The sequence below is a fragment of the Myotis nattereri genome (assembly GCF_964212035.1).
Source record: "Myotis nattereri genome assembly, chromosome: 16".
Classification (NCBI taxonomy): domain Eukaryota; kingdom Metazoa; phylum Chordata; class Mammalia; order Chiroptera; family Vespertilionidae; genus Myotis; species Myotis nattereri.
This window is the reverse complement of record NC_138091.1, coordinates 47,902,926-48,012,660: the sequence shown is the minus strand read 5'-3', so window position 1 is coordinate 48,012,660 and position 109,735 is coordinate 47,902,926. Positions and strand designations below refer to the sequence as shown.

The 109,735-nt window shown below is 44.7% G+C and overlaps 2 protein-coding genes across 5 annotated transcripts in view; one reads left to right on the top strand and one right to left on the bottom strand.

Annotated features, from left to right (window-relative positions):
* Nucleotides 1-1,563, top strand: part of NEUROD2 (neuronal differentiation 2) — a 4,138-nt gene extending 2,575 nt beyond the window's left edge. The window contains exon 2 of the mRNA XM_081110732.1: nucleotides 1-1,563. This exon is cut by the window's left edge and continues 1,190 nt beyond it. The gene's annotated coding sequence lies outside the window, so the exon portion shown is untranslated.
* A 28,298-nt stretch (nucleotides 1,564-29,861) lies between these two features.
* CDK12 (cyclin dependent kinase 12) lies at nucleotides 29,862-109,216 on the bottom strand. 4 transcript variants are annotated; one of them, XM_081109942.1, is made up of 18 exons: nucleotides 107,577-109,216; nucleotides 100,972-101,856; nucleotides 91,776-91,952; nucleotides 90,822-90,961; nucleotides 90,112-90,282; nucleotides 85,045-85,234; nucleotides 79,941-79,997; nucleotides 79,521-79,622; nucleotides 73,829-73,906; nucleotides 72,485-72,601; nucleotides 71,418-71,549; nucleotides 69,533-69,744; nucleotides 67,532-67,984; nucleotides 50,339-50,447; nucleotides 49,743-49,882; nucleotides 42,974-43,133; nucleotides 32,461-32,555; nucleotides 29,862-30,727 (listed from the first exon to the last, which is right to left on the bottom strand). In XM_081109942.1, the coding sequence occupies exons 1-14, from the start codon at nucleotides 108,623-108,625 to the stop codon at nucleotides 50,416-50,418; spliced, it is 3,795 nt and encodes a 1,264-aa protein (XP_080966068.1). In that variant the 5' UTR covers nucleotides 108,626-109,216; the 3' UTR covers nucleotides 29,862-30,727; nucleotides 32,461-32,555; nucleotides 42,974-43,133; nucleotides 49,743-49,882; nucleotides 50,339-50,415. The 4 variants fall into 4 exon arrangements, with proteins under 4 accessions (XP_080966068.1, XP_080966067.1, XP_080966066.1 ...); XM_081109939.1 differs by lacking the exon at nucleotides 29,862-30,727 and adding an exon at nucleotides 62,568-63,344 and having other exon boundaries at nucleotides 32,421-32,555; XM_081109941.1 differs by lacking the exon at nucleotides 49,743-49,882.
* Nucleotides 109,217-109,735: the final 519 nt, after the last annotated feature.

The window sequence follows — 109,735 nt, the reverse complement described above, 5'->3', positions numbered from 1 at the left end:
CCGCACCCCTGTCCCCAGCCCCTGAGCGCAGGGGCACCCCCGTGGCGCCGGGCGCGGGGTGCGGGCCGCCGGTCCCGCGGCTCTCTGGGCAGCACGGTCCTCTTAACAGTGGGGGGCCCTCCCAGGGGCCTCGCTTTCCCCAGGGGACTCGCCTTCTCTCTCCCCAAGGGGATCCCTCCTCCTCTTACCCAGGGAGTCTTCGCCAAGGATCCCCTTAGGGCACTGACCTGGAGACACCCCCCCCCCTTACTCCTTACTCTTAGGTTTCCGTCTCCCTTTTCCCTGCAGACCCCGAGGGGTTCGTAAGGGGGCAGCTGAGCTGTGGGATAGTCCCCCCTCCCATTATTATTATTACGTTTAAAACAGACACAGAGCTGCCGAGGCAGGAAAGAGCCGGGCGCCCCTTCCTAACGAGGGCAGAAGCCAGGCTGCCCAGGCCTGAACCCCGATCGCCCTCACCCCAACCCTTAGTCTCAGCGTTTTGTGATTTTAATTTTGGCGGGAGGGAATGTGGACTGAGAGGAAAGAGCGAAGCCAAGACAATTTGTAACTAGAATCCATTTTCCCCTTTCCCTTTTTTTAAACAAACAAACAAACATACAAAAAAAAAAAAAAGCTAAGAGGCGACGGAGGCCGAACGCAAAGTCCGGATCGGAGAGAAAACGCAGTAAGAACTTTTAGAAGCAATAAAAGGCAAAAAATACTACTACCAATAATAAAAAGACACAAATATCTATGCAAGGAGGTTCTGACTGAGCCTAGCGGCCGGCCCGGCCCCGGGACGCCCCTCCCGGCCCGCGGGCTGCGCCGCCCCCGCGCGGATCTGTGCACTTTGGTGAAGCGGGGCCGGCGCCGCCAGCTCCTCCTCCCCAGGTTCTTACAATCAGTGACTCGGAGATTTGGGGCCCCAGTGCCACTGCCCTCCCCCCGCCCCGTCCCCGTCGTGCGTCATGCTGTTTTTTAAAAACCTGTTTCCAAATTTGTATGGAATGGCAAACTGTTGGGGGGGTCGGTTTGGGGAGGGAGGGTTTGCATGAGAGACGTACACACGCACACCACACCTCACGCACACACGGGCCGGGCGCGGGCGTCCGGGGGCAGGGGGAGGAGAGCTCCGCGGCGCCCCTCCCCTCAGGCACCTGTACCCCTTCCTGTGGTGAGAGTGGAGGCCAGGATCTGGGGGGCAGCCCCGCCCCGCCCGACTGTGCTCCGGTGGGCGCCAGCGCCCAGCGATTTCCGGTAGCTGGAGAAGGGGTTTTTGTCCGAGTTGTCCTCTCGGCTCAGGCTGGCAGGTGGGCAGGGAGAGGGCTGAGGGCTCCTTCTGGAGTCTCCCCCAAAAAAGGGGCAAAAGAAGACCCTCTCCCCACCGGAGGCAGGAGATGAGGCAGCCCAACACACGGTGCAAAATGCAAACCCACAGGCGACACCCGCTCATTCACCCATACACTCACACGCAATTTTACCTTCCTCTTGTAGCGAAGATTAAACTCCCGTCGGACACCCGAAGTGCATTGCGTGTTTCTGTTCAGTTTAATGACGATTAATAAATATTTATGTAAATGAGATGCAAAGCCGGATCCGTTTCTCACGGTGGCCTCGCTTCATTCCAGGGACTGAGCTGGGGCTCGGGGTGATGGCGACAGTCAAGTGACTGTGCAGGGGCCAGGGACAGGGACCCTGGCCATCCTGGGTAGGATTCCCACCCTCGAGATCCCTCACACCCATCCATCCACTGGGCACCCAAACGGCTACAGCCACTGCGCCTCCCAGACCTTACACAGACACACACGCCCCCAGCACAAAGCATCGCACTAATCTCCTGACACTCCTTCAGCTCCCAAACATGCACGCGCAACTCCATTGGAAACAAAATATCTTTTCATCACCGAAAAATGACCGAGTTGGGAGCAGCCAGTTATTTGACAACCCTCTGCCCACTGTTGCAACAAAAACAAGCGTTCAGGGATACACAGACAACCATTTAAGCCAGACATGGCTATTTTTAATTTTTAAAAAATTATATGGTCATGAGGATGGAATATTAATGGAGGAAATCTTTTCGGTCTTAAATTTGTGTTCCGTGGACTCCGGGGAATGGGTCACCTTTAGCCTCAGGAATGTTGAAATCTGTAGGGGTGCTGATGAGGTTGACGGAACACTCCAGAACTCTATGAGGATGCCTAAGCCTAGGCACCCACCAGGTAGAGTGGAGCTCGACCTCGCCCTGAGCTTCCCCGTGGCAGAGCAGTGGGAACCCCGCTGGTACACAGCCTCCTTCCTGCCTGAGGAGGCTCCTCACACTGGCAAGTCCTCAACCTAGGGAGGCGGAGGAGGGGCACCTCAGAGGAGGCTGTCCTGCCCACCGCTTCCCCATCCAGACAAGGTAGCCTTACGTTCTCTTTCTCTGAGCCTCAGGGGCTGAGGAATCTCTGAATTGACTTCCCTGAACGGATTCTCCACCCAAAACACACCAGTGCCCACGGGACCCCTGGGATATGTGGAAAGGGGGCTCAGTCCTAAAGACCTCATCCCAGAGCCTGAGTCCACTTAGGGGTACTGCACCCAGCTGTTCCTAACGCTGCTTACTTCAATTATCTTTAAAAACAACACATCGTTTCTTGTTTTAGAACTGCAGTGGGGGCTGTAGTGTGTGTGGGTTTGGGGCTTGAGGTCAGGCGTGCTAAGGCTTTTAAAGGTTGGATCCCAGATCCCAAAATGACAGCGCCCTGACACAAGTGGGAAAAGGAAAGGTAGTTGGAGAAGAAAACCCTAAATGCAAACGGTGGATCGTATTATACTGACCTTCAGCTGGGCGTCTCCCCTATGTGACCACCCCCAAACCCTCTCAGTAGAGACAGGCCCTCCCTCCTCCACCTCCGGGCGGTTGCTGAAGGAGCCGCGCCCCAAAAGGGAGCTGTCCGATCGCCGGTGCTGACTGTCCTGCAGCCTCGTGCCTTCCCTCCGCAGTGGGAGGTCGCGCTGGCCGAACCCCAGGGAGCACCGAACCGGCAGAGGCCCTTCCCAACGATCTGCCGGAATTCTTCCCATTTTCCGGAGAATTTCACGGTCCTTTAAAAAATCCTCTGCCTTCTCTGGAATTCTCATAGGATGGCCTCTCTGGAGTGAGAGTAAGAACTGGCCCTCATCTCCAGAATCTGCCCCTGTTGGTAGTCAGAGGGACTCTTATCGACCTCTGAGTCACCCCTATTATTGGGAGAAAGGAGTTGACCCACCTTCATTCTCCCCGACATTTTGCGTGGAATATGGAGCAAGGAGCACATCCTAGACCCAAATCTGCTCAGCTCATGGCTGGGGCAAGGCCTGGCAGGGGCAACTGGCGAAAAAAGCAACTCAGCATCCATCCCGAGCCCTGAGTCTTCACCTGCCCTGGGAGCAAGGTTAATGAGCTCCTCTCCCGCTCAGCCGGTTTCCCATAACCCTCCAGCGCCCAGGTGGCTTGGGGCTGGAAGTAACGGTCCCTCCATGTGGTCCCCCTGGTCAGACCACAGACTCCTAAGCTTCGCTCTTCAGGCTACTCCACGCAGCTCAGTTCCATGTCCAAAGCCTGATTCCAGCGCCTTTTCAAGAGATGTTGATGACTCTTGGGCCATTGTGTCTGTGGTCACCTCGGATGGGTGGGGGTTCCTGGACCCCTTTTGGGGTGGGGATCCTGAGTGCCCGGGCCTTTCCTCCAATTCCTGACCCTCCCCCACACTCCCTGCACTCTGGCTGCCCTCTACCCTCCCCTTGCCCTCCTCACCAGCGCCCAGCTTCCCTGGCGAGAGGGCGAGATGAGCACGAGAAGAAGATGTGTGCGGACACAAGGCCCCAAACTCCCCCTCATAGGTCCTTTTCTCTTGCTTGCCTGTGCGCACACACAGGGAGAAGCTCCAGGAACAGAAGGGGAGGATGGTGAAAAGGGGCCGGAGTGGTGGAAGGGAGGGGACTCGGGGAGAAGTCACAGCAAGGACGCCCTCCTGGCCCCAGCCCGAGCAGCAGGAGTCTCCAGGCCCACACCAACTGGTGCAGCTCCCACCCCTGGGCTGCCCAACTCGAAGGCTGGAGCCCAGATCCGCCAGGAGGGCGTCTGTCCCTTGGTTTCCCCGCCCCCACCTAAAGCTCAGCGTTTGGAAATGACAGAGAAACAGAGACATCTCTGAGTCCAAGCCATTTGTCCATCCAGAAGAAAGGGAGGAAGCGCCATACTGCTTCTCCCCTGTCCCCTTCACTCCTTTCCAGCGGTGAATGCCACCACAGGCCCCTGACTCCCAATGAACCCCCCCCCGCCCCCCCCCCCCCCGTTTCATCACCCAGAGGGACAGCCCAATCAATGACCCAGGTATCCTGAGCCCCATTGGAGTCAGCAGCACGGAGCCTGGAACTCCCTATACTCTACTGGGTTGTGTTTGCTTCTCTCTCTCTTATTTTTCCTTTTCCGGGAAAGCCCACAAGCCTGTGGGCGCAAGGCCAGAGATTTCGTTCTCTCTTGGGTCACCTTTTGTTTTCTTCTTTCCCCCAGAATCTAGAAGTTGCCTGTTGATTTGAGGGGACATTGAAGCTGAAGGCTAGCTCTAGATTCTGTGTTTAGTTCTCAAGGAAAGTGGGAAGACCCTGCAGGCCAGGCCTGACCAGCCTTGGCCTCGAGCTCCACTCCCAGGTCCTCTGTGTACCACAGGGGGCAGCCAGGCCTCCTCACCCGGCCCGCTCCTACCCGGCCAAAGGAGGAAGCTGCTTTTCCTCCCGGTGCGGGAAGGGGCAGTGAGGCCTCGGCTGTCCTAACAGGCTTCCCAGGTCACTGTAGCTTTTCTTTCTTTAGGGCTGGGTCACCCAGGCACCGGCCACAGGCTCAGAGGGGAGGGGACCACCTGGGCTGTGAGAAATCTTAAAACCCTGCTCCCCTTCCAAATGCCGAAGCGGCTTCTTTAAAAATTCGGGACCGTTTCCCTGGGTGAGAAGCGGTCAGAAAGGGCACGGACACCCAGGGGGCTTGCTGCTCCCGTGAACTTTCTCCATCCTGAAGCACTGGATGGATAGGAGCCCTGCCCACCTAGGAGCAGCAGGAGAAAACCCAGATAAGCCACGGGTTTCTGGGGGTGGGGGTGGAGGTGGGGAGAAATGCCAAGGGCTGGGGCCTCAGCCCCCCCCCCAAAGTGTGGGCTGGGAAACCTGGGGAGCTGGTGGGAGTGGGTGAGGAAACCCCTAGGCACCAGTCGCCGGCTGTGCCACTGGAGCTGGGCATTGCACTGGGCGGAGAAGTGCCCAGATGCGCGCCCCGGTGTGGTCCTGGCGCTGCCAACTCCTCTGCCAGCGCCAGCAGAAGCGCAGCTCGGTCTCCCCGGACAGCCTGGGGCTGCGGGTTCAGACCGGGGCTGGGGGGAAGGATGCGCCTGGTGTCCGGTTAGTCGAACCTTTCTCTCGGCCTCTCTCTATCCCTGTGGGTGTCTCCTTCCTCTTTTGGGAATGAACTGACTTAGGGACGCGTCTTGCGGGACGAGGCGGCCTCCCGGCTGAGGCCGCGGCTGCGAGGTCAGGTCCCGCCAGTGCCGGGAGCGCCCCAGTCCTTTTGGGGACCCGCATGCCAGTTCCTCCCCTTAGCCAAGTCTTCGCCAAGGGCACAGCTGGGCGGGGTCTGGGCAGTCCGCCCGGCTTGGGACATCTGTTCTCGCCAGAGTGGCATTAAAGGCGAGGGATGGGGGTGGGGGCTCAGAACCAGCCCCTCCATCCCCGGCGGGGCCGCCCTCCGGACCGGCGGCCCGGCGCCAGGACCGGCGGATTCGGACAGTTTTTCTCTCCCCTGGGGAACGGAGGGAAGAGCTGTGGGCCAGGGTGTTCTCTCTCGCCTTCATCCCTCTCGCTCCCCCGTCAGATGCCAGCCGGGACGTCGCTCCTGGAGGGCAGCGGGCACCCCGCCCCGCGGGAGCGCCCGGGCCCCGGAGGGAAGCGCCTGCGTCGCGGAGGCCGCGGGCCGCGGGGCGGAGGGACGGATCCCGCGTGCTGCGAACTCGCGCGGCTGGGCTCCGGAGCCGAGGCCGGGGCGCCGCGCAGGGGGAGGGTTAAAAACAACTCAATTAAAACATCCAAACCATTTGGGTTTACATTTGGGGGAGGGCGGTGCTTAAAAAAAAATCCGAGAAGAGCCACAAAATCCCGAAGCAAAACCGAACCCAAACCCTTCTTCCTTGCTGATCATTTTGTTGGAAATCAGGAAAATCTCTCAGACAGTTCTCCCTGGACGCCGCCGCCAAGCAGCTCCCCTGGCCGGCCCGGCCCGGACACCCCTTCCCCACCTCAGCGCCCTGGCGCCCAGCCCAGGTCGCCCTTCGCCCGTGCCTTGGTGCCAGTCTGTGCCACTCAGCCGGTGCCCGGTGCCCGGTGCCAGGCGCGGGGGGAGGCGGGGAGGAGCTGAAGCTCCAGCTTAAATTCCATGGCATCTGTTCATTATTATACAGTGAGGATTTTTATATGGACAGCTAAATTAAAGACAGATTTTTGCCAGAATTGCAGATCCCATAAAAATGATGACACAGGATGGGGGCTTTTTTCTTTAAAAAAAGAGAAAGATTTAAAAACTCAGCCCAACCATCCACAACCCAAACCCCTCCGTGCCCTTCCCTCCGCCGTGAGCAAGTGAGCCTGCCCTTTGCCCGCCTCGCCTCTCCCACCAGCAGCGCTGCCCGGGGAGGACTCAGCCCGGCGGCTCTTCGTGCCCAGCGGCTCACAGATGCCCAGTGGCCAACCAGCTTGCTCCGCAGCCTGGGGCGGGCAGAGGCTGAAGGCGGGGTGGGGGGTGGGGGGAGGCTGGGGTGGGAGCTGCAGCTGGGAGGAAGCGAAAAGGGCCAGGGGTCAGGCGGCGTGACCTCTTCGCATTCCGCATCCAAAGGGGGTGGCTGTGTTTTTGGCGGGTGAGGACCCGGCAGGTGGGGCGCTCCGTGCTGGGAACCCGACAGCACCCACTCTCCCCTCTAACGGAGAGGGCGCTGCAAGGATGGGCCCGGCGGGGCACCACTTGCTCAGGTGGGAGAGTGTGGAATTGGGGGATTCTAGAGCCAGGACCCCGCGCCTCGGCGGCACTGTGCAGGGACTCGGGGATGCAGACCCCCAGACTTGGGTCAGCCAGGACGCGCACGGGAAGTTCAGGGGTGATGCTGTAGGGCTGCGGGGGAGACTGGAAAAGTCTGGGCAGGCAACCAGGGGGAGGTGGAAGCGCAAGGGCCACTCTTGGGGTGCAGACATGTCCCCCAATTAGTGGCAGCCTTTCGTATTTTTCTTTACATTTTTTCCCCGGGGAAGAAATATCCGTGTTTGGCGTCCTGCAGCCCATCGCCCTGTCGGTGTCAGTCTGTCTGCAGCTCGGTCTGTGTGGCTGTCTGCTCCTCGCCCTCAGACTCGGAGCTGACAGAATTCAGATCAGAAGCGCGAGCGCAGGGACATCTGTGCTGGGAATGACTGTGCCTACTCGAACCTGCCAATCGCTCCTGGCACGCCGGGTAGCAAATGCCTGTTACCTCGGAATGCGGGCGGGCGGGCGGGGCGGGGGAGGGCGCCTGGCACCGCCCCGCGGCCAGGCCTGCCAAGCGCCCCCCCCGCCCAGCCCCCCTCCCCGGGCCGGGGGTCCGCGGGCTGGGATTGTTCATTAATTAGCAGCGATTAGGAAATGTGGGTGCCGCTCAGCCCGGGGGACCCGGTGTCCGCGGCCTCCCTAATCTCTCCCCTCCTGCCCCCCTCGTTTTCCGGATTAACTCGGGGCTTCTACACGCAGAGCGAAGGCAGGCGGCCAGGGTGGGGGCGGGGGCTCCCTGGATTCAGGAGACGGGTCTCTGGGGGGAAGATTCCGTCCAAGTTGCCAGGAGGAGTTTCCGCGGCGAAGCGCGAGGGTCGGCGCGGAGGGTTTGCGTAGACTCGGGCGGCGGGCCGGGCTGTGGGGTGGGGCAGGGCCGGGGAGGGACCGGGACCCGAGATCTGGGACCCGGGCGCCAGGCAGAGGTGCGGGGAGGCGGCAGAGGCAGGGGAGGAGAGCGGAGGCCGGCGGCCGGGCCGCGCCACCCGCTTCGCTGGGCGCCGGAGCCTCCGGGATGGGACGCGGCCCCCCGCGCGGGCCTCCCCGCCTCGGCCCAGGCGCGCTCCCCGCTCCATCAGCCGGTCCGCTGCGGCTGGCGAGGGGAGGGCGCCGTGCCACCGCCAGTGCCAGCTGGGGGGGAGGGGGTTATGGCGAGGAGGGGCGGGGAGCACATCTAAAATTCCGAGACATCTGTTCACCCGGGGAGGAGATGCCGGGCGCAGGAAGGCTGGGCGCCCCCACCCCGCTGCTGCCCGCAGTTCCAGGGACGGGACTCCCGCCCCCGGCGCCCCCGCCCCCTTCCCCCGCCGCCGAGGCTGGCGGCAGAGCCCGGAGGAGGGGACGCCCCGCGTGGGGTCGGGTCGGGATGGGGTGTGGAATTCAGGAGAGAACCCGGGCTCAGGGGAGGGGTGTGTGGAGCAGAGACCCTAAAAGGAGGATGTGGAGGGATGTGTGTCAGACTAGACCTTCCCGGGCACCACAGACAACCCCCTAGGTGCACACACACCGATCCACGGTCCCGCGCGCTCAGACACAAACCCTGCCAGTCCCGAGACCAGAACACAGACCTGGCCCTTTGGCACTCAGTCACTTCCTCATTCCCCGGCTTTACGGGCTGCTGGGCCTGTTCTGGGCCTGAGCTGTGTGGGGAGACTCTTTCCTGCCCACCAGGAGCCCCCAGCACATCCAGGGGCCCAAGGGCAGGGCACTCAGCCAGCCTCAGGGCCACAGCCTCTGTCCTTAATGGGAGGGGGCCTCAGGGGGTGTCAGTAGCAGCACTCACCCCCCTCATCTGCAAGTAGCTTTCCCCCCCGGAAATGGACAGGGTCTAGGGGCCTCAACAGGGGGCCCTGACCCCACTGCCAGCCACTTGCCACCTTCTTACCTGTCCCCTATTGGCAGGAGCCCCCCTCCCGGGTTTGGCCAGAATAAGACCCAACGCTCTCGTTCCCACCAAGCCTTGATGACCATGTCTCTTTCCTGTGCCCTGGTTGGCACCTGCACCACCACCAGGGCTGCCCTAGCTGGGCCGGCAGAGGCCAGGTCTCTCAGCTGGGAAATGTCCATGTGGTTGCTACTTAAAACCTGATTTATGAGGCCGTGGCGGCTGCGGAGGCTTGGCCTGCGGTCCTGGTAGTAATCAGGGGCATATGCCCATCTCGCCTGGCACTGCCCAGCTTGTGAGCCCAGCCCTGGCCTCTGCTCTCCTGCTGGGAAGTGGGAGGCAGGAAAGGCACCAAGTCTCCTTTCTCTTCGAGCCATTTTTCTCTTCCTCCACTGGCTTCCTTTTCCTCCTCCTCCTCTCTGTCCCTTTCCTCTCTCCCTCCTCCCTTCATTCCTCCTCCTTCCCTCCTCCCTCCCTTTCTCTTCCTTCTCTCCCAAGTGGCACGGACCAGCCTGTGTGCCGGGCTGGCGCTCACAGCTGCAGCCCATCTGCTATGATTGAATGGTGACAGTGATGAGACAGGAGCTGGGGGGAATGGGAGGACACGGGGGCTGCCCTGCACCCCTCACCCTCCTGTGCCAGCCCCCACATGCTTCCTTGACCTCCAGACTGAGACCATCCCTTATGCCTGTGCAGGGTGGGGCGGTCCCACCTCTAAGCAGTGAGGGAATTCCTTCCCTCCCAACTAGATTCCTGAGAAGGAAGAGGAGGAGAAAGGAGCAGGACAGGTAGAAAGGGGGAAGGGACTGTGGTTGAGAGAACAGTCTAGAAGGAATGGACCACATGTCCACACCACACTGACTAGGGTGGAGGAGTGAGGCTCCAGGCAGGCAGGGAGGCACGGGTGTAGGTCCAGGTCCAGCTTTTTCAGGAATCCAGGACAACACCCCCGACAGCCCCTGGTGGGGATCTTGTTCTACTAGACCCTGTTGGATTCCTTAGCATGTGCTTCCCCTCTGCACTCCAGAAAAGGAGGTCTAGTTAAACATGAAGGAATAGTTCCTAACTAATTCCAGTCAAGACCAAGATACAACAACCTGGAAGCAAACATATCTTTGGAACTTACTATACATCGGTAACTGACGTAAGCATTTTACATAAGTTAATAATCATCTCGACCACCCTATGAAATTGGAACTTTCATTACACTACAGACAAGGACACTGGGATATATATACCCAGCTTGTATCCTAGGCTTGGCTTCTTCCCTCTTGGTAGAAAAAAAGAGCGAGCCGAAACCGGTTTGGCTCAGTGGATAGAGCGTCGGCCTGCGGACTGAAAGGTCCCAGGTTCGATTCCGGTCAAGGGCATGTACCTGGGTTGCGGGCATATCCCCAGTAGGAGATGTGCAGGAGACAGCTCATCGATGTTTCTCTCTCATCAATGTTTCTCTCTATCTCTCTCCCTTCTTCTCTGTAAAAAATCAATAAAATATATTTTTAAAAAAAAGAAAAAAAGAGCGAGAATAATTAGGAGGCCTCAGAATTTTTTTGAATTTTTATTTATTGATTGAGAGAAACATTGATTTGTTGTTCCACTTGTTTATGCACTCATAGGTTGATTTTTGTTTGTGCCCTGACCAGGGAAACTTGCAACCTTGGCATATCGGGATGATGCTCTAACAACTGGGCTACCCAGCCAGGACAGAGCCAGTATTCTTTCTTTTGTACTTACTCCACTCCTTCTGCGTTTCTTCTTCCTATGCCTGCTCCTCACTCTCAGTCAACCCAATATCTACTCTCCATTGAACACCCACACATGTGCCTTTCTCTTCCTGCCACTGCCCACATACAAGCAGGTGGAAACATCCCCAAAGGCACCCACTCTTCCCATCCCACCCAAGAGGAAAGCACATACACAGATTTGACTACATCTGACCACCCCCTTCTTTGCTAGGGCAGCTGCCGGCCCATAGGGTCTTTCTGTCCGAAGCTCTGGGTGGAGGGGGTGATTTTGAGCAGCTGCAGGACCAGGGTGGTCTTCCAGTCTCATCTGGGCCCCTAAAAATCAAGGGAAGCAATTTGCTCCACCTGGCATATTTCCCGACCTTTCCCTGGACACTGGAGTCTGTCTGGATCACTCATGCCCTCTCTTGCTCCTGCCATCTGCATCTCCACTCTCCTCCTTCCTCTTTCTCCAAATTTCCTCTTCCCTTCCTTCTTTCATCCATCTTCACAATTCTTTCTCCTTCCCTTTTGTCTTTTTGTTCCCCCTCATCTTCCTCTGTATCCCCTCTTGCCTAGTTAGATGATAAACCCTTTGGTCCTTGTTACCCACCCTTCCCCAAGTCAGGAATGTAGGCATTACTCACGTTCCATAAATATCACAACTAAGGGGCTGATGGTGGGAGAGCCATTCCTACTAGGCAACCCCACCTGAGGAAAGTTTAATCTCAAGAGAGGGAGATAGGAACCCATAATCCAATCTTGTGGATAAGCGTTAAGCAGTCACTAAATCCTTGCAATCCCCAGAACAAATCCAGATCAACATTGATGAACACTTGTCCAACACAAATTGGGATAAGAAATCAGATGGGGAGCGATTTGCAGGGTCATGACAGGGTTTTCTTGGTGTCTGTCTCCTTCCCCTACTATTGTAAGGCCCTCTAGGACAAGGAGGTACCTGAAAGGGATGACTGGAAGCCAACGGGAACCACACATCCAGGGTCCCTCACTTGCCATGGCACGCTTGCCAAACTCTTCCAATTTTTGGCCTTGAAGGGCAAAGATGGATAAATCCTTGAGCCTGTTCTTTGTTCAGGCATTCCTTAGTTCCCCTTGGTATCTTGGTATCCTCTCTCTCTCTCTCTCTCTCTCTCTCTCTCTCTCTCTCTCTCTCTCTCTCTCATTTGCCTATAATTTTCTCCCTCCCTTCTATTCTCTCTCCTCCATTCCTTCTTACTTATCCACCACCTGTCCCAGGTCTCAATCTTCTATAAGGAGTGCAGTCTGGTTTCAGCACCACGAACAGGTACACATGGTGGGTTTGCCTAACCGACCGGGTGGGAGCCTAACATCTCTACTTCTGCTGGATTCTGTGCAAGTGGTGGCTGCCCCTGGCTTCCTTTGGGTGTGTAATATTTGGGTGAGTGTATGTGAGTGTACCAGAGCCTGCGTGAATGCCTATGTCTGTGTCTCTCTGGGGCACAGCCTGTGGGCGTCTCTGGTTGCATCTGTGTGTTTGTATCTGTCTGTGCCGTGTCCCTGCCTGCTCCCTGTGTCCCTGGCTGAGAAAGGGGACAGGATGGGGACGCTCCGTTCTGGAGGTGGGGGAGGCAGCGGGTGGCTTAGTGTCCCAGCCGGGCCTGGGGGCGTCATCCTTGCCCAGACGCACCAGGCACCATGTGGCATGTGTGCCAGCCGGCACAGGCTGAGGGCATTCTGCCCGGCATGGGAGGAGGTGGGGGGATGCAGGGAGCTGGAGACAGGCAAGGAGAGGTGGGGAGCTGAGCTCAGAATTCAACTCTGGGGCCAGGCCCTTTCCATCCCGCGAGAGCTCCTCTTACAGGCACATGCGTGAAGAAATGTACAAGTCACTTGCCTTTGTGAGGCCCAGACAACCAAATAACCATCACCTCCTGAGGGAAACGCATGGAGGCAGGCCTGTTCTGGCTTGCACACGGGTACAAATCACCCTTTGCACACCAGTCCCTGCACAAATGCACACACATACACGCAAACACCTAAGGCATTCTTAGAGGATGGGGGAGGCAAGAATCACGCCATTGTGTCACAGAACAGGACCCTCACTCATTCCGTGGGTGGGCACTTCCCTCCTGTGATACCAGGCAACCAGTCTGAGGGACTGGGAGCTTCTATGACAACTGTTCCCTCCCCAGCAAGTGGGCAGGTTGCCCCAGCACTCGCAGGCCCTGCGGCTGCCATCAGGAGTCTGCCCTCCGCACCCAGGGAAGTCTGGGAAGAGGACGCAGCCTCTGTGCTTCATGTGGGAAGGACCCGGTGAGGGGGAGGGGAAAGGCATCGCCTGGCTCCTCCCTCCAACACCCAGGCAGTCCTCTTCCCCCAGAGAGGCTCCTACTGGAGAAAGCCTAGATTTCTCATCCCCCTCTCAATACCAACTGGCTCTGTGACCATGGGCAGGTTATTTCTCAGTGAGACTTAAACGTGACAATGTAAAGGGCCTGGCTGAAGAGAGTGGTCCTATTAGTATTACTATTTTACTAACATGGAAAGAGCGATGGTCAGGATATGATGAAATAACATCCCCAAAGTGTCTAGCACAGGGTCTGACCCATAGTGGGTGCTCAGTGAATGTCTGAATGCCGTGGTAGAATTTCAGGATTTAGACAGAATTCTCTCTCCAAATTCAAGAGGCACACACTCCTAAGTGGAGCAGGAGGAATGGAAGTCAGACATGTAAAAAAGCTCAAGGACAAACTGGGAAGCAAGAGTGGGGTGGTGAGAGGGCACCCTCTTGTGGCGGGACATCCAGATGGCCATCCTTCAGGGCCAGGGAAGCCCCTAGAGCAGCGGTTCTCAACCTTCCTAATGCCGCGACCCTTTAATACAGTGCCTCATGTTGTGGTGACCCCCAACCATAAAGTTATTTTCGTTGCTACTTCATAACTGTAATTTTGCTACTGTTATGAATCGTAATGTAAATATCTGATATGCAGGATGTATTTTCATTGTTACAAATTGAACATAATTAAAGCGTAGTGATTCATCACAACAACAATATGTAATTACATATGTGTTTCCCGATGGTCTTAGGCAACCCCTGTGAAAGGGTTGTTTGACCCCCGAAGGGGTCGCGACCCACAGGTTGAGAACCACTGCCCTAGAGGGTCTCCATTCCAAGTCTGACCTCCTTTTATTTCAGCATCCAAACATTTTTAATAACAAGGTAGGATCTGGGATTGGTTTTTGTAGCCTTGGTTCACCCCTTGGCCTCTCACAGGCTCGAAGTTCTGGCCCTTGGAGCTTTCATAGGGTTTGGTGCGACTGTGAGGGTTTCCAGGGACCTTGCCAAAATGCGTGTACCCCTCTCAGCCCTTTTGAGGACCAGCAAGCAGGACAGTGCCACAGCCCTTAGGGGAGTCCAGGGCCCGCTGGTCGAAGGTGAGGGCCTTGGCCTTGAGGATGCGGCTGGGGGTGGCTCCGGGACACGCACATCCTCTGGTACAGGCCCTACAATCACAGCAGTTTTGCCTTCCCGGCCACGAAGCTTTGTTTTCTAGGAAAGGGACAGAGGCAGCCAGTTGGTGCCACTCATGAGCAACCTCTCCAGCACCACTTGGTCGAAGGTGGGGTCGGTTCCTTTGGCCAGAAGCCTGCACAGCTTGGCCGACAGCCTCAGGTGGTCATCTGGCTCTTGGGCTCCTTGCGCTGGACCTTTTGTCTTCCTTGTGTAGGATGTGGACTCCCATGATGGTGCCTCCTGGTCCACAAGTCCAGAAAGGGCCCAAGTCTGAACACCTTCTCCACATGCCTTCCCACCTATTTCTTCCCTTGGCTCCCCCCCTTTCAATAGATAGCAGCACCAGGTTAGCTTCTCAAGCCCCAAACCTGGGCATCGGCCTTCGGTTCTCCCTCTCTCTCCATAACGACTCGACTCTCTCACCAAGAACCACTGGTTCTCTCTCCAGTATGTACCCCAAGTCCAGGCCCTTCTCTCCTTTCTCAGTGCTTCCCCCCAAGCCAGGTCAAATCACCTCTCATCTGAGTCTCTGCTCTAACCTCCTCTGATTCATTCTCCCATAGCATCTAGGTAAGCTTTTAAACGTATAAGCCAAAAAAACCAAAAACGTATAAGCCAGGCCTTTCACTACCTGGTTTAAACTCTGTACTGGCTTCCTTAGCACATAGAATAAAACCCAAACTCCTTACCAGCTGGATCTGGTCCCTGACTCCCTCCTGCTGGTCTGTAAGCTCTCTGAGGGTGGGGAACGCAGTATTTGTTCGGTTCCCATAGAAAAGGATGGGCCCAGGATGGAGCAGCTACTTCCTCCATGTGTTTGAATGGCTAATTGATGAGTGCTTTGACATCTTCCAAGGGGGGTGGGGTAAGCTGGTCCCGTAGCCTGGGCTCCAACCTGCCCCATTAGGGGTCTGTCTCATCTCTCTTTCTTCCTCTCAGGAGGCCTGTCTGCTGGCAGCCTCCTAATTATATTTTACTTGACTATAAATCTTTCCGTTAAATGTAATTGAAAAACATACCTTTCGAATCATCGCATTAACCTAGCATCCACTCTGAGGCAGTAATTAAAGACTTCCTAGAATCTCCCACTGGTTTGGGGAGGACTGGCTCAGAGACCATCCTCTGCCAACCCCAAATGTGGAGGCATCAGTCCTCCTGCCCCCAGAGAAGGTAGAGGCACAAACCCAGGCTGCCACAGGTCAGGCTCGGGAGCTTAGCATGTCCCCGTCTTCTTCCCCCACTGCAGGACTAAGACGCTGGGAGCAATGCCCAGCCCCAGCCCAGCACTCCTTCCACAACAGTCCCCTCTCCTGGGCTCCTGGCTCAGAGCCGCCTCAGGTGGAAGGTCAGGAAGGAAGAGGAAAGAGAAGGATCAAATGCTTTCCCAGCACCCAGCACCCAGCACCGTGAGTCAGGTCTGTTCCAATCAGTCTTCGCTCGCAGCTCCCCGGAGACAGGCTGAGGAGACCTACGCTGTGAGAAGTCTGCAACACGGGAGGGTTAGAATTCAAATCAAAAGGCCAATGTGTTAGAACCTGCAGAATAACAGCGCCTCCTTTCGGAGTCCCAGTGCTGCCTGTGGTGACAGGCGCCCTCAGGCCCGTGCCTCTCCCGCTCCAGGACTCCAGCCCCTCAACTCTACTGGTTTCCTAAGCCCAAAACTGGGGGTCATCCTTGGCAATGCTCTTGTACACCCCGCACCGGATTCAAAAGCAAAGCTACCTGCTCTGCCTTCAAAATGAATCCATCCTCATGGGTGCCTGGATTTCTCTCTCTCTCTTCCCTCTTGGTCGTCTGTTCTTTCCTGCCTAAGACACATGGTTCACTCACCTCTACCTCTTGGGCACCCTCATCACCATCTCCCTAACCTGTACACTTAGCCCTCCTCCTCCTCTCCTGCTTTGCCCTGACCAGCCCCTGACTCTTCCCCACTCGTAGTTTTCACACTCAACCCCGGAGAACATCAAATGGATGGTCTTTGCAGGCTCCTGGAAGAATAATCAGTCTCACCACCTGTCTTCCAAGAACGATGGGGTTCACTTACGGTACGACTTGGGCCAGGCTCTGAGCTGAGTGCTTTAGACCAGCAGTCACCAGCTGGTGGTCCGTGAGGTCCGAAAGGTTGGCGACCACTGCTTTAGACCAACACTGTCAGAACTTTCTACAATGGCAGAAATGTTCTAGTTCTGTCCTCATCAATATGGAGTCACTAGCCAATGTGAGGGTTTTTTTTTTTATTTCTTTATTGTTTAAAGTATTACATATGTCTTCTTTTCCCCCCATTGACATCTCCCCGGCCGTTTCTACCCCCCAGCACATGCCCTCACTCTCCCCCCACACACAGTTGGCGTCCATGGGTTATACTTATATGCATGCATACAAGTCCTTTGGTTGCTCTCTTATCCCCACTCTCATCCCTGCCTTCCCTCAGAGGTTGGACTGTCTGTTTGATGCTTCTATGTCTCTGGATCTATTTTTGTTCATCTGTTTATGTTGTTCATTATATTCCACAAATGAGTGAGATCATGTGATATTTATCTTTCTCCGACTGGCTTATTTCACTTAGCATAATGCTCTCCAGGTCCATCCATACTGTTGCAAATGGTAAGAGTTCCTTCTTTTTTACAGTAGTTTAGTATTCCATTGTGTAGATGTACCCAATGTGAGGTTATTAAGCATTTAAAAGGTGGCTAAAAGTGACTGAGGAAATGGATTTTAAATTTAAATTAATTTAAATGTGGCTAGTAGCTTCCACTTTGTTGGGGGGAGTGCAGGTTTAGACACATTATTTAATCTTTATAATTCTCTTGGGAGTAGGTATGACTATCCCCATTTTACAGGTGAGGAAGAGTAGCTAACCAGAATGATCCTTGAAGGCAAGGATCTTTGAATATCCCAGTGCCTGGCACATAGTAGGATATCAATGAAAATACGTGGAATAAAGGAACAAACCTGCCCCAGGTACTTCTGCCTTTGCTACGGAGGGCTCAGATTCTAATTTGAGTGTTTGCTTCCAGAGCCCAACTTCATCCCCTCCAAGGTATTTTCTCTTAAATATTCTCTCTAGTCCTTTCCCCAAGTTCTCTCCCTTAGGGTGACCCTGGGCTGACCCAGGAGTTCCCTATCCCTGAAATGTTTAGCTCAGGCAGGGATATGGGTTCCTTTATATAGCCTCAGTTCTGATGCCAAAGACTTTAACTAAAACTCAGATCCTCCTCCCTTCAAGGCAGGAGCCCTGTGGCCCAGTTAGGTCTCCTCCCTCCCCCTCCCTGCTCAGGGCTATTCCTCTTCCTCTGCTGGGGAGGGGCTGGGCTGAGGAGCCTGGTTATTTCCTCCTTTCAGTGGAATAGTCTGGAAACCACCCCCCTTTCCCCACACTTCTGGGTGTGCAGTGACTTAAAGGCAAGTAGGTGGGATACCCCCCCCCCCTCCACACACACACACCTCACCACCTGAGGAAGGAGACTGAGATATATCCTGTTGGTGGGATGCAAGGGCAGGGGCTCTTCCTTGAAACTGGCAACTGGGTTGTTCATGACTCCACTAGGAGGGATGGGAGTTAGTTAGCAGGAAGGACTTCCCAAAAGTCAGGAAATAAAGTAAAGGTATGAGGCCTCTTCCCCACTTAAGGGCTAAGAGTTAAATTCACTCACCTTCCTGAATGCCTTGTCCTGGACACCTTCTTGAATGGTCTAAGTAACATGTAGAAGTGACTGCTGGCTCAGTACTCCAGAGCTCATCCCCCTCCAACTTCTCCTCTCTTCCTCCTCACCCCCTTTTCCACCTCCTTCAGTTCAAGGCCCCGTGCTGGGGTCCAAACGGGGACCAGCTCCATAATACGTAGGCCAGGCGATATTAAGCCATGTCAAGAGGGAAGAGCTGACCTCTGATGTGTGGTCCAACCGCCTTCTGGCTATGAGGTGAGAGAAAAGGTTAGGGCTTCAGTCCAGTCCCAGCTCTGCTGGATCACAGCTGTGTAGTCCAGAGAAGTTGATCAACCTTTCTGAACCTCAGCTTTCTCATCTGTAAAATGGGGCTAACAACATCTGCCCTACAGCATTGTATAATTTGGAGATGGCTCAGGGGAAGTTCCTGACACAGGGTAGGCACTTAATAGTTTGTACTATTGCCCTAGCCAGTTTGGTTCAGTGGATAGAGCATCGGCTTGTGGGCTGAAGGCTCCTGAGTTCAATTCCAGTCAAGGGCACGTGCCTGGGTTGCAGGCTCGGTTCCCAGAATGGGGCGTGTGGGAGGCAGCTGATCAATGAGTCTCATCATTGATGTTTCTCTCTCTCTCTCTCTCTCTCACTACCTCTCTGAAATCAATATATATAAAAATATATGTAAGTAGTTTGTATTATTCTGACGATTATTTATTATTATTATTTTGCTAATCCTCACCAGAGGATATTTTTTCCATTGAATTATTTTTTCTTTTAGAGAGAGAGTGGGAGGGTGGGAAAGAGAGAGAGAAACACTGATGTGAGAGAGACACATTGGTTGGTTGCCTTCCACACACACCTGCAACCCAGGTGCAGGTCCTAGACCAGGAATCGAACCCATGACCCCTTGGTGTGCCAGCAAATGATTTAACCACTGAGCAACACTGGCCAGGAGTCATTATGACTATCATTGCTTAGGCTCCTGGAGGCCCTTTCTTTCATCCCCATGGATAAGAGGGGGCCTTCCCCTATTATTCTCCAGTTGGAACTTTCATCTGGACCAGAGCAATGGTTTCCTTACTGGCTTCCCTGCCTCCAGCCTCACTCTGCTCTGACCTCTACACCCTGTCAAAATTATTTTCCTAAAACTCAATCCAAACCCACCACCCCCTGCTGAAAATTCCTCCAAAATTCCTCCACTTCGTACCAGGACACAGCAAGCATAGTGATTAAGAGTTTGGGCACTACCCAGCCAGAGTGGCTCAGTGGTAGACCTATGAATGGTTTGATTCCCTGGGTTTCGGGCTCCATCTCCAGTATGGGGCATGCAGGAGGCAGCCAATCAGATTCTCACTCATCACTGATGTTTCTCTCTCTCTCCCCCTCTCCCTTCTTCTCTGAAATCAATAAAAATATATTTTTAAGAAAGAGTTTGGGCTCTGGGGTCAGACATGGGTTTGATGCTCAACTGTCACTTTCTAGCTGAGTCTTTCTGGCAAGTTCCTTAATATTCCTGAGCCTCCGTTTACTCATCTGAAAAATAGGATAACAGTACCTTCTTTGTGTGGTTATTATAATGAAGAAAGAAGGCAATAGCCCTACCTATTAATATGAGCATAGCAAGCAAGGCTGTCTGTAGGAGTTAGACTTCACAATTTTTAGAGCAGGATTGTCCGAATGAAGCACCTGGCCTGCCCATCCAACCTTGTTTTCTGTCATCCTCCACATGAACCCCATGTTTTGGTTGTAGCAGTGTATCACTCACTATTCCCTATGCTAAGACATTTTTAAAAAATATGTTTTTATTGATTTTTAGAGAGAGAGGAAGGGAGAGGGAGAGAGAGGGAGAGAGAGGAACATTGATGATGGATCAGCTACTTTCTGCACGCCCCCTACTGGGGCTGGAGCCCACAACCTGGGTATGTGCCCTGACAGGGAATCAAACCCATAACCTTTTTGGTGCATGGGATGACACCCAATCAATTGAGTCAAACAGGCCAGGGCCTGAGATTTCTTTATGCCTTTGCACATGCTGTCCTCATGGCCTAGAACAGTGATGGCGAACCTTTTGAGCTCGGCGTGTCAGCATTTTGAAAAACCCTAACTTAACTCTAGTGCTGTGTCACATACAGACATTTTTTGATATTTGCAACCATAGTAAAACAAAGACTTATATTTTTGATGTTTATTTTATATATTTAAATGCCATTTAACAAAGAAAAATCAACCAAAAAAATGTTGTCACCTCTGACACATGTCATAGGTTCGCCATCACTGGCCTAGAACAGCGGCTGCCAACCTTTCGGACCTCACGGACCACCAGGGGTCCGCGGACCACCGGTTGGCGACCACTGCTCTAAAGTTTCCTAGAATGCTCTTTCTCTCCTTGCCCAGTGAAATGGTAAACTCCTTATTCAAGCCTGGCCGTGGCGAAGCCTTCCCAGACCCCAGAGTGGGTCGATCACATCCTGATGTTCCACCATCCCAGCCTTTACCTCTGCTCAGCCCCGGGTTAAAAGCCACAGGCCGCTGAAACCGGTTTGGTTCAGTGGATAGAGCGTCGGCCTGCGGACTGAAAGGTCCCAGGTTCGATTCCGGTCAAGGGCATGTACCTGGGTTGCGGGCACATCCCCAGTGGGGGATGTGCGGGAGGCGGCTGATCGATGTTTCTCTCTCATCGATGTTTCTGACTATCTCTCTCCCTTCCTCTCTGTAAAAAATCAATAAAATATATTAAAAAAAAAAAAGAAAAGCCACAGGCCCAGGCTGCCTGGGCTGGAATTTAAACTCTGCCACTCCCTGCTCAGCTGGGTGACCTCAGGCGAGGTACTTCATCTGTTTGTGCCTCCGTTTCCTGATGTGGAAAGTGGGGGTGAAAATAATAGTATCTGTCTGAAAAAGGTGTGAGGAGTAAATGAGTTACTATATGTAAGGAATCTGTTCCCGCACTTGGCGCAGGGTAGATGCCCAGGAAGGGGAAGCTGCCATGACTATTGTTCCAGCTTCTCTTCCTTCCAGGGCAGGGCTCAGTTTACCTTTGTCTCTCCAACAGGCTGTGAGCTTGGAGAGTAGAGGCTGGTGCAGCGTGGACATTTGGCACCTCTGCCCAGACGAACAGTCATGGAGATTCTCCTTTCTCAAGAGCTTTCTCATTTGTATCTTGTACTAATGTTCTTCCCATTTTATAGATGAAAACACTGAGACCTGTAGGTAAATTCCCGTGGTCAGCAAACTGCGGCTCGCGAGCCACATGCGGCTCTTTGGCCCCTTGAGTGTGGCTCTTCCACAAAATAACTGACTTCTGCACATGGGCCACGAAGTTTCAATCGCACTGTATGTGCGCGCCCACACGTGGTATTTTGTGGAAGAGCCACACTCAAGGGCCAAAGAGCCGCATGTGGCTCTGAGCCGCAGTTTGCCAACCACTGCTTAGGGCCCTGGTAAGCAAGAAAGTAGCAGAGCCAAGCACCCAGCTGACTCCAATCAACCCCCTTGAGCCTCAATTTCCTCATCTATAAAATGGACTGGTAGCTGTTCTTCCTCGCAGGTTTGCTGTGTGAATATATGTAAATGTAAAAGGAGGGGTGTAGTCCCCCTTATGAATTAGGGAATGCTTTGTCTAAGAACAAGAACTACTCTGGGGGTGATACTGATGAGTAGCTGAGACTCAAACAGCCCCAAAGCCCCAATCAATTCACCCCTCTCCCTAGGGTTTGTCTGGAGCCTGGGGCCAATTCGGCAACCTCCCCCATTCCCTGGGCCCACTGCCAGCCCCTCCGCCCCTTCCCCCACCCATTGCCACTGGAAGACAATGGTGGGCAGGCCCAGCCTTTGTGAGAGGGGTCAGGCCAGTTAATCTTGGGCTGAGTTGAGGAGGAGCATGTAGGGGGACCAGGGAAGGGAGAGGGGGCTGCATGTAGGGGACAGAGAACAGAGGGCTTGGGAGGGTCAGGAGGACGTTGGAGGCCAGGGGCCTGAGGAGTAAAAGCTTGAAACATGCTTTGGGGAGCATTTCCTCTGAATGTAGATTTGAGCTCCTATTAAACTTGCCAAAAATTTGTGTTAGCTAATGGATTCTTAATTCTGTCTAAAATGAGAGAGGGAAAATTATGCCATTCATCTTGTATTGGTTTGAAATTACATCTGACACCTAATCGATCATACTGTGGAACATTAACTCTTTGGAAGAGACCCAACTTTTCCTCTCTCCCTGGCTTTCCAGAGCTCTGGAGCCACCCCCACCCCCTGATTCCTTCTTTTGTATTTCATTAACTAAGCAAAGCTCGGGCTGTCTCTGGGGATGAGGGGTGGGAGTTAGGAAAGGGTTCATTTGAACTGAAGGAGATAACCAGGACCCCCAATCTTTTGTGGAAGACCAGAGCCCCTGCTTCCAACCTTCAAGTGACCTCCTCTCTCTTCCTGCTTTTTCCTGTGCTTTCCGTGACCTGGAAATGCAGAATTAAAGGCATTGGGGTGTGGGGTGACCTCAGAGCCACCTTGGGGGCACCAGGGAGGGGCGGGGAGCCAGGCAAGCCGAGCTAGCACCTGGGGCTGGGGCAGGGGCCTTGGCAGGGGGCTCACCTGCGACTTGCCTGGCAGATGGGTGAGGAGGAGGGCAGATGACAATAGATTTGCCTCTGGGGAGCCTGATGAGTTCTGACTGAAAACCCCAACTCCAGACCTGCTTTTTCAGGAGGACGACTTTCTGGCAGCAGAGAGAACCCACTGGAGGCAGACAGACCTGGGCTGGGATCCTGGCTTCGCTCCTGACGGGCGGTGTGACCTTGGGCAGTTACATAACGCCCGAGTCTCAGTTTCCTTCTCTGTCAGAAGAGAAGAGAGAACAACACTGGCACAGGCTGGGGTGAGGACTGGATGAGACAATCCAGGTAAAGCTGGGACAGAGCCTATAGTGTCCGCCTGCCACACAGCCGGTGCCCAAGAAGGTGACAGTCACTCCCCTCCCCACTTCTGCAGCTTCCCCCTCCCTTCCCCCCCCTCCCCCTTCACCTTCTCTCCCACCTCCAACTCACTGGCCTGTCTCCCAGGAACAGACCTAGGGCTGAGAAGCCACAAGGTCAAATCAGGCCATGAGGGCTAGTCCACGTCTCCTCCTGAAGGACACCCGAAGGGTTGGACCTCCAGGGTTTCTGCAGCGCGACCCTCCCTCTCCCCGCTTCCTTCCTGGAGCTCCTATATCTCCTCCAAAAATTGTGGGGTTGTTTCCTACATGGAAAGCTCTCTCAGCAAACTTCACTCTGCCTGGAAGGTGGGGTCTCTTGAGAAAGGGGGGGTCTAGGAAGTGAGGTCAGGATGTGCACTGCAGCTGGGAGGGAGCCACTTGCTTTCACTCATGCGGCCAGTATTTTACAGGGGAAAGGTGGGTTAAACGGCTGGCAGTGGGGGCTTGGTCCCTCATCAGCAAGGGAGAGCAAAGGGAACCAGGTGGATGTGTGAGGGGAGGAGGCAGGGACCCCACTTCTACCCCCCAGGAGGCACAATGGCTTCTCTCATAGGTTGGCTTTGGATACCATGGGAAGAGAAGGTTCCAGGGCCCTCCAGTTTCATGTGAAAGGGGTCGTCATGGAAGGAAGGTGGATGCAGCTGGCCTCTGGCACAGGACAGCATGGGGAGGGCTTTCATGGAAAGCTGGGCAGTCTCTGGGCCCTCCAAGTGTAGACTTCACTCTCCATAAGCACCTGCGAATACCTGAGTGGATGTGCAGGTGAGGGCTGAGGCTGTTTTAGTGACCAGTCAAGGTCACACAAGGAATCATTAGCTCCTACCAGGGATCTGCTCCAAGTGCCAAAAATAACCTAAAGTGGCCCCACTGTATTCTTGGACCTGTGGAGGAACCCCTCTGTGCTAAGAGCAACGGGGAAATCTCAGACAGTATCCTCATTTTACAGAGTAGGAACCCAGGACTCAGAGAGGGCGAGGCAGGGCAGCCAGGGACATTGGCCTCTGGCTCTCAGTCCAGTGCTCTCCTCCACCTGCATAAATCTGAAGGGATATTACCCAGTCCCAGCAGAGCCTATGCTGTTTCTGGGGAGGAGGCTGGAGTTTTGGGAGGGAGAAGAGCTGCTGCGAGGTTTTCCCTGAAGAGACAAGAGCAGAGGGGGCTGGGGAGGTTTCTTAACTCCCTCTCCCGCCCCAACACACATACAAACACACAGTGGCAGGAATTTTATTTCCAAATGTCCCTTCTCTGGGGAGCTCACTGTTTCCCAGGAGACGTCTGGTGGAGATGCCCCTTCCTGCCAGCTTCCCTGGCAGCCACTAGGCGGCTGTGGCTCCCTCTTCTGCCTAAAGCAGCCACAGCGAGGGTTCCATGTGATCTGTATAAATAGGAAGTGGAGCCCAGGCCTACATGTGCTAACGATGGAGCAGGTCAACCAGGGGTGGGTGGGCAGCCAGGCCAGTAGGTAGGCTGAGAAAGCCACTCACAGGGTCACATTAATCAAGGGCATGACGTGCCTCGATACATGTGCTGACCTCCCTTTGCCCACCAGAGAAAAAAATTCCTCCCTGACATTCCCTCCCCGTCCCCCCAACCACCGCTCCCCACCTCTCCGCCTCAACTGGCAATTTTTTTTACTGTGTTTTTACGTTGAATATAAAAATAATGCATAATTGTATTAAAAATAAATAATTCTATCAAAATGAAATGAACAAAAGCTCCAGACTAAAATTTATAATCTGTCTTTTCCCCCAGGAAAGCAATTAGCCTCAGGCTGAAGAGTCCAGGGCAAGAGTCTGCTATGTTCAAGAAAAAGGGGGAAAGCAGCATAACACTGTGGAATGTTCTAGAATCTGGAAGGTCCTCCAGCAACAAATATCTTTGTATTGAAGAGGCTGACATGTGTGTCTATTCCTCCCCCGCCCACTCGCCCCCACCCCCAGGATCTGCGGTTTCAAAGTGCAGTTCTTCCCACCCACTCTGGCTCCTGCACTCCCACCTGCTGGGTGCACTTTGCTGCCCCAGTGCGGCCACCCAGGAATACGAACTGGAAAAATAAATTAATTAACTCATAGATGAGGAAAAAGACCTAGAAATAGACACTTAGTTGCCTGAGTGGCCCAGATCATGTTCACAGACAAGATTGCCACAGGTCTGGAAAAACTGGCCTCAAATTCTCCACCAGCTCCCTTTCCCAGAACTGACAGGAGCTAAAGGTTGGATTTAGCCAAAAGGGCCAAGTTTGTGTATCTGACCTTTGAACAGGACAGGACAGAGGTACTAGAGGGAGACTGTCAGGCCTTACAGAAAAGAAGGCCTCACAGAGACCCTGATGTGAACTGAGAAATTAAATCCATGCCATGCCAATGAGGTGGGCAGCAGGTTTGCCCCTCTACCCTGACAAGGAAGCAGGTGTGGCTGGAAGGTTCTATGTCATCTTCTACTCAAAGGGATTTAGGCATATGGAGGAAAGTTACCTCCTTCAAGGAGAGAGGAGGGTACCCAACACAGCAGCAGAGATAGAAGCCTGCTTCTCACCCCCCTCTCTCCTTATTGCCAGATAACTTAGGTAGGGCCCTGCCATCATTATCCCATTTAGCCATTGACAACTGTCAGAGAGGTCTTAACCCCATTTTACAAATGAGTAAACCAAGGCTAAGAATAGTAAAGTGACTTGTCCAGGTCAGAAATCAAGTGGCAGAACTAGGAAGATGATCCCAGGTTCCCAAATTCTCTTTCCACTGAGGTCTCACCTCAGTATTTGGTTTCCTGGGGGACCACGATTTTGTGGCCAGACTACCCCCTGCTAGATCTGGGACCAGGTTCTTAAACTGGCCTTCCTTTAAGCTTAGCTCCTTGCTGTATCCTGCTGTCTGGCAGACCCTGTCCCTGCTTCCCCTGAGAACTGTACGTAAGGCAACCTGGGAGGCATGTGATAAGACATGTGCCATAGGGCCTTGGCCCACGTGGTCAATGTTCCTCAAAGATGTCACCTTTCCCGTTTGGCAAAGGCTTATTCTCCCGAAGTTCGAAGTTCTCAGTCTATCACTGTGCTCCCTTCACAAGCCTCCCATATCCTCCTGGGAAAGGCCCAGAGCATTTGCAGAGCGCAGGCCGGGAGACAGAAGCCCACGCTGCGTTTGTGGCCCAGGGCTGGCACCTTGGTCCCCAACACCAAGCCCCAGACAGTTCCGCTCCTTCTTGGCGCTCTCCCTGCCCATCGGGTTTGTGGGGTGGGATGGTGGGAGCAAAGATCGGCCGGGCCCTCCCTCCTTGCCCGGCCTGGACACCAGCACAACACCGAGGGCCGGCAGCCCGAAGAACAAGAGCGGCTGGGAGCGAGGGCCCAGAAAGGGGCCCGCAGATGCCGCCTCTTCCCCCCTTCCTTGGCCGGGGCCCCCACGGTGTCCGGGAGCAGGAGGAATCAATCAGGATAATGAAGCCGCAGCCTGCCACGCACTGCGGGGGCACTGAGGAGTCGGGGCCGGTGCCAAGTCCGCCAGACGGTTCGGAAGAGCAGAGCCGGCGCGGCCCGGCGGCGGCGGGCTGCAGTGGCGGAAGCGAGGAGCTGGTGCGCCGAAGCCGAAGCCCGACGCAGCTCGGCGCAGGCCCCTGACAACCGCGCCTTGGCAACCGGGACGCCCAAGAGAACTCTTAAAGCTGCAGAACATCCTTTCCTCGCGCTAACTCCTGGAGCCCAGGGGAAAGGGGTCGTGCCCAAAAGGGGATGGGTGGGTGGGAGGGAGTCAGGCTCTGTGCCTCCTGGGACTTGCGGGTCCGACTGATACCCTCACTTGTTTATTTGTCAAGTGTAGATCGAGCCTACTATCCTACGTGCCCAAGTGCGGGTTAGATTAAACAATGGGGAGAAGGAGCGGTGATTAAAAAATGAACAAGGTCCTGCCAAGAAGAGTTCACAGTCTAGCGCGCAAGGCAGACCAGACGGCTGAGGTGAGCAAAGCCCTGTTACCCAGGATAAAGGGGCTTCGGCTGGAGGGCTGCGGGGCTGTTACAAAATATCCCCGCAGCACCTCCCTTGCTCCCGGTGAGTCAGACGCTTCTTTCCTGGGCTGTGTTATTATCCCAACAGCCCTGTGAGATGTATATTATAATTATCATCGTTATCGATGCCATTTTAAAGATGAAGAATTAGAAGCCCAGAGAGGTGAAGGTACTTAGCCAAAATCTCGTTTTATGGTTTGGACAGTCTTGGACAATCTGATTCTGGCCAGCTTCCATTACAACATGATGTCTGGAAGGTCAGCCCTCAGTGAGGACTTCCCAACACAAACAGTATCAGAAGCGAGGAGAAAGGGTAGATAAAGGAAGAGATGGCTAATTTTCCCTTCTGCTGCCACTACCCTGACCCTGTCTGCCCTGTCCTGTGGGCCTCTATATGGACAGCGGGGTAAAAGAGGTGACCTCAGAGATCCCTCTGGTTCTGTGATATATCTTTTGCCTGAAGTCCAGGCACTGTGCCACCCTCCGGGCAGCAGTAGTTGGCATGGAGCTGCAAACTGGGGGAGATTCCAGGCTCCTTAAACAAGGGGTCAGAGGTGGTGGGGGAGGTTTAGGGGTGGTGGTAAGAGGGCTTTGGCAAAAGAAAGTGAGTCAATACCAGTAGGAAGGCTGGGCCTCATCTTTCCTTCCCTTGTCCACTTCTCTTTCTGTTTCTGCACATTCACTCAGGTCAGAAATTTGAGCCAGAGCCTGGGGTAGGCTTGAAGGCTTTTGGTGAGGCAAAAATCATGCTGGCTTTGGAGTCAAGCCCATCTGGTTTCAAATCCTAGCTCTGTCACTTACCAGCTATGTGAGCTTGAACAGGTGACTCAGTCTCTCAGCCTCATTCAGTTTCCTCATCTGTAAAGTGGAGGCATTATTATCTACCTTTCAGGGTTACTGGAAGACTTAAATGCAGTGAGAAAAATATAAAATATATGTACGGTGTCTGGCACATGGTAGATGCTTATCAAGTGGTAGATGCTTAACAAATTTAAAAGTGCCTTTGCTTATTTTGGTAGTCTAATAATGGCTCCCAAAGGTGTGTCTACATCCTAATCCCCAGAACCTGTGAATGTTCCCTTATCTTGGAAAAGGGTTTTTGCAGATGTGATTAAGCTAAGAATCTTGGGATGAGAGATTACTTTGCCTGGATCATCTGGCTGGGCTCTAAATGCCACCACAAGTGTCCTTGTAAGAGAGATGCAGAGGAACATTATACACACAGAAGAGTAGCAGGAGGAGTGAAGACAGAGGCAGAAATTGGGGTGATGCAACTGCAAGCAGAGGAATGCCAGCAGCCCCTAGAAGCTGAAAGAACAGATTCTCCCTTACAGCCTCCAGAGAGAGCACACAGAGTCCTGACAACCTCTTGATTTTGATGAAGTGAAATTGATGTTGAACTACCTTCCTCCAGAAATGTGAGAAGAGATTTGTTGTTTTAAGACACCAAGGTTGTGGTAATTTATTACAGCAGCCTTGGGAAATTGGAGATTTTGTCTCTTTATTATTATTATTATTATTGATTTGAGAGAGAGGGAAGAAGCAAGGGAAGGAGAGGGGAGAGAGAGAGAGAAAGAGGGAAAGGGAGGGAGATTTGTTGTTCCACTTATTTATGCATTCATTGGTTGACTCTTGTATGTGCCCTAACTGGGGATCAAACCCGCAACCTTGGTGTATCAGGATGATGTTCTAACCAACGGAACTACCAGGCCAGGGTGGAGAGTCCATCTTGAACAAAACCTAGTACCTGCTCTTTAGGAATTCACAGTCTAGTGGGAAATAATACAAGGAAATAATACATAGGGATGTCCAAAAGGTGGAAGGATAAGGTAGGTAAGGCTGTTGGAGTTAGAGAAGGAGTTAGCCAGGTAAGGGACTAAAGTGGGAAGGATATTCCTAGCAGAGGAAACAGTGGGGTAAAGGCATTGAGTAGGGGAGCACATTGCCTTCAGGAAAATGTTCACATGTTCGGAATGGCAGGTGCATGGGGATGTGGGGGGTACCATGACAGAACAGCCAAGATGGACACCAGGGGCAAGAGAGTTAAGTAGTTTCCACCCCAGAATGGCATTAATTCCCCTGGCTGGGCCCCTGATCAGAGAACCCCAGACTGTCAGTACTAGACAGAAGCCTTGGAGTCCATCCAGTCCATCTCACACATAGGGAAACTGAGACCTACAGAAACTGAGTCCATCCAGGGAAGAAGCTACAACCCGATGGTTGCACCATGTTGTCTATGTTGAGCCTGAGTACCTCATGTCTGAGGATCTCAGAGATACTGCTTGGTGGACCCTCTGTAGCCACTTCCAAAAAGCACAGACCCTGTGGTCTCTAAACAAAGAGGGGGTTATTTGCATATTATTTACATGTTGCTAATTAGATGAGAGGCAGATTCACTCAGCCCCTTTACTTCATGTCTCCACCCCCACCTGCCATCTTATCTCACTGCCATTGAGTTCTTCCTCATCCATCTCTTGACCTCAGGAACTTCTCCCATAATTCTAGCCCCTGTCTCACGCCTCAAGGCCCCTTACCTAGTCCCAGCCCAACCCTACTGTATTAATTTTTTGGTCCTGCCTGGGAGAAGTACCTGTGTGGAGGATCTTGAAACAGGTTACAGTGGAAAGGAAGATGATGGGCTTTCTAGCTTGAGGTTTACTCTGGAAATGGGGAGCAGGGAGCTCTTAACTCCCTGCAGCCCAGGGGCCATCTGAATGGGGCGATGGAGTGGGGGAGGAAGGTGTTCCTTGGGGATCTGGTGGGCAGCTGCCAGCTGCATGCCCCAGGCCTGCCCCAAGCCTCTTGGCTGGCAGCCACACCAACCCATAAAGGAGCTGGCTCCTTCTTTGAGGGAGGAGGAATCCCAGGGAAGGTCAAGGAGCATTCTTTGGCAGCTTACATTGGTGAGGTTGAGGTTGCCATGCAAGTTATTGTGGATTGTCCGATGGAGATAGCACATCCAGATTCTTAGGGCTGTCATCGACCCAGCCCAGAAAATTGTGAGGCACTGTGCTAAACTAAGCACACTGTCTCCTTGACGGTAGGCACTCAATATATGTTTTCTTCTTTTTTTTTAATCCTTACCAGAGGATATTTTCTTCCATTGATTTTTAGAGAGAGAGGAAGGGAAAAAGGAGGGGAGGAGAGGGAAGAAGGGAGGCAGAGAGAGAGAGAGAGAGACATCGATTGCTTGCCTCCTGCATGTGCCCCGACAGGGCCAGGAATCAAAACTGCAGCCAAGGTACGTGCCCTTGATAAGGAATCAAACCCTCGACCCCTCGGTCCACATGATGACGCTCTAACCACTGAGCAACCGGCCAGGGCCCAATATATGTTTTTTTATAATGAGGGGCCATCTGTTTCCTGGAGACAGGTAAAGAGGAAAGGGGGTAACAGACAGGTACAGCTTCTGCCTCTCTCACCTCCCATTAGCCCATTCTTCCCTCTGAAAGCAAGGCTACCCCTCCCAGATGAGAGGTCAGAGCCTGTCATCTGATGGCCATCTGAGAAGGCACCATACTGTAGCCACAACAATGCAAAAAATGAGTTTAAGTGCCCCAGAGTTGCTGTGGGGCTCTGTCACCACCATGGCTGACTCAAGGTAGGTGCCAGGAGCTGGGAATGTTAGTGCATTAGGATTTATGGGAAAACCTGGAGCACAGCTCAAGCTAGCAACTTATAGAAACCAGCTTGAGCTGGTTAGGACAGGGGCCTGGATATGGGAAGAAAGACTGCCCTGCATATATGAATAATTTCTCTCCATACATAGGTGATGTGTGGGTTGTGTACACATGTGCTACAGGGCGCCTCAGCAAACATCCTGACCTGCATGCACAGCTGTGTGCACATATCCCAGTCCACACAACTGCATGTTGCACATGAGTGTCTTCTTGGAATTCCACCTTCCCTCTTCTCTGCTCTGGGCCTTCTCTTCTTGTTTCCTGGTAAAATGGGAAGTGGGGTAGGCACATCAGTTTTACCATCCCCAGCTCTACTCCCTTGTGTAGAGAGTCCCTGCCTCCATTTTCACATGATAGCAGGCAGTGGATCCCTCCTAGGTCCTGAGTCGGGGAATCTCAGCCCATTACTGGCCTAGATGACTCCATCTTGTACCAATTCCTTCTTTCCCTAGTGTGTCCCATGCCACTCCCTCATCTAATGTCCAAGTCAAGGGGAGCAGAGGGGAGAAAGTAGGGTGATTTTATGGGAGTGGGAATAGGAAGGGTGGATCAGATACTGTTCAATTTTGCCTGGGTCCCTCAGGAGCACTGCTGCTCATTTAAAATTCCGATTTAAAACTGAGCGGCTCTTTAAATTTCCACATTAGCATGCCGCCCTGATGCCAGGCCAAGATGTTGGGATGGATTTGGCAGGAACGCCTCTAACAGCAGCAAGCAGCAGCATTTGCCAGCAATAAAACAACGCATGAATAAAAGAAGGCTGGCTTGGCGGCAGCAGCAGCAGCAGCACAGGTAGCTGGGTGAGCCCAGGAGGGGCCCACATATTTGGGGGCTCAGAGGCATGAAGGCCTGTGCAGGGGCATGTGTGAGTGTAGGCCTCTGTGGCTGTCTTGGCCTTCACCCTCAATCTGTGCCTGCAGTGGAATCTGGGGTGAGGGCCCGGGCAGGATGGAGGTTTCTCTCCTGTGCCTGTCTCATCTCCTTCCGCAGAATTATCATCTTTGAGGAGACAGATGTTGTCTTTGATGAGGACACAAGGACTTGGCCCACAGCCTGAGTTGACCTACTTCATTAGGGGCCCAGAGAACAGGTAGGGTGAGAGAGAGCAACACTGTCTGGAGTGGATTCCAGATCTATGACCCCAAAACCTGAGTGCTGAGAGGCACTGTCAGGATAAGGGGACTGTATGAGAGGCAGCTGTGAGAACTAGATATTGGTGCTCAGCTGGGTGGAAGAGATGCTCTGGGCTGGGCATTGGCTAAAATAGGGAGTGGCCAGGGAGAGCAAGGAGCTGGCCTCACTTTAATTTTGAGGTCAGATGGCAAGGGCAGCAGAAAGGTGCAGATGAAGGTCTGGGCTGAAGGCTGGCCACTTCCCAGACAAATCCACTCCCTGCTTCCGAGGGTCTAGAGAGTGTAGTACCAAAGGACTTGAGGCTGCTGGGTCCTGTGTTCCTCTGCTCCAATCACCTGGCGGAGGCTTGTCACCAGCGCTGTCAACGAACAAGCAGCTTGTCCGGCTTTACCTTTTATCTATCCCTCCCACTTGTTCAAACCAACCCCTTCCCTGAAGTCCAGGGAAAGAGGACAGGAACAGAGGGGTGGCAGAGGGGGTCTCTGCAATCTCAGCTAAGGTAGAAAAGAGGGACACCCTTCTCCATAGAACTCCTCCTTTCCAGCTCACGAGGGATTTCAGGCCCCAATATGGGGAGAAGTTGTTGGGATTTTGAATTCTCTCAATCCCTGGAGAAGCTGGAGAACAAGTGGGCAGAGCCAGATATTAGGAGGGCAGAGGCCCCATACCATACCCTGGAACTGGGACTAGTTCTGTTCTGATGGCTTTTTACCAGAAGGAGATGACCTTCCAGGCACCCTATTCCCTGGTGCACACATTGGGGGTGAGTTAGTTCTGGAGTGAGGGAGTGGCTAAGAAGTTGAGTTTAGGACAGAAAGATAGCATTTTGTCATTTATTCATTCATTCAACAAATATTTACCAAACAGCTGCTTTATGCCAGGCACTGTGCTGGGCAATGGGAGCACACCGGTGAACACAGACAGACGTGGTCATTGTCCTCGTGGAACTTTCCATCTGGTGGGGGAAATAGGATCATTATTCAAATGGCTACACAAATAAGTGTGAAATAACTGTGCTAAGTGCTCTGAAAGGATATGTAGTACCATCAAAATATATAGTTGGGGGACTTGGCTGAGTCTAAGGAATTAAGGATGAGCTTGCAAAGGAGACAGAGAAAGAGCAGCCAGAGTGGTAGGAGAATTGGCAGTGACATCATAGAATCAGCAGAGGAGGTGGTCAACTCTGCCGAGAGATGCTGAGAGCTCATGAGACACCTATTCATCCTGACTCCTCACCTGCTAGTTGTGACTACAGGTATGGAAAGGCTCTGGCATCATGCCTGGCTCACAGTTGGTGCTCTGTAATGTTAGTTTTCTTTCTCCCCCTCCCCAAGCTAAGCCTCCTTTCAGGGACCCCAGATTTCTGGAACAAAGGAGCTGCTGAGGTTCAGCCTTCTCTGTCAACTCAGGCCCCAAACCACAGCCATCAGTCCTCAGTGAGGGACCCTGGGCCTTTCCCTCCTCTCCACATTAGCCCCTTCACATGGAGCCCTACCATTCCCAAACCTAATTCCTCCTTTGCATTGGTTTTCCACAAAGAGGGGCTGGAGTCTAGGATTGGAAAGATTTCATTCTGGTTTGCTTCTGGGGCTGAGTCTGAGAGGTAAGAGAGTTGGAATCCTCAGCAGCTCCCAAAGTTGCCCGGGGTGAATCTGAGTGTCTTAGGTAGGGAGAGGGGGAGTAGTGGGGAGATGGGGAGGCAGGCTGCCCACCCAAGGCGGCATAGAGCCCAGAGCCTTTTCCATCCCAGACACCCCATCTGTCTCCCACAGAAGGCCGGGTTGGAGGAAGTGCTGAGAAGGGGGGAATGAAGGGTGAAACTGTACAGTCTGTGAGCTAGCATGAATGCAGTGAAGGTGCCGACCCAGAAGGATGGAAGGTTCAGGGTGGGGTATTGGCAGGGCTACTGAAGACTAGTGGTCAGAGTTTGGGACTGGAGGGGGGGAAGATGATGGTGACACTGTGTGCTACTCTCCCTAGACAGCTTTGTGTTTGATTTTGATATATAGCTCCCCATCCTACCAACCAGAGGGCAAAGAATCATACCCCTCTGGTCCAAAAACTAATGGCATTCCTAAGCCTAGGGCTAGGCTGGATTCATAACGCCTTCCTCTTCCCAGCAGTCAAACCTTTTTCAGACCTTAAAATAATATTTTAGTTAAATTTGACAGTTTTCAGAGTGTTTCCTTTTACATATTACTTTAAACTTATCCCACTAAAGTCCACTATTATAATTTATTACTATTTTTGTTATTGTTAAGTCTCACCTGAGGATATTTTTTTCCATTGATTTTTAAAAAAATATATATTTTTATTGATCTCAGAGAGAGGAAGGGAAAAGGAGATAAAAACATCGATGAGAAACATCACATCAATCAGCTGCACGCCCCCTACTGGGGATCTAGCTGGCAACCAGGCATCTGCCCTGACTGGGAATCAAACCAGCAACCTCCTGGTGCCTGGGACAATGCTCAACCAAATGAGCCACACCAGCTGGGCTCCACTGATTTTTAGAGAGAGTGAAAGGGAGGGAGGGAGGGGGGAGAGAGAGAGAGAGAGAAACATCAATGTGAGAGAGTCATGTCGACTGGGGATCAAACCTGCAACTGAGGTGCATGCCCTTGACCAGGAATCGAACCCAAGGCCCTCTGTCCACGGGCCAATATTCTAATGACTGAGCATACTGGCCAGGGCTATTATTATTATTGCTCTGCTGATGAATCAACAAAGGATAGAGTAAGTGAATAACCAGGATCACAGGAGAATAAGAAGAGGGGGCTCAGACCCAGGTTTCCTGACTGACTGGAAAACTTTGAGAGATACCCAGGCCTTGTTGGACATACACTGACACAGCCCCCTTCCTGGATACCAACATACAAACATTAGGAAACTAGACATTCCCAGAGGGACAGGCTTCCCACATACAGAAATATGAGAGGGCTCTAGACTGGAAGTTTAGGAAGGAGGGGCCGGACAGGGTATGGGGAGTGGAAAATGCCAACTAGGAAGCAGCTGATAGGGTCCACTCCAGGTCCTGAACAGACCCTTGGGAATCCCGGTGGACATTCTCTCCCCACATCCCAAGTTCTAAATACCACCCCCACCCCCCCCACCCCCCGCCACCAACCTACACTTTAAAAAAAAAAAAGATTCCACAGCTTCCCTATCTACTCCTGTCTTTTCTCCCACTCTTCCCTGTTTGGAAGTTCTTCCTCAGGTATAACTCCAGGATGCAGCTTACTCCCTCTAAAACAGGTGCCAAGGGAACCCAAGACAGGGCTTTGGTTATTAAATATAAATAGACAGGGAAGGGAAACTGAATATAGAGACATATTATATCTCTCAGTCCCTGCAAGTTATTAGGAAGAAGGCACTAGTGGTTGCTAAGCAACAGGTCTCCATAGAGGACAAGGCACTGAGGAAAAGCCTCCTTTGACTGAATTTTGGGGTGAAAGGGTAGGGAAGGTGGTAGTCAAAGGGCTGTGGTCTGGCAGGCAGGCTGCTGGGAACTGTTGGTCTGTCCTCCAAGATTCCCCAGGCCTTAGCAAACTCCGCTTTTACAGCCTTCAGGATTGGTGGAAGGAGGAAGGCCTCAGGCAGCCCTCCCTTCCTGTCAGGAGGAGGGAACCTGGTTTCCATAGCAACCCAGAAACAATCCTGGCCTTGTTTGCTTATGACTTCTCTGTAGCCCTCTCATGGAGCACTATCATGGACCCCTTTCACTGACCTTCAACTTCTGATTTGAGGTGGAGGGCAATAGAAAGGTTAGAGCAGGGGGTGCCATCAAGCTGGTCTTACTTTGCCCTAATGTTACCTATTAAGACTAAAGGGGCAGTGACTTTTCAGAGAAAGGGCTTCCAGGTGTCCTCTGACCTCTCAACTTCCCAGGGGCTGCAAAAAGCAGGGCCAAATGGTGGCATAGGATGCAAATTCTGGTCCTGGCTTGCTTTCTAAAGGGCTAGTACAGACTGGGGTTGGAGGTCAGGAGAGAATGAGGGGGTAGAATCCTTTGTGACCCTTGGCCAGCCAGACCCCCATTCTCCTTGACCTGAAGTCCATTGTTGTCAAGACCGGAGAATGGAGATATAGAACATTAACGTATGTCAAGTATAAGTGAGTGGCACCGAGGGGCATAATCTGTTTTTCTAATATGACCACAAGCAGAGTGTTAGAAGAATTAGGCCGACAGCTGCTGGTCTCCCCACCACCACCACCACCCCGCCCTTTCTACACCCCCCTCCTCGCTCTCCCTCTCCCTTCCTCCTCGGCATTTGCACACACCAATGGCAGCGGAGCCCTGCTCGAGATTTCTCTTAATCTTCCTCCGCCATCCTGCGCTCTTTCCGCAGGCGGTGCTGCGAAGCCGGCAGAGCCCCGCGTCACACCTTACTGCTCTCTGAGATTGCTCCACAGAGAGCTCAAGGAGATGGCAATTCGGTGCTGATGCCGGCTGGCAGCAGTTGCAAGAAGGGAAGGAGGAGAGAGAGGGAGGAGGGGAGGGGAGAAAAAGTTGGCACAGATACCAAGTTTTTCCCTAGAGAGATTGGGGGGCGGGGGGCGCAAGAGAAGAAAATGACACAGGGGAAAGGAAACAAGGAAAAAGAGGCAGAGAGAAAGAGAGAGAGAGAGAGAGAGAGAGAGAGAGAGAGAGAGAGAGAGAGAATATGAATGAATTTGTTTTCTTAAATCCACATATGGACATCACTACCCCACCTCACTCATGACCCTCTAAAGATCATACCACCAAGCAGTCGGGGTTCCTACACACACACACACACACACACACACACACACACACACTCACAGCCAACCTGGAAAGCAAAGCGGCCCAAGCATGTTGTGTGTATTTGTGCAAGTGTGTGTGTTATACGCCTGTATGTTGTCTCTGTTTTGGATCGCAGTAGAATGCAGTATGTAAATGAGATGGTTATTACCGCAATGTTCATCAAGCTGAGCCGAGAAGACATTAATAGCCTGATGAATATGCATGTGAATTTGTTAATTAAGTTAATTATTCTGCTGAAAATGCATTCGTCTTCCAAGGACATTTTCCCAATGATTTTTACATGCTCTAGCCATTAGTCATGCTATATTTTATCAGGGAAATGAGTTTGCTTAAGTTGTAAAGAGAGAGAGAGAAGAGAAGAGAAGTAGAGGGGGAAAAAGGAAGAGAAAAAAATGAAAGAGGAAGAAGGAAAATGTGTTGAAGTTGGGAGTGGGAAGGCATCTGAGGCCAGCCTGAAGTTTGAGGCCCAGCTGGGCTTTTGAAGCCTGCCCTCAATTTTTATGGGTACCTTACTCTACAATTTTTTGCCCTTATTTTGATGACAAACTTTTTTTTTCCAGTGCCAAATTTCCAACACATTAATTAATTGTTGTAGCCAATTAACTGTAGTTGTGCAAATGAGTTTAGCACTAATTACCATGCAGTGCCTGTAATCACATAAAAAACTTGCTGAGAGAGAGAGGAGAAAGGAATGGGAAGGGAGTGGTGACAGGAGAGAAGGGGACCTGGAGTAGAGAGGCAGCCAAAGAAAGAGAGTAAGCAGGGGTCCTGAGATTTCCTGGTTAGGAGCCATCTTGGCTGCAAGGGAAGAGAGCTGTCTCCCAGCCACGTCAGTACCTCTGACAGTCAGGAAATCTCAGTGGGGATAAGAGCTGGTAAGAGTGGTCTCCCTTGTGTCTAAGAACTTTCAACCAACAGGCAGATGCAGAATGGATATCTCTGGTTGTTTCAATGCAGTATAGTCCCCATAAATCCTGAAGGCCTCCCATGGCTGGAATTATTGGTAAGGATGGCGGGTGCCACTGTAAGAACATGTGCCATTTTTGATGGGCCAAGGGAGATGCAGAAGAGTACTATGTGCAGTCAGCCTGGTTCTGGAGCCAGAAGTAGATAGGGAAAATTATTATGAGTCCACAATCACTGGACTAGGCCAAGGGAGCAATAGTAACATCAACTACAAGAGCCAGTTCCAGCAAGAAGTGGGAGGAGGCAGCCTTTGGCCAGATACAGCTCCTAAGAGAGGAGCCAAACCTTCTCTCCTACAAGTTGGCATCTCTACCATCCATCATGTCTGGGCCAACTCAGGTTTCTACCTGTCAGCTTCAACCAGTGACCAGAGGCTCAGGGACAGACTAAATGATTTCTACAACTCCTGACTTAGTTGGAGGAGAAGAGCAGTGGTGAAGTCAGGACTAAATACTGGACTGGCATTTTAGCTCCCACTCTGTTTGCCCCCTGTACCTTGTTCCAGACACTGAGACTGCCCAAGATGTAGTACATGTGGAAATGAACTGTAGTTCCCCTCACCGCAACCAACTAAAAAGGTGCTACATCTCCCTTACTCCTCCAGAATAGAGAGCTCACTTGTTGTCATAGGCCTCATTTTCCTTGGACCTGGCAAGAGACACATACAACTTCATATTTCCAAGCAGTATCTTGCCTCCTCATTCTCTGATAGACAACGAAAGGGTGGATCCTCCCTTTCCCATTCCAGGTCTCAGGTCTGTGGGCAGATGGCCTGTGGGCTCCGTCCACTTCAGCCTTGTTCTTCCCTGGCAAAGGGAAAACAATTTCAAGGACACATGCCTCGTTGTCCCTGCTCAATGACACTACTGTTCTTCTAACCTATGAAACAAAGTTAGCTGTGACGACCTGATTTGACCCAAGATGCTCCAGTGTTCTTCGTGCCTCCAACTTTTCTCTTCCAACACACCCTTTTCCCAGCAACCTTAGTCAAGGTCTGAGAAAGCCTGGTGTAATGAAAGAGCCCTATTTTCTTGGGTTCCAAGATGTCTTCCTTGCCATTTAATATAATGTGATAGTGGGAAAATCATTTACTATGAGCCTCATTTTTCCTAGTCTATGAAATGGAAATAATAGTGCCATGCCTGAAAGATTAAGAAGCTTAATAATTGTGAAGATAAAACACTCAGCGCACCAAGTAAAATGAGCTACTTCATTAATTCCTAATGAGTACAAAGCATTCTTTTTTTTTTTTAATCCTCACCTTCGGATATGCTGAGGGAGAGGGAGAGGGAGAGGGAGAGGGAGAGGGAGAGGGAGAGGGAGAGGGAGAGGGAGGCATCGATGTGAGAGAGAAACAGTGATCAGTTGCCTTTCTTACATACCCCAACCGGAATTGAATCAGACACCCAGGTGTGTGTCCTGACCAAGAATTGAACTGGCAACCTTTTGGTGCACAGGCTGATGCCCCAATTGAGCCACTCCTGCTGGGCTAAAGTATTCTTTAACAGGTGAATGGTTAAACTGTGGTACATCCACATCATGAAATAAAAAAGGGACCAAGCTATTGATACATATAAAAACATAAATGGATTCATGCTGAGTGAAAAAAGCGAATCCTAAAAAGTTGCATAGTATATAACTCCATTTTTGAAGTGACAAAATTTTAGAAGTGGAGGATAAGATTAGTGTTTCCTAGGGATTGAGGAGGGGTAAGGAGGGCATGATTATAAAAGGGCAACATGAGAAATATTTGTGGTATTGAAACTGTTCAGTATCGTGATGTAGTGATAGATATTCAAATTTATACAGGTAATAAAACTGTATAGCAAACACACACAAACATAAGTAGAACTGGGAAAATCTAAATAAGATTGGTGGATTGTATCAATGTCAATATTTTGGTTGTGATATACTGTAGTCTTGCAAAGTGTTACTATTGGATGAAAGTAGGAAAAATGTATAAGGGATCTCTTAAAAATGTATTGTTTCTTACAACTGCATGTGAATCTACAATTACCTCAATTGAAAAAAAAGCCGAACCAGTTTGGCTCGGTGGATAGAGCGTCGGCCTGCGGACTGAAGGGTCCCAGGTTTGATTCCGGTCAAGGGCATGTATCTTGGTTGCGGGCACATTCCCACTGTGGGGCGTGCAGGAGGCAGCTGATCGATCTCTCTCATCAATGTTTCTAACTCTCTATCTCTCTCCCTTCTTCTCTGTAAAAAATCAATAATATATATATATATATATATATATATTTTTTTTTTTTTTTTTTTAAAAGCTACGATAGATTATATTAATGTCTCTGCTGGGTATAGAAGGAAGAGGAGGCTGCCTTTGTGTTTCCATTGCAGGATTCCAAAGAGAAAGATTAAAAAATATTATTCTCATTAGAGTACATCAATAAAATAATCATAACCACGGGGGGATATTTGTATCTGTTGACCCAATAATTCCATTACTTGGAATTTACTATAAAAAAATGCATGAAGTTTTATGTGTTAGAATGTTTGTTGTGGTATTATTTAAAACAGTAAAAATATCTAAAGGATTCAAAATAGGAGCTGAGCCTTATAAATTATGGCATATCAAGGTAATGAACTATTCTATAGACTTGAAACATCATTTAAAAATACACACCCAGCACAACGTAGGCACTCAATAAATGGTAGTTCACTTTACTGTGATGTTCTGGGTATCAAAAGAGCTCATGTGGGTAAATGTACTCACACTATAAGGTGCCTGGCAAACACTAGGTGTTGCCAGCTACCCTGATGGCTGTCTCTCCCAGTCTACCCGAGTCAAAGATGTGCTTCCAGGCAGAACACTGTCTAAGGTGCCCTGGCTTGAGAGGAATGGGAATGGGGGAACTCACTTATTGGGGAATCTGAATCAAGGGATTGGGACTTTCCTTTGCAGAAGACTGCCAACCCTGGTTCCACACCATGAAGAAAACTATGGACATTCTCCCCAGAATATGCATTTACACATATTGGACTATAATCATGGAGTCTTTGAAGCAATGTTAGTCCTGCTAACTTGATAAAAGTAATAGACACTATTGCATCAACCCTTGTTGAATGAGCAGCTACTGAGTATCAGGCACTGTCCTAGTTGCTGTACACACATTATTTCACTATATTCTCTCCACAACCTTAAGAGGTTGTTCATCTGCATGTCAGACAAGGAAAGTAGGGCTCAAAGAGGTTAAGTGACTCACCAAGGTGGCACAGCTGATAAACGGCAGCACTAGCACTGAAACCCAACGCTGTCTGCTTAACGCACACTACATTTATTTTATTTTTTGAAATATATTTTTATTGATTTCAGAGAGGAAGGGAGAGGGAGAGAGAGATAGAAACATCAATGATGAGAGAGAACCACCGGATCAGCTGCTTCCTGCATGCCCCCAACTGGGGATCGAGCCTACAACCCAGGCATGTGACCCTGACCGGAATCGAACCCAGGACCCCTCAGTCCACAGGCCAACGCTCTATCCACTGAGCCAAACCAGCCAGGACAATACATACTACATTTAGAAGGACTGAAAAGGGGTATTTTGTGTGAAGATTGCACTGAGACTCACATCTGGAGGAGCCCCAGAAAAGTAACCCTGTTCTTCCAATGCCTGTTGGATTGTAGACAAAGACTTAAATCCATCCAGGCAGAAGCAAAATCTCTAAAGAGAAGTAGGCCCATTCTGAAGTCTTACACCCCATAAGTTTTTCCAGGTATCTAACCTCAAACCTTTCTGCTAAAATCTGATCCTTTTCCCTCTCGTTTGCAGTGGAGATGGTGAATACCTGACATGGTGCCCCTCCATGAAAGGTCCTAGGTCAGGAGGGGACAGAGGAGCTTCTCCTTCCCCAGTTCTGTTGAGGCCATGACTAACACACTTCAGTCCCTTTGGTCTCTTGGGTCTGCCCCGAAGTATCAAACCAAAGATAAGCAAGAGAAAATGGGCCAGGAAGAAAAGCAGAAAGAAATAGCCTAACCAGACCAAGGAGACCAGCGTGGAGGATGACCTGGGAGTCCCTCAGGATCTCAGTGCCAGGAACAGGTGAAGTTAAGGTGGGCAGTTTTACCCACCAGGCTCAGCAGCCAGCTTTGCGTTTGACATCTACCTAGCTGTGGAGGTCTGGCCAGCATTCCTCATGCCAGAGCCTCTTGTCTATCTTGACATGACATCTCTATAGAAAGGAGGGGGCTGGGTTCTGCCACTCAGTATTTATTCCTTCCATTTCAGTACTACCTCGATGAACTTGCTCAGAGCTAGGCAGTCCAACTGGGGACCTTAGAGATGCCCAGAGAAGAGAATAATCATGTGAGAAGGATGTTGGGATCCCAAGGCTAGGTCTAAAGCTCTTTCTCTCAACATGAGAGCCAGGAGGGCAACTGAAGCCTGAATTTGGATGCAGACTGGGGAAGGGAAGTCTTACCCTCCCTCTCTCCATCCTTCCTTCCTCCATACACTATTCTATCCTTCTGGGGCCAAGCATACCCACTGTTCACTTTGGTTTCCCTCACCACTTATCCTATGGATAGGAGAGGGTTAAAGGCATGGTATGGGCAAGCTATAAATTTCCCATCGGTGTGGGGAGAATAGGACGGTTGGCAGGGAGGGGGCTGGGCTTGGGGGGAGGGGAAGCTGGGAAAAAGCCAGGAGGTTGTCTCTAGGTAACAATAAACACTGCAAGCAAGGAGCAGCTGTTACACTTACTCTCTCTGCATCACAATGCTGAAATAACACTAATAAACCAGTGTGCCCAATGCACAGGCATACACGCATTTAGGGCTGGGCTCCACAGTTCCCCTAGGGCTGCCCTCTGCTTTGGGTCAAGGCCCTTGGTATCAGTGGACATACCAGTCTTGGCCTGGCTATCCTTGTGGGGAGGATGAGTGTTTATGGGTCAGTTTCAGAGTGGCAGCCTCAGAGTCAGGGGAGTAGCAGAGACTGGGGACTCTGGGTTCAGATCCTGGTGGAAAGAGTTCAAATAGGATAACTCTTGAGTGGGTGTTGGGAGGAGAGAAGGAGAGCGAGAGGGAGAAAAGTATAGGGAACAGTCAACTACTTACCACGTCCTTAGATTGGAGGGGATGAAATGGCCAGGAGTGGAGTTGAATGAAGGGAGGTGGATGATAAGGAGGGCTAAGGAGAGGTTTGAGAAAGAGGAGAAGCGTATGGTATTGAGGAGTGATTCTTATATTTCTCTCACTCACTCTCTCACTCCTTCTTACTAGTACATCTCACCGCACCTGGTGCAGCCGCTCACAGTACCACTATTATACCAGAGCCAGGTGAGCTTTATTTTGGGTGTCCCAGTAGGGACCTGAGCTCCTGATGCTGTCAGGGAGAGCTGGGGAGTGGACCTAGTCCCCTGTTCCTACATAACGGGCAGTTGGTCTCTTCCTTTCTCCAATCAAATCCATCTCTGGAGCTTCAGGAGCATCCCAGCAGAGAGCCCCTCTCCCCAGTTAGCGAGCAGGGTCACCAGCAAAGAAAGCAATAGAAATAGGCAGATGAGTACTTGGACTCTATCAGAGAAGTCTCCTCCTCTTAGCCCATCCTTCTCTGAGTTTAGAGGGAGGATAATAATTATTATGCATTTGGATCCTTGCTTACCTTTGCTGAAACAAGGAGGCCTCTGGCACTGTGCTCAAAGGCATGGCTGGTTCTCTTGGTCCATCTTCTGGCCCCTTCCTGCTGTTGTGATCTCAAACACAGCACCCTATCATTCCCCTGATTCAGAAAGGATGGCGAAGATGCACACTGCCAAGCTGGCCTGTAAGAGAGAGAGAGAATCAGCACCTTTGAGGATCATGGTGCCTATTTCCAGGGAAGAGAGTACAGAGACAAGTGGTCTTACAGTAATGATTTAAAAAAACATAAATTCTTTTTTTTTTTAATATATTTTATTGATTTTTTACAGAGAGGAAGGGAGAGGGATAGTTAGAAACATCGATGAGAGAGAAACATCAATCAGCCACCTCCTGCACACTCCCCACTGGGGATGTGCCCGCAACCAAGGTACATGCCCTTGACCGGAATCGAACCTGGGACCCTTGAGTCCGCAGGCCGACGCTCTATCCACTGAGCCAAACCAGCCAGGGCAAAAAACATAAATTCTTAAGTGATGTGGTGTCAGCTGGGTACCAAGAGCTCTGAGCAGGCAAGTGAGGGCTGGAAGAAGGAGCTTTGTCTGCCTGGGAGGCCCCTTTTCTGGATGATGCCCAGGAGCCCTGAGCTGTCCAGCACATGCGGATGCCCAGTACCTTCTGTGCAGCCAATGGTTACAAAAGAGCAAGAATAATTGGCCCCTCCTATCCTTGCCTCACTGAAGCCTCTCACTGGGATGCTCAGCTTCTCCTGTTCTCTTTCCTATTTCCCTCTCTTCCTTCAGAGCTAGGGCCTCTCCGAGCCCCCACAATCCAGATAAGAGACCTTTATTTATCCACAGAGCTCACCGTAGGGGAGAAACGGGCAAAAGAGAGCTCTAACAGGCCTGGGTCCTCCTCCTTCCCCCTGTTGTTTTCATGAGCCTCCCCGCCCCCCGATGAGTCACCAAAACCTTGAGCTCAGCTGAGCTGCCAGCAGCCTTCTCCCTCCCCCTACTCCAGCCAAGCAGATATGCCCCCAAAGGGTCCCAGAGCCCATCATCTTCCTGCTTGCAGGGCCAGAGCCTCCTCCTTTATCACTAGGAACCTGCAACACATGTACATTGAGGTGAGTGAGCAAAGGAGTGCAAGAGACCTCTGAAGCAGAGAGCCTGCTGCCTGGACGGAGAGCAGGACTGCCAGCCAGGAGGTCTGGCCCACTTGGCCATACAATCTTGAGGGCATGTGAGAGGGGGCGCAGGAAAGAATGGGGTAAGGAGGTTGTTTCAGAAGCAGGAAGCTCCTCTTGGATCCCTCTCTAGTCAGTCTCTTCTGGTGCTGATGGACATCATAGCACTGTCACCTGTGAGATGCCTTCCTTCCTCTCCTCCATGGCTTTGGGAGCTAAAGAGGGGAATCTGGTGATGGACACCATGGGACTGTCACCTCTGAGAAGCCATCCGCTCCCTCCTTCACTGCATGCTCTTCCCCACTGCTCTGTGTTTCAGAGGAGAAACAGAGGCTCTGTAAACAGGAGCCACCCTAATAAATCCCCTGAAAAATATTCAATATGAACAGCCTGCCATACATTAGGCAGTCAGCTTCACAGGATGGACTAGAGGCCTCTTAGTTCCCAAATTTTCCCTATCTTCTCCCTATTTTCAGGCTTCTTCCTGATCTCCCCAAGAAAATCTTCCTTTTCAACTCCCTGGCACAGTTCTCCTACTCTACCCCTACCCCGTGCAGGCCCTCAGAAGCAGTGGAGGAGCTGTAAGGATTCTTTCCAGACTGTTTAGGGGGATTTGAGGGGGCCCTTCTTAACTTGTTGGCAGGAGAGAAGGCAGAGAATCAAACAGCCAAGAAGGTGATCCTGAGGGTCTAAGGACAGGGCAGGGTGAGGCTGGGGACACTTAGAAAGGAATATCTTGCTCTTGCCCAGGGCCTTTGAGGATATAAAATGGGGACTAAGATAGAGGAAAAGATAATTCTGGGAGTGGGGAAGGTGTTGGGGGTTGTGACCAAGTTTCTACCCACACTGCTTTCCAAGCTCTCTGCCCATTCTTGCCCTAATCCCAACTTAGTCTCATGAAGCACAGAACAAAGAATGTTAAATGTTTTGAGGAGGGAAGAAGACACCGAGAAAAGCCACCTTTGGTAACCTGCAGGGAGTCCTTTTCACCGTCCTGCTCTCGCTTCCCAACCCCAGTGTCTGGAGAGGGAAGGAAGCAGGAGGTGGGGATGGGACACTAGGAAAGGTGCCCTTGTCTCCAGTGTGGGTCACACCACACAGCGCCGGACGGGCTTGGCTGAGAGCTCCGGGGCCGTGGCACCACATGAACACGGGGCAGGGGCATTTCTGACTCAGCCCTCAGAGCCGGTAGTTTCTTTTCCATCTCTGTTCTCAGCTCAGACAGGGACAACAGGCGTAAGACCACTCCTCAGTACTGTTTTTTGGGTGGCGGGGAGGGGCTTAATTCTCTCTAGCAGCTTATATTGAAGCAGGGAAACTTGTGATAAAAATCTCAAAAAAAGCTCAATATTTAGTCATCATTGAGGGATTTATTTCTAGGTCAAGAAACTGAGGTAGTTGGTGCATTTCCTTCTCTGTGGACCTTATAAAATATGGTAAAATCTCATGGGAGTGGGGGTGGAGTGGGATCTGTCTGCCTGGAAGCAAGGGGATACATAAAATAATCTTTGGAATAGGCTGTTTAAGGGAAATGTCCCCGAGTAGTGCACCTGCCTTATTCCCCTGAGTTGCTTCTAAGACTCAGGGGCCAGAGACAAGAGACTCCAAGCAGTAGAGAGTAATATCCTGCCGACACTCTTCCCTTGACTTTCCACCCCACACCCTACCTATGTACCTTTCCGTGTGCTCCCAGGAACTCTCCAAATCCAGGAACACAAAACAACACCAGGACAGGATTCAACTATTTCCCATCTCTGGCCCTCTGTTTCCACAACTATAAAATGAAGAGTTCAGCAAGATGAGCTCCAAGTTCTCTTCCTTGCAACAGTAAGGTTCTATGATTCATACCCCAAAGGCACAGTCCTCATTTGCATGCTGTTTTGCATGTAATTTCCATGGCACTTATTTCATGTCTAAACGTACAGAAATATCTCTGAACCCTGCCCTTATCCTTTCTCTCACCACAGTCTCTGGTTCTATGGTCCCTAGCTCTTGTCCTCTCTCTTCAAAGCTCTGTCCCCACCTTCCTTTCACTTCACGTTATAGCACTCACTGGGACAAGCCCAACTGGACAAAATCCTGGGAGCAAGAAAACAGCCTTACCTAATATTCTGGCTGCAATTTTGGGCCCCAGGCCTGAGTCAACCGGTACAGTTCCATCCTTTTTGAAGCTCCTGGCAGTTGGGGGTAAATCCTGGCACTTCTCCTCAGTGCCTCCCCTCTTCCTCCACCTCACTATTCTCCATGCCAGAACGCAAAGTGGCCAGTGATTGATGGGCCTGGGTACCCGGTAACCGCACCCAGTGGCCCAATCCTCCTCCCTTACCCGATCCCTCCCCTGTCCCTATTCAGAGATCAGATTGTCTCATGTTGGTCCCTGAGGTCCCATTAATTAAAAATACATCCAATTAAATGGCAGGTGAAAACGTGCTATTGGAGCTCTCCACCCCCCTTGCCCCAGCTCGGTCCCCCCGCCCCCCTTAAGGCTCAGCTGTGCTTTGAGCTGAGAAAAAAAAGGGAAAGAGAGAGAGGAAGAACGAGGGAGAGAGAAGAGGAAGACATAGGGGTGGGGGTATGGCAGTGGGTGGGGGGGTTACTATTTGAACCTCTGCCAGGGTAGCATGTGCCAGCCTGGGAGGGTGGCACTGTGCCCTGGTGTCTAATTTCTGGAGGTGTGAGTAGGTTCAGTCAGCTGGGTACCCACTTCCATTTCCCTTAAAGGGGCAGAGGAAGTCAAAGGGCATGGCTAGCTGTGCTGCCCTCCTTCTGGGCTTCGTGGGTGAAGGGCAGAAGTGTAAATGGTAGAGGGCCCTTAGGTGGTGGTGGTGGTGGTGGGGTGATGTTCAGGGGTTGGGAGAGTCTGAGGCCTCCATTCTTGGCATATCACTGCTCTTCCTGACATTGCAAAGAAAATAAAGAAGAGGCGGCTGGGACCCAGGTGGCAGGGCATGGCAATGTTCCCAAGCCAGGCTGTGCCTACCCCTGCCCACAGGAAAACTGAGAAAAGAATGGAGGGAGGGAGGGAGGGAGGGAGGGAGGGAGGGAGGGAGGAGCCATAATTTGGGTGGGAGCAAATGGGTCAGATAGGATAAAATATACAAGGGTGAACAACTGTGTTGGCACTACATCCCCCAGCACCTTTTAGGTAAGAGGGTCTGAAAAGACTTGTTTGTTTGCCCTTTCTCTAGGCAAAAGGAAAGAGCAGTATTGTGAAGGCACCTTGACCTGGCTACCTTGCAGGCTGTGATTAGGGTATCTCCCTTGACGAGCACTGGTAACTCTCATTCTCTTCCACACTTACTATGTCCCCAGCATTTTGTCAGCATGTACCCCTTCCCCACTCCTGGTAAAGTCCTCTGGCCCCAGGCAATGCCAAGCTACCGGGCACCAAGAGCTGTTGGGAGAGGAGCTAGGAAAGAAGGGATGACTAAGGGTGGCACAGGAATGGGGGTGGTTTGCCGACTCAGGGCCCCCGCCTGGCCTCCTTGGCAGCCTCAGTACCTCCTCACTTCACTTTAACGCTAATTGGAGATTTTAATCTGCGCTGCTGCTCTGCTCGGGGTGCTGGGGGGAGCGCCAGCTGTGCAGTAATTCCAGCAGCACCGACTGTTTAATCAAGCTGTCCTCCTGGGGAGGGGCCCTCGGGCAGGGGGTAGGAGGGAGGAGCAGAACCTCTGTCATCTCCCTTAGCCTGTTCAGCCTGGAAGGGCTCATGGAGACTGAGGAGCAATTGTGTGGTGTCTCATCCCCATAAGGGCTCCATGGCCACTTGAATTCCCTAGCAGAGCCATTACATGGTGTGAGGTCAGTATGAGGCTCATGGGCCAAAGCAGCCTCCCTTCCCCCTCCTGCTTTTTGATACCTTTTTTGGCCCAGAGTCCTGGGGTGTCCTGGGGTATCCTCCACCCACTCAGGCTGCAAATAACTATCAGACCACCTTGAGCTCTGCAGGTTTGTGCTGGGGGCACAGAAGGCTGAACTTTCCCACTCTCTGTCTTCTAGGTCCTCTCTCCAACACTCTCTCACTAACAAAGCTACTTCTCTTAAAACAACTGTAAGATTTTTTTTTCTCTGAAAAGCACAGGTAGCCCCATGCTGTGGGCTAAAAAGTGACTGTCTTAGAAGCAGGGAGACAGTGGAGTGGACAGCTGGAGGATGCTACACCCTGAGGGAGAGAAGCACCTATGCAAGTTGTTCAGTGCCTATAGCTAGGGGAGGCTTCCCAAGTTCAGCTGGGAACACGGTGAGAATCAGGTCACTAGGGCAAAGTGTTCAAGGTCTCAGGCCATGTTTAAGGAAGAACAAGTGGTACTTAGAATTTTTTTGGCTTCTTAGGTTCTATTCTCAGGCCCTCTTGGGGTCTTTCTGACCTCTATCTTGGGGAAAGGGTACCCCAGTTGCCCAAATCCTATCTGCTAAGGGGCAGGAGATTTAATTGGTCAGCAGCACCCTCGTGTGGCAGAAACCAAGACTGCAGCTGCCCAAGTGGCCCAAACAGCTTTGGGGCATCAGCTAGGAAGACAGGTGGACAGTGTTATGTTAGTGCTCTCTGTGCCATCAAGGTATCCCATGCATATTTACTGCTTGACCACTTCCAGGAGCATTTCCTGCTTTCTAACACCTGCCCTATTCCTCCATCCACCCATCCTAATTCCAACTCAAGGGGAGGGAGCACCTTACCCAGAGCTGGCACTTGTTTAAGCCTGCTGCCTGTGTTGTCTGGATTGCAAGTGTGAAAGAGGCACTGCTGAGAGAGGAGGCCTAAGGTCAAAAGGGTAAGCTGATGTTACCTCCAATGGCAGGAGAGGCTCTAGCACCTGTCAACTCTCTACAGGCGCCAGACAAGAGCTGCCACCTGAGCTCAAGACAGAATATCACCTAGTGGTGGGTTCTGCCCTACAGCAATCCATTCTCCACTCCCTGGGGAGGCGTGGGGATGAATAGGGACAGACTCTTCAGAGTCTGAGATCCTTGGCCTCTGGAATGGACAGCAGATAAAACACCTTTCCTCAAAAAGACCCAGATACTCTCTAAGAATGCCAGGCCACTGGGCTGAATACACATCTGGGGCTTCAGACTTCTAACCCCAAGAGAAAAGCTGCCTGTCAGTAGACCTTTCCCTTCCAGTGTCAAATACTATGTTTAATGGTCACTTCTTCCCATACCCACTAAATGGGAAAAATGGTTCTGAACTACAGAAAGGGGATGGAGACTTAACAGGAAGTTCTCACTAAAGATTAGGGCAAGAAGTCACCCAGGCAGAGAACTGAGTCACTAAGGGCTTCCTCTCGTTGAAGATTTTTTTTTTTTAAATATATTTTATTGATTTTTTACAGAGAGGAAGGGAGAGAGATAGAGAGTTAGAAACATTGATGAGAGAGAAACATCGATCAGCTGCCTCCTGCACACTCTCTACTGGAGATGTGCCCACAATCAAGGTACATGCCCTTGACTGGAATCGAACCCGGGACCTTTCGGTCCGCAGGCCGACGCTCTATCCACTGAGCCAAACCGGTTACGGCAAGATATTTAACAATAGAGAGAAATACTCCCACAGAGAAACATGATCCTGTTTGGGGTTGGTGGGCAGGGAGAGGAGCACACCTACCTGGCAGCAGGAAGGTGGAGGTGAGTACTGGAAGCTGGTGACCTGCCCAGTTCTGGGCCTTGAGGATGGAGAGAAGCAGCCTGTAGGCCTCTCCTTCTAGTGTCTAGCACAGTGTTTGGATAGGTGATCTCCCATCTAACCTGGAAGGAGGTAGAGAAGCTGATAGGATGCAGTAAGAGTGGACAGCACTGCCCTATCCTGACTTAGAATAAAGGGAGAGAAAATAGCTTATCGGGAAAGAGAAGGCAGGGCTATGTGTGTGCATGAGGTGGTGGGTGAGAGGAGCAGGTGTTACAGAGAGGCTGAGAGTAACCGACATCAGCATCCCACCATAGAGGAATATCCATTAGCACAGCTGGCCAAGAGGAAAGAATGGGAATGAAATAACTGCTGATGCTAATAAAGGGGGTTACCTACTCTAGCCAGGAGGGAGAAATTGTTAATCAGAAGGTAGGATACCATAATAGGGTCAAACAAAAAGCTAAGGAAAGACCTCCGGAGATTTTTGGGAATAAGAAAGTGTGTGTGTATGTGTGTGTGTCCCTTACAAAAGCAGGCCTGTGGCCTCTGATTGACCTTAGATCCCAGATCCCTACCTGGCTTGAGTCTGTGAAAGACACTGAATTTGCCAGGGCTCCGGTTATCAGGTGACTGATGGACTTCGCCAAATTCCTCAGGGGCCATCCCTCCTGCTGCTACAGCCACCTGTAAAAGAAAATGACAGGTTATATTAGACATGAGACAAGGGACTAGATACCAAACAGGGTCTCTGGTCTTTTACCCAGGAGCATGGCCTTAGTAGGTAACAGTGATGGTGACAGTCACCATTATCCTAATTCTCTCCAACCTAAACATGAAGCCCAGAAGGATTCATGAACCATAAGTATGCTCCCAGAGTTTTAACGGTTCTAAGAGTCCTACCTCCAGGGAACTAGTGCCCAGTCTGATAAAATAAATACAATGGTTCCTATATTTAAGAGGTAAGTTAAGAATTCAATAGAAATAGAAGCCATGAAACTCAGAATTATAAAACAATGAAGGTTCAAGGTGAAAGCAAAGTTAATGCAAGGTGAAGGGAGGAGGCCATTTAGTTTTAGATCAGATCATCAGCTTGAACTCAAGGCTCTTTTCGTCCAAAACAGCTTCTTCAAGAAGGGCCCAGAGGCAAAAAAAGAAAAAGTCCTGTGAGACATAAAAGATGTTTGCATGACAGCAGACATGATGGAATTTGAGCACGTAGGTCCATCATACATTCCCTAGGTCAGCGATTTTTATGTCTTTTCATCTCCTGGCACACATAAACTAATTACTAAAATTCTGCGCATACCAAAAAATATATATTTTGCCAATCTGACCCCCCCCCCCAAAAATATATAATTTTGATTCATTCACACCAAATGGCTATTGTTGAGTTGGCTGTTGCCATTTTTTTTTTTTAATTTTACAATCTAAGAGCAAAGAGGTCAGTGTCCCTGATTAAACAGTCAGGCATTGCATGTTTGAAACATTCTTGCAGCACACCAGTTGAAAATCACTGCCCTAGGTAAAGGTCAATTTGCATGGGGACCAACTCCATATTCCTCCTATGCTGTCAGTTAGGGTGAGATGGAGAAAACATAAAGGCTTTGTACTAGGATCTATTTCTTCAGCAGACAATGTTCATCTTGCAGACCCGCTGCCCCTCTGACCTGAACCTGTAACTCTATCTCTAAGCAGCTGAGTGGTGCCTTTCTCCCTCCAGGATTCTGCTTCCAGCTTAGGGACTCTTCAGCATTCCCCTCTCTGATCATCAGTGGCTCCCAGGCTCCTATGCATAAGCATCGGAAGATACTTGTAGCTACATCACGGGGAGGTCCAAAAAGGGGAAGGGAGTCTCAGCACCAGAGTAAGATGATTTCAGAACTTGCTGTGTCTCTCTAACCAGCTTGGCTCAGTGGATAGAGCGTCAGCCTACGGACTGAAAGGTCCCAGGTTCGATTCCGGCCAAGGGCATGTACCTTGGTTGCGGGCACATCCCCAGTAGGAGGTGTGCCAAGAGGCAACTGATTGGTGTTTCTAACTCTCTATCCCTCTCCCTTCCTCTCTAAAAAATCAATAAAATATATTAAAAAAAAAAAAAAAAAAGAACCTGCTGTGCCGGTCAGCCCATTGGGTACACTGTTAAGGGCTTAGGTCACTGTGGAGCACCACTTCACCTTCCTTCTGCCCTATCAAAGGAGAAAACCAACAACTCAAAACTTCCCAAAAAGCAGGGGGGGGTGGGGGAAGTAGAGTTCCCCACCCCCAATTGCCCTTTACTCTCAGAGAATATCCCATTTTACTTGGGATATAATCCCTCCTTCTCACTCAGTGGCTCCCCTTCGTTTTCCAGCAGGTGAGATGAGTTTTGCTCCTTCCTTCCTTCTGAGCTCACTTTTTAATACAGCTGCATTGTATAATACAAAGAAGCCTGAACTGAGATGTAGGGTGAATTCCTCACATTGCCTCTGAGGGCCTTCTGACTATCCCACCCCCAGAGATGGTGGCAAAGTGCTCCTTGAACTTTGGAGTAACTCTGACAGCATTAGATCTTCAGCCACGACTGTCACATGCTTTCCAATGAATCAGAACCCTTGACTCTAAATAAAAATTACACTTGTATAATATGGAGGTCATTGAAAAGTTAGTCTTTGAGGTGAACATATATAAAGCCTTTTCTCAGTTTTTCTACCAATTTTTTTCCTATTTACCTTTTCCCCTCAATCTGTCCCTCCCCTCTCAAAATCTCACAGCCCTACCTTCCTTTCCTAAGGAAGCTCATGGCTCTCAGGAATTGGTGATCTTAAAGTTGGGGGCTCTATACTCAGACTAAAATTCTGGTTAACATTCTGGCCTCTTGGATTCCAGTCTTGGCTGGATGCCACTAACTACCTCACTATGAAACTGTGGGCAACGTGCTTCCCTCTCTAGGAACTGTTTCCTGCTCTGTAAACTGAGAGGTGATCTCTAGAGGTCCCTTTCTAGCTCTGGCCATTTATAATTCTATAAGGGAGAAGACACTAGTGTCTTTCCATCAGGAAGTGAGACATTCCTGCCCTTAGCACCTTCTCTCTCCAGTGGTCAGCTCGCGAGCCACATGAGGCTCTTTGGCCCCTTGACTGTGACTCTTCCACAAAATACCGGCTCTTCCACAAAATACCGACTCTTCCACAAAATACCGACTCCTGCGCATGGGCCACGAAGTTTCAATCGCACTGTACGTGCGCGCCCGCACGTGGTATTTTGTGGAAGAGCCACAGTCAAGGGGCCAAAGAGCCGTGTGTGGCTCGCGAGCCGCGGTTTGCCGACTACGGCTCTGGGCCAATGCAGTAAGAAGCTCTCCTGCAGATTCCTGTCTTCCTCATGCTGGCTTAACTAAGGGACAAACAAGTGAGTCGGGAGGCCTTCCTTTAAGCCAAACTCCTTCTATTACGAAGAAAATATATTAAGATGGTGATCTAACTCTAATCACGAATCTTGATAAAGCAGATAGGAGGCAAGGCAGGTAATGGGCAGGAAAGAGTATAATAAGCATGCCCTCTCACAACACACACCCTGAACTATTTAAGAGTCTGAGCACACATTTGGCTTTGCCCTAGAGAGCCCCTATAAGTAGTGGCTGCTTATCCAATACAACCGCGTGTGGACACGTGTAAACACATTCAGAGCATCGACATAAATGTCCAATCAACGCACACACACTCCTGTCTTCTCCTACTCTAGGCCACATATGCCTTGTAAGAAGCTATGGTGGGAGGAAACACAACCCACTCTTCCCCCTCCCCAAAGTCAGAAAGGAAGAGAGTGAGACAGGAGCTACTTGGCTTCCTATAAATTGTTTTGTCCTTCCTCACAGCTGCAATCAGAAGCTAAGGGCTCCCGCAGGCCTTGTTCTGATCTGCTGCAGGCGATGGAGGGTTTTTGAAACGAAGAGGACTTGGCTGCAGCCCCATTTCAGCTGCCATTGGGGCTGGCTAATGGGCTCATTCGGGAAGACCCCCGCCTGCCGCACTAAAGAGTCCCCCGCCGCCCCCCTCCCCAGTCCCAACCCAATTAATAAATGGGGGCTCCCACTTTATGGCTCTGGGAGCAGGAACCAGAGATACAAATGACCCCCAGGGAGGGACAGAAAAAGGCCTTCCAAGAATCAAGCCAGAGAACTGTGCATCCACAGGCACATGCTGCCATAGGCTATCATATCCCATTTCCAAAGCATGAAAGGGAAAGAAACTGGAAAAAACTGTTATTTTCTTTCCCAGAAGCGGAGTGGGATAGCACTCTTCAAGTCTAGGACACATCCCAGCAACTCTCTTCTACCTGATTTCCAATCTGAAAAGGGCAGAGTGAGGGGGAACCTCTGGGCACACATCACATGCACACCTATTTTCCAGGGGTGGGGGTGCCTCTCCCAGACTCTGCAATACTGAACATCGACACATCCCATCAAGAGGTTAGTAAACATGTCCTGCTTCTTAATAACAAAGCAGCTACCACTTGCCAAGCTCTCATCACCATCAAGAGCATAAATATGTCCTGGGGTCACCTTCAGGCTTTTATCCCCACCCTCACATCCAAATTATCAAGCCTTGCTCATTGCTATGGACTCTCTTCCTTTTTTCTCATTCCAGTCTTACTCTAGTGCAGGCCCTCAGGGCTTCACATCTGAACCAGAAAAATGATATCCTAGGCAAGCTTTCCTGCTTCCTTCACCCAGTGCAGCTGCAAAAGTCTTCAACATCATATCCATCTTACCATGCTCTGCTGTTACTGCTTACCACATCAAATTTAAATTCTTCATTCGGCCAACAAGATTGTTCCTCTGACTTCATTCCCTAATATTCCTTCCTGTGCCACTCTGACTAGTCCATTCACAGCCCTCTGTACAAAACACACATAAACCTTCTTCCATAAATTTCCCCTCTCTAATCACCTTCTTCTCTTCTGTTCCATGTTCCCTAGCTTCATTACCTTCAAAGAATCTTCTCTGGTTAACTCAAAAATTTTCTGATTATTCCTTTACTTTGGCTCCCCTGTTACTAACTTATTTTATAACCTGACTTAATAAATACCAATTCCCTACTTCCCAGGTATGAGACTTATTCTAGACCCGAAAGTTCCTAAAGATGGGGCCCTCCCCTAATTTCCCCCCAGAAGTTGCACCGTACTCCAGACATGACTCAGCTAATGAATTATTGCTCCCCACTGAAACAGCCCCCCTGGTGTAACTCTTGGGGTATATATCAAACAACTACAAGGAATACAATCTTATTCTCAACGTCAATTTTCAGGCTGTCATCTTCCCCTACCAATACCGAACTTGGCACTGAGTCTTTCCAGAATTACAAATTGTTTCATGACTTCAAAGTGTATTGCAAAACAAAAAAGCATAGCCACCAGAAGATTTTGGCTATCTCCTTGATTCATAGTACTTAAACACTACTTTCTTTGAAGTCCCCTTACTTAGGATGAGAAGCACCATTTTGTTTCCTATTCCTAAGATTAATCCTATATTCTCAGGTCATGACCTAATTTTTTAGAATGCAAATCAATCCAAGAGCCAATAGTAATCTTCTAGCCCTGCCTCCAGTCTACTTCTGACCATTACATTTTTTGGATGGCCTCTAGGAATAGAGAAGTTATTCAAGAGTCTCTTTCAACTATTCAGTGAATAATTCCTTAAATTAACCTCACTCTTAAACCTGATTCTTCACTTCCTCTAGTTTAGCCTTGTGGGAAGAAGTGATCTGCCATTCCTGTGTATCTCCTACCTATGTTCAGGTTAATAAGATTAATTTGCCATTTAATCTTTCCATTCCTTAGCTTCAGCTGCTTAAGAATCAAGGTAATAAAAGCAAAGCTCTTAGCATAGTACCTGGCACATAGTAGTTTCCTGACAATGTTAGTTCCTGTTAGCCTTCCAACACCTTAGGGTTCTTCTTTCTGGGCCTGTTTTTCCCCCCTCTGGCTAAAGATGGCAGTGAACTAAACAAACTAATGTCCTTTAGCTCTAACATTCTGGTTAGTTTGCTGAGCTATGTACTGCCTTCACTTGGATCTAAAATGAAGGGGAGAGGAATAATACTAGTGTCCAGGTTGACCTAAAAATACAAACAAACAAAAAACACTTGCAGTTTTAAAACTCCAAAAATACAAACAACTTTTTAATGTGATGCATCCATATCATTCCTTCCTTATTCCTGATTTTCTCTCTTGAACTATGTAGATAGCAGTGCTAAGCAAAATGTCCCTATATAAGTTATTTGCTTAATATAATCTAGCTTCCCTAGTGAAAATGTCTTCATAACATCTCCCAGACCAAGAGTTCTAGGCCCAACCTCTACCCATAAAGGTAAAACTACTGTTGCTCACGGTGATGCTTTAATGAGGCCTCCCTGAAACTGTGCACCTTTAAGGCATTATCCCCAAACTTTCACTAGCCCAACCATAATTTTTCCTCCCACCTATAGCCCTATTTTTCTTTATAAGCAATTATACTCTCTTTCTACAGCTCAGCCAGGAGATTGGTCTAGTTCTCTCCTTCTCTCCATCTCCTCATACTGTTTCTCCTTATATGAAACCTTTGGTCCCTAAACAGAAATTGCAAACACTGGTACAAGGCCAAACTCAGAAGTTTCTGAATTTATAAAAGGGATCAGATTCCTAAGCTCTCTGAATTCAGGCTCTTTTCCCCAGGGCCAAAAGCATTCAAAATTGCATTAAACTTGAGGTGGTTGTCTGCCTACAAGCTGATCCTCACCAAGGGTACCCTCATTAGGCAGTGTTGTAGTTCTGAAACACAGGAGGGAGAAGGATCCTATTGAGACAGCCCATCTGATAGGCTCCTTAAAGCAGAGGTCGCCAATCGGTGGTCTGTGGACCACTGGTGGTCTATGAGGTCCAAAAGGTTGGGGACCGCTGCCTTAAAGGAGAAAGGCACCCTCCTCCAACACCCAGGCTTCCTTCTTCACTTAGCTATGACTGTTAAGTGGTAGCCTTTTTAAGGTCTCTCTATGCTTCCTCCTCAGGGATCGTTTGGTTTGGATAAAACGGCCTTTATTCCTTTAGGACTATCAACATTATCTCCAGTTTACAGCCATGACAGTACAAAACATCCAAAAATCCATCTATTCTAGGTCCTAGGGAACCTATGTCTAAGTTAATGTACTTCATGGCTATACCCTCTTATTCCAGAGAAGTATGCTATAGCTGAAGACTGTATCTTCAGAAAACTTCGCTAACTAATCATCTCCAGAGAGTATTCAAGACTAACTTTTCATCAGCCTCTTTCTCTTAACCTTGTACTACTAATTTTTTAAATAGAGATATAATGAGACAATCCAGTGGCCAAAGCATTTTGCCACCATAATGATTATCATCAGGGCATCCAGGCAGCCCTCATCTGCTTTCTCATGGATAGCAGGGCCCTCTTCTCACCAAGCCTTACTTCCCACAGACACCATCTGCAACTTGAGCGTAGAAATGTCATCAGTAAAAGCAAGTCTCCGGCTATGAGGGGAGAGGATAAGTGAAGGTTGAGATTCCCTCTTTCCTAGTAAAAAATAAAAAACCTCTTGTACCCCACACAACATAAGTTAAAAGCTCCTTTCACAGCTAACAATAAAAAAGCATGGTTATTTTGCGTTCTCCCTCATTTTTCACCCCAAAAGTTAAGGATCTGAAAGAGACATTTGTCTTCTGAATTGCCTCTCCTTATCCTTCAAAACTGTGAAGTGGCCATCACTCTAAATACTCTGACAAGTTAAGCAATCAATACCTCTGGTAAGGCCTGACACATGTGAGTTGGGTAGTGAGTAGGGAAAAGAGAGAAAAATAGTACATCAGAAGAAGTAGGTGGACTGGAGATGGAGAGACAGCTGCAGATGGTGAGTAGTAGCAGAGCATCACTAGTAATTCCTTCAGGCGTCATACTTCCCCCAATGTCTCAACCCTGGCTTGGAGTAAACTAACGTGAAAGTATTCCTAAGGCTGTGAGAAATGCTACACCTGGACAGTAAAATTAATCCAAATGTTCCAGGAATGTTCACCTTGCCCCTCAGGACAACCAGGGACGTAGCAGTTCCATCTCTGCCTTGGAATGGTTAAGTATTTTCTTGAGGAACTCTCTACTTCCACTCCACACACTTTAGGTGACTAAGTTGTGAATAGAGAAGTAACTCAATATCCCCAAACAGTCAACCTATGGGGCAATCTTAAATAACGATGGAAATCCCAGTTCAGCACCAAAAATATTAACTTTCTTAAGGCATTAACCTTACCATACAATTAAGGATGCCTGTCTGGGAAAAAATAGTGCCGAACAAATTTAGGTACTGAACTGTATGGTTTCTAGTTAGAAACAGCCTTGGATGTGATAGGAATTTAAAAAGTCCAGTTACTAGTAGGTCCTCAGCCTTTAGGCCCAAAATTGAAAAAGTAGCCATTGCTATGAGTGGAAACAATATACTCTACTAGAGTATATTCTAAGTTGAAGTTCACACTCCTAGTCATGAATTTGAAACATATAAAGACTGAAAAAAGAGTTCTTTTTCTTTGGAGCGTAACCAGGAACACAGGATTCCAGGAATTGGAACCACCTTGAGCTCTCCATTCTCCTTCTGGATAAACATGGGACAACCCACAGGTAAGGGAACAATCTTAGACTTTGGGGATTCAAAAGCAAGCTGACAACCCTCATTACCACCAGCTTTTGAAAATTCAATTTCTTCCTAATTTCTGGTGTACCCTGTAATTTTGTATAATTGCTAACCCCATTCATAATTTCCTGATACCTATATCTCCCCTCTTCCTGTCTCTTGATGGGTTTTATCTGCTCTCTGCCTACTTGTACACAACTAGCAGGAATGCAACACATACTACAAGAAAAAAATTAGTTCTGTGTCCTAAACCATGAAAGAGAAGGGAGAGCAATTATCTCCTCAGTTGGAGATAGTAAAGACTTTGGAGACGACAGGAATTTTAGCCTTACAAATAACTTTCTGAATTGGCAATGTATCCAGAAATCTCAACAGTGCTAGAAGACTAAGCTGACCTTACTCATGGTAACACAGGACTGGTCAGGGGTGGTGGTGGTGATCCTGGTTTAAGAGACTATTCTTCAATCGAAACACCCTCTTACCAACTTCCCTGGATGACAGTTGAGCTCAAACCCACTTACCTCTCCCTTCAGGAGGAGTCAGGGTACATGAAGCTCAACTTTTTTGATGGCCTAGTACTACCATTACTTGTGTAACTGTTTTCTACTTTTTAAAAAATGACATCTTACAGTTTTCCCCAACTTTTAAAATTTTCTTGTTCCTAGTCTTGTGTTTTGAAACACCTCTTTAAACCGTGAGGACTTTTATTTTGGGAGTTTATGAATCTGCAGTGATTCTGCGACAAAGAACCCCTAAGATAAAGTGGAGGGGGAAAAATGCCTTCCATACCTAATTGGGTTTGCTCAGAGGTAACAGATTAAGAAGTAAATGCAATGGAGCAAGTGATATAGTAACAGGAAATATTTAATTTTCCAATCTCCACTTTCCATTTTTATAAACTCAAAGAAAAAAATTAATATATTACAAAATATCTGTACACAGACAAGGTACACCCGATGGGGGGCAAAATCAAGAGAGAAAGGAATACAGTGTCAGGAACCTAAATCAGGGAGAATGAGGTGGCAACTGACACTTTTCTGATATAGCACTCTCTCTCAAAACCTGCTAGTAACCATTTTAGTACTGTAACTATATATGCATATTATATATATATATGTATATATATATATACACACACACACGTATATACATATATACACACACACACACACACACACACACACACACAAGTGGTTGGATGATGTCTATGGCATAAGCTAACAGAAGTTCTACTTACAAATTTGTGCTAACTGCCCTGCTTTTAAACATATAGATCTGATGTCATTTTCAAATCCTTATCATTCCTATAGAAAGTTGAAAAAACTAAGGAAACTGGATCAAGAAAATTTGTTTTCAAAACCAAAAAAATAACTATGGTCAAACCAGTTTTGTCTCATTCATGAACAGAATCAGATTTCTCATCTGTTCAAAATAATGTATTTAATGGACTTAATACCTCCCATGGTACAATACTTAAACCGCTTTTGAATGTAATTTAAATTTATAGTTTTCTAATAGTCAAGTTGAAATTCTGCCAAACCTTTACTTCCATTATGTTTATAGATAACACAGCTGAAAAATTAACAAATACCTTTTCTTCCTCCACAGATTCCAGGATATTTAAGTGAGTTCCTTTTTTCCTCTGCTTTTAGAAATAGTCAAAATTACCAAACTTCCCCCGCCCCCCCCCCCCCCATTTTAAAGGTTAGACTCCCAAAATGGGGGTCTGGGGTTGAGATGGGACCATACATACACATACACACACACATACACTCACCCCCTTCCCTAGTAGCAGGGAATGATGGAGACATAAGCATATCATTTAGAATATTTGGCATAATTAAAAATAAGGTGTGATAAGGGGAAGAAGTATTATTGATGACTGCTGATAATCAAAATATAATTAAAATGTATAGAAAATTTTATTCATATTTGATGGGAAACCAATTTTTTCCCCCATTGAATATGTACTTCTGAGTTCTTTAATCAAAACTGGGAAAGTGGGGCTCAATGCCTCAAATTCAAATATTCTAAAATACAAAGGTCCATGTCTGAGGACTAAGAAGTCAACAGACAAAAGGTTCAGATTCCATGGCCGGTGTGGCTCAGTTGGTTAGGCATTGTCCTGTGCACTAAAAGGTTGCCCGTTCGATTCCCAGTCAGGGCACATGCCCAGGTTGTGGACTTGATCCCCAGTTGGGGGTTGTGAAAGAGGCAGCCAATTGATGTTTCTCTTTCTCCCTCTCCCTTCCTTTCTAAACAATACAAAATATTGAAGAAAAAAGTTTAGATGAACTTTAATGCAACATACCAATACCATGTCAGTGAACCTAGTAAATCTAATTGGACATATTGGTATAAAAAGCCATCAAAGCCAAAATGGCTAATAGGTTCTTTCTCATCAATGTTTGGCCCTGAGGGCAAGGCCAGACCAAAACCCAAAGAATAAAGAAATACACACACCAGGAATCTACCTATTTCGGTGACAGGGAAAAATAATCTTCATGTATCTGAAGAGGGTTCTTCTTTCATTTCTCTAAAGTTTTTTATTAGTGCATCTTTCTCTTACAAGTAGTCTTTAATTTTTTAATGTAAGAACTTGGCATTGAAACATGAAACTTCACTTGAGTTCTGAAAACTATTCAAGATGCTGAAGCACATTTGCCTTTTCTTTGTAAAAAAAGGAGCTAACCTACTTTTCACAAATGTCTAAGTCTGTGCAGATAATTTATATAAATGTGTATGTTCCTAGAACACATTATATGCTGGTACTCACATAGAAACAAAAGCCAGAATGAGAAGCCTCCCGTTATCCCACCCTGAAAGCCTTTCCCTTTTCCATTTCCTCTTTATAATAAGGAAAAATACTTGCCATGAGATCATAATTTAACCCCTTTTACCAAAACCCAATCTCTCCAGAGGAAAATCCCTAAAAGAATTGGCAGGATATACATGCAGAGATGTGTATATGTCAATACTGTTCGTTCTTATGTTCTGCTCTTTCAAAAGTATTTTCTTAAAAGGTCTCAGGTATTGAAATATCTTCAGAAAAATATCTACCCTAAACTAATTACATTTCCATGTATTTTCAGGATGTTTATTTTCTCTTTGACAATATTAAAATGCTCTGTTTCAAAGGTTTGGGTTTATTTTTTTACATAAAAATATATGTGTAAACAGTATGCTAACTGCTCTTTCTAGTCCTCTAGGTCTGAAGGCATTATCTCTAGTCCCAACTCAATGGCCTAGGCTGTCTGCACTTATAAATCAACTTCACCATCAGAACATGGTTTTAAAAAAAACGAAAAACATTTTAGAATTGAAGAGTTACAGAGAACAAAAAAGGAGTTTGAATTTCCTTTCCTTTATTTCAAAAAAGGTAAAGAATTATCCCAGGTTCTTGGGCATCTCAACGATTAATTTTTTTCCAAACAAATGCCTCAAAAAGAGACAAAGAAAACCTCTATGAAGATGGGGTAAAAAAGGAAAAAGATGGGATAAAGTCTACCTACTTGCCCAAGAATGCCACTTTCTACAACCTGCTTCATATACAGGAAAAGGGGTCATGTCTTTTGCCAAAACAGAGCAAACTTTAAGGATGAGTAATTTATTTGGAAAAAAGGAATGTTAAAGATGCTCAATGGGGGAAAAAGAAGAGTTTACTTGAAAGCAAAATGTGAGGTGGTGGAGAGGAAGGAAACATTTATTTAAATCAGTCAGTCACTCTTTGCCCCTTACAGCAAAAGCCTAAGAGCAGCTCAAATTTTGTGAACACTATTCTTTCTTTAAAAAACAAAACAAAAAATCCAAAAAACTAAATTCAAAAGAACAAAACATAAAAAAATAATCCTCAAACTTTAAAAACCTAAAGAGCCTCTTCCTGGGCCATTTCAAAAAACTGAAACTGTTCTCTTTTTCTTCTGCTCAAGATGTGCGGGCAATGAACTAATAAAGCGTTTACTTTTCCATTTAATGACCCTCTCCAAATTCTCTACTTATATTTACTAGGTAGAGCTGAACTAAATGTTCTGACTATAACCAACCCATCCAGGGGGAAATGCTGCCAACATCATTATTTTATGTCTCGTGCTTAGTAGCAAGTGAGCAAGGAATACAATGAATAGCTTTGAAATAGCCAAATACAGAAGATTACCTCGCTCTGGCAAATGATTTCATTAAAGGTTCAGAGGACTGGATGGAGGATGGACAGGGAAGGACTCTTTCAGGACACTGAAGTCTCTGGGTTAGTAAGGAACTCCTCTCCCTCTTCCCCCTCTTGGCGGGACTCTTGTAGGCCCCCGATAGAGTTTTCCATAAGCAGAAGACTGAGCTGGGCCCCCCCAGTTAAGGCCTGCTCCTGAGCTGCTGGCTCCACTGGTTCCTGGCCCCAGCTCCCCAAAGTTTTGCAATTTGGTCTCTGCATGTGCCACAGAGTTGCTGCTTCCCTCGGCCTTCAGGAATGGTTGCCCGACCACTGAGTGTAATGCTAAGGGGACCCTGGCAAAACGGAGGTCCTGGTCCCCTGGAAACTGCACTGACCCTGTACCCTGGTAACTGCTGGACTCCCCAAGGTGGCTCACAGAGCCTGAGAAGGTCCTGTTCTTCACCAGGGTCTGGGCCAAGGATTCTGTCAAGGCTGGACCAGAGTTGCGTTCATCAGTGTCAGTGGCACTGAACCCTGTTTCAGGCCCATCAGTGTTTCCGTAAGTCCTGTTGGGATGGGGTCGGGTAGAGTATTCCATTGGTCTCAAGGCCTGGTGCTCATGTGGCAGGTGGCCAGGAGGCTCTGCTTCAGGCTGGGATAAAAGTTGCAGCAAGGCGGCTGTCACGGCTGGGTTCAACTCCTGGGGGACGCTGGAAAGATCGCCTTCAACCAGAGGGGGTGGAGGTGGCGGCGGTGGAGGTCCGGGGGGCTCAGGGGGCCTCTTCTCTGGTGGAAGAATGTGAGGAGGACATGCTGTGGAAGGGTTACTTCTTTTAACACCATCTTAAAAATCACATGTGATTATAAACACATACATACATACACACACACACACACACAAATACTACCCAACATAAACATATATCAATACAAGTAACCAAATATATATAAAAGAATAAAATCTCGGGATCAGGAAATTTCAATTTATAAATAAAATCAAGTGATTAAAAGCAAAACAGTTGCATTCTGGATCTAACAGCTGTTGTAAAAAGATCATATGTTTCAAATATTTTTCTGATTTTTGTCTGAGATTTCCTCCATTTCCTTCTTTAAGGAACTGTTCTAATAATGTAGGCTGTTGGCAGTCTTCCTGCCCCTTTTTGCTGTTGAATCAAAACAATAATGAAAATAAAGTAGAAAGAAGGAAGATGAGAGGGAACAATATACATGCTGTGGTCACATTTCTAAGACATAATATTTGCTGTACAATGGAGACCTTGCATGGACTTAGCTAAAACATTTTACAGAATGCTTAATAATAATAATGTTAACACCTGAAATAGAACTTAAGGAACATACAAGAGAGATGAAATAAAGTAAAAAACCTTTCATTATCATCATGTATAAATATACACTTGATTCTCCAAACTTCAGTCCCTCTCCCCATAACCACATTTTGAAGAATGGAATATTAACCACCATACTGTCATTCAGCTTCCTATGTTATAGTAATTATAAAGACCAAAGTAATCTATAATAACTTTTTTGTTTCCCAACCTCCTGCATTTTTTCCATGCTATAAGAAAAATTACTATAGCAATGTCATGCAGAATGGGCTGTTGATAAACATCTGTTTATCTCGGAGACAGTGACAAGAACTGAGTATTTAGAAATGTATTAAACTAATATTACTCTGTCTTTCCAAAGATCTTTGTCTTTCTAAACTCCCCAGACTTTTTCCCCCACTGCTGGCTAAATTTGCCCAAGCATGCCAATCACTGTCTGAAAATGAACTCCTGCCAAGACAGCAGGGTAGAGATATAAAATGGCATGAGTTTGAGAACATAAAAAAACCAAGTACAGTCAAAACAGTACATTTAGAGAGTTGGAAGTTACCCTGCTGAAAAAAAGGCGTAATGTTTTGGGCTATCTTCCAAATGATTGATTTTCCGTTCCCTATATTTTGAAATATACATATAGTCAATTCTTATTATCTGAGCTAGTAATATAATGTCATTCCTCAGACAAGGAAAAAGTAGTTTTTAGTTATAATTAGATATTTTGGTAGCATATTTACTACAATTATATTTTGCAAAGATAAAAAAGTAAGTATGAGCATGCAGATGAAAACACTACAAAATTGTGAAGTTATGCAGTGGAAGGATGAGGTCAGATGCTCTATGTAACATACAAATAAGGGCGACCAACAATACCAATTTACCGAGAACTGAGAGGGTTCCCAAATTGCCAACTTTCACTTTTAAAATCAGGATTGCACAGAGACAAGCTGGTCACCCTATATACAGTACCTGCTCAAGTAACTTGTTGACACACTGGCTGGTTGACTAGGTGGTAGGAAAAATGAATTTAAGGACAAAAAAATTAGCTATGGAAAGTTAGACATCCTAAAAAAGTAGACATCCTAAAAAAGGAGAGCTAACTGAACATACAAACATCTATAGACTTCAGAGATTTTTGCTGCCAATGCTACATATCTCACTACATAAAAACATCACAGTACTGATTAGTTTTTAAAGTATTTTTTGGACAATACATGAAATAGACACCAGGTTGTTGTTGGTGGGGTTTTTTTTGTGTGTGTATGTGTTTATTTTTAATGCTGAGAAAAAATGACTTTAAAAATACCCAACTGCAAAAGTGAGCAAAACTAAACTTAAACTTTTCCAGATACACTACTATTCACATTTAAAGTTTGTCTTTTATGTAATTAGCCTAGTTGTTTCAGTAATATAAAGTCATATTTTGAGCTCAAATTTTTTACATGTATGAGGATGAAAACTATTTCAAAGTAGCAAAAGCAGATGGATTGTAAAAAACTATTAAAGTAAGGTTAATAAAACTTTTGTTTTTAATCCTCACCTGAGGACACGCTTTCATTGACTTAAGAGAGAGAAGAAGGAAGAGAGAGAGAGAGAGAGAGCAGGGAAGAGAAGAGAAGAGAAATATCGATTGGTTGCCTCCCATATGAACCTGTAACCTAGGCGCGTGCCCTGACCAGGAATCGAACCCACGACTTTTTGGTGTACAGGATGACACTCCAACCAACTGAGCCACCCAGCCAGGACTAATAAAACTTCTTAAAGGAATTAAAAATAAAGATCACATTTAAAATATCATACTGTTGTAAAATTTAGTGTTAACAATATTGCCAATCTTTAACAGTCTGTACTAATGGAAGGAGGTGTTAATGAAAGGTACAAATAACTTTAAAACTTTATTTGACTCATCAGTTTTCAATCATAACCCTTTCCCAACAAGTATAGAGACGCTAAACAGTAGCCAAAGTGATAGATTTTCACCTTCTGCAGCTTATTTAGTCTGCCCTCTGGTGGAAGTACTAATGAACAGTAAAATGGCCAAAAGAGGCAGCAGGGGAGAAACAACAGGTGACACACGAGACACCAGCTGGTTAATCCAGGGGTGACTAATAATTAGGAGCGGCATTTTTATTCTCCTCTGAAAAGTCAAACCAACAATTGTTTTTACCATAGGCTAGGCCTTAATTTTGGTTCAATTTCATCATTTAGCTGATAGCTTGTTGGCTCAATTATTGAGTGAATTTCTTTCAATCATTATACTATTTAATTTGAACCACTTCTTTCAGGTATTTTGATTATAGCTTTTTTTTTTTTTTTTTGCGGGGGTATGAGAGATGATACAAAGAGGCCTCCTTTAATTCTAGATTAACTTTCTCTGTTATTCCATGTCCTGGAGTCAACTGAAATCAGATGACAGAATAGCAAAGTGAATTAAGAAACATATTAAAAGGGTACACAAGTTCTAAATTCTGGCTCTGCCAATAATATGGTTCCAGCAGTGGGACCATCGACAGGCTTTTTTTTTTTCCTTTTCTTTTTTTTAAATAAGCAGGCTAATTTAAATTTGCTGGATTGCAGTTTCCCTATCTGTAAAATATAAGGGCTAATTTTATTTATGTTATCTTCCAGTTTTAAAAAGCTTTACATATGAAAAGTAGCTTCTATATGTGACTCTATACCAGTGGAAATAAGGCATATACTTTCTGCACCATCCTATATGAAATGTGAATGCAGGACCCTGAAGTTGAAGGTTAGTGAATCTCTTCAACCCTTGTACCTCTTCTCATTCCCCAATTCATAGGCTCTTCATGGACAGCAAAAATTTCCAAGGAGTTGAAAACACTTTAGATAAATAAAGATTTTGCAAACGACTGAATCAGAATTGATCAGAACTTCTTTTCCTTCTAATAAAGTGCATGCTGTGGTCATGTGAGATCAAGGTATAACAAATGTATTTCCTTTTGTAAGTTTTTTTTTCTTTATATAATGCTCATTTCCTAAGCTAAAATCCATTCAATTGTCTCTTTCAGAAACATATTTTGAAGGAATCACTTTTACATGCTATTAATTTTTGAAAAATAAATGTACGGTGTTATCTATTTAGAAATATCCCAAAAAATAAATGTATGGTGTTAGCTATTTAGAAATATTCCCAAATTATTCTTCATGAGATAACAATGAGGTTTTATTAGGGTTTTCTTGAATAAATCTTCCAAGCAAGACTCTGGTATCCAGCATCCACTACACTAGAGTATCACTGCCTATTTGCACAATCTGATGGTTTGTTTGGAAGGCAGATATTCAAGAGTTAGTTGGCCCCCATACACACAGTAGTTCAAATACATCACTAGCTATGGTTGTGGTTTCTGTGGGTTAGAACATAGGGGCTTTACTTACCTACCTCCTAAGAAATGGAAAAACAATCAGTATATGAAAAGGTGCTTTGAAAAGCTTTGAGACTTAAATAAAAGAAGCCAGACAAGAAATACATCACTTGTTGGTATGTTCTCCTGTAGACTAGGTTACAGAAAAACTGAAACCGATGCCATTGATGTGAAAAAGAAAATGTTAAAGAGATTTTTAAGAGGATCAACAGCACCTGAGCTCAATGAGATTCATGACCGGTCTGTTTACCTGCTGCCTCCTCCTGTGGCATTGTGGGAGTTCTTCGGGGCCCCTGTAGCCCACTGTTCTTGTCACTGTTGTTTTCCTCCAGGTTGCCTGCTGGCTCCTGGGTTTTCATCAGCTGACTCAAGATAACTGCCAACATATTCTGCATGTCAGCTGGTGTGCTTGAAGCTTCAGGGGTCTTCTGTTCTGCTGAAGGCTGGACCACTGAAGCTGGGGGTGCCTCCTTCACAGATTCCTCTGGGGCCATGGGTTCTGAGTCCTGCTGCTGGGAAGTGGCTTCTGTTAGGGCACTGATAGATTGGTTCAGGGCCTCCAGCTGCTGCTGTATCTCAGGGTTGGAGTGGATGTTAAGCAGCTGTACCATTTGAGGGATGCTCAGGTCAGTTTGGCTCTGCAGCAGATTTAATAATACTGCCAATTCACTTTGATTCAATTGTTGTGTGATGTCACCAAGGCCTGTGGAGAGAGTGAAGCCAATATAAGAGGATGAGGCAGGGCAAAGACCTCTGCATTCTTCAATTGGCAATAGTAACTTATAATATCCAGTGAATGAAATTTCATTAAAAATGTCTCATTTTTCATGCCTCAAATCGTCATGACACAATTTGCTATTCTTTTATTTTAATTTACTGACTTTAGAGAGAGGGAATAGGAGGAAGAGGAAGAGGGGAGAGAGGGAAAGAGAAACATGGATCTGCTACTCTACCCATCTATGCATTCATTGGTTGCATGCGCCCCATCTAGGAATGGAACCCACAACCTTGGGATGATACTCCAACTGAACTACCCAGCCAGGGCCACATTTTGTTATTCTTTATATTATTGCTTAAAAATGCATGGACTCGCCCGGCTGGTGTGGCTCAGTTGGTTGAGGTCCCATGCACCAAGAGGTCACTAGTTCGATTCCCAGTCAGGGGACATGCCCGGGTTGCAGACTCAATCCCCAGTAGAAGGCGTGCAGGAGGCAGCTGATCAATGTTTCTATCTCTCCCTTCCCCTCTCTCTAAAAATCAATAAAAGCATTTTTTTTTAAAGTTCTAAAAATAAATAAAAATTCATGGACTAACTCAAATATCTCTGTATTGTAAGTAAGTTATTTCATTTAGCCCTAACCGGTTTAGCTCAGTGGATAGAGCGTCAGCCTGTGGACTGAAGGGTCCCAGGTTCGATTCCGGTCAAGGGCATGTACCTTGGTTGCGGGCACATCCCCAGTGGGGGGTGTGCAGGAGGCAGCTGATAGATGTTTCGCTCTCATCGATGTTTCTAACTCTCTATCCCTCTCCCTACCTCTCTGTAAAAAAATCAATAATATATATATATATATATATATATATATATATATATATATATTTTAAAGTTATTTCATTTAACCTTTATTTATCCCTAGAAATCTGGCAATTATTCAGGGGTATTTATTTTTAAAGCTTCCTGGATGATTCTAATGTGTAGCCAGCATTGAAAATTACTGTTGTAGGTGGACAGGGAAGGGAAAGTGAGCCAAGGAAAAAATATCTATAGTTCAGAAAAACTATTGTTCCCGCAGAAGAACTACTTTGTTATAATAGTTCATTATTATACAATTTTATATATATTTAAATCAGATAACAGTCTACAGAACTAACTACATTTAGCAATTGTGATTTAACATCATTGGTTTCTAAGGTATTATCAAACCAAAATATACAGGGCTTCAAATTATGTTTTAGAGATCCATGATGAACTAACCTTAAATTAAATTTGGCTCACCTAATTCACTGATTTATACCATACATCTAACTGAGATATAGTATTCCTTACTTCAGGAATAGAAAATACATCTATTGTAGTTCTAGACCACAGGTACAAAACTTGGTTTATCACCTTTTCCCTATAATCAGACCACCAACCTCTTTATTAATGCTTCACTGACTAAAAATTAAAACACCCACACATCCTTGCATTTAACCTTTAAAACCTGCCAAAATGTGCTTAAAAGAAGCACAAAGTCTCTGTCCCAACACTGACCTATTGTATCCCCAGCCACAGGCTCCACCTTGACAGGAGCAGGCTGTGATGGTGCTGGGCTATTGTTCTTCACAGGCTCAGCACCTGTCCCTGAGGTAGTTTCTTTTCGAGAGGCTTTGGATGGAGGTGGCTCTTCTACCACAACACCACTTTGTCGCTGCCGTCGCCGTTTCTTACTCCATAATTCATGACAATCCTGCCAGTGGGGGAGGCTGAAAAAAGACAAAGCAAAGGGGAAATGTGTGTGGGAATTTGGCAGTGAGTAAACAGAAGAAAGAGGGATTAAAATGGGAAGGCAAAGAGCAGTGGGAAATGTAAAGAATAAGGAAACCATAAAAATAACAAGAGAAGTTAGTAAATAAACAGTAATAGTGTAAAACGAATCATGACATATAATAGTCTGAGGAAGTAGAAGTCCAAAAGCCTAAAAGACTTCTACAGTGAGAAATGAGGATTTTGCTAATATCAGAGACACACCTGCTATAAAAATGCTCATACTCCTGCCAAGTAGTTAAGTCTTATAGTTCTTGCTTGATATAACAAGAATAAAAGAGAACTTTATTGGTCAAGTTTCAGTTGGGAATAAATAGCACGGAGATGACTGGCTTGTTAATAGCTACAAAGAGTCCAGGCAAAGTGGTGATTTAAATTTTGGAATAACATAAGCATATAATGATGAAATCCCCTCTGTGTAAAATCAATTTATGTATTACTTGGTCTGTGAAGATAAAAACAAAACAAAACTGGTTCATTCTTCTTTCTGCCCACTGAATTTCCATTACTGGATATTTTAATTTATAGGGTTTATTAACATATTTTAATATATTTTCAGACTTTCCCATGATAATGCAAACAGTCCTAGTAGATCAAATCTTACTACAATAAGGATTACCATAACCAAAAATCTCTCTATTGCAAGAGTCCCCAAATTTCAGTAAGATGCTTTATGTATTTCAATCAATATTTATGTATCAAAATTTTAGTGCAGTAAATTTCTTTAGAACAATCAGATTTGTAGTTAGTACCTACTCATGTACTAACATCCCATTCATTTCTTTAAGGTAGTCTTTCTGTAAAGAAGAAATGTCCAAAAATGCTGTCAGTGATAAATGTGAAGAGACTTATTTGCCAGAATGTGAGATGTGACTGTAGAACTCTGAGGATTTTGGAGAATAAGGAAATTCATAAAAGTCTAATGAAAGAGCCAAAACCGGTTTGGCTCAGTGGATAGTGTCGTCGGCCTGCGGACTGAAAGGTCCCGGGTTCGATTCCGGTCAAGGGCATGTACCTTGGTTGCGGGCACATCCCCAGTGGGGAGTGTGCAGGAGGCAGCTGATCGATGTTTCTCTCTCATCGATGTTTTTAGCTCTCTATCTCTCTCCCTTCCTCTCTATAAAAAATCAATAAAATATATTAAAAAAAGTCTAATGAAAGAGAGACACCTTCAAAGACCGTATTTTCTAAACTCAGGACCTCTGACCTGACAGTGATGCAAACTTAAAATTAGCACTGTCCTTGTAAGTGTGGAATATACATGGTCACCATAGACATAGGGGATTCAAGCAGATGGAATAGTTAATAGCAAAAACTAGGAAGAAATATGTTCAAAGAGGCTCTATATGAAAATATGCTGGGATCCAGGAACACAAGATAGCTTGAGTCAAATTAGAATAAATATATCTAAATCTATGCCTTGTTTTTAAAAAAACACACAACATAGAGCAATAAAAGCTCTTATCAGTCATAACCCTATTTGAGGACACCGCTCCATTTGGCATAGGACCATTTGCAGTTCCTCTTAAATGTCTATTACTTTGAGTTTCTCATCTCCTAGGCTTGGGAAGGCGGTTTAAGGTCACTACATGGAGGATCCATCAGCACTTACTCTGGAGGATCCATTTTGCTGGGGTCGACATCTTTAAGGAAGTCACTCTGTAGGGTCTGCTCAGCTGTGCAACGTTTGCTAGGATCTAGTGTCAGCATGTGGTCCAGTAAATCAAGTGCTGCTGAAGGAATGCTGTGGGAAGGAAGAGAGAAAGGACAAGTTCACAACAACCACATAATTCTTGAACCTATAACCTTGTGTCAAAGGCTCTGAATTTCCAGTTTCACATAAAACTGTGGAAAGGGAGTTGGAAGGAGGCTAGACAAGCAAGCAGGTTTTCTTCCACACAGGATTTTGTGGGGTTTTTTTACATATTTTTATTGATTTCAGAGAGAAAGGGAGGAGAGAGAGGAAGGGAGAGGGAGAGAGAGATAGAAACATCAATGAAACATCAATGATGTAGCTGCCTTCTACAGGCCCTACAATGGGGATCAAGCATGTGCCCTTGACTGGAATCGAACCTGGGACCCTTCAGTCCGCAGGTTGACGCTTTATCCACTGAGCCAAACCGGCTAGGGCTCCACACAGGATTTAAGTGCTATAACAGGTTAGAAAACATGAAACCAGCAATTACATTCTCTTTTTGTCTTGGTAAGATCAAAAAGACTGAAAAAATATATATAATGTTCAAAATAAAATGGTTTTCTATCATCTAAAGCAGTGGGTCTCAACCTTACTCATGCCGCGACCCTTTAATACTGTTCCTCATGTTGTGGTGATCTCCAATTTCATTGTTACAAATTGAACCTAATTAAAGCATAGTGATTAATCACAAAACAATAGGTAATTATATATGTGTTTTCTGATGGTCTTAGGCGACCCCTGTGAAAGGGTCATTCGACCCCCAAAGGCGTCACAACCCACAGGTTGAGAACCGCTGAAAAGCCTTCAAAAGAGAAAATTACCAAAAGGCAGTGACAGAACTTCGTTAAAAATAAAATGCTTTCCTATGATGTGTTGCCATAATAAATTGGGACAACACTAACTTCCTAGGCCAGGAAAAAGCCAAGTCCAAACCAAATACCAATCAAACATAGAAAACAGATGCACATTTTTGCCAAACTCACAAAGAGAATTCTTCTCGTAGACGCCTTCTATATTGCTTCTTCGGTTTCATGGTATTGAAGTAAGGCAGCTTGATAACATCAGGCCACACAGCTGGACAAGGGCTACCACAGAGTCGACTGAAAACAAAGCAGAAAGCAAGAACAAGGAAGTAAGTGCGTCAGCATCATGAATTCTGGAGATTCTAGAAGCAGAAACGATTACCTCCCAAGAGCTTATTAGAGGGCATGCAGAAAGAAAAACCTGGCCTCACTGCTTTAAGGACAAAAGGAATAGGACAGAAAGAATTGGTTACAAGATAATGAAGAGAAAATACTGGCACAACTATCTAAAGCAGGGGTGGGCAAACTTTTTGACTCGAGGGCCACAATGCGTTCTTAAACTGGACCAGAGGGCCGGAACAAAAGCATGGATGGAGTGTTTGTGTGAACTAATATAAATTCAAAGTAAACATCATTACATAAAAGGGTACGGTCTTTTTTTTCAATAGTTTTATTCATTTCAAACGGGCCGTAGTTTGCCCACGACTGATCTAAAATAATCCACAATATATTTGGTTTCATAAACATGTTTTTAACCCTCCACAGAGGTTTTCAGTATCAATTTTGTTCAGTTCAGTTAGTGTTAATTACAAAGGGCTGAGCTGGTCCTAAAATGTCCATATAAGAAAAACTGGCAGAAGAGAGCCCAAGACTGAAAATTTTAATGGAAAATTGAGTTTACTTCATAACAAATAATAAGTTATATGCCACCTTTTAAAAAGTTTACATTAGCCTGCTATATTCTTTCCTTTAATTTTATTGAATAAAACAATCCAAATTCTATCCCAATCCCAGGTCTTCCTGAAACCCTCTATTACAGGTTCTATTTCATAATTATCTGTTTACATGTTTTATCACTTATTAAACTCTGAGCTTTTTTAAGGCAGGGACCTATCTTATTTATCTCTGAATCCTAAAGTTTAACAGAGAAAGGAAATTATTACAAAACAGATTCAATAAAATGTGTGCTAAATAAATTTGATCTTAATTAACCTAAGAATGAAATAACTATCCTGAAAATGGCATGCTTCTACATGAAGAATAAAAAACATGCAAAGTAAGACCTAAAGAGTAGGTGGTAAAAAATCAATAAAATATTAAAAAAAAAAAAAGAGTAGGTGGAATACAACTTCTTTACATATAGAGCACATGACAAAATATATGGTAAACCTGACTGAGTGAAGAGAAACTTACTTGGACATAAGGAGCATAAAATCATTTAGTAAAATAACTGAAAAGTGTTAGGAATTAGAGGATGTGATCACCTATCACACCTGGACACTCAGAGCACATGCACAGCTGTACCTGATCAGTTCTAGCTGCGCCAGCTCCAGATTAGCTTGAAAAATAGGCTTCTTTGTGAACAGTTCCCCAAGGATGCATCTAGAAAGAGTAAAACTGAGAGGTCAGAAGAGAAATCCCTAGAAGCTATTTATAGTGTGTCTCAATAAACTTTTATGGTATATATACCAGGTTGTAAATTAGCCCTACACTGCAGTGTCTGAGTTGCATAAAAGAAAGTATTTCTTGCACTAAAACTAGACAGTATAAAGGATTTAAATTTACCAGCAGGTAAAAAAAACCCTTGCCACCTATAAAGGACAGCCTATATATTAGCAGAAAAAGGGAGTCGAGTCCTTTCCTTAAAAAAAAAAAAAAAAAAAAAAAAAAAGTCCCTTTATAACACTTCCATTGTAAATTAAGAAAAATAAGACTAAAAACCCCACACTTCAATTTTACAAGGATGCCCAGCAGTTCCTATAAAGAGAATATGTATTAGCGTTGTTCATTTATCTGTTCTATGGAATGTGCCCTATACCAGCGGTTGCCAACCGGTGGTCCATTGACCACTGGTGGTCTGTGAGGTCCGAAAGGTTGGTGACCAGTGTCCTGTACCATAGTCCTCTTAGCACTATTTGTTTTTTGTTTTTTAAAAGGTTATTGTCATAAGCCAAGATCAGTTTCAACAAGACTCTTAGATACAATATGCTTAAATACCTTTATCATTTTGAAAAAGCCTTTCAAAACTAGATTGACATATTTACAATCTCCAGATATCTCTCCACAAATTACTTATTTATTATTTATACAATATATATTATATATAGATATATTATATATAAGTACATTATATATAATATATAATAAATATTTATTACTAATAACTAGAAAAATTAAACATAATAAAAATTATTATTTATTACAACATGAAAACTAGTAGCTATTTTGTGGTGGAAGGCAGACAACACCTTAACCAAATGACCAAAATTAACATCACTAATAAGAAGCAAACAAATGTGATACTTGAAAAGAACACGTATGGAGTATTCCAGCCAAAAATTCATAACCTGAACCTATTGAGTAACTAGTCTTGTATTCTTAAAAAATGTAAATGTCATGAAGGACAAAGAAATATTAAAGAATTGTTCCAGATTAAATAATGGCAACTAAATGTAATACATGATACTGGATTGGATCCTCTTATCAGGTAAGGTATTGTTTCCAGAACATTGTTGACAAAATGAGGATATGAAATGTAAGCTAAAGCACTCCATTAAATATAGTGTATCTAACAATGTTAAATTCTCTGAATTTGACAATTGTACTGTGATTATCCTATATAACAGCGGTTCTCAACCTGTGGGTCGTGACCCCTTTGGAGGGTCGAACGACCCTTTCACAGGGGTCACTAAGACCATCGGAAAACACATATATAATTACATATTGTTTTTGTGATTAATCACTATGCTTTAATTATGTTCAATTTGTAACAATGAAAATACATCCTGCATATCAGATATTTACATTACAATTCATAACACTAGCAAAATTACAGTTATGAAGTAGCAACAAAAATAATTTTATGGTTGTGGGTCACCACAACATGAGCAACTGTATTAGAGTCGTGGCATTAGGAAGGTTGAGAACCACTGCTATATAATAAAAGGGTTAGATGCAAATTGACCCCAATGGTAGAATGACCAGGAACGACCAGTCGCTATGATGCGCACTGACCACCAGGGGGCAGATGGTCAATGCAGGAGCTGCCCCCTGGTGGTCAGTGCACTTCCTCAAGGGGAGTGCCTCTCAGCCAGCAGCTGGCTCATGGCTGGCCAGCGCAGTGGTGGCGGCGGGAGCCTCTCCTGCCTCCGCGGCTGCGCTAAGGAAGTTCAACTAATGGTGGGGAGCGGGCCTAAGCTGTTAGTCAGACATCCCCCGAGGGCTCCTGGGCTGCCAGAGTGATGTCTGACTGCCAAATAGGCCCTGATCCCCCGGGGAGCAGGCCTAAGCGGGCAGGTGGACATCCCCCAAGGGGTCCCGGAGTGCAAGAGGGCGCAGGCCAGGATGAGAGACCACCCCCTTCCCGAGTGCACGAATTTTTGTGTACTGGTCCTCTAGTTTAAGAGAATATCTTTGTTCTTAGGAAATGTACATTAAATATTAAGAGGGAAAGGAGCATGATATATACAACTATTTTCAAATAGTTCTGGGAAAAAAATGCAGTATATTTATAAACACATTTTATTCTATGTATATATTATATATATGTATATACATCATACATGCAAATGTGGCAAGATGTTAAAAATTAGTGACTCTAATATGAATGAATCTCAATTATGCTGAGTAAAAGATGCAAGAGGAAAAAAGAGCATACATTGTATGATTCCATTTGTATAAAATTCTAGAAATGGAAATCAATCAATAGTGATAGAAAGCAGAACAGTGATTGCCTAGGAATGGGATGGTGGGGACAGGAGAGAGATTACATGGAAACTTTTGGAGGTGATATAAACTTTTGATGGTTTCACTGGTATACAATATGTCTAATTTAAATATATACATTTTATTATACACTTCAATTAAAAGGTGAAAAAATTTTAACAAATCTAAATAAAGGCTATAGTAAAGTTCTTTGTACTGTTCTAGTAACTTTTCTGTACATTTGAAATTATTTCAAAATAAACTTAAAAACAAATGGAAAAAATTATATAAATACTTTATTTTTCTGTATGTGTGAAATACTTCATTTTTTAAAAAGTGGGAGTCCTGGCCAGGTGGATCAGTTGGTTGAGCAACCATGCATCAAAAGGTCGCAGTTTCAATTCCCGGTCAAGGCACATGCCCAGGGCTCAATTCCCAGTAGGGTGCATGCAGGAGGCAGCTGATCAATGTTTCCCTCTCCCTTCCTCTCTCTGAATCAATAAAAACATATTTTAAAAAAGAATCTTTTCTCTAGTATGTGCGTTGAAATGAGATTTATTCAAAAATACTCACAAAACCAATGTTTACATAGTTTCATTTTAAAATTATCTGGCTTGATTAAATTTGAGAAGGCAAAACAAACCTAGCTCTTAAAGTTATTAGTACCTTTCTATTTGTATTTGTTAACCTCAAATGACAAATTCTTACGAACCTTATCAAGAGATAAAAAAGTAAAATAAAATTTAATTGTTTCTAACATTAATTGCCAAATCAAATTCCAAATACAGCGCTGTCACACTGATAAATAAAAGGCTGAAGGAAAACACAAACAAGCCAGCTGTATCCAGACTCTAGGCAGAATTTGTTGTACTAGTCTTCCTAGTTTCTCCCCAGAATGTCACATTGACCTGCTAGCGAGTCTCTGAAAAGAGCATTCCACAAAAGCATCTTCAGAGAAGACTACCATGGATCACCAAAGTAGTAAGCGCACATCAAAAGTCAAATAAAATCTCAGTTCAATGAGTCACTGGGCTTTAAAGAAAGTCTAATTTTCTATCATTTTAATTTCAAATTTTGTTTCTGTGGCTTTTTAAATTTCAGTTTCCAGTTCTTTGGTGGGGAAAACATCACTATGTATCCAACACTTTGCTACTACACTAACATGGCAGGTTGCAGAGACTAAAATAATAGTACCAAAAGAGCTATGAACTGTACCCCACCCCCCCGCAACCTGCATCTTAATGGAATGGGACGTTACCTTTAGAGTCTAGTTGTGACAATTTAAATGCTAATACTGTTAAAGCAAATAGTCCAGAACACAGACACATCCAGCTTGAATCAGTATATTTAACTAAAGCTTCATTTGATCTGAGTAAGCTACCACAGAAATTATATTCTCTTTCTCCCTCACCCTTTTGAATTTTGAAATAAAACCCTTGCAATGCTCCTTTTAAAGAATGAAATAAAAGGAAAAAATGGGGAAAAGTGTTATGGTCCACTGTAAGTATATGTATGTCAAAATCCTAAAGCATTCAGGTCAAGGACAGTGGTGTGTATGCATAAGTCACACAGCATAAGAAACAATTAATGAACATGGGCCAAGTAAAATGTCTATTCCTCTCAGAAACAAACTGTAAATATTATTTTCAATGAAAAGGAACTAAGACTCTTTAGAGAAATGGCTGATACAAGGTCTGGGGAAGGAATAAATAGGATGAGCCTGGGACCAGAAAACAAGGAAGGCTAGACTACTATGAATGTATCAAAAAGACTCAAGAATTAACCTGAATAAACTCCCTAAAGACTGGACAGTTTGAACAGGAATAAGGATGATAACTATAATGGATTAACACTTATCAAATATGTTTAATCCCATGAGTTCGTAATGAAACTAAAAAACAAGCCCTCAAGCCTTCTCTTTGGTTATCTTTAGAGAATGCTAGAAAACCACCTCTTTATCTTGAAAATGGTAAATAAAAGAATTAAACCTTTATCCCTACCTTTTCCATATCATTTGTACCTAAGGTTAGCCAAATAGATATGTTATCTTTATTCCAGAAAGGAATGATATAATTAGAATATCACCATCACAAAACAACCACAAATGAATTAATGGATGTGGATCATTAACAGCTGATAACATTTCAAAAAGAGAAAATTATATGTTATGTAAAGTGGTGTATATATGTGTGTAAATCTACCCTAGTAGGAATAAATATTTTACCAGAATTGCCTATATAAGGTGATAATAAAAAGCAGACTAGCCCTAGCTGGTTTGGCTAAGTGGATAGAGCATAGGCCTGCAGGCTGAAGGGTCCCAGGTTCAATTCCAGTCAAGGGCATATGCCCAGGTTGCAGGCTCAATCCACAGTAGGGGGCGTGCAGGAGAAAGCCAATCAATGATCCTCTCTCATCATTGACATTTCTCTCTCTCTCTCTCCCTCTCCCTTCCTCTCTGAAATCAATAAAAAAAAAATAGTTTGTTTTTTTTTAAAAAAGGGCAGACTAATCTGTAGTGGATTATTTTGCTGTTTTCAAATTTTTACAGATAACATACATAGTTACTGCCTGTCCTCTGGGCAGAGGCTCTCACTGCCCCCGCTCCCCCCACCGCAACTCTCATGTACCATTTTGATAATCTGTCAGAAGTACTCAAAACCACCTGTAAAGTAGTTTCAAGGTCAGTGGGTGATTGGGAATCAAACCTAAATTTACTACAATATACAGAAAATGAAAGGAATAGAGAACCATGTCAAAAACAAACAACAACACAAGAATGCAATCAGTAAAATCCAGACTGTGGGAAACTGTACAGAATAAGTGACCCAGTTTCTTCTAAGGAAATTGTCAAGGAGATAAGGGGACTCAAGATAGATAGAGGGAGAATCTATAATTAAAAGACTTGAGATAAGCAATTGCAATCTATGAATCTGATTTGACTGTATATGGATCCCAATTCAAACTAAGTTAAAAGAAATAAAAAGACAATTGAAATGTTTAAAAAGTATCTCTGAGCCAACCATCATTTTTGCGCTACTGTCCAATGAACGACTAGTGAGGGCAGTACAAAAAAATAAAATAAAATAAATAAATAAATGAAAAGTAGCTCTGATATTAAGAAATATTCAACAACAGATTCTCTGAAATTTGGCTAAAAGTTTATCCCCATCCTTTTAAACTAAAAAAAAAAAAAAAAAAAAAAAAGCTACAAAAATCAATGTAGAGCAAGAACAAGATACAAGTTCAACAATACGTGAGTTACAAAGAAAAGAAAAAGTAAAGGGATCCTTACCCACAGCTCCAAACATCTATGGCTGGTGTGTAACGCTCCTCTCCCAGCAGAAGTTCTGGAGGTCGGTACCACAGAGTAATGACTTTGTTTGTATAAGGGCGACTGAAATGTAAAAAACAATCATGACATAAATTTACAATAGCTTCTGATATAAAATACTTGTATAATTAAATGCAAATAGAAATAGCTGCCAATTGAAGTTGGGACTATCAAAACAACTCCACAGCAACCTAATAGTTCAAAAGTAGAAGTTGGGTTGATTTATTTTAGTTTAAGGCTGATCCAAGAACTTAGGATAGAATTTACTTTCTATAACCTAGGTAGTAATACATTTAGAAAATTATTGCAACTTGTAGGATACTAGAATATCCAAGAATAAAAAGCATTATTTCCCACATGTAATTATGTTAAATGTCTCACCTCTCTTCAGAGTTATAGAGCCGAGCAAGTCCAAAATCTGCTAGCTTGATTTGCCCACTGTAAAACAAAATCAATTATTTTCATAACTAACAGCAATAATCTCCAAATTATACCTAAAAAGTTAACTGTTAATTTAGGAGTTAGAGGATTTACAAAAATTGATTTTAATCTCTGCTTTTAACCTTCTTTCCCAGGTTAAGTCTCTCTTGATTACTCCAGTAACCTTAGGGTTACTAAGCCTTAGGGCTTTTTTGGGGGGAAAACTACTAATTTTTGGATTTGACTCAACTAAATATTTCCTTCATGTCTTGGCAAACAGTGGCTAGACCCTCATGATTAAATACTTATTACAGGGGGGAGAAATGGCTGTTCTAGATTAAGAGAGAATTAAGAGGCCTAACAATTAAATCCAACTCAAAATCCAAACTAAGTATACAAAAGATATTTTTGACATAACTGAAAAAATGTATGGATTGAGTGTTAGAAAATAATCTATATATATAAAAAAGCCTAAGTGACCGTTATGATGGTTATGACGACACAACTGAATGAACGGCTGGTAGCTATGATGCGCACTGAACATCAGGGGGCAGATGCTCAACACAGAAGCTGCCCCCTCGTGGTCAGTGCACTCCCACCCCCAACCTCCCATGGTTTCCCCCACCCTGCCCGCTGGTCGGCCCTGATTGGCCCCGATAGCCAGCCAGGTCAAGGGACCCCACCCGTGCACAAATTTGTGCAACGGGCCTCTAGTAGGTAATAATTAATTTTGTATTTAGGGTCAAATGTAATGATGTCTGTAATTAAAATAACTCAAACAGAGCCCAGCCTGCATGGCTCAGTGGTTGAGCATCGACCTATGAACCAGGAGGTCAGGGTTCAATTCCCAGTCAGGGTGCATGCCTGGGTTTTGGGGCTCGACCCCCAGTGTGGGGCATGTGCAGGAGGCAGCCGACCAATGATTCTCTCTCATCATTGATGTTTCTCTCTCTCTCTCCCTCTCCCTTCGTCTCTAAAATCAATAAAAATATATTTTAAAACAAAATAAATAACTCAAGCAGAAAAATAAAAGCAACTATAATAAAATGTTAATTGTATATGTAATTAATTATATTAGTCTCAACTTTTTCTTGTAATTTAACTTTTTCATAATAAAAAGTAAACACTGTGGCTATCACAGATTTTTTTCAAACAGGGACAATAGCTTTGATCTAAGCTAACAATTTTTATGATGAATGAGGCCTTCTACCAACATATTACCATCACTTCCTACAACAGGGGTCCTCAAACTACGGCCCGCTGAAAACATTTATCCGGCCCACCGGGTGTTTTTGCCGCCACTGTGTGCATAGGAATTTGTTCATAGTTTTTTTTAAACTATAGTCTGGCCCTCCAACAGTCTGAGGGACAGTGAACTGGCCCCCTGTTTAAAAAGTTTGAGAACCCCTGTCCTAGAACATCTATATATATAAAAGGCTAATATGCAAAGTGTCCCCTCAGGAGTTTGACCGAGAGACTGGGAGTTCGATCACTTGCTATGACGTGCGCTGACCACGAGGGTACAGCAGGGAACGAAGGAAGGCCCCAGTCAGCAGCCAGAAGGCCCCAATCAGTCCTGATCGCCAGCCAGGCCTAGGGACCCTACCTGTGCATGAATTTCGTGCACCAGCCTCTAGTAATGATATACAACTATGACCTTAGAGGGTTTTTCAAACTGTAATATGAAATAAAAATCACTTGGAAAGCTTATTAAAAGTATCCTGAGCCTTACTGCCAGAGAAGCTGATTCAGTAGGTCATAGCCCCAAAATTAGAATTTCTAGCAAGCCCACAGTTATATGTAAGTACTGTGGGCTTAGACTTTCCATCAGCAAAAAAATTAGGACTCACTAAAGGCTCAATTGATGGTTAGCATTTTTTAGCAACAAAGTATTTTTAAAATTCAGTTATGTACATTTTTTTGATATAATGCTGTTGTACTCTCAACAGACTATAGTGCAAACATAACTTTTATATGCACTGGGAAACTAAAAAATTTGTATGATTCACTTTACTGTGATATTTGCTTTATTGTGGTGATCTGGTACCAAACTAGCAAAATCTCCAAAGTATGCCTGTAACAACAAAATTTTACATTAAATCAACTCTAATCATTTCTAGTAAAGATTATGGGCATCTTACATACTTGCTCCAAACATCATTACATTTTAAAGGTCAATTTATAACCAAATTCTGAGAAAAGCAAAATGGAAAGGAATAGCTGACATGAGTTTTATAATGGGACAAAAAGGGTTCCTCAAATTTCTTGGCATCTTACTCTGAGAGCCTGAGATGGTCCACGACTCAAGGCACATAGTAGACTAAAAGTTAAAATGGCAATAGACATAGTTATGGAAAAATAGGTCAGACCTAAATATCACCAGCACCTAATCCACCCCTTCCCACTACTCTCAGTAAATGACCTACATTGAAAACAGAAGCCATCATGTTACCTATAGACTTTTTGCACCTATAACCTTCTTCCCCTTTCTTTAACTACAGAACAAGTTTGGCAATCTCTTCTCCTGTTCAAGGCTAATCAACACCTACATTTGTGGCTACTACCACCTGTGGCTTTGATCCCAACTCCTCTAGACCCTCCCTCCTTTAAATTGTTCTGAATCTTTCCTGAATCTTCAACTTTTATTGATTTTCTATTCCATTAGCATTTAAATATATTCAAACCTCTGTATCCTTAAATATAAAATTAAAGACACACCTACCATCACCTTCCTATTAATTGTCTTAGCCATCCACTTACCCCACAGTCACCACTGACCTTTTAATTTTCACATTCTTGTAAGTCTTATAATCTGTCTACATCATTGGACATCTATGGCCACTCACTTCTTAAACTTGCCTATTTTGCATTCATGATATACTTTATTTTCTTCCTCTTTCTCTACCCATTCCCTTGGGTTCTATCTTCTGACATTTTTTCTATGCTTGATAACTCCTGAATCCATGTATACTGCTAGCTTGGAACTCCCACATGACTTACTACCCCTGCTCTCCTCCCTCTCTTATCAACTGCTTTCTCTTTCTTCTCCAGCTGAGGTCTCCTTACCATTCTCTCCAGGTAGTATCACCCAGAAGTCTCTGTGTAGACAGAATTAAATGGGAAGAGCAAAAGCTACATATAGCTAGACTATGTGACTCCTACATCCCACCTAGCTTCCTGAATTTCCTGATTGTGGGAAATCAGGAACAGGGAGGGGCCTGACCCACCAACCAGAAAAGACACCGAGCAGGATTGTAGTTATTCCCTTGCCTGAAACATCCCCCATGGAGGAGCAAAAGGAACAGAAGTAAGCATGATAATACTATAGTACAGAAAGCTGCAAGCCGATAACCATCAAGTTCTTGAAACATTACGACTATAGATGTAAATTAACTACGCCCAGCTTTAATGAGAATTCTGGGTCATAGAGATAGCGACAGAAAGAAATAAATCTCAACACCATGTTTTGTCTCAAAAAGATATTTAAGTACAAATATATGCAGTTTATATATTTTTTAACTTAAAATAATGCATTAGTTTTATAATTTAAAAACAAAGAATTAACTGAACCAACATCCTTCAGTGGCTGTCACTTATGAAGTTTAACCTCCTTAGCGACTTATACTAGATCCTTAAATTGGTTCTTGCAACTGTCCAGCTTTACCCTAGCAATACTGATTTTTTCATTTTCCAGACATGCTATGTTATTTTCACATTTATGTGCTTTTGTCAATGCAATTTATTTTGCCTAGAAACTCGGCCCTCTGTTGCCAGTCTTCCTGATAAATTCCTATTCATTCCTCTATACTGCATCTCCCCAGGCGCTCCCAAATTCAAGGAATAAAATGGCTTTAATAAAAAGTTTACTGAATTGAGCAATTTATTTGTTTAGCTCCCCTACTAAACGTGGAGCTCTCCAGTGACCAACCAACCACCCGATGTAGGACTTTCAGCACTGAAACCAAAACAGTCCTGGGTAACCCTGCATGGTTGGTCACCCCACTCCACAAAGACCAAAAAATATGTCAGAATCATTTCATATTGCTATTTATGTTTGTCCAATTTTTAAACAGAAATGTTGAAAACAATGAGTGAATCTGCCCGACCGGTGTGGCTCAGTGGTTGAGCATAGACCTATGAACCTGAAGGCAACGGGTCCAATTCCCAGTCAGGGCACATGCCGACGCTGTGGGCTTGAACCCCAGTATGGCGTGTGCAGGAGACAGCAGACCAATGATTCTCTCTCATCATTGATGTTTCCATCTTTCTCTCCCTCTCCATTCCTCTCTGAAATAAAAATATTTTTAAAAAACAAACAAAAAAACAATGAGTGAATCAGATAAAGGTGGCTGTAAACAGCCCAATTTCCTAAAGAAACAAATACTGGCCTGATTTTAATAGTGTCAAACTTGCTTTTTATTCCTCAATAGATAGGACTATCATCAATGACAACTGTGCATAATACATCTGATATTACCAATGGAATTTAGGCAAACAGTCAGAGAGGAAGAAAGTAGATGATAAAAACTTCTGAAGAGACCAGCCAGAGTGGCTCAGTTCATCAACCTATGAACCAGGAAGTAATGGTTAGATTCCCAGTCAGGGCACATGCCCGGATTGCTGGCTTGATCTCCAGGAGGTGGCATGCAGGAGGCAGCCAATCAATGATTCTCTCTCTTGATTTCTATCTCCTCCTCCCTTCCCTTCCTCTCTAAAATCAATTAAAAAAATTTTTTAAATTAAAAAAAGAAAGAACTCAATGTATGTTTGAATATTATTTACTAACTATGGCAAAAACTCTCTGAATAGTCCTGTAGGATATGATTTGATTCCCTTAAATGTTTGCAAGTTACAATCCTACCTCTGTTAATTCCTTGTCAACAGTGAGTCTGGAGACTGCAGATCAGGATACCCCTATTATAAGTTGTTCCTAAGGTACAAACACCAGATGTGTATGTAAACGCAAAAAACTGTATGACTGGCTCTACCTATAACCCCAACTAATTGAAACTAAGGGGCTCAGAAGGGAAAAAATGCTTAACCTCATTTAGTTTTACTATATTACCTGTTGTTCAGCAAAATGTTAGAACATTTAATATCCCGATGCAGGAAATTCTTTTTGTGACAGTAATCCAATCCTTCCATTAGTTGTTTCATGAATGACTTGATATGATCCTCAGAAAAGTGCACCAAACCAGATTCTAGCAGTCCCATTAAGTCATGGTCCATATACTCAAATACAAGATAAAAGGCACCTACATAGGATAAAAGAAAAATTAAAAACAATAGAAAAAGGATTATTAAATTACAATGCTTCAAATTTTAACATAATTTTGGAGTTGACCATAAGGCCCTCTGGAACAATTGCTTAATTTTATAGATGAAGAAACTGAAATTCAGAGTAGTTGAATAACTTGCCCTTTCTAATAACAAGAAACAAAACTATTGGAATTAATCTTCTGCCTCCTAGTCCAGAACTCTTTAGACTACTATGCCTTGAGGAAGACAACTGCCCCAATCATGTTGCATTATTACTAGTCTTTTATGATCTAAGTCAATTGGCTAATGATAGACCTTGGGCAAATCCAGTCTGCTTGCCTGTTATAAATACAGTTTTATTTGTAACACACAACCATGCCCATTTTGTTACATACTGCCTATGACTACTTTTGTAGAAATCTTTATATTCATTAATAGGACTCACATAATATGCTGGAGGGGAGGGGGTGAAGCACAGTCTATTTAGTATAAATTGTTAGTAAATTTCATAGTATTTAGTAATGAAAGAAAGATGAATCATCTATTTAAACTCCCTAAATTTAGAAGCAGATAAAAAAAGTACTTTTAGAGAACTGTAAAAGAGTTGAAATCCATACCATAATGCCACTTTCAACAGGGTTCATAATAGAGACAAATACCAAACATAAGAAATACTAGACCTAGTTAGACAATGATTTATCCGGTCTAAACGTCTGTCTCCTGGTAACATAAAGGCAAGGATTCAGAATCTAGGGGGTAGGCTTGAAGGACTCTTCGAACTCTCTGAAACAGTATGCAACATTTTAAAGATATATGTATGCAACATATTAAACATATTTTTTTGAAAAATGGATCCATGTTTAAAGAGGTCATGACCCCAAAAAGTTAAGAACCACTACATTAAAGGAATATCTTAGAGAGATTTAGCTACCACCTCATACAAATTAATAAGAAAAGCACAAAACTAAAAGATAAGGAGACAAAGGACAACTCAAAAGAGAAAATATGTAAAACTAATAAACATGGAAAAAAACTCAGATGAAATATAAGAAATGCAATTCAAAACAATATACTTCACCTATCAAGATGACCATTTTTTAAAAATATGTACTCAATGTTAGGGAAGATAAAATGGAATGGACACTCACTGGTGGGACATAAATTATTACTCTCTTTCTTAAAAGCAATCTAACAATAAATATGAAAATCCCTTTGACCAAATAATTCTACGTCTTAGAAACTATATTAAGAAATAAATCTAAATGTAAAGATTTATGTACAAAGATGTTCAATGCACTGTTATAATATATATTTTTAAACTGGCAATTAATTGCTCAACAGTGACTGATGAAGTAAATTTGGATTCATCTACCTTTATGCACAGTCATTAAAACATGTTAATGATATAAGAAATTGCTTATGACAAACTATAAAACACTAACTATATTTGATCCCAGTAATGTTAAGATAAATATATATATATAATATAAAGTACTAGAAAGAAATATGCCAAAATGCTAATACTATAGTGAGTGGTTCTATGGTATACTGGATTGGAGTGAGAGAAAAGTGATTGCTATTTTCTTTTTCTTATTCTTCTACTAGTGTCCTGGTGCACGAATTCGTGCACGTTGAAAGGAAATTAATTAGAAAATGGCCAGTGGGGCGGGACTGCGCGAGACGGGCTGGACATGCCCTGGAGCCAACCTCCCACAGTCTCTTCCCAGCCGGCCACATCTGGGGTGGCACCGTGGCTTGAAGGGCATGTGCAGAGTGAGCGGGGTCCCTCTGCCTGGCCTGCAGGGATTGGGTCAAAACCGGCTCTCAGACATCCCTTAAGGGGTCCCAGAGTGCAAGAGGGCATTCTGCAAAGTTGCTGTCATACAGGGTGTGGAACACAAATGCAAGCGTGTAGTAAACCAGATTCAGGGCCAATAGTGCCCCAGCAATAACATAACCCACGGCCAAAGGTGAAATCACACAGCCCCACAAGGAATCGGGTTCCCTCCTCTCTGGTTTCGGGTGTGTCACCTGAGAACCGCTGCTGCCAAGTCACTGCAGCTCAGCAGCTCCTGCATTGAGCATCTGCCCCGATGGTCAGTGTGTGTCATAGTGACCCATCAAACGAGCAGAGGAACACTTTGCATATTAGCCTTTTATAGATATTTTCAATTTTTCCACAATGGGCATGCATCACATCCATCATTTTATTATTTAAAATATAATTAATTTAGCCTGGCCTGTGTGGTTTGGTGGTTGAGCGTCTATCCATACCAGTTCAATTCCTGGTCAAGGCACATGCCCGAGTTTCAGGCTCAATCCCCAGTGAGGGGCGTGCAGGGGACAGCCAATCAATGATGTTTCTCTCTCATCGATGTTTCTGTCTCTCTATACCTCTCCCTTCCTCTCTCTCTAACATGGAATATTCAGAGTATTATTCCCCAAAATAAACCCAGTATCAGATCTAACTTTCATAAATTTATCTAAATACTATTACATAAGCAGAATTCCCTTTTATTTTTTTATTTTTTAAAATATATTTTATTGATTTCTTACAGAGAGGAAGGGAGAGGGATAGAGAGTCAGAAACATCGATGAGAGAGAAACATCGACCAGCTGCCTCCTGCACACCCCCTACTGGGGATGTGCCTGCAACCACGGTACATGCCCTTGACCGGAATCGAACCTGGGACCTTTCAGTCCGCAGGCCGACGCTCTATCTACTGAGCCAAATCGGCTAGGGCCAGAATTCCCCTTTAATTGCTTTAAAAGTACTTCTACCAAACTACAGAGGTGCTACTTCCCTATTGCTAATATCTTTAAGACTATGTAAATAAGTCCAGATTAATCCATTACATTCTAAATTTATATACTTCAATTCTGTTTTTGTAAAATTTATTTTTAATTATAGTTGACATTAAAAATATAAATATATTTTTAATTATAGTTTATTTTTAATTATAGTTAAAGCTAATATTATATTAGCTTTAGGTACATAACATAGTGAGATTCAACTGTTATATACTTTATGAAGGGATCACCATAGTATGTCTAGTAATCACTGGTCAGTACACTAGTTAATACAGTATCATTAACTATAGTCCCTATATTGTACATTACATCCCACTGACTTATTTTTTTAAAATATATTTTTATTGATTTCAGAGAGGAAGGGTGAGGGAGAGAGAGAAACATCAACAGTGAGAGAGAATAACCAATCGGCTGCTTCCTGCACACCCCCCTACTGGGGATCGAGCCCACAACCCTGGCAGAATTGAACCATGTGCCCTGACCCAGAATTGAACCATGACCTCCTGTTTCATAGGTCAATGCTCAACCACTGAGCAATACTGGTCGGGCCAGGCCCCTGACTTATTTTACAACTATAAGTTTGTATATTATTTCTGGTTAATCTTCAACCAGGAATATTTTTCGGAGATATTTTTCCACTGATTTTTAGGGAGAGTAGATGAGAGAGGGAAAGACAGAGAGAAACATCAATGTGAGAGAAACACATCGATTGGTGGCCTCCTGCTCAAGCCCTGATCAGTACCCGGTTCAGAGAGGAGCCTGCAACCAAGGTATGTGCCCTTGACGGGAATCGAACCTGGCACCCTTTGGTCCACAGGCCAACGCTCTATCCACTGAGCCAAACCAGCTAGGGCAAAGTTTATACATTCTTTTCTTCCCAATCATATTCTCTTGTAACATTCTAGATTATATTCACACATGCCATGTCTTCACAGCTGCCCATCTCTAAACCTTCAGACTTATTTCAATAAAAGTATATTAGATGTCATATATAGATTACTTCAAACATAAGTACGGGAACAAAAAAAAACAATTTTATCGCCCAAATAGACAAAAATTAAAAATCTAGGAAAACAAACATGAAGATTTAGAAAATACCTGCACTGAATTCTAAACTATATCAGTGAAAAACTATGTAAAAATATGGATGCACATAAACAATAACCAGAAGGGATGATGTAAAAATGAGAGTAAGAAACAAACTCATAGATACAGAGGACAAACTGATGGCTGCCAGATAGGTGAGGCATTATGATATAAGCAAAAAAGGTGAAAGGAATTAAGTATAAGTTGCTAATTATAAAATTAGTCACAAGGATATAATGTACAGCATAGGGGATATAGCCAGTAATCCTATCCTATATAATAAAGATGTAATATGCAAATGGTCGTTACCTAACAACGGACCGCGTAACGACTGGATCATGGATCAGCAGGAGGGTGGGGCAGTGAGCTACAAGCAGGGGGCAGAGAGCTACAGGAGGGGGCAGGGCAGCAAGCTATGGGGGGGGGGGCAGTGGGCAGAGAGCTATAGGAGGGTGGCAGCAAGCTACTGGCGCATTGATTGGTGCTTAGGGCTACTAGTAATGTAATAACTGCATGGTGACAGACAGTTACTAAACTTGTGGTGATCACTTCATAAGGGATATGAATGTCTAATCACTATGTTGTACACCTGAAAGCAATATAATATTGCTTGTAAACTATAATTAAAATAATTAAAAATTTTAAGAAATGAAAGTAACTGATAAATCTGGATTTTAATTTCCATAATTGTTATTATAATTTTTTAAAAAAATGACTTTAAGTGGTACAGCAAACACTAATTTTAATAATTAACAATAATTTCTAAAAGTATATGAGTACACTGAAAAATGGACATTTTATAAAATAAGCATTATTCAACACAAAAGCAATATGCTAACTGACATCTTAATTCTGGTATAGGTTCAAGTAAAAAGTTGGAGTTTAGTAAAAACTATAAACAATGCAAACAGGCAATATGCTAAGAAAGAAAAATAAGATGTACTAATCTACCCTGTACATAGTTCTTTGCTTGTACCTTTGTCCTTCTTGAAATCCAGTGCATCTTGTTTATCTGTGACAATTTCCTTCATGTTAACAACACTTCGGTGGATTAGCTGCCGAAGGATTTTGATCTCACGAATGGCTGTGATTGGGAAGCCTTCTTTCTCATTGTCTAGTCTCACCTTCTTCAGGGCCACTAGCTCTCCTGTCACAATAAATTCAAATTATTATAGTATCAACTAGTATTTTTTTGGCTACCATCAAGTCAATATATGCCCTTGCTCTGAAAGACTGACTTAATGCCTATTTTAATGCTTTTATATCTTAAAAAACAAGTCCCTAAGTTCCCTTTCTTATCTTTGATTTCTTTAAGACTTGAATTTTTACAAATTCCATAATCAGTCAGGCTTAAGCATTTTGGTTATTAAAATACACCAATAATTCAACTACATTATTTTATCTTCAAGGACTAAGCCCCTTATCAAACAAAGAGCAATGTACACATTTTATTTTTACCCTCTCTTAAATTCCAAGCAAGCTTATTATAAAACATTTACAAAAGACAACGAAAAAGAGGAGGGTTTTTAAAGTGTAATAATTATACTATTCTTTTGGAAAATTTTAGTCTATTAAGTAACTTTTAGAGACCAAATTAAAACCCAAACTTACTTTTGATAAGTCCACTTAAGACATTAGTATTGCTAACTTTTTAACCTGACATCTAAATTTCGTGGCAATATTTACCTGTGTCTTTGTCCTTGGCTTTATATACTTGGCCATAGGTTCCCTCTCCAATAATCCCAATAATGTCAAACTTGTCCACACAGCGTTTCCCCCAATCACTTTCTGTCTGTCTTCTTTCTCCATAACGAGGACAACAAATTCTAAAAATGGCAAAACAAAAAGTTGTTTTTTAAAATTAAGTCTACTAAAAAAAAAAAATTCTTTTATGATTTCTCTAACTCCCGAGTCTTCTATGAATTTCTTTATTAAAAAGACAGGAATTAAATAATATGAAATAAATAGTTTAAGCCGTCTCTCACGATGGCTAAAACACAGATTTTTTTTTTACTTCAGGAAGACACAAGATAAAGTAGATTTGCTGCTTAGTTTCTGACCTCTATTAAGTATTTGCTTACTCACCTATAGAATGGGAAAAGAATCCCTACATCATAGGGTTACAATAAAAATAGAAAACTTTGGCAATAATAAGTACTCAAGAAAAGTAACTTTTTTTTAAGAGAGGAATGCTATCAATCAGAAGATCAAACCCAGATTCTACTACATTTATGGTGTGGCAATTTATGTGATTAAAGAAAATACATCCCATATCTATTAATTTCATTAGTATGTACATAGCTTACACACTCTGAGTATAAGGGCTTTTTTTTTTCCTTCAATACTCTAAATATTATGAACTCAAAAGATACAATGGGATCAATGTTCGTGATATATTTGGATTGGGGAAATTATTGCTTTTCTAACAAAAATAACAACAGCTACGTATCTGTGAATGTAGATGAATGTGTCTCCTAAGTAGTAGGTTTTTATCCATTAAAATAAAATAATAGATATACATTAGGCTCCATCTTTTATGATCCTACTAGTGTGGGTTGTAGAAGAAAGTGTGAGATTTAAGCTCCAAAGTTCTTCACTGTAAAAAAGCTGTACTTAAGGTAGGTCCCTACAAAAACTCACTTTGGTCTCTTTTTATATGGTTGCTGAGGTGGTGTGATTGCCTTTGGTTCTGGAGAGTCAGGTGGAGATGGATCCCCACCAGGGAGTTCTGGAGGGAGAGGGAGGTCCGTGAGTAAGTGACGTGGCCTTTGTTCCTTCTCTTTCTTTACAGGTTTTGAAGGCAGAGTTTCTTTTGGACTAAACAATAAATAAAGAAGAGAAGAAAAGATCACAATTACTTAAAGGATATGCAAATAAAACGATCAAGATTATAATGTCTGGCTATTAAAAGATTATAAAGATTTTACTTTTAAAGGAAAAAATCCATAATACAAAGTCAGAAAAAGGAGTTTATCAAAGTTAAAAAGACTTGGATTTTACAAAAAGAAATCTATAATATATTAAAGAAATAATAGCCCTGGCCGGTGTGGCTCAGTTGGTTGAGTATCTTCCTGTGCAACAAAAAGGTCCCTGGGCCCTTAGCTGGTTTGGCACAGTGGATAGAGAGTGGGCTTGTGGACTGAAGAGTCTCAGATTTGATTCCGGTCAAGGGCACATGCCAGGGTTTCGGGGTCAATCCCCAGTAAGGGACATGTAGGAGGCAATGATTCTCTCTCTCCCTCTCCCTTCCTCTCTGAAATAAAAAAATATATATATTTAAAAAAATAAAAGTATATTTTAAAATAAATTTAAAAAAAAGAAAGATCACTGGTCCAATTCCTGGTCAGGACACATGCCCAGGTTGTGGTGAGTATGGGAGGCAATCAACCAATGTTTCTATCTAAAAATCAATAAAAATATATTTAAAAAAATGAAGAAATAATAAAAATTTTTGAATATTATTTGTAGGTCCTTTAACAAACTCTTCCTTTAATATCCTTCCCAAGATTCTATTTAGGTGGTTTTTTTTAAAGATTTTTAAATTGATTTTTATAGAAAGTAGAAGGGAGAGGGAGAGTGGAATAGAAACATTGATGAGAGGGAAACATCAATCAGCTGCTTCCTGCATGCCCCCACCGGAATCAGGCCTGTAACCCAGGCATATGCCCTGACTGGGAATCGAACCAGCAATCTCTTGGTGCATGGGGCAACACTCAAACACTGAGCCACATAGGCCAGATTCTATTTGGACTTTTACTGAGATGAAATAAAATGCAGAAAGTAATCATCTTAAATTTGCAAAATTCACTACAACTCATGGCATCATCAAACCTACTCTATATTTTAACCAGCAAAGATTTAAACAACAAATGAAAGCTCAACAATGTAACATTACGGTATTGTTAAAGATGTGGAGAGAACTTGGACAAAGGGAATAGTATTTTAGAACTCGGAAAAAGAAATAAAGCTAAGCTGGAAATCAAAACTAGTGAAAAGTATACTGACTTATTCTATTGGTTTGGAAGCAAAAGGCAACCATATCTGACCTGCCAAGATGGATAAATAAACCTCAAACTAAAAAATCTAAGGAGAAGTCCAAGCAACTATTATAGAATCATTAAAAGCAGGTGAAGCAGATCTCTCATGATAATCAACAAGTTATAGTCAGTGGGGGGAAAAGGATGGCTTTTCTGGAATAGATTGGAAATCTCAGTTTTGAGATCCAAATTTTAACTATATCAATTTAATTTAAGTAGGTGAAGGATTTTGTGCCATGCATGTCCTCAGAAAAGACAGTGCAGTATATTAATTCATTCCTACAAATAAAACCATGTTAGATAGTAAGCCTTTTCTATTCCATCACAGTATTAGAAGGTTGAAAATGATCTGAGAATCGTAACCACAGTAGGAGCCTCCTCCACTTTTTTTGAAAAGGGGTTATAAAAAACCATATTCTCCTTTTTCTTTTTAAAGCAGATTGTAACTTGAGCATTACATTTCCAATTCAAAACTTGATCTGAATTACTTTTGAACAGCTTTACAACATGCTTAGACAGGCTTATAATTTTGCTATTCTAAGCAATACTTTTCTTTGGTAAACAAGCCCTATAGATAGTTACTCCTATAAACTGGTTCAGTTTAACATACTAATTTCTAAAGGCCAGGTAGGTACAAGCAGTTGATAACTACAGGGAACGGAAGTCTTAAAAGCAGATCTTAGAAGATGAAACATATTCTTTCATGAATATGTTTCATAAAGACTAACTCTACCCTTGCAATGTACCTTTTTGAAGCATACTGCTGCCCTTTGTGTATGAAACAATCTCAAAAGCTACTTCCTCCTACCAATTTTCATCATTTTAAGCTCTTGTCAATCAGACAGAATAGAATCTAGATTAGTTTACAAAATGATCATCTGAGCTTTCTGTTAAATTACTGATAGAGATAACTTATGACATTACAATTTGCATGATTTTTCTACCCTGGGAACAAAGCATATTACCAGAAAACTCTCAAGTCAGGATACAATATACATTCTTAAAATTTCCCCAATTTTCAAGATATTCAGGAAAAGAAAATTCCTCACTTCTCAACCAATGTCAGATATTGTTTTGTATTCCTGAGAAACTATTTTTAAATTTTTATTTTTCAATTACAGTTTACATTCAATATTATTTTGTATTAATTTCAGGTGTACAGCAGAGTGGTTAGCAAAATGTTCTTTGTAAATTTCAACTACTCATGATTCAGAAATACATTAGTTCTTGGTTCTGCTTCACCAGAATCAAAGTATCTGAATTCTATCATCATTATTTCATGTAAGTTCAGTCTGTTTTATAGTTAGGTTTTGTTTTCATCCAAGGTTTACTTTATGGATTCAAATATAATTTGCTACTGTGAAAATGTACATTGCTTCTGGAAAAAAAACCCACATTAGTAGCATGTTTTTTTCAAGAAAGAATGAGTGTTTGACAGGATGTGTACATCCTACTAATTCAGGACATACATGTTGAATATGGATCAAATACTACTTCAACAAATTCCAACCCGCCCCCCCCCCCCCCCAAACCACAAATTCCAATGTTCAAAAAAACCTTGGAATGATGGCCCATAAAATTGCAATGCTTAACATTATGGTCTTTAGCCTTTAGTGTAGGGCACTCAGCAAAATATAGCTCTATATAGTTCTGAGGACATACAGATGTCGAGATGTTCTAACATAGGGAAGCAGACATTGACTCTTAAGTCATTATTTAAAAATCCAGTACCAAGAAATACTGAACTACCTTAATATCAGTACTTCCTAGTTCCCCATTTATACCTATAGACAACTCACATATGGTGAGTAGATTGAATAATACTCACGTATAATAATTTTTTTTAAACCTCACCAGAGGATTATTTTTTCCATCACTTTTCTGTTTTTAGAGAGAGTGTGGAAGGAGAAAGAGAGAAAACATCAATGTGAAAGAGACATATCGATTGGTTGCGTCCTCCATGCACCCCAACCAAGGCTGGGGGATCAAACCTGCAACCGAGGTACGGGCCCTTGACCAGGAGTCAAACCCACAACCACTCAATGCACAGGCCAATGCTTTAACCACTGAGAACACTGGCCAGAGTTCATGTATAAAAGTTATCAAGCCAAAACCGGTTTGGCTCAGTGGATAGAGCGTCGGCCTGCGGACTGAAAGGTCCCAGGTTCGATTCCAGTCAAGGGCATGTACCTGGGTTGCGGGCACATCCCCAGCAGGAGATATGCAGGAGGCAGCTGATCGATTTTCTCTCCCATCGATGTTTCTAACTCTCTCTCTCTCTCTCTCTCTCTCTCTCTCTCCCTTCCTCTCTGTAAAAAATCAATAAAATATATTTAAAAAATAAATAAATAAAAATAAAAGTTGTCAAGATCCAGGAATGCCTGAAGTTTAAGAGTATCTCTTTATTGTTTAAAGTATTAAATAAGTCTCCTTTTTCCCCCACTGGCCTCTCCCCAGCCGCCCCCACTCCCCAAGAGTCTCTTGAAATTTATAATGAGATTTAATCTGTATAATGTAAACACCTCTAATAAGAAGTATTTATTGTTAAAAAAGAAAGTATAATTCCTTTTGAACTATTTAAAAAGAAAATTTCTTCATAATGTTAAAAATTCAGTAGCATAAACTTTAAATATGATAATTTATCCTCTTCCACTTAAAGCAGATTATTTAAAAAGCGATTTATTCTTACAAACTTCAATTAAAAATTCGAGTTGAGCTCTGGTTGGGTAGCTCAGCTGGTTAGAGCATTGTCCTGAAACGCCAAGGTTGCAGGTTCGAACCCTGGTCAGGAATCAACCACTGAATGAATCAATAGGTGGAACAAATCAGTCTCTGTCTCTCTGTCCCTGTCTCTGTCTCTGTCTCTCTCTCTCTCTCTATCTCACACACACACACACACACACACACACACAAACAATTCTTGTGTGATACATTAAAAACTGGAAAGAGCACAGCCAGTGTCGCTCAGTGGTTGAGCGTTGACCTAGTCATGGTTCAATTCCCAGTCAGGGCACATGCCTAGATTATGAGCTTGATCCCCAGTGTGAAGCATACAGGAAGCAGTCAACCAATGAGTCTATTATCACTGATGGTTCTATCTCTCTCTCCCTCTCCCTTCCTCTCTGAAATAATAAAAAAATATTATTTTTAAAAAATTAAAACTAAGCATTCTATTAGCAAAATCCTAAATCAAATGTGAATGCTCATACAGATCCCTTCTTTTTCTCTAAGAGCTCAATACTTTAAATAAACAGCCATTAAGAATAGTGTAGGCCAGCCAGTGTAGCTCAATGATTGAGCGTTGACCCATGAACCAGGAGATCATGGTCTGTTTCCCGGTCTGGGCACATGCCCAGATTGTGGGCCCAATCCCCAGTGTGGGGCATGCTGGAGGCAGCCGATCAATGATTCTCTCTCATCGTTGATGTTTCTATCTCTCTCCCTCTGCCTTCCTCTCTGTAATCAATAAATATATGTTTTTAAAAAAGAATAGTGTAGAGTCTACAGAAGTCTAATAAACTCCAAATAAACCAGGCTACCAAAAAAAAAAAAAAAAGAAAAGAAAAAGATTTATAAACCCTATATGGTTAACTGAAAGTTTCATACAGATGATCTCTTTCAAAGTAAGAGATCCTCATGAACTATGTTCATGAAGAAAATACTATATTGAAGTGGGTGTTTGGCAGTTTTTGTTTTCTTTTTGTTTTTTTATATCTTCACCTGAGTACATTCTTAAGAGAGAGGAAGGGGAGAAGAGAGGAAGAGCGAGAAATCGATGTGAGAGAGAAGCATCAATTGGTTGCTTTCCCTATGTGCCCTGACCCAACCTCCAACCAGACTGGGGATCAATCCCGCAACCCAGGCACGTGCCCTGACAGGATATCAAACTGGCAACCTTTCGGTGCACAGGACAACACTCAACCACCTGAGCCACTCCAGCCAGGCAGCCTTTGTTTATTGGAACCAAGAAATATAAACCATGAATCAGAAAGGCTTTTGCAATACCATTAATTAAATTCCTGCATTTGATACCTGGGTTAATATACTCCTGCGCAATCTATATGCTTGAAAGTTTCATTCCTTTTCCAAATTTTAACTAAAAGAAGTCAAATCCTCTAATACAAGCTTTATGTCATCCATGTGCCAAATGATTTAACTACATGCCCAGTGTCATTTCACACAGACTCTGACTCCTTCAGCAGTTTTACTTATTCATTCACATAACCAATATTTACTGACTGCATTCTGTGTTCCTTGTTTAAAGCACTGCAGGCAATAAAAAGCTGTATATTATATTCTTAACATTTAAGCTGCTGCAATTTCACATAAGATAAGAATACAAGTGAGGTCCATATGCAACTTTTAGATTTCTTCCTAAAAAGTATTCTTAAATAAAAATTATTTTTCATGTGAAAAATAGATATAAATGGCACATGGATAGAGAGTATATATACATATGAACAAATTGATATTGAAAAAAATCTTCATTTCCATTTTTGTCCCTTTAATAATTTGCTTAAAAGTGAAAAACTGGTAATAACCATACATTTTAAAATAATTACATTGAACTATGAAATAAAGTATCGTTACACTTTCAGAATCAGAATTGATCTATAACAAAAATAGTTTGCTCACTTCATCCTCTCTCATACACATTCTTAAAGATAGCCACACATACTTACATAAGCACTGTATGGTCTTACTTTACCCTTCATCTCTAATCTGAAATATAGAAACCCCTATGTGCCATCTATCAACATTATTCCACCTGAAAACGTGCACTCCACATGACCCATGGTAGGTTGATTCAATAATTATTTGGCTAGCTAAATAAAATTTCAAAATAAAGATTCTTAGCCACACTGATATTGCTCTAACCACTACATAAAACTATATTTAAATGTGGTTCTAGCCATAACTGGTTTGGCTCAGTGGATAGAGCGTCGGCCTGCAGACTGAAGGGTCCCAGGTTCGATTCTGGTCAGAGGCATATACCTTGGTTGCGGGCACATCCCCAGTACGGAGTGTGCAGGGGGCAGCTGAATTGATGTTTCTCTCTCATCAATGTTTCTAACTCTCTATCCTTCTCCCTTCCTCTCTGTAAAAAAATCAATAAAATATATATTTTTTAAAAATGTGGTTCTTGTGGGTATGATAATGGCCTACGGTCCCTTTGGATGACGTTAAACTGACTATGTTCCTTTTCCAACAAAAACTGTAAAAACATATAGCTTTTGTATCTGTAAGTATTTCTACACAAATTTCAGGCTCTGTTACTTGTCTTTGTAGTTCTCAGTATGTGGCAGAATTCATAAATACCTATTAATATTAGAAAAGAATGTGGAATTTTTCTTTAAAATCAGATTTACTACCATTCTTTTAAAAAGTTTTAGAGAGCCCTAACTGGTTTGGCTCAGTGGATGGAGCGTCGGTCTGTGGACTCAAGGGTCCTGGGTTCGATTCCGGTCTAGGGCATGTACCTTGGTTGCGGGCACATCCCCAGTGGGGAGCGTGCAGGAGGCGGCTGATTGATGTTTCTCTCTCATCGATATTTCTAGCTCTCTGCCCCTCTCCCTTCTCTCTGTAAAAAAATCAATAGAATATATTAAAAAAAAAAAAGTTTTAGAGGGAGGGTTTTTCCCCCATTTATTGCACTTGCACCTTCCTAAAAGGTACAGAGGGTAGTCTGGAAAAATATAGATCTAAATGGCTGAAATATATCACTGTTCAAATTACCTATGTCACCTGGAAAGTAATAAAGGGTTGAGAATTGGTATAGGATGCAAGATCAGTGGTACTTATTTTTGTGCTTACAATGAAAAATTGGTGCAGTAAACTAAACTTATATCCTAGAGAACAAAAGGGAATCTCAGTAAAAAAGGGTAACATAGCCCTAACTGGTTTGGCTCAGTGTATAGAGTGTCGACTTGAGCACTGAAAGGTCCCAGGTTCGATTCCGGTCAAGAGCATGTACCTTGGTTGCAGGCACATCCCCAGTAGGAGGTGTGCAGGAGGCAGCTGGTCTATGTTTCTCTTTCATCGATGTTTCTAACTCTATCCCCCTCCCTTCCTCTCTGTAAAAAAAAAATCAATAATATATATATATTTTTAAAAACAAAACAGTAACATAAATACTGTCATGGTATATGTCATTGCTAAATTGTGTTTGGTGGCAATTGCCTAGCTAGTTCTGTCAAGAAATTAAAAATATTTCCTAATGTCTTCTATAAAATTAGACTTATGCTTCATAATCATTTAATCAATTCTCAATACTCAGAGAACTTATTAAAATTAGTTTTTCTCATCATCCCATTGTGAATCGTATTCTAAATAATAAAGATTCTACATACTGTTTTCCTGCTTCTTATAGAATAACTGTTTTTTGTGTGTTTTTTAAAGCAGAACCTTTTGAAATAAATAAACCTGGCTTATTTTTCTCCTGGACCAGGAAGAAAAAACAAAACAAAACAAAACAAAATAAAAGCCATAAGACATTTTAGGGACCACTGAGGATACTCAATATTACTACTACTACTATTACTACTACTACTACTACTACTACTACTACTACTACTAGAGGCTCAGTGCACGAATTCGTGCACGGGTGGGGTCCCTAGGCCTGGCTGGCGATCGAGGCCTATGGGGGGGTCAGCCAGCTGGGGGGAGGGACCATGAGAGGTTGGTGCCACCCCCTATGGGGCTACTGTGGGGGGGCCGGCCTGCGGGGGGGCGGGGGGTTGATTGTGGGAGTGCCCTGACCTCGAGGGGGCAGTTCCTGCATTGAGCGTCTGCCCCCTGGTGGTCAGTGCACGTCATAGCGACTGGCCGACCGGTTGTAATGGTCGCTTAGGCTTTTACATATATAGGTTATTATTTATACTATGTTGTTGTTGTTATTAGAGACATATTAAAGTACTCAGAAGTATCAAATATCTGCAGTTAAAGCAAATGTGACTGCCAAAACCGGTTTGGCTCAGTGGATAGAGCGTCGGCTTGCGGACTGAAAGGTCCCAGGTTCAATTCCGGTCAAGGGCATGTACCTGGGTTGCGGGCACATCCCTGGTGGGAGATGTGCAGGAGGCAGCTGATCGATGTCTCTCTCATCGATGTTTCTAGCTCTCTATCTCTCTCCCTTCATCTCTGTAAAAAATCAATAAAATATATTAAAAAAAAAAAAAAAAAAAGCAAATGTGACTGAAAGTTAACCACTGGTGGATCTAGGTCAGTGGTTCTCAACCTGTGGGTCGCGACCCCTTTGGCGGTCGAACGACCCTTTCACAGGGGTCGCCTAAGACTATCCTGCATATCAGATATTTACATTACGATTCAAAATAGTAGCAACATTACAGTTATGAAGTAGCAACGAAAATCATTTTATGGTTGGGGTCACAACATGAGGAACTGTATTTAAAGGGCCAGAAGGTTGAGAACCACTGATCTAGGTGAAGAGTATAAGGGTGTTAATTGTATCATTTAAAAAAATTTTCTATAGCTACTAAAATTTTCAACACAAAGGTTTGAAAAGAAAATGCTATTGATTTTTTAAAATTTGAATCCAAAGTAGCCTTATCAATAAATAGACTCATGAGAAAAAGGGTTACTGGGCCTCAAATTGTAATTCTTCCTAAGTATCATCATAAATAAGGACTTTTCCACTGAAAACTGAACATCAAAGGCATTTCCTATTCATAAAAACATTCTAAATAGCCATGCATTAGAGCAGTTTTAACAAAGTTTGAGAAAAATGTATTACACTTAGATCAAGAGGTTAAGTTTTCTCAGTTAACTATGGGACTTACCTATCCATGTCATCTTCTCCAAGTAGTAAGGGTGGAAGGGGCAGAGGAGGCAACGTTGAAGTTTTTAGGTGTGGAATAGCAGCTGTTACAGACACTTGAGTCTTCATAGAAACCTGTACAGAGGGCTGAGAATTTGCCTGAGAGGACAGAGTAGACGTCCTTGAGTGGGCAGAAGGGGGTAAAGTTGAAGGACTAGAAGCAGGAACCTGACTAAATGCTGGCTGGGGAGGAGGCAGAGGTGGTTGCTGTGGAATAGCTGGTAGTGGAGGCAAAGGTGGCAAAGGGGGGGTTTGAGGTGGAGGGGTAGTGGTTGGGAGAGGAGGTGGAGGAGAAGTAACTGTGGGGAGAGGTGGGAGGGTCTCGTTTTCTGTTGTCTCTGTCTCCTTTGGAGTAACAATCTCCTCCTTCAATGCCATGGGTTTAGTGTCTCTTGATCCCTGTACTTTCAAATCTTTAAGAACAGGATGCTTTTCAGAGTTCTCATCCACCTTTACTTTCCCTGTATCTAAAGAATTTTTGGCTTCTATGTTTAGATGTGTTACATTCACTAGTTCAGTATCTGGGGCAGATTTTTCCAATTTTAAAACTCTGGGTAACTTTTTAGCCTCCAAACCTGAATCCTTAGCTTCTACTGAACTGTTCTCTTTTCTAGTCAAAATAATAGGTGAACCCTTGGATTCCTTTCCATCCATTTTTGCTGCTGCTGCAGCAGCTGCTCTTTCCTTCTTTTTCCTACTGAGTTCAGCTCCCAAGCTGGAGTTCAATGGAAGTCGGACAGGTGAGATACTGGAATGTCGACTACGTGACCCGGATCTCTTCTTTTTACTATGAGAAGATGAATGTCTTGAATATGCAGGACTTCTACTTCTAGACTTCATGGACTTCCTAATGGAAAAAGAAAAAGACAGTTCAATGGATAGGCTATAACAAAATAAAGGAAAATAGATCAGTTAAACTATGGAGAACTATAACTTAAAAAAAAACACTTTAAGTTAGCAATCTCAAAATAGTTGTCAAACAATAATAAATCAACATTGGTTCATTAATTGGTTTAATTGTAACAAATGTATCATACTAATATAAGATGTTAATGGGGAAACTGGGTTTCAGGACATATAAGAACTCTGCACTATCTTCACAATTTTTCTGTAAATCTAAAACTATTCTAAAAAAAGTTTAATAGGAACTAAATCCTGTATGACAATACATTTCTATCATACAACACTAAAAATTATTTAACCAAAGGAAGATCGATATTTTTTCCCCATGTTAGGAAATACCAATATTCACAATGTTTACTTTTAGAATTTTGGTTTAAATTTCTGATAAAGTGAAAACATGATTTAAAAAGTCACACTTTATACCAAAGGGGGGTATATCAATCAAGAAATTAAAAGTAACAAGCATGCTTCACCAAAATATAAAATTTTTTAAACGTTTTTATTTATTTTAGAGAGGAAGAGAGAGGGGGAGAGAGATAAAAACATAGATGAGAGAGAATCATCAACACTGATTGGCTGCCTCCTGCATGCCCCATGCTGGGGATCGAGCCTGTATCCCAGGTATGTGCCCTGACCAGGAACAGAACTGGTGGCCTATTGGTGCATGGGTCGATGACGCTCAATAATTGAGCCACATCAGCCAGGCCCAAAATCTAAGGGTTTTTTTTGTTTTTTTGTGTGTTTTTTTTTAAAATACATTTTTATTGATTTTTTACAGAGAGGAAGGGAGAGGGATAGAGAGCTAGAAACATCAATCAGCTGCCTCCTGCACACCCCCTACTGGGGATGTGCCTGAAACCAAGGTACATGCCCTTGACCAGATCCGAACCTGGGACCCTTCAGTCCACAGGCCGATGCTCTATCCACTGAGCCAAACCGGTTAGGGCCAAAATCTAAGTTTTTAACTAGAGAACTACTTAATTGACAGATCCCAGGAAAAAATTTTTGTTCCTTGTATCCTCAATTTATAATTAAGTTGTGCCTAAACAAACCCCCAAGATGCAAGAACTGTCTTACCAAAATAATTTATTAAAAGTTCTCAAAACCATAATGGCTTCTGGTACTTTTCAAATATAAAATAATTTCTAATCAACTTTTTAGGAACTCATAAAGCGAGGTATTATTGCACTTTCATTTTATTTTTATTATTAAGAAAGGGTCGGGAAAGTAAAACTTTAGAATCTATGAGGCAGATTATTCTAAATTGAAACCCAACCCTCATTCTTTCCTCTTTTAAAAAAATGTTTTTATTGCTTTCAGAGAGGAAGAGAGAGGGAGAGAGAGCTAGAACATCAAGGATGAGCCCTAACCGGTTTGGCTCAGTGCATAGAGCGTCAGCCTGTGGACTGAAAGGTCCCAGGTTCGATTCCGGTCAAGGACATGTACCTTGGTTGTGGGCACATCCCCAGTAGGAGGTGTGCAGGAGGCAGCTGATCGATGTTTCTCTCTGATCGATGTTTCTAACTCTCTATCCCTCTCCCTTCCTCTCTGTAAAAAATCAATAAAATATATTAAAAAAAAAAAAAAAGGAACATCAAGGATGAGAGATTCTTGATCAGCTGCCTCCTGATCCAGCCCACAACCCAGGCATGTGACCTGACGGGGAATCCAACTGTGACCTCCTGGTTCATAGGTTGAATGCTTAACCACTGAGCCATGCTGGCTGCACTCTTTTTGCTTTATTTATATTTTTATTGATTTCAGAGAGGATGGCAGAGGGAGAGAGAGATAGAAACATCAATGATGAGAATCACCAATCGGCCGCCTCCTACATGCACCCCACTGGGGATCGAGCCGGCAACCCAGACACATGCCCCTGACCGGAATCAAACCCAGGGTCCACAAGCCAATGCTCTATCCACTGAGTCAAACCAGTGAGGGCCCTTTTGCTTTTTGAAAAACCCTAATGTGCTTAGGCTTCAAGGTGTGTGAGTGTGTATGGGGGAAATTAGCACTAAAATGTAATTAGACAAAATATAATTTGCTCAGCAGTGTAAAACAAATTGTTCCCATTCCAGATCTTCAGTACCTCCCTTTATCTTTGATCACTGGTAAGACTGACATGAATCAAACATTCCAAAACAAATAGCATATATGTGTAGTGAAAATAACTCACATGGTGTTAGCCATGATTTTCTTATACCTATACTGCTCTTTGGAAATTTGCCCCCAAAACTTAGTTAAAATATAAAGTCATTATTAGAATCAAAGTACCCAAAACAACAACATATGTATGTATGTATGTATGTATGTATGTATGTAAACTACCGAGAGTAGTTAAGTGGATTTATCAAATACCCACTTATCCTTACGCAAATACTTCACTTGTAAAAAACTGGCTGAAACAAGAGGTTTTCTCAGTTTGAATTATAGCTGGTATAAAATTAACACCTCTATCCCAAGAAAAACTTCTAAAATCCCAAACACTAAGTAATGTCAGAGACCACGCTATACAAAGCATTGTTTCTATAATCTTTCAGCATGACTAAATCTTTCTAAGGAACTTTGCTTTAAAAGCCCTTGAATTTCTGAATAGAAGCCTACTGTTAATGGGACATTTGGATGGCCATATACTTAAGGTATTTTTTCTGATATACATGTTGTATTTGAGATCCAGACCCAGTCTTCAAGGAAAAAAAAGGGGGGAGAGACAGGCCCTGCCAGCATGGTTCAGTGGTGGAGCTTCAACATGTGAACCAGGAGGTCACGGATGGATTTCCAGTCAGGTCACATGCCCAGGTTGTGGGCTGAATCCCCAGTGGGAGGCAGCCAATCAATGAATCTCTCTCATCATTGATGTTTCTGTCTCTCCCTCTCCCTTCCTCTCAGAAATCAATAAAAATATTTTTAAAGGGGGGAGGCAGCAAATAGGTAAAGTCAGATAATAAAAAAAAATTGTCTTCAAAACTAAATATACTTTTCCCTTGAATTAAGTTAGGTTCCATCCATCTGAAATGAAATTGCTACTATTCATCACTACTAATTTGGTAAATACAAAGACCTTGCATTTCTGCCAATGCATTTTGTCTTTTAAAACAACGCTGCTTGTTTAATTTTGACTCTCTCCCAAGGAAAAAACACAGAGAATACCATAGAACGATCTGTATGTTCCTTTACTCTGACTCTAAGAAAGTTTTATACTTACTGTTTGGAATTCCAACAAATGAGGAAAAATATACAATGCACAATTCAAACATATGATGCTCTCTACAAACCAACTAAAAATGTGCATTTGACTCTAAGGTTATAATGAGGTACTTTTATTTATTTCCTATACTATCATAATGTGTCTCCAATTCTTTCTTGATTTATTTTAACCATTTCTGCACTAGTTCCAATTAACTGAGAAGAAATCTTAAGATATGAATCCAAAAGGAATCACTGCAAAGCCACAGTTCTTACTGAAACTCATTTTAGTGTTTTAGCCCTAATGCACTTCTGCATTCCCAAACCCCACAATAAAAATTCTCAGAACAGCTTTATTAAACTACTCCCTCAAGAAAACAAGTATTTGGTTACTGTCTGTGGAATAGCCACTTTCTGTGTACTGCTTCACTAATAAACTCTTTCACTTAAACAAAAGAAAAACTCTGAAAATATTTCATTTCTTAGTGTTCCTTAAAAAACTAAACTTTCAAATGGTACACTTAAGATGTCCACTTCCCTGTATATAAATTTTACTCCTCATTAGCTTATGACCTCTAGCTAATGATACACAGCCTAAATAGTTTATAGTGAAGTATACTGATGTCAGCAATTTACTTTAAATCAAAACAAAAGGTGAATCGATGGACAGATATAAAATATATAGCAAATATTAATTGTAGAATGTAGGTGGTATATGTATGGGTCCTTACTACAATTCTTTAAACTTTCTGTTTTTGAAAAATTATTATGAAATGGAGTGAAAAACTAAGGAACTTTGAACCTTGACAACTAGGAACTCGGCAGGCTTGATCAATTCAAACTAGTTTATGAATAATTATAAATGTAAGTTGACAAAAATTACTCACATTGACATATAAAAGATATGCATGGGTTTTTTCAAGTTAGAGTAATTTCTCTATAAGTATTCAACAACATTTTCCTTACTCATATAATTTACTGACTGGCTTCAGGTTCCAGGCACTGTACTATGCACTTCATATTTACTAATTTAATCCTCACAACAGCTCTAGAAGTTGGTCGTTATTATTCCCATTTTACACAAGAAAAAACTTGGGCATGGAGAAATTATTTGCCAAAGGACACACAGCAAGATTAGGATCCCACTCAGGTATAACTCCAAAGCCCATGTTCTGCTTTTGTGGACAAAGGTGAGTCCACAAAGAGAGAGGTACAATTTCATCATCTACGAACAAGAACACTCTAACAATTAAATTTCATGCCGAAACCGGTTTGGCTCAGTGGATAGAGCGTCGGCCTGCAGACTGAAAGGTCCCAGGTTCGATTCCGGTCAAGGGCATGTACCTGGGTTGCGGGCACATCCCCAGTGGGAGATGTGCAGGAGGCAGCTGATCGATGTTTCTCTCTCATCGATGTTTCTAACTCTCTATCTCTCTCCCTTCCTCTCTGTAAAAAAATCAATAAAATACATATTTAAAAAAATAAATAAATAAACAAAAATAAATTTCAAACTAACGTCTTTCTTGCAAAAGTAACACAGTAAAGCACTATTACCATTTTTTTCAGAAACATTTTTAAAATTGCCAGTGGTCACAGAATACAGCAAATCTTAATAGGTCAATGGTGGTGCTATAAAGAAAATCAAATTATTATTGGAACCAATTTCTGGAAAATAGGCTCTACCATCAAAAGGAAAAAGCACGAATCAGCTGAATTTCCACTAGAAATATCTGTGAAAAGACAGGAGCCTTTTGTAAGTTACCAAAACATTGTCTACTAGGAAATAAGTAAATTTAACAAGTTTGAAGACAGTGGGCAGAACAAATGGTAGATGACCTAGGCCCTAGGGCTAGGGGGTATGGGCTTTCTCCAGAGGGCAGTGGCAGCTCTGCAGGGGTTGCAGTTGAAAAGCAACTTGCTCTAATTTGTTGTCTTACATCACCATGGGAACAGGAGGGGCTGGACTGGAAGTGGGGGAGGCCCGAGGCAGGAGGCAGGAGTCTCCCACTGAGGCCAAACTCTAAAGCCCAAAGCCTAGTACCCAAATGGGTAATTCACTAGGGCTAGGGAGCTTCAAGATAATTCAAATGAAAATCTGTAATTTTTTACATCTCTAATCAGGTTCAATGAGGTCTCAAGCACTAATACCAATGTGATTTTTAAAAAATTTAAAACAAAGGAACAGAAAAAAACAGGTAAGCTTTGGAAAGCAGTATCAACTCCATGCATAATTTTTCTTACACAGGAGCTTACAGCTGAAGACCCTGTCACTGGAAGTACCTACCTTTAGCAGTTTTAGGCATGTAACTCTCCACTTTTCAAATTCTGGGTTAAGAGGAGACCAGATTCACTCGAGTGACTAGCCAACAGTAAAGTGTTCTAGTCAATGAATAATGGGAACATCAACCTAACATTACTAATTGCCAGTTTCTCATAACCCACCCTAAGAAAGAAAGGACTGTTAGACAAACAGCTCACCTGGGGAGCGGACTCCGACTCAGAGACCGTTTGCTGGTGAAAGGGCTGCTGGATCGCCGTCGACCATAGGGACTGGGTGATCTCCCACTGTAAGAGCCACTCCTTTCATAGCTTGAGGAACGTCTCCGGCTATAGGGACTCACAGATCTCTGTCGTCTACTGTAGGGACTGGGTGACCGGGTGCTGGACTGGTAGGCCGAAGGCTCCTTGTAAGGTGGACTAATAGACTGCCTTCTTGAGGTGCTTCCAGGACTCTTCTTGTACGAGTCATAATTGCTGGAGGTGTGAGATCTTGGAGGACTAAGATCATAATCTTGGCCATAAGAAGCTCCTGAGGGGCTATCATCTTGCTTAGGGCTGTCAGACCATTTCCTGTGGGGACTCCTGGATCTCCGTTTGGGGCTGTCCACTGTCTTGTAACTTTTGGGTGTTTCCCTTTTCCGATGACTTTTACTCCGGTCTTTGTGCCCAGACTTCAATTCACGTTCTTTTCGAGTCTTCTCCTTGTGGAGTTTGGATGACCTGGACTCCTTGTTGCTGCTGCTTTTTGAGATCTGTGCCTTCCCATAGTCATCATTCTCCTCATTTGAACGCTTTGAACTTCCTGATATCCGGTCCTTCATTGATCCCGACTTACTGGAAACTTCCTGTTTCTTTTCTTTTTCTGTCTGTTTACTTTTTAGTAAGTCCCGGGAACGTCTGTGCTGGTGGTGACGATGTCTGTGCAAGCGGTCACTCCGATCAGTTCCACGACGTTCATCATTCTCCCTCCTATCTAATTTGAAGGCCATGTCGTCAGAGAAGGTATCTGAATCAGAGCTGATGTCATCATACTCCACCAAAGGTTTGATAACTGTCCCCAAAGGTGCTGCTTCGGGGGTCACCAAACCCATGTCTTTGGAGTGCTTGGACTTGTGCCGCTTGTGCTTCGCCGCCAAGCGGTGACGCTCTCTGCTGTTGGAGCTGCCACCTCCCGATGACGGCTGCAAAGTTCCAGAAGCTCCTCCGCTCCCGTCCTTCTTGCCCCCATGTCTCTCTGGATTGGGCATCCCCTTTCCCCTGGCTTCAACAGGGGGGAAAGTTCCCCAGCACTCCAAAAAGTAACCCCCACCCTCCCCCCAATCCCAACCCCACGCCTACCACAGCACCCCTAGTAGGGGGTGGGGAGGGAAGGGACCGCGGCGCAGGCCCCTCCTCCCTCCCGACTCCTCGGCACCCTCCTACATGAGGTAGGGGTGAAGGAGCCAGGGAAGAAACGAGAGTTCCTCAGCAGTGGGGTTGCGAGACAACGAGCAGCCGCTCAAGTCCGTTTGCCCTCCTCCCCACGCGGCGCCAATCCTCAGGCACAGGGGCCGGCGAGGTCGAGGAAGTCGGAAGCCGACGGCCCAGGGCTGCGGGGCCGACTCCGGCTCGGGAGCCCAATGAGGACCGCACGGGCCTTTCCCCTACCCGGTAGCCGGACTCGGAGTGGCTTCCTGTCGCTCAGGTCCCGCGGCCTAGGTGCCTCACACACCCTTTGTCCCTCGCTCCGGAGGGAGTTCCTTTTCTTGCCTCCGCCTCACCTCAGTACCTCACACACTCAATCGCTCCCTCACAGACTCAATCCCACACTAGGTTAAACCGAAACGGCACTCGGAGGAGGGGGAGGGGGCAAGCCCAGGAAATATCGCGAGAATACTAAGCTCGCGGTATTTCGTGCTTTCCCTTTACTTCTTTCTACTGCTTGATCAAACAACGCGAGAACAGGCCCCAAGCACAAACGCGATCTTCCATATTCTCGCGATAAACTCTTCGTTTCCCCATTTGATCTAAGCTTTATGCAAACGGAGGTAGGAGAATTTTTTTATTCAAAACTTTATTGATAATTCTTTGAACAAACACTCTCAGGTACCTCAGGCACCCGCGCACCTAATATTTTCAACTACAGCTTATTAGATAGGACACGGGCCTCGAGGTCTGGGTGGTTTGTACTAAATGCTATTCTTTCTTGTTATTTTGTTTTTATTTCAGAGAGGAAGGGAGAGAGAAAGAAACATCAATGATTAGAGAGAATCAGTGATCCGCTGCCTCCGGCACACCCCCCACTGGCGATGGAGCCCACAATCCTGGCTTGTGCCCTTGACCGGAATCAAACGGAGGACCCATAGCTAGGGCAATGC

Excerpts from the sequence above, each read along its gene's own strand:
- CDK12 (XM_081109939.1), bottom strand. The coding sequence starts at position 108,625 with ATGCCCAATCCAGAGAGACATGGGGGCAAGAAGGACGGGAGCGGAGGA. Across the intron at positions 101,857-107,576 it reads AGTCGGAGTCCGCTCCCCAG|GAAGTCCATGAAGTCTAGAA; the intron begins GTGAGCTGTTTG and ends TTTTTCCATTAG. Across the intron at positions 90,962-91,775 it reads CCATATAAAAAGAGACCAAA|AATTTGTTGTCCTCGTTATG; the intron begins GTGAGTTTTTGT and ends TGCCATTTTTAG.